Source organism: Aethina tumida, chromosome 3, assembly GCF_024364675.1.
Source record: "Aethina tumida isolate Nest 87 chromosome 3, icAetTumi1.1, whole genome shotgun sequence".
In the NCBI taxonomy this organism is placed as follows: Eukaryota; Metazoa; Arthropoda; class Insecta; order Coleoptera; family Nitidulidae; genus Aethina; species Aethina tumida.
The window spans coordinates 31,260,288-31,397,271 of NC_065437.1; the positions used below are offsets into that span (position 1 = coordinate 31,260,288).

Genomic DNA, 136,984 nt, shown 5'->3' on the forward strand with positions numbered 1-136,984 from the left:
TCAAATTTAAAAACGAAATAGAAAAAAATCTAATTACTACATTAAAAAGGGAAATGCGTAAAAAATCCACAAATTGTAAAAATGTAACTTTTAAAATAAATTTTTGAGATATTCTTAAATCTATTTTTTTATTTGTCAAGAAAGTACATGAATTTTGGAAAAGTATTGGATAAAAGACTTTTTCTTTTATGTGAACTTAACAAAAATGGCAAAACAATAGATAATTTATTTACAGAATGAATTATAAAACAGTAAGTAATTCTCCTAAAATTAAAAACATCGAGCCCTTTTTTGAAAAAGCAAATGTTAAATAAATATAGCAAAACCCTAAAACTGTAAAATAACAAAAGCAGCAGATTTGGTTCTGATTAATATTACAATTTGAGAATTTGTGTTGGCTGATAAAATGAAACAATAATCATATAAATAAAACCTAATTCGAAGTAATAAAGTAAAAACCAGTTAGAACTATAACAAAAAATGTATTGTTAAACGTTATCATGAAAATAACAAAATCGTTTGATTCAGAAAAAGTCCACTGTGGTGATAGTTTCTGATTATTAAATTTTGACTTTATTTACAAAAAGAACTGTTGTAAATAAGGCTCTTTATAAATATATTTACAAATTATATATACATACTTTTCCAATTGTAATAAAACACTATAATTAATTTACAATTCATTTAAAAAGTTTTATATCTCTAATCGATTTAATAACCCTGGAATTAAAAAAAAATAACAGGGAAGCTAACAATAACAAATATGTACAGACATGATTTAAATACACAATATACAATGAATCTTCTTGTTATCATGGATGAATAACATGTAAAAGAATTCAATAACAATTCTCCAAATGAAACTGTTTAAGGTACTGTTGATTTTTTTAAGACAACGTATGCCTTATTGATGTTAGGGCAGTGGATTCTTCACTCGAATATCGATCTGGTTTTTCGTTCCAGAAATCTTATTGATTTTTAATCACAAGTATATCTCTGATATGGCGATCCATGTGGCAACGAATAACACATGCCCCTTTTGGGGAAGATAACTCAGTACGACTCGCTTCCGTCAATCACTGTCCGACATTACTTTTTTCCGTTTTTTCGCTTGTTTCGGCTTCACGATTTCCTCTTCCTAAAACAAAAACCCAAGTGAAAGTTTCACGAAATTCAATGGCAATGCTCAGTTTAAAATACTTAGCATTCCCTACGTAATAGTATACTTCTTGGGGCAACTCAACTAATTAATGCACAACATAAGAATTCACACAAACGTGCTTTAGGTGTACCAACATTTTGCGAGTACCGTTAAAAGGCAGTAATTATTTTAGCAATCATTTTGGGCTAAAACATGATTACATGTCTTAAACAATAAACGACTTTATCATTAAGTAACAACGTCAGTGCCTATTGATTAATAAATAAATGAGTGTGACTAAGTTAAATTGAAACCTAAATTGAAAAATCGGTTCCCGCCTATTGAAAACTAATTTAGGCCTTATTATACAAGTAGAGTCACCTTATTAATACAAACATAAACCGGTCGACAAACGAGCGCAAGGCGATAATAAACATCTAAGAATGCTAATGAAATGATATTAACGAAACAAACAACAATGTATAAAAACATACTAATACTTATCAGCAGCTTGTCATAAATAGCTGCTTACAAAGTAGTTGGAAATAAATATTTAATTAGCTACATACTTCGCTGCTATCCTCAGAGGAGTCGGTGATACTTCTGACCGGAGGCCGTTTATTCGCAGCTGTTTTGGCGGCCGGTTTTCTGCCCCTGCCCTGCGATCGGCTCTTCGTCGCGCTGATCTCTTCCTCTTCCTCCATCAGGGCGAACAGTTCGCTGAACTGTTTTCGCTGGCTGTCGCTGCTGTTGTTCTGCGCTATGCTGAGCGCCCGCTGCATCGAGTCCAATGTGTATATCGCCATGCAGTCGTGTTTCTCGCAGATGATCCTCAACTGTTCCAAATGTCCCAGGACCTGGTCGGCGCTCGGAACTGTGGCCCCACTCAGGGTCTTGTTGCCAGGCCGTTTCCGCTTGTTCGGTGATGTGGATGGATACCGCGTCGACAGTAGGGAAGATATTAGTTCAGCCACTTTGTCTATGTACTCATCACACCAGTATTTAATTACGGTAAAAATAAAGAGGTCTCCATTATCACATATATCTCTAGAAAATAAAGATTTTATGTAATCGGCGTTGGGTTTTTCCTGTTTTAACATAAGCGTAATTGCCGTTAAAGCTTCTGCGTGTTGTTCATAGTCTAAATCGTTTATTAATGGTAGAAGGATGTCTATTGATATATCATGGGCGTTGACCAGTTGCCAAAAAAATAGTTGTTCTATGCTTTCCCATGATAAACTTGTTTTCATAAGAGGCATTATGTTTTCACTTTTAAACATTACTAAATGTCCCTGTAAAACCTTACCCACTAGTGTTTGTAATTGTCGACAGTCAATTGCTGAAATTATCACCCGCAATATTTGAGCGTTATTTAATGTCTGTTGCTTAAAGTCTCTGTATAAATCTGGCACAATCCACATCATCAATTTTGTATCACTGATGTGGCATGCCATTAAGTCATCAAATAAACACAAGTCCAATTTCTTTTCAATAGTTTGACAATAATCTTTGTAAACACTAATTTTAAGTGCACTTGCCTTAGTTTGGTCTTCTTTTTTATTTTCTGTCCTTATTTGCACTTTCAAAAAATACAATATTAAATAACCTAAGTTTGGTATGTGTGTATTCATTTCAGCAACCAATCTATTCAAAATTTCCTTGCTGCTTTCCTCCTTGTTAGTAAGCCTATACAAAGTCTTGAAGATAATAAATAAAGGTGATTTAATACTGTCAATGAGATTTTCCTCAGTCAAGTCTTCAGGAAAGATTTCACCCGTCACATCGTCTCGCACAAGATTGCTCAGCACTTTTGCAATATTGGCAAAATTTTCATCTTCATCATCTTGTTCCAATAGCTGTTCTATGAACTCCTCCATCACGCGACATCTCTTTGTCAGATCCTGTTCCTGTTGTAATTTAGTAAGTGTTTCTCCCAAGGGTCCTTCAACCAGGCTATCATCAGATTTGTCAACCTTTTCTTTTAATCTGACCTTTGAAAGTGGAATGTCATCATCATCGGTAAATTCTCCTGTATTGGTGAACACTGGTTCATCTTCTTCATCACTGAAAGCAGGCTCATCTCCCAGGTGATTGTTTGGAAGTCGCGGTCCCATTGGATCATCCTCGAATTTCGTCGAATGCGGCGTATTGTAATCGTCCAGTCTTGATGAAGATTCCACTGGCATGGTTGTGTTGCAGAATTCCTTAAACGTTTCTCTCACCATATTTCTAAGTTCTCGGTCCAATTTCGCGTTGTCAAATAGTGGTAAAAGGGATGGTAGTACTCGCTTATCCAGAATCTGTTTAAGAGAAGAGAATATACCATTCCTTACCTTATCAGCCAGGGGTGGATAGAAATTGTAGATAATTCTGCATAGAAAATCCAAGAGGGTGGCGGAAACGGCGGGATGTGATCTCATTGAATTATGCATTACCAAAATCGCAGGTTCGATATTCATGATATTGTCTTTTTCACTGTCAAAAAACAACCAGTCATAAAAAAGAGCTAATTTTGCGTTCGACACCGCCACACTGGAAGTACAAGTTGTCAACAGCCATCCGATAACAGCCCACCGAGGTATTATATCTGAGCACAGCAATTCATTGGTTGGATGGATCACTCCCACTATGAATCTAATTATATCACATCGAAGACTTTGTGATTCTGGTGTTGCCAAATATTGTCTCTGAAACCAATCCTGGTATCGCTTGTGATTTCCAAATCTAACCTGAGATGTAAGAAACACGAGTTTCCGTTCCATTTCGGGGGTTAGACGCGACTGTAGGAACCGTCTGGACGTTCGTACTTGTAACAGTTGTAATATTCCGGTAAAACTGGGACATAATGATTTCGGTGCTAATAATATGTCTTTCCACAATTGCTCAAACTCTGGTATCCGTGCTACATTTTGCAATAACCTCACTAAATCCCGACCGATTTTTACACACTCACCAAAATGCTCACGCATCAAAGATATCAAAAATGTGACCTCCTTTTGTCTTAAATTTGCTAAATGTGGAGCATTATGATCCTCAATTAGTCTTAAGTAGGTGTACACAACAGAAGCAATCAGCAAAGGTGAATTGTATAACCAATTCTTGTACTCTATAAAAACATCGAGTAAAGATTCTGTAAGCATAATATTTTTTTGAGATACATCACCACCTGCAGCATGTCTCATCAAATTCCATACCAAATTGTCTACATTGCTAACAGAATTCTTAATCATTTCTCGTAACATCCAAACTATCTGTTGCTTAACCACATCATTAAGCCGCAGGTATCTCTCCAGCACTAAGTTTGATAAATTCGTAAGTATCAGTCCGAAACCATCACGAGTAATAAGCGTTAAGTCCCTGTAGCTCTTAGCAGCATTATGAGGTTCAGTTAAAATAGTCACTAAAAGTCCAAATGACACATCTTCATAACCTTTCTCTTTTAAAAGTGCCTTATTGAGAGCCTCATGTGCATCCTTATCACTTAATCCCGCAGTGATACTCTGAAGGAACTGGTAACTACGTTCGTATTTCTGAAAACAGAAAATAAAATTTTTGAATTAACCGCGATTGCAGCACTGACAGCGTCAAATACAAATAAAATAAGAAGTCAGGGCGAGATTCACAATGGCGGACACAGCACCATCATTTGCTTACAAACTTATTTTAAGACATTTACCTCCTCTAAATCGTCTTTATTTTCCACAGAAGACGTTAAGAAAAGCCGTGATGTTATTGTGGCCTTTGTTTCCATATCGTAGAATAATTACTAACGGCTGCTAATATTTTCGCACTGTTGACAAATACAGGAGGGTCTGCATCGTCCCGTCCTCGGAAAATGTTTGTGAAAATCAGGCGCGCGTTGATATATACGCTGCTCGATGATTGCCGAACGTACGCATCGGCCAACATCGGGTGCCCACATTTGAATGATTTAAGTGATCTTTTTTATTTTACACGATATTAAAATTGATATTCGCTTTGTAAACTGTTAATTTTTCAATTTGACCGTTTTATGCCTAATACAAACTTTTGTTTCTCCCCGAACGGGAAGCGGTGACGAGATAACGACAACAGCACATTCACATTCATGTGGCTGTAATAGAACGAACGAACACTTGATAAATGGGTAAATAAATATTTATATTTGTCAGTTTAGTAGCGGTTTCAAGATTCAACGTCGTGCAGTGTGTGGCGTTCAATTTGGTAGGCTCCAAATTGTATATCATTATGAAAAATTGTACGATTTATGTTAGTTTTAATTACATTATGCGTTTATGTTAGGTACCAGTTCTAATACATTGTGAGGTCTGTTCCTAGTACTTTTGTTTGTTACGAAAAATTAATTTACGTCTTAAAATATTGCATCTCTATTTTTAAAGAAATCAATATATACGTAAATGTAATTTTATATTTTATTATTATTAGGTAACGAAATAGTAACTATTAATTAAAAAAGAAAACTACTTGAAGTAAAATTAAATTAAGTGATTTATTAATATACTATGTATAGTTAATAAAATGATCATTTTTGATATCTATTTTAATTTACTTTGAAAATTATTATTGTTTTAATTCCTTTATTTACAATTTAATAAATTACAAGTAATTAATTAATTAAATATAAATAAAATATTTATATTTATATGCTCTAAGATTTAATTTTAAATTTAACATTTGCCTTTGTTTTAAACAGGTGCATGTAAATCTTATATTGTTACGTACACCTGTATGAATCACCTTTTTATAAGAATTCTAGCGTTTAAATACCTAACAACACTGGGAGCATGTTTTAAAAAGTGCATGTATGTCATGTAAAACAATATTTAATTTACTATTACTTTATGAGTAGTTCTAATATGAATTGTTACGGAGAATTTCTCTTTTTGCCCGTTTGCACAATACTTACATTATAATCTATACAGATTGTTTCCAAAATCATTTATGTGAATAATTTATATTTAATCCTACAATAAAATCATATGAACCTACGTAATAAATTATAAGGTTATTGAGATACAAGATTATCGATAAGAAACGTGAGCAATCAGGAGTGGTTGCGTCATAACGCCCCCCATCCCTCCACATTAGTTGATAGACGTGATAAATACTATATATGTGCAATAATGTATAGGTAATCCAAGGCCCTATAATCTAAAATATTTTATGACCAAAACGCTGAAATTATGTAAAATGATGTCGACAATTTGATTCCGTATAATCCATATTTCCAATAAATTCGAAATATAGGATTTTTTATAGGTGAGATTACTTTTTGTAATAGAAACATATGCTTGTATTTGTTTTATGATTTTTATTAATTCAGAACTTTTTATAATCCATTAGGAGGAGCCTTTCTCTTTGGGTTATAATATATATAATATATATATATATATATATATATATATATATATATATACATTAAAATATCTGGAGAAATTTTACCTTTCGTTTTAAAATTAAACGATGTATAAATTATCCATATAAATTTTTCAGATTATTTTGTAAACACCTCGTGTATAATGAGCCAAATAAAGATATTGTCTGGTTTACATTTGACCAACCCTGTATATATAATTATTTCATATTGCATTCAATTGAAGATTAAATAATTTAATTTTTACCAACAGAAATAATTATTTTTAAGAAACTGAAATTAAATAATAAATGAGAAGACCAAATACCTATCCTGTCATACTTTTTATTTATGGCTCTATTAAAGTTGTAAACCGTTCTGTAATAAATTTGGAATTTTATTTAACTAAGGAGTTTATTCTAAATGTTATTATATGTGTGATTGGTATTTTTTAATACGTTTTAATATGAAGTCCTTCGGAGATTTATTTTATTTGGCCCGTTGGAATAAGATCCTGTTATAATACAAAATGTAAATATTTATAATTTTATTTACATTTATCCTTACCACAAATGGCCAGTAAAATAAATAAAACTCTTGCAGTATATTTTTACATCAAATAATTTTAATTTAATTATTGTATTATTAAAATATTTTTAATTATTAATTATTTTAATAATAAATTTTAATTAATTTATTTTTTATAATATATATTTTTTATACAAGATGTTCCAAAATATGTGGGTAATCGTATTCATAAATAATGCATCAAAATAACAAAGAAGTTCATATAATTTTTTTCTAAAACCCGTCAAAAATTGGTTTTGCTGAATATATTTTGAAACACTATATAATAATATAATAATTTATTTATATATAAAGGACGCTAATTACGATTGATTTATTTACTTTGTATAAGCGGATTAGCTTTTAACACTTTTATACGTTTTATTTTAAATATATTTAATATTTTATACAGTTTAATCTATAAACAAAAGAGATACATTTGTTCGATATCAATAAAATGAGCCGTTTTCTATGTACTTTTTTCTACCGGAAAGACTTGATATAATACATTATACGAAAACTGCGATGTGCAATAGAGGATAATTCTGTATATCGATTCAACATGGATATCTCCTAATAAAAACATTATTCGTGAAGCTTTAAATTTTTTTAGCCTTTTAAAACGCCGCAATATTGTTTTTTATTTAAACCTAACCTTAAATATTTAATTAAAAATACGTCTTTCGCGAAAACAGTACATTTTATCGATTTCAAACAAGAGCACAATTTTCTGTATTAAGGTTTAAGCTACTTAATATATGCATCTTTGTAATACTGAGTGTGAAGGAAATAAGTGTATATGTTCTAAAACTAACTTGTTCAGGACGAACTAAATAAGTCAAATATGTGTTTAGAGGATATTATTTTAGAGTCCATCATTTTAAAAAAATTGTATATTATTATGCCAATTATTTTAAAACTTATTATACTAAATTCGTTTTTTAGTAACAAGGCTCCATATCTCCCTAAAGAGAGATTTTTGAAAAAAAAAATCGAAACTTCTGAAGTTATTTTGATGTATTATACACGAGTCTGGATGATAGCATACATATTCAGGAACTTTTCTTTCGGCTACAATTAACTCTTGTGGCAATACACATTGTGCCTATAATTTACCGATTTTGAATGAATTAAAAAAAATTTGTCTTGAACTGAATTTTGAAAATCCAAAATTTTTTGATAAGAAATGTAAAAATTCTATATTGCAAAACAATTTTGTTTTGAATATAAATGTTAAAATCAATTTTCTATTAGAATTTATATCGTTTCATTAAAATATTTTTAAAACAAACCCATAGATGATAGAATTAATAAAAACACTTACCTTAAGGTATTAATTGTGTAATTAATTAAAATATCTTTTTTCTGTATCCGTATTTATTTTAATAATTAATTATACAATACAATTTAGAAAATTAAGTGACTAGCATATAATATATTCACATATCCAATCAGGAAACAAATTGACATAAAATATTCCACCAGTATTTGGTTTAATCATTTTCAAAATTGAGCAATTATTATGAAAAAATCGTATTTCTTTATTAATTTAACATACAGTTTTCAATCCTAAGGTAGTTTAGATTTACTCTACTTGGAATGATCTAAAATTGCTAAATAATAGGTCACAATGCATATGTGTAAATTTATATTTAAAAAATGCTTTACTTTCTTGACATATTATACTAATAATTAATCAGTAAATTAAATCGATAAAATATTGCACGCCCCAAAAATTTTAATAATTACTCAAACTACCTAAATTGTACATTTGGTATAAATGCGGATAAATATACGAATGTTTAGTCCAACGATGTTGTTATTATGTAACAAAATCATTAACAAAAAGTAAATCAAAATATTAAGTTATTCTTAAAATTTATTAATATTGGTCCATGTATTAAAATTAATTTGCAGATATTACTCATACAACACACAGTAAGGATGTAATGAGTGAGTAACACATGTGAGTGAATCACGTTTATTAGTAAATATGAAAAAAATATTGTTATTAATGTTTTTATGAAAATTTTCAAATCTTTTATGTCAATTTATTTCCTAGTTTGTAATATTTTAGGAGTTTAAATATATTTTATATAAAATGTTAACTATGTCCTAGTTATTTCTATATCATGGTCAGTAATAAAAATCACGACGATTTATATCAAATACCTAAATTTAAGGCTTAATAAGTTTTATCAGAAAATTTTATCAAACCTTTTAATTACTTTTTCAAAACAGATGATTTGAATACCAAAGTCCCATTACCTTCAATGATTTGGTTACTTATTAAAAATGTGAAAAAAGTATTTTTATGCAAATACTAGATAATATAATATCTATAATTTTCCCTTGCGATATCGTTGTCTAGCCTGAGATTTACTATATCTGGGAGAGTGTGTTCTAGTTTCATGATTTTCTTCCCCAACATCTTGATCTGGCACTAAAAATTATATTTTTCATTATCAAGTATTTCATTGTCTATCAACTTACTTAAATCAATTGGGGGATCCAATAAACTTTTTCTTTGTGATTTTATATAATATCTATAGCATTTGGCTACTGCATATCCTACCATGGCAATAATTATTGTGATAAATGCCATTAACATTGGATGCTACAAATTTGGAAGATTAAACTGTGTTAACGTAATTAAAATTCAGTAAACTCACTGTGGGTTTATAGGTAAACAAACAATCTGCTATAACAATTATGACTCCGAGGATAATTCCTATTCCAGCTCCAAGCCAGGGAATTGTTTCATCAGCTACAAGAAGATTACAGTAATTATATTACTAATTACACAAATAATAAACAAACCCTTTCTTTCTTTGGCTATATGTCTTTTGGCTCTATTTAGTGCAGCTCTTACATTCAAGTCATCTGGTTTTAATTCCAGTGCTTTGGCATAAGATTCATAAGCATCAACATATCGACCAGTTATAAATTCCACTTCACCTTTTCGAAAATAGCCCTATTAAAAACATATTTATAAAATATTGATGAATTCACATTACATTCATTACCTTTGGCCACGTAGGATTTAAACGAATTGTTTCAGTAGCATCATCAAGGGCAAAAAAATATTGTTTAACTTTCAAAAATGCTAAAGACCGGTTGCTATATAAGGCATAATTTGAAGCATCTTGTTTGATAGCATACGTATAATATAAAATTGCTTCTTCAAATTTATTTTCTTTCACAGCGTTATTGCCCAGCTCTTTTAATTCTTCCGGACTTTTATTCTGAAAACAAATAACTTGATGAGTTTATGTTGAATTCAAAAAAAACATATGAATTACCTCGTCCATTTCGTAATTTTAGGAAATAAATATTTTGGTGTATTTAACCTCAAATCTGAAAAACTGATAACTGACGTAACAGAACATGCGCAAATACGGAGACCTCTGATAATTTTCGACAGTAACTAGCTTACAGAAAAGGTAAAAATTTAATCTAATTAAATGACATGTTAAACCAAAAATACTTGTCAAAAATATTTAATTCATAATGTAAACAGGACACGTAAATATATGTCTACGTCAATGATCTTCGAGATATTTTCAACCAGTTCAATCAAGTTTGCTGTAATTATTCACCTAATTTTAAATTATTAAAATATAATTTTATGACATATGTTAATATTAAATATATGGGTATAGTAAAAGCGGATGTAAGGAGGATTGTGTTTTATTTCAGTTCATTATTATACTTATTTTAGTTTTGTTTCTAAAAATTATATGAAATAAAGTATAAATAGGTCATTTAAATCTTCACAGTTTAAATTTAATTTATAGATCCATCTACAATATTCTTATGTTTTATCAAAGATTAAAAATAGTATATAATATATTACTGTTTAGTAATCTGGTATCTTTGGTTCTATATAAAAATTTTATTAACCTTATCTTAAAAACGAAATGATAATATGAAAATTATAGCATATTTAATTTTGTGTATTTATATAAACTGCAACATTACCAACATGATATTATAAATTAATACATAAAAATTTAATCAACTTTTAGATTTTGAAACTTTATAACTTTTATTAAGCTATATTGGCTACAATTATTAATTTATATTATTGAAATATGTATTTACAGTGGTGGCCAAATAAATAGCACACATTAATATTTATTGGCAATTAGGAAATGCACACCTCTAATTAAAATATTTTATAAAAAATAATAACTCTATGGTATAATCTTTCCGCAATTATTCACTTCATCTAAATTTGAATTTTTGTGTTTTAATCAAATCTTGTTTTTCCATTGGTTTTAGGTCTGGACTTTGTGTTGGCCAGTCGAGAACTTCGACATGATTATCTATTAATCAATTTTGAACAAATTTGGACGCATACATCGGTTCATTATCGTATATGTAACTGATAAATTATCATTTGCAAATGGTACCATTACATCTCTCATGATACCTCTATACACGAAATAGTCAATTTTTCGTATAATTTTTTTTAATGGTCCCATACTATACCAAGAAAATTAACCCCAAATTATAACGTTTCATTCATCGTATTTCAAAATTTTTGTAGTGCATGTAATGTTCACTTTGATATATTTTATTTGGAAGATGATGAACGTATTGTATACCATCTGATTTATTCCCGTCTATCTATTCTATTGAACTTAAATTTTTTACACCACAAGTACGTTTCATCCAAATTCTTGTGAATAGCTTGTTCAAATATTCGTTTTTGATACAATGGTTTTTCTGAAATTTTATTTATTCAGTCGACGTCTGATTTTTCTACTAGACACACTAATAGTGTATGATTCAATTCATTTTTTCTTTGCATAGAAGATAATGAACTATTTCTTCTACTAATTCTTTCAAATTTAAATATAAAGGGAGTGTTTTTTTATTAGGAAGGTTTCTTATTGTATTTTCAATTTAGTGTGTTGTTTTATATTTGTTAATAACATTTCGGGAGTATTTTATTATTTCCCTCTTCTTTGAAAGTTAGTTGTCATTTAATCAATAAAACAATGTAAATCCAACTAAGAAAAATTATTATTAAGAGTATTGTTAAATAATGCCACAAAACGTGTTATAAAATATATTTGAATATGTTATTATTTTAACCAACGTGTCGTTTTTAAAGTACGTAAAAAAAAGAAAAAAAGTTAAAATATTGAAATATATTTTAAATACGTACTGGAAAATATTTGAATTAAATCCTTTTATTAAATATGTCATAGGTCATAATTTTCTCTGATCACCACTATTTATAAAAACATAATATTATTAATAATTAATTAAACTGTTTGAAAAATATTCACCTAGAACTTGAGTAAAAGGGGAGTTACAGGGATAGGATATATTATAAAGGGTGTGAATAAAAAGCGTTTTTTATGATGCTTTAAATATATTGCATAGTTCAAATTTACAATAAAACATAATATGTCGTTATAAAACCTAAGCCACTTGATTTGAACTTGACATGAAATTTTAGCACTAGATAAAAATTTACAACTGTAAAAATAATATTTACACAGTGGTTGCATTATATAATACATGACATAATATATAAGGCCAGTTTAATACAGCTCTTGTACAATACAAGTGGCACGCTTTACATAACAACTAAGAGAGCAATAATGCACTCAAAAACATGTTAGTCTACGTACGGTACGGTCACTGGAAATACTCATACAATCAATACCAACCAAACCAAACAACCAATGAACCAATACTTTCTTTTATCACATTAATCCATGTGTCATGTAATTATCGAATTAAACGATTTCGACGAGTGATTTTGTGGGATTTTTTTCTTTTCGAATTGACTCAGTACCTACAGAAATTACACAACCCCGGACTAACGACATTTATTATTTTATATTTTTTTTGGTTTTCATAATTGCTTTGATTTTTTTTTCAAAATATAAGCGAGAAGACAGAATAGAGTTGATTAAGCATATTCTAACATATTAATATATATGTAATAATAATATAGATACATGGTATTGTATATATATTTATATAAACATGATGAGTCAAGGTCAGGCCAGGTCGTCATCAAAGATCATATGTACAATCACAACCACATTATATATTAGCGATTGACGGATAGTCTGATTGGCAGGAAGGACACTGCTAATGGACAACATAGTATATTATCTAATTCAGCGGAATGAGCATGGCCATCACAGATTAAAATACCTATAAACTAATTTTAAATTAGATCTATGGATTCTGAACTATAACTTTCATGTTGTACCATTACATCACTGATAACGTAAAATTTTTATTTAAAACGTTTCATTAATTTTTTGATTACAATCAGATTCATAATATAAGACGTAAAATTTAATTTTCAATCATCTTTAGAACATGTAATATACAAAAATATACTATTTCTTATAATGTTTAAATAATATTGAACAATTTAAAACAAAAATGCTCTGAATTTAATATAGCTGACTTTGATTAATTTTTTGGGACGTTATATTTTGGACGTTTATAAAATATTTAAGATTGTGTTTAATTTTATAAATTAAAGATTTTACTATCTCTTTTAATATATGGTACAATACGAAAGAATAGTTCTATAGATATGGCTAGTTGATAACAATTGAGATTTAATAAATTAATCAAAACAAAAATAATAAATAGAACCTCTTAGATAAAAATTTACAATTTAATTTTTTGATTTTCCCTAAAATACAAAACTAAGTTCATTGTTTAAAATTAAATATGTTTGACATAAATCAATTTCATTAAAGAATATCAATAGTTACATGTTTGGCACAGAGTAATTGTTCATAAATAATTTCGGAAGTAGAACAGAAATATCAAAAATTGGAAGAAAAACAACAAAAATATGGTAACTGTTAAAAATGGCAAATATTGTAATTATTTAAAAGTAATAATGCGTGGTAAACGTATAAAATCTAATGCCAATGTGGAACACTGTAATTAATAGAACAATTATAACTCAACAATAAAAATGATAACAGTTTGTCAAGATGGAATAACAAAAATGGTCAATAAAATCTAACATAAAAATGAAACAAGTACCGAGCACTCTTGGTACAACGCTTTTGGTTGTTGATAGCAAATCATTTAATGTGTACTTATGGCACAAATTAAATATGTAGAAAAAATTGCAACAAAGGATTAAGCACCTTGATCAGAAAGCAGTCAGTAGGCAAGATTTTTACCATTAATGATTACTTGACATGTTGCAAATGATTTGCAAGGAAAATATGTAACAAGATATGTCCTATGTTGTTTAATATTGAATAAAATGGATATGAATCCTGGGATCAGTTTAAAAGGGCTGTTATTGAATATGGACTTCGGATATGTTCAGGACACTTTTGATAGAGCACTGTGCCAGTATGTAAGAACGGATGATACATGATGTATGTTAATTATTAATTTGATCCAACGCGCACTTCCTAAAAAGGAATCAATCGAGTCTTCTTCCGAAGTTGTGAAGCTAGAGGATATCACAAAGTTGATTTGATGAACCATTTTGGTTTTTCTTGATAATCTGTAAAAAGAAGTTCGTGTTATTAACGGTTCGAGTTATTCATATATTTAATTTAAAGTTCAAGAGTCAACTAACACAAACTGTTGATTGTATGAGGTCAAAGCTTGTTTTAATTTCTATATTATAGATTTGTGACTTCAATTATATAGTTTTTGATGAATGTAGGCCAATAAATTGTTCCGTAAGTTAACGATTTATGTCATTTTCAGGCAATAGTACGAAAATTTTCAAATTATACTGATCAGAGAACCAGTTTTCATAATATTTATCATTATAGATCCTTATAAAATTTATCGAAATAAATATAAATGTAAAATTGACAACCATAAAAAATATATTTGTAGAATTAATACTAAAATCAATTGCAATCAAGAGCAACTGGAAAATAGATACATATGTATTTTAAACAGTTAAATATATAATTTATAATTTGATATGAAATTTAAATTGTAAATACTGATATGGTACATAAGAATTTATTTGGGATGCAATAATGAGAAAAATAAATATAAGTACGTTTATATCAAATTCACCGGATTCAATTTTATGGTTTTTCATTTCTTTTAAACTCTTAAGAAAAAAATCCAACTCATCACATAAACCAGTTTTACCACACATATATTGCCGTTTTCAAAGCTTCAATTTATATTTTTGTCAATTATGTCATGTATTTGTACAATTTCTTGCAAACCAATCAACATACTCACCATAAAAATAAAAGCTAACTTGTAATTATTCTAATAATATCACATTTACAAACAATATTATTATTATATATTTGAAAGTAATTAAAAGAAAACATATTGCGTAATTATGCATTTATTTGTTGGACTCAAACATATTGTTAACAAAAAATTATATGCTTACAAGTTATAAAAATACAATAATAAAAACAATCAATGCTTCAAAAGTATCCTAAAAAATGAGTGGAATCTTGGCTGTGTGGTTTCATGAATTTCAATTAATTTTAATTAATGAAAATTTCAGGCCAAGTCAAAAATTGTTTGTCTTATTCTGATTGGGATCTGCGCAAACGAAAAAATGCACAAGCTTTTTTAAAATGAAAATTTTATCAACGAGCGGCCTTTTCATGAGATTCAAATTTAAAAAAGATATGCAAGGCAAATTCCAAACAGAGCAAGGTAATTATAAAAAATTAAATGATTTACAGAATTTTTATGTCAACAGACAATAGAAAACAAACAATTAAATATAATAAATACAATAAATATTCAAAACTTAAAATTCGCAAAGAAAACAGAAATAGTTCTCAGTATAATGGCATATGAAGGATCATATAATAAAAGGATTAATTTTCAATCAAAAGGCAGTCCTATTAATTTAAATATTCAGTCAATGAAAATGTAATAATTTTAAAATTTATTACACTATTAATATACATTAAAAAATATATAAATCAGCCAATTAATTGAAAATTAAGTCAGTTCATTCAGGTAATACAAATGAAGAAAGTAAGAAATATATAACTTACTTTGATGAGTATGATGTAATTGTTGATATCCATGTCCAAGGAATTAAAATAAAACAATCAAAAAGATCCTTAAACACTTTAGCCGCACTCAAAACGTCAGTTGGTTACTCCGCAAACCGATAAATCAATAATTAACACTTTATGGTAATATTTTTCTTTTTCTTTTTTAACTAAATACACCTATAACACTAAAATTCCTGCACTGGTATTCCAGCCTTTGTATGATTGGGGTAGAACACACCATTGCGACACTGTGTGCGACAGGAGAGAAGAATGTTCGACACCCTGGATCCATGATTTACAACGCAGGAAGTTGGATGATGAGGAGCAGGGAAAACTTTTAAATTTTTTTGCCATTTTGAAACGTGTTTTTGTGGATTTTTTTGCTTTTCTTTGCCTCAAACTAAACGTTGCGTGATGTTGTGTTGTCGTCGTCCGATTGCAGTTGTCCGCGAGCAGCTTTAGCAATTGCAGCAGTAGTAATAATAGTAGTAGCGGTGGGAAGGATGGGGGGCGGTGGGCGGCGTCGTAGTTGTAGTCGGTGGGGGGCCGGGGAGGCCGCCGCCTCCCAGCGTCAGTACTGGCTCTCCTCGCGCACCCCTTGGTCGTAACGGAACACTAGTCCCTTTATGTGCGACAGCTTGCCGTGCAGGTAGTCGAAGCGCCGCTTGGCCCGCTGGTGCTCCAGATCTTTCTTGTTCTCATGATATTCCTTGATTATTTGATTTTTAATATCCTGAAAAACAAACGAAATGTACAATTAGCTAAATTCAAATAAACTGTCGACGTTTCTTACTTTATATTCAGGACTGCCTTCGTTTTTCTGCTTGAGCCGCTCTTCCAATTGTGCGAATTTCCTAGACACTTGTTCAACGATGCCATGTAGTATTCGGTATTCGTTGTAGTCAGCATTGAAATCGGCTTTATACTTTCGCCGTTGTTCTAAACTGGTTATTTTTGTATATTGCCTAAAGATAAAATGATAAAATTAATAATCAACTTGATTTTATTAACAAATAATGGACTTACGATTTATAATCCGGAAACTCGTCTTCCACAACCTTAGCGTTGCTGCCCTTGATAGGCGGCGGCTCTAGGTCTGGTGGAAGTATTTCCGTTTGGCTGTCAGGACTGACCCGCGCTATCCGACTGTTATTTTGCGTTGATGACGTCACTTTGTTGTATTTGTTCCGTTCCTCAACTGGATGCATCTGATGATTCAGGTATTGATTGTTGTGGTGCTGCTGGTGCACTACCCGTCCGTTAGACGGGGGTGGTGCATAACCGTTGATGGTTGGGCCGCCGTTCATCATGGTCGGATGCTGTGGCTGCTGTAGGTGGTCCTTCTCCTGAGGCGGCGTCGCCATCTTGTTCGCGGGGGGCGACGACGAGCGCCCATTTACGAATGTCTTTTCGCGGTTCACTCCGAAGCTTAAATTATTATGACTATCACATGAACGTTTTTTAGTGGGTGCCGGTGCGGACACGGGCGCACCGCCGTTGCCATCCTCGTCATCGCTCAGATGGCGCTTGTCGTTGAGCATGCCGTTACCGTAGCCGTTCGCAGATCCATAGTAGCCATTCGTCATTGGCGGCGATACGGACTCCCTAAAAAATTACCATTATTAAATAATCTGATTAAATCTAAAACGGCGAATCTGCTAATAAGCGTGGAACGAAGCTTTACCTGCTGCGGGGGTTCATGTTGCTGGCGTCCCGGGAATCGGTGGGCGGCCTCCGTTGATTGCTTCCCTCGAAAGGCTGAACTTGTGCACGGTGATAGGGCTGTTGTTCGGCGGGCTGCGGTTTGCGGTAATGAGAGATGCGTTGGCGCTTGTTAGGTGGAGCGCCGCTGTCGCCTCCGCCGTCCAGATACGACGGCCGTTTCGACGACGAAATGGGAGGCGGCGAACCTGGGTGCGTACTCGTCGGTGACTGGCCGCTTCCAGAACTGCTGCCACCGTCGCTGCCGCCTGGCGGCGTCAAGTTCTGCGGTTTCCGCCTACAAAAAATTATCGTTAATATTAAAATCCTACTCCCAAATGTATCTTAATTTGATAAAATATTGATGTTTCGTCTTTACCTCTTGAGCATCTGTTTTTCGGATTCGGTGTAGAACTGCCAATCCTCATGCACCTCATTCCACATGGCTCTGTTTAAGTGGTAGCAGTTATCCTTTAGCGTAGCAATCTGCTTCAAAACTGAGGACATACCGCCATTTTTCTCCCGCAAGCCTTCTGCTCAAACAAAAAAAACGAAACGTGAGTTGTGCACTAGGGATTTTAATAATTTACAAACCTTTTTGCAACCGTTCATACAGTTCAAACTTTCTAAAAGGCTTCAACGCGAGCAGATGTATTAATCGTTCTCTGTAAATGAGGCGGGTTGTAGAGACAGTTCGAAAATACAATAAAAAATGCAACAAAATGAGATAGGTACGCCATCAACGGAAAGGGACTAATAAAGGGAACAGAGAAACAAATGGAATGAGTTTGGTAAGTCTATGTCGTTTTAACCTCATGTATTTCCTTTGAATATCCTCGAATTTTAATTCGATTAATTCAATAATTAATTTTGTGTTAATACAAAAGAAATACAGACTGAACAAAAAACATTCTTAGGGATATTTTTGGAACAATTAGGACACATTGGATTAGCTTGAGTAACCTATTTATTAATCTGGATAATCAGAAATCTGAAATAAGCCCATTTGAAACTCATTTTATTGTGACTTAAAAACTCTTGAAATCAGTATTACTCAAATGAGGTTAAGGAAATGACGTGTTTGGAAAAGGACATACTTAAGGGGTCGCCTAGCGATGTCCGGTACAGAAGGCTTGTTGAGCTGCGGCTTCGAGCTGCTGACGTGATTGCTGCCCAGCCCGTTCGAGAGCAATCCGTTGTGGTTGTTGTTGTTGTTCTGGACGGTGGGCGGCACCGCGTTCTGATGTGGCTTGAGGGACGGTTGGTGGTACGAAGTCGCCAACGAAGGTTGCTTGAGCAACGAGTCCCGCATTGAGGGCATCTCACGACGTATCGGGGCGATTGGTGCTACACGCGCCTGCGCTGCAGACTGTTTCACCTTCACCTTGCGTCCAATGTCTGTCTGGTTTGGCTTTATCTCCCTTGTGCTAGAATACAAATTTCAGTATAAACACTGGTAACAGGAAACAACATTTTACGATTAGTATAACAAGTTACATGTTATTCAATTTAATTAATAATAAGTAAAACTAAAGATGTCTGTTTGTTTAAGTCGATAACTTATAAAAACTGATTGTGCTATATTAATTTACAGAATAACTCAAACATCTGGATGTGGTTTACTATTTAATTAACGTACACTATGAGATATAAATAGACCTAACTGGGAGCGTCAATAATATTTGCACAATCACTCTTTATATGTTAAAGACGTAAATGAAATCATTTTATATTATTTAAATAATAATAAAATTCATTCATAAATTTCATTGTTCCGTCTGCTTAGAGGGGAACAATTTGTAATTCTATACGTTGATTATGTCATTGATTCCGTTGAATTATAGTGTAAAACATCTTTTGTCTTCACCTTTTCCAAGTTGGTACTCACCATTTATTCTTGTATTTGTCCTCCGCTTCAGTCATTCGCGTCCGTGTCGCCTCATAGACGTCCTCGTTGGCGTGCACGCGTATTTTGTAAGGAATGGATCCGAGACATTCTAGAGAGCCCCGGGGAGATCCTATCTGTTGGATGCACTCGAAACTCCCCCCGGGGCCCTCCATGTCGGCAGTACTGGACATGGAGAAACTGAATGACGTTGACCCGCCCTGGTGGTGAATGGAAGGAAACGATAACTCCTGGAACAGGAACAACTCGGTCAAAAAACATGTTTCGTATTAACCAAAAATTTAATTGCAATTAACACACACGAACAACAATACAATCACTTCATCAAAATTTGACTTTGAAATCAATGAAAGGAACGTTGTTGTTCTCATTGTGACCGTTGTCTTGTTAGAGAAAAGCTTTCACATTTTTTTCCCCTCTCTGTCTCTCACAAGACGTTGCATACATACGGAAACGCGTTAATAAAACGGACCAGATGATTATTGAGTCGTAATAAATAAATAATAAATTGAATTCAATCACACGAAAAAACTTTCTAGAGAAAACCTAACGCGGAGCGAATCTAATGGCGTGCGGTATTCGTTGTTGCCAAGTGAATCAGAAGAACCTTTTGACAAAAATGATGACCTTTTTGAAATAATTTAATTAGTAGCCATCAACCTACTTATTGGGGAGTAATTAATATTATTCGTTAATTCGTCAAATATTACTTGATTATAAATATTTTTGAATGGCCAGATATTGAGTTTTGAGTTCAACGTTACTGCAAATTCATTTCCTGATATGTTCTAACTTTGCCTTGAAGATTTATCAACTAAGTTAAATATAAAATAGTTTTGAGCAACTTTTTTTAGTGCATATCAATGAAAATGACTGTACGACTTATTACCAGGCGATTGGTCATCCTCATTAGTAGTCTTATCATTTTTATGGTTTCTATAGGTTTTTTTTTGGATTTTTATCTAATGGCAACGCCGCAAGTGGTGCTCGTGATCCAAGTGAAGCAACATCCCAGTGTGTTTGTTACACTGGATCAAATAATAATACATAATAACCTTTCTCTTTCAATGGAAGGATCAAGTTTCACTTTTGCATTCGGACAAGACGTTTTAAATACAAGTCAAATCGATATTTGCCGCACGGAGTTATGTAAATCGCAGCGGATTTGTTTGTTGTGTTGACGGCGAACAGTAAAATTGCTCCATCGGGGAATCGGAGCAACGGAGCAAAACGATTGGAAAATCGAGAGACGCCATAAAAATATATCTTTCACGAAACTTAAGTGTGATAATCAATCCGATCACAGACGTTGCAGGGTTCTCCAAACAATTGTTCAGTTTTGTTTCTAGACTGCGGTTAGCTGATGCAATTACACAACGTTCTTTCCGATTAGCAAATAAAGAACCGATGGAAAAAAGTACTTGCGCAAGTAGCTCACGAATTCACCGCAAAATTTCGCTACCAAACACAATAGATGATAGTGCAAAGGGAAATGAAGTTTGATCGGCCCCGATAAACGTGACGTGTTTCATAAGTCAGGTATTAAAATACCTGAGCAAGGCAAATAATCTATTTTGACGGTGAAAATCGCCGTATTTATACGGATAAATGATGGGCAATAAAATTCGTACCGAAAGAAGGCTTTCTTTTACAAAGAGGACTGCTCACTTAAAACGTCAGGCAGCGAAGCAACAGCTGGTCTATTCCATGCATTACAAAATGTTCATTATACGATTTTTGAAACGGTGAAAGTTTAAGAATTAGATAATGCATTCATTTACATTATTCCATAAAAGAACTTATCAAACTCCAATTACCCACGTTTTAGAAAATTCGTTTTCTCATAAACAGACATCGATTAATCAACGGTTCGGATTGTTTATCGCGTCATACGAATTTCAAACGGGCCAATTTCGTCGTATCCAAGTGCGAATCAATGGAGCGGGCCCCCTCAACCGTAATTAACTTATTTCACGAGCCGTTCCAAATTCCTACGGTCCCGCGATCGAACGAACGAACGTCACAACGCTACGTCATAGTATTGTGCTGACAAACACAGTTTCCGCCGCCGTCGTTCCGCAGAAGCACGCAGCAATATCTGTACAAATTTAGGCATACACACGTGACCGAAATGTTTCGCCGTGACATTCGTGAGGTGTAATAACAAAAGATAAAAAATAATCACAGGTAAACATCTCCAAATTCGGAGTGTCTAACAATTTAATAATAATCCTCAAACCGTCCCGTGTCATTATCTTTATAACTAGTAAAACTTTTTATCAGCGGGTATTACGGGAACTTGCGTGTCCGGTAATACCGTACTTTAACCAACTCTAATGGTCGGCTACTTCGATTGAATGTTGACAAATGAAAATATACTTTTATGTGGAAGTGCAATTATTTTAAATAATTTATCCAACAGGTCGCTGGCGTATCGATTGCGAATGTCTGCTGGGAAAAGCTTCGAGAAAATTCAGACTACAAAGTATTTTATAACGGATATTTCGTCATGTACATTATTCCGTTCTATGTACCGATTAATAAAATTATTGGGCAATGAAAAACTTAAGCGGTGACCTTTATCTGCACCAAACACGTGAAAGTCGAGTAAGAATGGTCGATTTTCGCATAAAATATGCCTCGCATTATCCAATCAATTTACGTAATGACGAAACGGTGAAAAAAAAAATCAACTGGGTCTTCTTAAATTCGGTGTTTTACGCCTGTTTATAAATCCACAACGTAATTTCCACACGAATAATGGTTGTTGTTGAACAATAGACATCAATAAAAATGTTTATTGGACATTTGAGTTATACAACAAATACAAATGTAGCGTTTATAGTTTATATAGTGTAAATTTAAGTTGGCTAATTGGCGAATATAGTTTTTAGAAGCGGTTTACCTTCGATATTTATCTTAATTTTAACCAGTTTAGAAGTCTTTAGATGTTTCTCATGCAAGGTTAATCAGTCGATTCGCGGCTCGACAATTGGATAAATGCCAGCAACAACAATCATTTCACGGAGAATTATTATAAACCGTTCGCAGAAGTTCATTTCGCTTTTATTGGATGGTGTACTTGGATGGTATTCCGAATTTTTACGATGGTGTCAACTAATAACACCTGTTTTATCACCGTCAAAATTTATCTCTATATCGTTTACATTATAATAATATTGTTTAATTGTATATAAAATAAAAGCGATGTTGTTAAATATTACATAACTAAATTGTAAATTTTGCGACGTACAATTTCCTTAGCTAATTGTTGTTATAAAACAAATATGCTTATAAACAACAAGACCACCTTTACAAATAAATAAATGTAGCTTTTTAAGAAATGTTTATGTGACCTTTTAAATTGAAAACAATAATTGGTTTTAACAAATTGTCACGCAATAAAACATAATATAAAACTAATTACCCTTTATAAATCATTCGTTTAAAACGTTGGCAAGTTGAATAACATTTTATTGTCCTTGTTAAAGTGAGATTAAATTAAATGCAAGTTTTTCGTGTTATATAAAAAGTATATTTGCAATTAGTCATAAATGAGGTATCTGTGACATCAAGACGAACTGAAAAGCGCCAGCGACAAAACAAATGTTTCTAGTCTGAATATTTTGTTTTACTTTCACATTCTGATTCGACGGCATTACGCATTCCTGTACACAAAATAACGGATATTTATAGGTGGGCCATATAAGTGGAACACACAATCTTAATCGCTTCGTCAATAGAGTGGATTCTATTCTTACTCGTCCTCTCGCGATTGTGTTTTCAATTAGGATAACGTGTTCACACGCAAACCTCGACGACTAATAGGTTAATAAATACACACATAATTGGAAATTTAGGTTATTGATAAAAAACTAATCGGATACGTTTCGTACGTACGGCCAGTGGGGAGCCTGATTTGGTGAAATTATCTGTTATAACAACTACCAAAGCACATAATTATATTAAATATTACTTTAAAGAAAAAACTAATAAACAAATCCCGTTGCCAGCAGTTGATTAATTAATAAAACGACTAAATAATGTGTTTTCGATGAGATTTAGAAATCGTTTGGCAGTTGTGTAAACAATGAGCCTCCTTGCGTTTTATTATATTAAACATATTCAATGTTGCATTGTAGTTTCTTCGTCTGTGACCGTTCCATTTAGCGATGTGTGTCAAGTTCGTCGGTAATCTAATTGGCGAAATTGCCATTTGAACATTTGTTTAGCGTACGTGCTGATTCACCGGCTGTACCGCACACCGTAGCCTCAAGAAAAACGTAATTAAGGAGTGCTAAAATATGCACACACACAATTCGGTAGCAATGAAACGTAAGGTCAGTTACTGGTTATTTTTGCGGATCTATGATCGCGGAACATGTAAATTATTTGCGCTCGATGCGAATACGACACATTGACGACATCGCAACGGGTAATTAACATTTTCCGGTATCGATGCATGACACACGCACGTCGCACTACCGACGGGAAATCCATGTGGCTCGAATAGAATGACCCGATAATTGAGCACAAACACTATTAATGACGATTAATAACTCGTTTCGTACGTCTAATAGAGGAAATCGCGAGCATGGGATTAATATACTGTTAATTTGGCACCTCGTAGCTTTCGTTTTGATGTTAAATTGGACGAGCCTTCTTTTTTCTAAACGGAAGTTCTCACGCTGAGAAGACAATGATAAATACGCATGCTACTATAAATTACTTGCAGAGTAACCTTGTTCATTTATTGGATGAAACTTTTTTGTTTGCATCAGTATAAGTATTTGCAGTTCGATGGGATTAACCCGGAGCATAGAATTAAAAAAAAACCTTTATAATAAATATAAATTATTAACAAAATTTAATAATTAACGTATCTGTATAATTATTTATTTTTAAATATTACAATTATAAGTGTTTATTTTAAAAATAACTTGTATAATTAAAGAATTTATAAGATTAAAATATTTTCTTCTATAATTTGTAAATAATTATTTTCATACAAAATTATTCAACTCTTAAAAATGTTAGACTTTTACACATATTTTAGAGGAATACTAACATTCTCGATATAATTACTAATTGATAATTATTCTCGGTATTTATTAAGGCATAAATATCCCGAATATTATCAAAATAAATATCAGCAATCATGTAAATATTATAAAGTAAATTGTAGCAGTTTCCGGCATTATTCTAATCAATGGATAATTGGTCTTGAATTGTTATCAAGAGGGAATGCCGTTCGGGCATAAGACACGTGTCACCGGAAAGAGGAGTTTACCTGAAGTAGGAGAAATTTGACTTATCTTATGCCAAACATTTAGTTCGAGTTATCAAAATATTCGAGGGGCTGCATTTTCATAAAATTTAATTTTTTATAGAAATATTTTAAAGGAATACAACTCGATATAATTCCCATTTGATAATTACACTTGGTATTTATTAAGGCATAAATATCCCAAAAATGATCAAAATAAACATCAGCAAACTCTTAAAAAATGTGAGTTTTTTGGATCAATTTTGGAGCTTGATATAATTATCAATTGATAAATATTAATAAATGCAGCAAAAATGCATTTCATTCTTATATTCGTTGTTATTTAGACGAATTTTGAAAGAATACACAAATATTTCAGATATTATTATTCTTGATATTTATTAAGGTACAAATATCCCAAAAATTATCAAAAAAATATCAGACCTTTAAAAAATGTGAGGCTTTTTAGACAAATTTTGGAGTACAACAAACTTGATATTTATTACCGCATATCATATGATCCAACACTGAAAAGATGGGACTATGTATTTTTATAAATATTTATGAAATTATTGTGGAGATTATGAGGCTACTGTATAATGAAACATGCGGCGATTCCGTTATCTTATCAAATGTAGCCAACATCTGTTTTATTTATCAACCGGTCAACACACTGATTAATTATGTATCGATCAAGATACCACATCTTCATACAAGTACCGAAGTATAAGAAAATCCTGTAAATATTTATAGAAGTTATAAAACCGAATTAAACAGTTTCGAGAGACAATCCACCGAGACAAACGTGGCGATGATGGCGTCTTGCATACAGAACCCCCGCGGTATCAAAGGATTCGTCTTAATTGGTCCGTCGCCGTGGCATGAACACACGCGGTGCCGCGACGTCGACGCTCCCCGCTTTGATCTTCCACTGTCGTGGCGGTGCTGATGAAATCCTTAGCACGGGGGGCACGATTAGTTTCCTCGGCAACTACCGAACGCTCTCATTAATGCCATTGATCTACTCAAAATTTTCATTACACACGTATAATATCATGGTGGTTGGTTATAACTAACCACAAATAGTACACGTTATAATTTCGTTTTCACGATGAACACCCTCTGATTAGCCGACGCCGCCCAAGCATGTGCTCGTAGAGCGTTGCCAAATCAATCGATACGCTAATTTGTCCTGCCGGGTTTGCGCCCCACCGGAGCCTGTGACCGTTCGACCGGACGTTTCGGTGCACCGGATTGATTAACATCATCGATAACCGCGACCTACGTCTCGATTAAAACGTTCATACATACATTCCGCTGTGCAAACACACACAGGTGTGCGTTTGATGAAAGCCTCTGTATGCATGCCGAAGCCTGCGGCGCAAGTTTGACGGAAAAATATCTTACCTGTTGAATTCTGAACGTCCGGTTTAATTCGATAATAAAGTAAATATTGAATTTAGGGAGGATAAAAAATTCTTGATCAATCTTTTAAGTTCCAAAACTTCGATAATTATAACAAATAATTAATTGATCATTATGTGGATCATTATAAAAACTATATCTTCTTAATTTATGTTATGTGTGTTGTTATGAATTAATTAAATTAATAAAGGCGTAATTACATTTTGTTAATTTGTTTTGAACGAGAATGCCAAAATACTTGGCCTTTAGTTATTGTTTAAACAACGAAATGAAAACTGATACCGTCAACGTTTCCATATTGGTAACTTCAAACGTGACTCGAAATGCAAATAAAAACACATAACCGGAACACAAAAAGCATTTTAAAGTCGTCAAAAATATTCGAATCCCCCTTCTAATCCAGTTTCCGGGGTGCCCGCATACGGAGCGTGTCCCAGGGGTGGCGGTCGTCCATTGTCTAGGTATCGACGGGGGCGGCGTGACGGGAGGGCGTCGTGGCGGAGCGTGTGGGAGGGAGCGTAGGACAAGGAAACAATCCCGGGGAACGGCGTTGGGTGTGCAAAAAGAACGGGCCGCGCCACGACGTCGCCACATTCAATCCGCCGCCGCCGCCGTCGCCGCCGCCGCCGCCGCCGCCGCCCGACAACTAAATGTCACAGGCGTTCCCCCGTGTTAAATTACGGCCGTATCGAACCGGGGCGAAGGCAGAAGTTCACGGGTTCACGTGTACTTCACGCGACGCCAAGATAAAAGTCGAATTATTTGCTTCGTACTGTACTTGGGCCGCAAATGTATTTTAAACTTTTTAACGCGTTGCGGTTTCGTGAGATCAACGCGTCGAATCGTCCTAAATATGTACGCGACCCCATATGGTCAATTCGGCACACTGGCGTTATCCAAAAGTAATGTAAATCACCGGACAACTTTAATCCGTACGAGGATACGATTATAAAAGGTTTCCCCCGCATCTCTAATAAAAATAGCCATGCCTCTGACGGGAATAATTCCATTATTTGTGCTGGTTACCTTTGTACACGTGTCATAAAAATTATTATACACGAATAATCGTATAATTATTTTGCTTCGCGACAGTAAACAGAATATTGCATTATTCAAAAGTTCACTTATCTACATGAATAAATATCTGGTGGTAATAATTTTGTTAATATTCGAAATATTTGTCAATGATGTTAATAAATATTTCCAGAAAATGTGATTTTCATTAAACGTGCAATTTAATTTATTGGATTACAATAATAAAAGCCAACTTTCTAATGATTAATCAATTGAAAATGATTCAAAGAGTCGATTGCCTTAATTACTGACGAATCGTTTTGATTCCAATAATATTTAAATAAATTATTATGTATTGAGTTCAGGCTTTTCTTTGGTAGTTACCTCATGAACCAAAGAATTTCTTAATTGTTTACTGTTTGCTGTATTGGGGCACCTGTGAATTGAACGATTTTATTGCTTAATCACGTCAAAAAGGTATTGTTAGTTACATTTCCTTTGGTTAAATATAAACGTAAATTTTAGGTCACCAAAACGATTATTTTGAAAAAAGGTAACATAATTATGGCCATTTATTCCAAATGTATTTTAATTATATTTAAGTTTCATCATGTGTTATTTTTAAATCGGTTTCTTCCAATTTGTCGTCAACTGCATTTATTTATAAAAATGATGATGAAATCCAAATTGTGTATAAATGGCCTCAAATCAAGTAAATAAATAACTATACGACAAATAAACACTTTATCGTTCTTTAGAAAACCATTGATGCAACATGTTGAATATTAATATTGTTGAAAAAATTATATATGTCAAAAAAAAAAACTGCATGGGCCATACTAACGATTTTTATATAAAAATAATGCAAATTCCTGAACGTTAAGATCTGTATCAGTTCAGTAAACTGGTGCATTTTATTTAGATCATTTTTAAAGGCCGACTAGAGAAAACCGTGTGTGTGAAGACGGCAAACATGGCATCCAAACGCGCACACAAACACATAAATAACACTGCCGACGATGAACAGTTAGCTTATCCCACATTCGGTTACAAATAATAATTTACCATTCGGTTTTATTAAACGGTTTCACGAATCGAATTCGATGGGTTCGTGTTCCCCGGAATCGAATCTTTGGAGGATATAATTTTCCTGGCGGCGTTCACGGATTTGATTTCGGGAAAATGAGATGGGGAATAACAGTGAAAACCTGTTCCGGGAAACTCGGCTTGTTCCGACGATAAATAATGTAATTTTCGCGGAAACGTGCGGCACAATTGTTTGTTTCCACCATTGGGAAATTAGTACCTTTCGTTGAGAGGTTGAACGAATTGATGGAATTTTTAGTATTTGCACAACTGCCTGCATTGATAGGCATAGAATGAATTGGACAGTTTTTATAAGGAAATGTGAACATATTTGGATTGTATACGTTATTTTTTCATGTGTGGCTCAAGGTCGACCACTACACTTAGTAAAATTACAACATAGGTCAAGACAAGCTTCGCCTTTGGTTATCGGCCAAACGATGTGGAATGCTGCGTCCTATTAATAAAAATTGTGAAGAAGTTCTTCTTGTGCTTTTGGTTTTAGCCGTCGTCGAGTCGGATGGAATGTTGCCACAGGTCGTGACACCATGAAAAATTCCCCTATCGCGAGAGTAATCGCACCGATTTATCGTCCAACGTAGCACGGCTAATTGCAACGAATAGGAGTATGACGCTTTAATTTTCAACAGTGGATTGCCACAGTCGACGGGTCCGTTTCATAATCGACTTCTCGAACATTGTACACCGTACATTCTGTGTGTTTGTGTGGGTAAAGTGAATCGATTGCTTTGGAGCAGTCCGCCTGGGTTTAATAGCCAGCCACGAGACTGCAAAGAGAGAACACGATTCTGAGTGTATGTGTGTGTGTGCGACTTGTTCCATGAAATGTCAAGGATGTCTGTGTTTTCTCCGCAAGCACAATACACACCAACCCGACCGACCGACTTACTGTAACAATCTGCACACCAGTGTTATTGTTACTGCTAGATGGTTACCGCAGATTTGACATCGTCGATGAATAATCGTTCTCTCTATTAGCGAACGCGAGTTGCCAATGCCTGCAAACATGGTACCTGGTACCGTTAGTTGGGTACCGACGTATGACGTCCTTAAAAATGTATAACATTGCGAAAACGACGCTGCATAATATGTAGCATACACTGAATCTCTTTCGCATGTAAATCCACGAAATGAGTCAGTATCGATGATGCGAACGAAAATCAATAATCATATCTTTAGTTGCATCCAATCCTACTGTTGCTTTCAACTATTTAAGGCGTTGACTTCCTTATTGTCTTGTGCGTGTAATACGTGAGTTTGTTGCATTTCATTACTCATAAATATCCGGTATTGTTTGTCTACGATAGGTAAACCATAACCATAAAATAAAACAAACAATAAAATATAAAATATCAAACATTCATAACAGTAAAAGTAGCAGGTGTCATTGTAAATACCACTAAACATTTTCAATATTCAATTCAGATTCGGATCCTTCAATAAATCAAAATTTATTGAAAGGGACCGCCTCGGAGAATTTGATGGCACACCATAAAATATCGGGGCTTGCTAATAATTATGATTGATAATTGTATTTTACTTAGACCGTTAAGGGGAATTTGATGGCACATCATAAACTAAATGGCTTGATTATATCCAAATGATAATTATATCAAGATTGGTCACAATTCATCTGAAACACATGTACAAACAGCAATTATCCATCACATGAACTGTTACATTTTCAATATTTATAGAGATATTATTATCGAGTTTCGCAAATATATTTGGTGTTCAGGATAAACTGTGAATTCTTCTAAAGCTACGTTGTGGAGGAAGTTGGCGGTTGGGTAGGTTCATCATGAGATGTGCTTCGGTGGCTCATTACTCATTATCACGACCATACGTAAAAGGCATGTCGGTTAATGTTGCATTAGACTAAACAACTATAGTTAACAAAGAGGGTGCACTTTAAAGCCGTATTATCTGATGCCATTCAAGTACTTAATATTTATTTTACAAAATGTACAATAAAAAATACATCTGAAACATTGAAGTGCCCATCTGTGTGTAACCATTATTTTGATTATTTTGGCCTATATCAAATATCAATATTCGTGATATATACCTTTAAAGGGATTTACTAAAATTTTAACTAATCACGCTCCAGTGTGGGTTTAATTTCACTCAATAAAAGCTTGAATTTAAATTTTGTTTTTAGGAAAATTGTAAACCACAGTAAAAAAAATGTGTTATAATAATAATATGGTTGCATTTCTTTAAATTATTATTGGTACTTTGTGTTACTTATTTAGATACATAATTTTAACACTTCTACTTATTAAAAAACTAATATTATTATAGCTATTCAGAAAGCTCGTCAAAGACGTACTGTTATTCGTTTAAAAAAAATATTATGTTTATAATTAGTATGTAATAAAGAAAATTTAAGAATTATTTCCATTATTTTTTTTTTTAAATTATACCCTCTTAAAAATATACAAAACACCATTAAAGAAAACTAAGAAATACTTTTAATAATTATCTAATCTTTATTATACAATTTTTGAATCCCATAAAAACATAGAATTATGTGATTTTTATATTATTTGGATATATGATTTTAACATTAAAAAACTAACATTTAAATATTAATAGCCATTGCCAAAGCTCGATAAAGATCTACTGTTTTTCATTAAAAAATATATTAAGTTTATAATTGGTATGTAATAAAGAAAAAATACAAAATACTAAGTAAATAGTTTTGATAAATATCCTATATTTACATAATTTTTTCGAACTCCGTAAAATATAACAATTTTTTTTTATTGGCCATTGTCCCGAACGTAAATGTCTTATTGTTTATGGTAATAACAATGGACCGCTCGAGAGCGTGTAGCACATTCAAAAATGCGCCAATTACCGCCAGCAATTTCCAGACGCAGTTTGTCGACCGCAATTTAAACGACCCTTTTCCAAACCCGTGTACATTTCGTCGACTGATGATGGTCCGCTACTTTATTCTTTTGATACCCGCACGGACACAAAGCTACACACCGTTAAATTATGAACGAAGGCGCCGGGGTCTTTGAGCCGCGTCAAAGATGAATGCGCGCCCGCAAATAGTTCGCTCGCGGGGACACGCAGCGAAAAATAATGCATTCCTGTCGCGCGCCACTCGGAAATTAATTACCGGGACATTTACTATTTGGTGTAGTTGCCCGGCTCGGCTCTCGTCTCGCTCCCCGGTGCACCGGCGGTGGCGCCAAAGGAGCGACGCTTCGACAAAAACCGCCTTCGTCGACGCCGCCGCCGCCGACCGCTAAAGGACGTTAATTAGCCGAGTCCGGTAACTGATTGCGAATTTCAATTACGTCGGTGCGCCAAGATGCGTTACGAAGAGCGCATCTGAATCGGACTCGGTTCCGTGACCAGTTCGTGGAACTTGTATCGTCTGCCTGGGCTGACGTGATGCACATCACGATAGGTCCATTTATATCAAACTTCTTGATATGTATCGGGTTACCAACTTTAAGGGGATTAACCGAGATATTAATTATAGTAAATCTCAAACAGTTTCATATTTTCAATACAAATACTATAAATGGTGCATATTCTTCACACAAAGTAACTGATCATTTCCGGTTTTAGTCAAGTCAAAACCGAAACACGGACCCGTTCCTTTGACGTGGACCTCAGAGATACGCAGAAAAAAATTACACCGGCATGAGTGAGTTTGTTCCTCGATGTTGCGAAGGCACGTTCTCACCGGGACCTTTTGGCAAGATCGATCCATGTTTGTACAAGCCCATCCGGTTTCCGACCCACACACGTCAACTAATTTATTACGTTATTAAGCCAACCGCTCGTTCCCGTACGTCACACGGTGATACACGCCAAACAGCGCGTTTGTTCAAATGAATAGACGGACGCATTTTTTCATTAAATAGTCATAGCCTTCAACGGGAACTATTTACTGCAGGATTTCCAGGTCCATGGAAATATATGTACATCGACATATTTATATCAAAATAGACTCTCGAACTTCGACAACACGAACCAGGAATCCCCACAAAAAAAATCGAGTTAAATAATAAATAAAATACATACACAGAATGTTATAAATGCGTATTTATCATGTAAATATAATAAAGTAGATATAACAAAAAATACTGCTAAAGTACACTACTTATCAGAAATAACATTTTGAAACCTATAAATATATTGTGTTATTTTTTTATTTTAATGCATAAAAGTTGTTATTTGTGTTTACCGAGAGGATTTTTATTTTCATTTTTATAAAAAGGTACGATTAATCCATAGTTGTCAACATTTTTATACTTAGGTTTTATCACACGAAGCTTAGTTATTGATATACAGAATTTTAACAACAAATCACTGATTTATTGGGACCCCCGAAGAATTTTTTGAATATGGACAAATGAAAATTTGCACCAACCACAATTTGATAACAGTATGACGTCCAGAAACGACCAAATCGTCAATCGATCCCATTAGAACATTTAATAAACGATCCAATAATAGACTGACAATTTGGTAAATCGGAAACAGAAATTGGACGGATGATTAAACCATTGATTTACCGACAACCATTCACGTCGGTGTATCGCCTAATTGAATTTAAAACTGCACCGGTTCACGATTGAAATACGGCCCCCGATTGTTTTATATCGCGGGCGTGAAAATCGATGGTGTTTCTTCCCGAACCGACCGCCCGGAATATTTCACGACCCATAAAACTTTCATTCCATCGCCCATCATCATCATCTACTCAATTTTTATTCGATACTTCGGCGTGTTTGTCTTTCAAGACGGGGCGGGTCGCAAACTTAATGATTGTCAAAGCTTATCGATCTATTGGAATTGTCACACGTTTCGCGGTTAATTTCTTTGCATCGTAATTGATTTTTACTAGATTAATTTAATGTTCAAACCAATTTCAATGATAAACAACAACAAATAATAAAATTTTTAGTGGTTGTGATAGTTAACATTCTCATAAATTCCAATAATTACAATTTAATAGTGCTTTTAAAAGCTAGTAAAATGGACTTATATTTCCATTATGTGGGATGAGCCTCGAAAGCCATATTGAATATTTCATTAGCAAATTAATGTCTCGTAATAATTATACTACTTACCCCATTTTCACTTCCTAGGAACTTTATTGTGGGAGTCTGACTAAATTTATTCTGAAACAAATACAAATCGTTAATGTACAATAAAACCATTCATTAAATAAATATAAACAATTAATCCATTTTCACAACACACAATACAAGAATTTTTAAAAAATAATCAAGGTCTTAGACACTTTTGCTAATTGCAACGTAACTCAGGGTTATTTATTCGATCTTTGCTAATTGCTACCTCCAGGGTTATTATCGGAATGTGCGAGTTCAGATTTTTTTCAACGGGGTATCAAGGTCGTCGTTTTTAATTTGTCTTTATACAACGATACACTTTATTACTGCAGTAAGTTCAAATGCGTTCGGTCGTTATCTTATCTCCCTTGGAGCTTTGATTAATCAACGAAATGGAAAATTACTTGCGCTAATGGACATTAATCATTTCCAATGCAGTTTCACACATAAATAAATGCAGTCGTGAATGCGGAGACACTAATAAAAAAAGCTACTCAAGAACTCGACATTAATTCATTTATAATAATTATTCTCTAGCGGGAATAAAGAATGTCGTTTAAGAGCTGTAAAATCTGTATCAAAGGTGGTAACGGTGTTTAAATACCTGTTATTCTAATAAGTAATATGATTTTATAATGTTTCCTCTGTTGGCCAAAAATAAACCACAATTAATATTTGTGGAACTTTTAAACACAAATCCATTAAAATGCAATTATCCCGAGGCGCAACATAATCTTTCTAACTTTCGTCATCTTTGGTTTATGTAATTGGCATAGTTCTATTTAATTTACATATTCTTAATTTTTATTACAAATCCAATGTAGCAACTATCCTAATTTGAATGGCCAAATAGTGACTATTCAATCTCTATAAGTTACGGAAGAACGATTAACGCAAAGGCAAATAAAAAATTAAAATACTCGCGTGAAAGCGGCTGACACTCAAGTTACAACCAGTAAACTTCGAATCAACAAGGAAATGAACGTAATCATGAAAGGAAGCAGAAGATCCTCTAATTATTTTTCAATAGGTTGAAGGCCGAACAATTCGTCATAATGCAATTTAATTGTAATTGATTTTTTAACTGTGTAAGATTGAAATTTTAATACAATTACTCACTTATATATAATAAGTTACGAAGACATTCAAACAGAACAATTTTTTAGAGACGCTCAGTTCAAAATTCGGGCATTTCCGTTTTGGAGAAGCGGTGCGTCCTACTTGCCGCAACTCGCCCATCGGACTTGATGCCGGTTAATTATCATAATAATAAATCCACACGTCACCCAAAAGCGCGACTGCGGCTCATCTACATAAGACGTAGTCGTTCGGTAGTCTTTTTCCGTGCCACCGGGAGATTCGTCCGACTGTTTCGTTAAACACGCTTGAGTTCCCTATTTGATTTATTAAAGGTGACCTCCATGAATATGTCGTGGCAGACCCAGATACCCTTTAGTATTTTACTCTGTTCCCCAATATATTATCACCGATAATTGCAACTAATGAATAACTTTCTATATATTCATTTTATTGGTGCTAACACATAATAATCAAGTAGACAAATAATTTCGTTATGCTTTAGTTTTAGGGTACCACCGAGAGTCGTGGGCTTCTTTTTATTGACAAGTATTTATTTACGACCAACAACAGGTAAAGATTGCCATCTTGTAGATCACAGCTGTGTAACACGGACATGATTGACGACATTCCTTTTGTACAACTTAAAACCGTGTGTGCCGTACTTCATTATCTTTTGTCAAAGTGTTTCGATTCGTGTCCCACCACCAACCTGATGAATAATTTAAACTCAAACATGAATTTAGTGCACGAAAATCGGTTCCCCGGGCCAAGGCCGCCAGCCACCAGTTCGTGCGGACCTTTTGATGGATTCGATCACGTCCCGTGAAAAGGAGAGAGGAGACCCACAGCCAGAACCAATACACACACGGCAATAAACACGGAGAAGACGTCAGTATAGAGGGGGAGAAACAGAGCAAGAGAGAAAGACGAAACCTTCATGGTGGCGGTGTCGCCGTAAAGGCACTTCCGTCACCTCGGGCCTGAATCCGAGGCGCGGGGCACCGCGTGGAGAGGACCCACTCCCTCGTCACCCGGATGGGGGACGACGACGCGGATCCGGTCCGCGGTACGGCGGAGGTGGAGGAGGCGGCGGCGGCGGCGGCGGAGGCGTGTGCACAGGCACTCACATGAACACACGACGCGGTGCATCGATTTGCTAGGGTCGGACCGTCGATCCACTGCACACGTTCGTCGGTGCACTTTCAGGCCGGGCTCCAGGTCAACGGGTGGTTTGAATACGTGCATATTGAGCGACACGTTGTCGAGCCACAATCCTTCTTTTGTACCGGTCGCCAACTGGTTAATATGTAGATGGATGGCAAAACTTTACGAAGGTTAAACATGGAATTAGAGTCACAAAAAATAATTAATATATTTTTAAATTTGGAAACGGTTCAACACACGTTCGGGGAATCCACTGCGTCCTTCAAATTTGTTGAAAACATTAGCACAGAACGCTGTGACATTACTGTTACTAGACGAAATTTTCCACCGCATTCCCTCCGTTAATCGCGTCATTTTGTTTAATAAAACTGCGTACTCTCATCCAGTAACGAAATCAGTCACGGTTACACACGCCACTGATTCCTGGAAGTAAAAATTAGCGTAGTTAAGCCACCAGGAAACGACTAATGATTCACGGCGCCAAAGAACATATTCATCATTAAATATAATTAAAAAGTCGGTACGCTTAACAACCAACCTGTACGAAACAGTCCAATCCAATCGACAGAAACATCAATAAATAAGTAAACGAGGAAGACCAGGTAGACATTTAATCCGTATGAAATCAACCCAATCACGCGAGTAAAAGTGAGGCGAAACTTCTGCCTTCAGCGAACATACAAAAAAATTTAATTATCGCTATTCAGTGGCAGCAAGTGAAAATAAACGTGCACAAAAAGCGGTGGATATCTTGGAAAATATGCAAAGTTATGCGGCCTTTTTTTATTGGGATTATCTCGATTTGTCCATACATATTTTATTTATTTTATATGGCCATCAATGTTAATTTCACTTGCATTACGAAATTCTCAATTTCCATTAAAAATTCGAATCTGTACCACAGAATAAAACACTTTTTTGGAGGTGTTAGTGATTACTTATAACGTGTAACTTATTTAAATTATCATTGTGGGAGTCTACAAAGTTATAACGGTAAAAACTAGTCGTACTTAATTAATTGATAATCAGCATATCCTTCAGGTCATTGTCGAATTCATAGCGTTAAACAAAGTGTCTTTCTCTTCATGCAAGCAACAAAGTCACGCGACCCAATCAATTTTTACGTCGACACCACAAGGCAAGATTGTATGCATAATTCCAAATCATAATCTCGCAAAAACAACTAAATCCCCGTGGCATTATCTCAGAGCAAAATCGAATTCTTCAGCGAATAGTAAGTGGGTCAATGTATTTTTGCATAGAAATTAATCGCCTAGTAATTACGTGTAGTTACGAATTGGCAAGGCCGAATCCGTATTTCGACGGTATTCAGGAAAAGAACCGATCGCACAGATGCACAAAATTCTAGCTCAATAGGACAGTCGATTATTTTTCAGGTCAAAACAACGAAGTTAGAATTTCTCAGGCCGTCGTGTGTCTTCTTTTAATTGAACAAAATCATTTCCGTTTATTCAGCACGGCACGACCTTGTCGAAATCGCACCGGTTCAGGTGAAACTCGTGGCAGGTCGCTTGTCGACGAAGAGGCAGCAGGTAGTCGAAATGTATTGTCGTGCTTCGACCGCCCGTCACTGCCGTATTGGCAACAAAGTGAACTGTCAGATTTCGGCATGAGGTGCACACACGCCGACATCTCTCCTCCGAAACGGTCGTAAATAAGTCTTCGGTTACGACCACCTGCCCCAACCGTACACATTTTCGGAATCCAGGCTTTAAAATTTGTGCACGAGCATTCGGGGGGTTCGTTTCTCCGAGACCCTTTAAATAATTAAATGCCCCGTGGGTCGCCAATGCCGTTAAACAAAAGAATGCGTTTCTTCCCCTAATTTATTACACGGGGTACTGCACACATGCAACCGACTAAAATTAAGGGGAAGCAACAGGTTTTCGTTTTCCGCCCCTCACCGTTGGTATATGCACGGTGTGCCATTTAACACCGAATTTCATTACGCGGCCGCCACACGTTAGTCTAAAAGTAGAAAAAATGTGTGTGACGGAAACAGATGACACATTTATAACGTCGATTTTTTTTGTACCCCCTTCTATTTACCTTGATATAGTTTTCAACGACCAAATGTCAAGGGAATCTCTTCCAGCAACGTTGGTTTTTATGTCGAATGCAATTTCATCAATGCAGTAAATCATTTGAGTCCAACACATCAATTATTTAATTTATACATAGGAGAATTAATGCAAACACCGTTTAGAACAAGCAGTTAATTGGTATCATTGCCAATTTGCGACTGCACATCTTCTGCAATTTAAATAATGAAATGGAGGAAATTTAATTAACATTTAAGCAATTATTTTAATTATTATTCTTCTAAACAATGATTCATATATACATGTAATAGTTTCTCAACAATTAATTTTCCCCTGTGAACGCCTTTGAAGTGCATACCAACCTAAATTTAATGAGTTATAAATAAAACACTAACGTTCATTTTTTTATACCTGACAAGTTTTAATATGCCGTTATTACTGTTAAAATTACAACTTTCTAAGTTACATTTATTGCGAAATCTATAGAGTCATTAGAGCGCCACAAAAGTGTTAAATTGAGATTTGGAGTTGTTGGATAAAAAAAAGAAAACAGTAATTTAAAATATAAAGTCTTAATAATAATAAACAGTCCTTCTAAGGTATTACAACAAACAAATTACACCGTAAAATTTACATAACAATCGCTTCAACAGCCGACGGTATTATGTTAAAATTTATTAAGATTTTCAAATAATACTGATTCCAAACCTTGAAAAATAACCCGATAATAACGTTGTAAACAAATCTTAAGACGCCGATTGTCGATTACACCTTTTTGCATTATTTATTTTGTATAATTTAGATTGTTTATTTGTGGCTTTTGAATAAATTACCCAATTATAATTAATTTGTGAAATCAGCCGAGGCATTCTTGGCTGATTTCCCGTTATTCGTGTTATTGCTTTTGCGCCATGACTCACGCACGTATTCTTTCTCGATATTGTGACAATATCCACAAAAATGCATTGATGTGACCCCGATTTTGTTTATTTTTGTGACCAGCCGCATCCACACAACCAACCAACCAACCTGTCGTCATTGATACATCAACACCGTAATTTATTAAGTCCAAATTTCTCTTATTGTGGAATACGCGTACTTAAAAACAATTCGAAATAACGTATTATTATCTTATTACCAAGGCGATTACGCTGCCATGCGAGGCTGTTTACGGGAAAAGCTTTAATCGCAGCACAAAATATTTTTTAAATCAATGTCATGACAAACTGCTGGCACACGAAAAAATGAAAGTCAATTTGTTAATTAATTGTGCAACCTCGAGTTTTAGATACAATTTGTGGTTTTCCATCCAGGACCAACGACGGAGATGCTAAAATGAATGTAAACAAATTTTACTTGGTTCAGAAAAACATTGTTCAAGAGGAGGGATCGTAAATGGAGTAAAAGTCAACATCAAAAGGCGTCTGTAATTTGTAATTATGATGCAAATTAACCAGGCACATTAGAGATAGGAAGCTGCTGCGGAAACGGTTACGAGAAATTGCCGCGTTTGTGTAGTATTTTCTCCTGTTCCGATACAAATTGCGTATATTGCCTTTTAGGTTTTCTACATTCCTTAATTTGTGTTAACAGTCATGTTTATGAAGTCGTTCACAAATGAAATCGATTAGATAGCGTATTTATGTGTTGTTTATGCAGCCAGTGGTGTTTAAAATTTATTATTTCTCAGGAAATCTCAAACTGCGTTAATATTAATATTCGATGTTCACATTTCCAAATATTAAGGTAAAGTCCTCGAGCCAGAGAGAGGTAGTTCCAACCTTGCATTATTCCGTGCACAAGGTGGTGGTTATCACACAAAAGGCACCCGAAGACAATCCGCCCCGTCGGCATGCAATTAACAAGTAGCGCGTGTCGTAGGTTCGCGAATCGTGCCTCAACACTTTCGTTTTTCAAATCGCGTCTCGCTGCTCTTATCCGCGCCGTGAACGACGTGTGGGTGGGTGGAAAACCAGTTCCACTTTACCAAACACACACACGACCGCTATCTATCCCGTCTATCTCCCTGAATCGCCTTTAATCTCGTGTTACGTCGAATTGCAATTTTTGTCGGTGCAATTTGCCATTCTCGACCGACTGCCTGGTCGTGACATAATCGAATTCTGGGACTTTACCCGCTACAAACGAGCCGGATCTCCACCGCTAATTGAATAACGACAAGACTAGAAAGAATCTCGATCTAACGTGATTGTATCTCGTGTCTACATTTCAGATATTTAAATTAATTAAAATCGAAGTTCGTTAATTGTTAAAAATGTTTATATAGTACACTTGAACCATGATTTGCCACAAAAAAATTCGACTTATCAAGACTTTGAATTATTAAATAAAATACATACATAGAAAGTTATAAATGTGTATTCATCATGCAAATATGACTTAAGCTAGATATTATAAAACTATATATCAAACATAACATTTTGAAACCTATAAAATATGTATTATATAATATAAAGTATTGTAATTTATGTATTTTTTTATTTTAATGGAAAAAAATTAATTATTTATTATTTTCAAAAAAAAGCTACGATTAAATCATTCTAGAATAGCTTTGTTAATAGCTGTCAATCATTACCATTGTAGGGGTTCTCTGTAAGACATTTAAATGGAAAAACTCTTAATTGTAAGAGTTTCCGGCATTATTCTAATTAATCGATAATTAATCTTAGAATTGTTGCCTTCAGGGAATGCCGTTCGGGCATAAGACAGGTATCATCGGAAAGGAAAAACCTCGAGGAGTTTACCTGAGACAGTAGAAATATCGACTTATCAAGATATTCGAGTAATCAAAGTTCGACTGTGTATACTTCTAAATTTGGTCTAAAACGTCTTCAGAAAGAAGAATCTTAACTCCAATTAAACACGTTTGTTATTAAAAATACGTAAATTAAATATAAAAATACTACAGAAACAAATAAAAAGTATGCATTCAAAATTAAATTTGATTAACATATTTTGACAAATTTCAAAATTTATGTGCTTGTTATTATGTAACATAAACATAATCTTAATAAGACTTTTACTTTTCTTGCTAGCATTGTTTGTCATTTTGTCTTTTATGCTAATAACTATTTTAAAAGCTCGTTAAAGTTGTATTGTTTTTCATTAAAAAAATTATTTGTTTTTTACTAATAAGACTGATTATATTTTAAATTAAAGGAATTAATAAAACTTACTTTTTATCACATACATCCTTTTATCTATGGAAATTTAATAGTTTTTTGAGTACACCCTGATAAAACTGTTAAAAATAGTTTTATTTCTAGTTTAGGTAAACCTTTATATTTAAACATAAAATTATTATTCTATGAAAGAGGATATTGTGAGTCCCCATTTGAAATACTGATCCTCACTATTTTAAGGTAGTGTACCTAGTTATAAACATGAACAACTTGAAAAACAAAATAAGGCATTGAGAAATTCTTTCATATAATAATAATAAGTATAAACCTATTAAGACAATGTTGATTCAATATTTTTAAATGAGATATCTGTATAGCAAAATCTATAATGTTAATTTATTTATATCTAAATTGAAAATAAGAATTACAAGGCCGTTACTTAAAAGAATGACGAGACAATTTCTGATTGCGAAATACATTTTTTATTTGTTAATTTCTGTCTACAATTCTATTATTTATTAAATTTTTATATTTACTAAATAGACAAATTAATATTTTATGATTATCTACAAATATTGGATTGTTAAGACCTGTAAAAATATAACAATTTTATTTCTATTGGCCACATTTTCAGAATGAAATTTATTCAACATATTTGGCGATGTTAAAAATGTATAATTATTAAATAATAAATAAAAACAGTAAAAACTCATGGTTTCTACATCTGTCTAAATTAATTTTTTATATAATTAAACATGAAATAATTATTTACCACTATTTGTTATCTGTATTATTTTCTTAAGCCTATTAAAACATTTTTTAAAATAATTGTTTTTTGTTAATAATTTATTATAAAGCAAATTTAAGAATTATTTTTATTGTGTGCGTTCTTTATGTATGGAAGATATTTAAAATATCATAAAATTTTTATAGTTGTAAACTTGATATGTATTTATCTGTTATATATTATTAATATCAAATTCTTTAGAATGCTGACGAAAATAATAATCTAAAATCAAAAAATGATGAAGGAAAGCTGGAGGGCGACATTCTTATCATTTGCTGAAACATAATCATTGGTATAATAGCTCCTCCAACGAGAACGGATAACCTGCTGTACGGTTGCGGCGTTTTTTTCTTTTCTACGACGTGAAAGTTGCAAATTAATAGCTCTAAATCGTTTATTGTTCCACCTCGGAACTACACGTCTCGGAGCCTCGCTTCCCAATATCCGTCCGCATCCGTTCGACAACGTCACAGTACGGTGGCCTGACTAGAAATCAAAACAGATGCGGCCGATGATTTAATTCCCAACGCCGTAGCCGATAAAGGCAGTTAATGACTTAAGTGTGTATCAGGGGAACACGCCCGTAATATGTGCCTGTCGTGCGTTTTTTCTTTTTTGGAGATATATCAGTCCTAACGCTTGGAACGTAATACTAACGACTTTCACGTCCAACCAGTTCCTACGCACTCCTCGTCACGTACGTTGCATCCGAGCAATTTGAGATGAACGAATTTGCCTCTTCACCGTCGCCATTTTCGAATTGCAGGCGAAACGTAATCGAGTAATCCCCGGCTTTTCAGATTAACGACTGACAATCGTTTTCACTTAACTAAGTGCCACGTCTGTTCGCAACACCCTCGATTATTGTTCCTCTCCGCAAAACACAATTTGCGACGGAACATATGCAAAATCGTTGTGCAGCGTGTTGGTTTAATGATAAAAAATCACTATTGCACGAGATAACGTGTGTAGGTCAAACAGTTTTATCAGATTTATTAAACGGTTTCTGCATCACACGGTGACGTAAAATCAATGCGCGTTGGTAACAACAACGTTCGGCAGTATTGGAGGCGCAAACGATAATTATCCCCAATTAATAGCCCGCTGCAGAACGCTGTCATGACGCCCATGGAAAAAAATATCAAAACTGTTGACCCAATTGACGTAAGACAACAACGAAACCAGTTTGCGCTCAATTTTCGCCCCTCTAGCCGGTCAATTGGTGGGCGATCTAATCGCGTCTCTTCGTGGCCTCAAGAGGTCACCGGATTTATGGACGGCAATCGTTTGAACGCGTCGAGAATTGTATTTCAGGTTGATTTAGGATTAGCCATGTGTGTGTGTCTGTGTGATACACTTAAAGAAAAACGTCCAGATAAATAACAGTTCCCCACTTCTCCAGCGAAAGGCGACGGAACAAAAAACACCCCGACGGCGAGTCATCTTTCCGTGCTGCGTGCAGTTTATGGTTTATTTAATCTGTTCCGCTTGCGCCGCCGAAAAACACGCCGACAACGGCTGGGGGCTGGGGGACGGGATGCATTTTCCACACATACACACACATCCTGACGGTACGTGCGTGAACCGGTGCCGTTTCTCCATTATGTTTATGTGTGCGTCAGTTACGTCATGCCCTTGACCCCCGCCGCTAATGATATTGTGCGAGAGCCCGTACACGGGAGCACAACAGGCTGGTAGTTTGTGAATAAAAAAAATAAGGTGGGGACCTTCGACAGCATCCGCAACGATCGACAGACAGATACGGGCCAAAAATAGATTGAAAACAACCAGAAATTTGTCCAGAACATACTGCGGCCAGTTCGGCCTGAGATCATATTTACGGCCGATGTCAGAGTTGGGGTCATTACTACGTGTTTTCAAGTAAATATTTCTTGAAAACCACACTTTCATACCTTATCAGTCGGTTCTGTGTTGTTCGTTTTGCTGATAAAAGTGTGACTATTATTGGGTGTTTCCACCGCAGGACACCGACGGATGTGAAAATTACAACCGCAAATCAAAACAGTTGTCGACATAATTTGCGAACCGATCGATGCAAACGCTTATTACTAATTATGTTTGCCAGTAAAATATCAATCAATCAATCACTCAATGGAAACCTGATGTTGTACACACTTGAAATCAAATTAGATATCATTAAAAAGGGATGTGATAAAAACATTAGGATAATTTTGTAATTTAAGTGGATATCAGGATTTATCAATTTAATTTATTTTAATCTAACAATATTGTTTTATTTATATTTTTTGCTTTAAAATTTGTTAAAATTAAATCTTTTTGATACTCAATTTATTGACTTTCATTGAACCAAAGTGAAATTATCGTTTTCTAGATTTTATTCACGTTTCATGTTTTATTTTATTTCATTTTTTATTTTAAGATGTATAATAAAAAGGTGTTAACAAAAAATATAGCAAATATTCGGAATTTAAATAACAAAATATCTTAAATACAGATTTAATTGATGAATTAGAAGAAAAATGGAATTTTCTGATAAGACATTGAAAATAAAAATTAATTACCATGTTTTTTAACTACCTTGGGCGAATTAATTATAGTCAAACTTCAATGACTCGAACCATGATTTGTTATAAAAAATTGAGTTATAAAACTTATTAAAGAAAATAATACGTAGAAAGTTATAAATGTGTATTTATCATGTATGATTTAAGCCAGAAAAGATACTGCTAAAGTACCATACTATATAAAATATATAAGATATGTAATACACAATACAAATAATATTATTATTAACATTATGTAATATATTATGTAAAGTTTGTCTTTTAATGCAAAAAAAGTTAGTAGTTAGTATTTGACAAAAGGATTTTTATATTCATTTTCAAACAAAGCTACAATTAAACAATTCCAGAATAGCTTTGTCGACATTTTCATACATTAGTTTGGCAATATTATTGTTTTATTTATATAATTTTGTTTTAAAATTTGTTAAAATTAAATTTCTCTATCTTTTAATACTCAATTTATTGACTTCCATTGTGCCAAAGTGGAACTAACATATTTATGTTTCGTTTTACTACCATTTTATTTTAAGTTATATAATAAAATGATGTTTGCAAAAAAATATAACAAATATTTTGAAGATAAATAAAAAAAATATCTTAAATATAGATTTAGTTGATGAATTAGAATAAAAACTGATTTTTTTGATAAGACAATTGTGTTAGAAAATTAAAAATATTATGTTTTTAACTATCTTTGGTGAATTAATTAGATTCGAACTTTGATGACTTGAACTATGATTTGACACAAATAAAAATTCTAGTTATAAATGTACATTTATCTATCATGTAAGTATAAATTAAGTTAGATATTACAAAATATACTGCTGAAGTACACTACTTGTTAAAAATAAAATTGAAACCAATAAAAGATGTAATACACAATACAATCAACATTATTATTATTATGAAGTCTTTATTTTAATGCAAAAAAGTCAGTTATTTCTGATTGTCAATATTTTCATACATAGGTTATCTCACACGAAGCCTAGTAGCGATAATTAAGTATTTAATTGGAGACATTTAATTGATAAAAACCTTTGTAAAATGTACTTCCATTTAGAATTTAAGATCCTGAAAGTCATTTAAACACCCCAAAAGTAAATTATGGGAGTCTCCGGCATTACTCTAATCAATTGATAATTGGTCTTAGAATTTTTGCTGACAGGGCAAAGACACGTCTCATCGGAAAGGAAAGACCTCGAGGAGTTTACCTAAGTTGTGCCAAATATGTAGTTCGAGTTATCAAGATATTCGAATAATCATCATTATCCAGCAAAAATTACTTATAATTTTCACCTTGGACACCATTGCCAACCAATTTGCTTCGAGTTATCAAAAATTCGAGTTATTGAAGTTCGAATTTAGGTAATTTTATCTTTAAAGTTAAGCGATTAAATTACAAAAAATTACGGGCGAATTTGAATTTGAAAGCTTTTTATGTCGATTTAAACCACAAGTTAGCTAGACAAACAAAAAACACACGTTTGAGATTTCGTCAAAATTAAAGCAACCGATACGGATTAAGGTCACATTTAACAGAAAACATAAACAAACGAATAACGCCGATATGATTAGAAAACACCAGACGAAACACAACAAAAAATTAAACTGAATTCGTACGTAAGAGAGTAATGGCAACTTGAATTCGATTGGACGGTTTGTCTGGAAACAAAACCGCGACATATCGTGCAGTTGAAATCCAATTTCTGCCTGTAGATGGAACAATGGAATCGACTCGAGTTAATTACAGAAACTAGACGCTGGTAATAAACTTTATCTGTGCAATCAATTAGTATTGTTAAAGATGGTGTGTTGCAACCCGAAGCTTCCCAAACATAAAACTCGTTGTTGTGAAATTGAAATGAATTGAAAAAAAATATTGGGTTTTAGAGAAGTGTGATACAAGTGGTTTAGTTTTTATCTTATCAGATACAAGCGTACAACACGTCCAGATGTAACCGACCAAAGTTAGTAACGACATTACTTGTAATTAAAATATTAACACACTAAAGATGAGTGTAAAAAAATCGTAAATATCTTATAATCATAATGAAATAACGACATTTGAGATAATTGACCCAAACACAGGACAATGACGAAACATACCTAAAAGCGTGACAATTCAAATTATAAATAAACACAAAAGGTACACGTCCTCCACATGAATTTCAGAATTCACACCAAATGAATATTCAGTGTGCAAATAGAAGCATTACAGGACCGAGAATTATTAAATGAAGTGAATGTCATAATACAGGTAATGTAACATTGAGAAGGCCTTTATGTAAACGACTTTATTACAACACCAATCAAAATGCCAAATTGTCTAATGTAATGTTATTCCGAGTCTCCATCGTCACGAGTTTATGGTATCTCAAGATTAGATATCATAGAACACAGTTTCAGTAGTTGTGCCTTGTCTATTTTATAATTAAATTTTCAATTTTTATCTGTCGTGACTAACTATAAGTGCATTTTAGGTATTTCCGTTGGATGCATCCTTGAAGGTTCACAGCCGATTACAACACGTAAAATAAATCGAAGGTGTTGCCTCAGATTTGTTGATTGTATTTAACAATTGAAAGTTATGGTATTCATGAGTTTTTATAATGTAGAACCTTTCTCTTGATATTAACATTGTCAATATTTGAGACAGATCAATTATATAACTTGTTGAAACTGTTTGAATTTCACACAATTAAAGTGATCCAAAATTAAATTACCGACGTAAAAAGTGCATAATTGAAATAAAAATAATAAGAGAAAATCGTATTGTAAGCAAACAGGATATGGAAGGATTTCGAGTTCAATTTGCCGTTTGTCTGATAATTAAACAAGTAATTCGTTCGTGATCACAATTAACGGCAAATTACAGAAAGCATTTCTGGCACCATAAAAAGTAATTTATCATAAAACAAAGCAGATTTTTTGAGCCGTTTTAAACGGCAAACAAAAATGCGTAAAAACCTTGCTGATTTTTAATCGACCAAAGTTAATTATTTTTCCTTTCAATTAACATACACACTGAAATACTACGCTGGTTATTACAAATTACTTAATCACAAACACTACAATTATCCGCATAGCAAATGTCTGTTGCGTAAAATTCGTTTCTCGAATAAACAACACGCTTGCAAACGCAAACGAATAATCGGGAGAAAAATAACGTGGAGGAAATCGGGTTCATTGAAACCTTATCGCCGTAAACATTCTTTTCGATTAATTACTCACCTATCTCGCGCACACAATATTTTGTAATAATTACCTGAAACAAAAATACAATGTATCAGAAATATTACTTAATTATTAACACTTAGTTTTAGTAATTTGAAAACGGTATAATCATTTCCAGAAACACGATAAATAAATTGGCATTAACGTCACATCCAATCGATAACTCAAATTAACAATGCATGCGACTTTAACCATGAGTAAGACATAAGGTAATTGGAATATGTAAAACAAAGAACGTGTTACGGTGATTTATATCTATTTGGAAAGTCGAGGCAATTTGGAAATCCCCATCACACACAATTCGGTCGCGCTCCGCTAATAATAACCCGATGTTCGAACGATTAAAAAAATCTCCAGTGTTAGATAAAACGGATATTATTATAGGAAAATGTTAAAAAAAATCCTGACTCCCCAATTGAAATCAACAAGATTTGCTGGCTCGTTTAGAACGGCGACCTTCATGAGAATATTAATATTCTCATCAAGGTGCGTTTAAATGAAACAAATTTTAGTTCACCAGACCAAATAGGTCAAACAAGACTAGACTGACAAGGTGTGTGTGTGTGTGTGTGTGTGTGTAAAGTCTGTGAGTGTGTCTAAAACAATAAGCGAATAAAAACCTCACTTGTTGTTTCGAAGAAGTTTGTTTTCGTCTGATTTATGGGGAATCCCGATTTGGACAGTAAATTATCCTTATCATTTATCTACATTATAAAAATAATATTTATGTTTATGGGGCGACCAAACATGACGTGATTTTAAAGTACGTTTACAGCAATATCGACCTGTAGGAATCAGTTGCCACGAATTCCGCACATTTTGATGTCATTTCTCAACCTAGAAATCTCACCGGAAGAAATTTTAAAAAACGAAAGTGGTTCGCCGCCGACCACTTTCGAAAAAGGAACAAAAACTTCACCGCCTACTCGACGATCAATTCCAGTTTAAAAGACGACGTGAAGGGAGTATTCCGTGAACGTACAATATTTCGGCCCCCCGGAGAATTTTGTATCACTGAAGCGTGTAATCGAACAAAAATGATTTTATTCATGCGTATAAAATGGTGTTGTTAATTAAATTTTCAATTGTTTAAGTGGAAAATTGCGTTCAGTTACAAATTAAATAATTGGTAAAATTAAAAAATCAATACTATATTAATATTAAGTCGGGTAAGTAACGCGACGCTTAAAAACTTCCATGTAAATTATATCAGAACATAAATAAACCTGGATTAACTGACTTGCCGCTTATAAATGAATCCCCAGAAAGTTTCAAGGTAAACCCAAAGAAATAAATCTGTTCTAAATAGATTACGTGGTTTTCTTGTACTAGTATTTACATTCGGTATCATTTTAATTAAAACGCCTTTAAGTGAATAATAAATAATTTTGTCGCTTAAATCATTTTAAACTGCTACGAAAACAAAATTTCCCCGTAACAGTGGGATACAACGAATCCAATTACTTCGTATTTGTGTGATTTTCGACGATACGACTGTTAATTAATTATGAAATCAGCAATTATTCCAAGTATAATACATGACAAAAGGTCGTAGATTATCTGCAAGTTCATTTTGTTTCGTCGACATAAAAATGCACGATAAACAAACGCCATATAATTTAACTTGTTACAAGTCTAAAAGAGCTAATCAAGAGCAATATTGTGTGGAAAATAGCGAGACTTCTGACCACCTTAAATGCTCAGTTTGTCATTAGAGATGAACTCACTAATCTATGATGTGATTAACCTTATACTGTGTGGCTTATTTAAAATTGAGAAACAATTTTTTCTTTTATATCTCATATTTAATTAACATTACAGATATAATAGAATGAATGGATCGAAAAATAAGTTGCTTCTAACAAAAAAAAAATGGTAAAAATAAATTTTATGAAATATATAAATATTCTACTAAATTTAATATCCTTTTTTCATATTAGTTTAAGATAAAATTAAGAAACATCGTTATTTTTTCTTAGATTAGTTCTTGTTAATATATTTTTAAAAGTGCATGAATTATTATTATAGTATACAGACAAAATTGCAGCTTGATAGCACTAAAAAATAACTATTAATGTAACTAAGACACTTTCCGATATTCTCAAATATTTTTAATATATCCTTTGCTTGTTGATCTGTACACCTAGAAAGATATTTTTAATAATTACATCGATTAAATATGTTATATTTTTTATAAAGGATGTAAAATTAAATGAAAAACCAATTTTTTTCATCATCTCAAATCATTTTTTCTCTTTTTTGACCGTAAAATATGTTGATTGGTGCATTCTAATTAATTATGAACTATATAGACTTTTAATGATACAAAAAATATTTTTAAATTTAAAATCTGTATATAGTCCTCATCCACCTTAAAACAAATTTTCTAAGGTCACTGATAATAGATTAAAATAGTATGTATAATCCCTCGATTTCTGAGATAAAAACACGTTAATCTCGGTTCATCGCCTGATGAACCGTACACACACTCGAACAAAACAATTTAGATGGAACTATAGAACTGAACGTTGCATGCAAAATCGTATGCAAACAACTCATTAAATCTCGCCGCTTATTTGGTGTTTATTCGCGTATGGAAATTTTTTACAAGCACAGTTTTTACGATTCAATTATGACGGATGTGATAATTTTACGTCTTGACATGTAAAAATTGCGAGAACGTTTATGGGAAATACATTTTGAAAGAATTATCTGCTAGATGTGGATAATTGTTTTTCCACATACAAGGTTAAATAACGACTGGACAATGTTACAGAATTTGCATATTATATTATTTGTTCCATCATTACTTTAATACAATTCTAACAAACGAATAATAACGAAAATATATTTTTTTATGTTTAATTCAACTTCAACCGGATGTGACGCATGTCCAAATAAAATTGTATTAAAAGAAACTACACCACAATAAAAATCCGGGCACTTTTTTTAAACAATTCACTTTTTACAAGAAAACCACAATCTTTCTTCTATGGACAAAAACTTGCGGAGGGCGGAGAATCGTTCCGACTTTATTAAATTTAATTAGAGCATTGCGAAACCCATTGAACAACCACAGGTCTACAATAATGCTTTGCATTGCTGCAATTAATTGATACTAAATTACGACCTGTCATGTTTCAAGGTCAAACGTGGAGAGCGTTTTGAAGCAATTCAGTGGTTTGGGCAGATTAATTTTGTTTTTCTCTAAATTTTACCACCAGACGATCTTCAGTTCTTTGGAGGCTTTGTTTGTTGCTCGTGAATTGGAAATGTAGAAGTACTATTAAGTGAAAGTTATTTTATTAATTACGAAATAAATTCCAGAAATTAAAACAGTGTGGTAATTACGCACCGACGGCTTTATAACAATGTAACTGTAACATAACAGATTATGTATTTTTTAAAAAAAGTTATTATAAACTGAAATGATCACGTTCGCTGAATAATATACACACGTACAATTTAAATATTAAACAGGATAAATTAAATATTAATGGTGATTTATATGAAAAAATTATTAGCATAATTTGACTATGCATGAACACTTACATACATTACCGAGTACCAGTGTTAATTATATTTTTATTAATTACTTCAAGTTGCAAAATTTTGAATAAAAACCATAATTCTAGCACATTTTTATGTCGTAGACCGCGTGTACTAATTGTTTATCCAATTATCCAATAAAGCATGTAAAATCGCGAGTACTAGTCCGAGCGGTTAAAAAATCCGAAAGTTGTACAAACTCAGTTTCGTAACCTGCCGCTGCCTTGAAACTTTCTTAATTATTCCGTCGGATTCCTAAATAAAATAACACAAATTGGTAAATAATGTTGGAACGCCGTCAACAAAACAAGAAACGATAGAACTGAAATCACGACAAGACCAGTTCCCGTCCCACAACGCACACGAATCCAAATCTAATCGTACGATGATTCGAACCAAAAAACACAGGGTGGATGCAACGTTCGGGATAGCAGAGGCACATAACCCCCCTCGAGAGAGACTCGTGTGTCCCATGTGCATTTGCGGCAGATGTTACGAAAATGTACCTGACCCGACGACAACAACAGGTTTGTGTAACGTATTTATTTCCTCTCGGGCATCACACACACACACAATGTGCAAGAAGCCGAAAACTACCAACGAATCCGCATCCCATTGACCCTGTCTCCAGGTAAACAAGTTCGGTACTGCCATTCGGGATGTTTAACCCGTGAGATAAAACGTTTATGGTTTCTGTTTTTGGCCTTCGACGCTTCCAATTTTAAAATTGTCGTTGGTCGAGGTGTGGGTTCGATTGCGGCTGATTAATTGGGGATTACGACAATAATCTTATTGTAAATTGTCAAACAACTACTTATTACCGATGTTTCGTGATATGTACAATTATACGTACTATCGCGTTCATAAGTGGTCTGCCACTTCAATGACGTCAGGCCGTAAACGGTCACATTCTGTATTACCGTGCACTGCCGAGACGGTAGTGCACGGTAATACAGAATGTGACCGTTTACGGCCTGACGTCATTGAAGTGGCAGACCACTTATGAACGCGATAGTACGCCTACGGTGGTACTTCTTAATTAATAAAATATACATTGATATTAAAAAATTAACTATATGAGTTTTATTAACAATGCGATATAATGTTGGTATCAATAAAACAGTTCTCAACACGTGTATCGATTAAAAATAACTCGTATATCACTTCAAATTTGGAATTTCGGTTCACATTGGCAGCCAGAGGTCAATTTTATATTTTATAAAAAGCGGTTGGCACGAAAATGATATCGTAACACAATTAGTGACTGATCATTTAAACGGATAATATGTGAAAATCATTTTAATAATTAATTAACAAATCAGTTTGACAATTTTATGACCATATTATTTTATCTTCGCTGCAATAAGTCGATATATTCATAATATTTTCTAAATATTTTTTTGTTTAGAATGTTTTGAATGTCTGTGATATATTGTTTTAAAATTAAGAAAAAATTTAATTTACAAAAAATGGTTCGTATCTGTATATCTATTCATTAAAACCTGAAATATTACAATAAGTAATGGTTAATAAGTGTAAATATTCGTTTTATGTTAATAACTTGTACAATTTTTATAGAATTCATTTTGAAGAACTGAAGAATAAATAAATAGACGAAATAATGAGATAACAGGAACTTTTAGTTACAAAAAAATTATTAATTTCAAATATAATTAATACTTAAAAAAGTTCCACTTCTAACACAAACCAGTTGTCCAAATATGCATATCTGGCTAAAACGTTTTCTAATTTAACTGCTCGCAACATACATATAAATAAATATAAATATAGTTCGGTTGGAATGGTAAAATCTTAGACCCCACTCCTGGGATTTAATTATATAATACTGTTTATTTTTAATATTTATTTGTAAATTTACATGAAATTTCTCATTTAGATGTACAAGTAACATATTTCGGAGTTGTTAAATCTATAATCATCGATTAAAAAAGTAGAAAAATCATACCCTTAACAAATGGTCAATGTTCGAAATATACGTTTTGTCTCTTTATAATCGAGGTTATAAATGTATCGTACTAATTGTTTATTAATGAGGTTGTCAGATAATTGTAAGGTTAAATGGAAATTATTAAAAATATTGTTTATTTTTGGTTCCCAAATTAATATCAACCAATCAATAGTACCACATCGAGAAGGTATTAAAGAAACACGAGATCTGTAGACGCAAAATGTAATTTTCTTTGGTTACTGCGGTCGTAACAGATGCCATAAATCATAAAACAGTACCGTGCATTATGTCTGTGACTGATTGAAATAAATATTATTGCACATAAACGTTTTGCAATTAACAAATAATACGTTTTACTGTCGGCTCGTTTAATGTAAACAAGGGAAGACTTGCATTTTGGCGACTTTGGGATTTCACTAATGATCCAATGGAGACTCGACATTTCTTAAATAATAAACCCAAATAGTCTTATAATCACTTGAGATGACATTGACACCTGTGGCAACCTTGGGAAGTGGTAAACATAATTCGTTTGATTCAAGTTTCTTCGAAACCGTTCGCAATTGTGGATGCAATCATTTTTTAAAACTCAAATTCCTAATAAACAATTTTACATAACTGTTCAACCAAATCGTCATAGGGGAATTGATTTGTTAAACCCGGATGCCGGTCAATTTTTGCGTAATTCCGATACACCGTCCATGACATATAATATCCGCGTCTAACCGTTTTAATATTAATGTTATTTTACCGACACTTCATTGTCTAGGTGCATTAGTATTGTTCGAAAATAATACAATTCTTTGGAACACGTTTTCACACCATGCATTCAGCCAAAATGGCGTAATTATTGATAAATTTATGTATTTAAAGTTTCAGGGGATTCACCTTGAATAAAGGTTTATGTTCATATTTACAGGACTCCCTCAAGTTTTTTTTACGGTCAACAAAAGTGTTTTCAATCATTTTAGAACTCTGTAAAGTTACGTTCTGGAAACCGCACTATAAATTATCAATAAAACGTGGGAAACTGATATATAAACATCCTGGGAATTATTTCTTTCTGAATTGCACATAAAATGCATTAGATTAAAAATGTTTGTTCAAAGCAAGTTACACGAAATATTTCTTAACTGTTAAAAGTCGAAGACATTTCTTCTTGCGGTATATTTCACACTCTAATTCGCTTGTTGCGTGCTACATAAATTAATGAAATTAGCTTTACGATTACGCACAATCTTTAAATCAAAATGTAGTATAAACTACACGAGTATTTAAGTTATTATATGGAAGATAAGCTAATACTTCTGTCAGGACATGACTGGCCATAAATTTATGCAAAATTCATCACATAATATTTACTTATCAGCTGATCATTGACAAAAGTGACGAACAGCATTATAATTTTCAAATTGCAGGGTATATTTTTATGTTATGAATTGAATATAATCTAGAAAACCTGTTAATATGTGACTATTTATGTAGAGGTAATTTTTTATCTTAATAAATTGTACCATTTTAAACAGACTTAACCAATTCAAACAATTTATTCTAAATCATATATATTTTTCAACATTTGTTCTAAAATTTTGTACTTTTGCTACAATATGCAGCAAATATACATTTGGACAAATCGAGAGAAAATATAAATATCTCAAAATTCATGAAACAATAAACATATAATAAAAGTACCATGAATTAAGAATTCTTAAAAAGGTCTCAAGATATATTAGAAAACATTTTTATGCATGTAAAAATGTTTCATGACGTTTGTCTTTCTCCTAGTCAAAAGCCCTCTGAAGATAAATAGCAATTAATCAGAAAAATAGTACACAATGGTCACAAATTTAACACATAAGCCAAAATATATGTTGAAAATGGTACAAATTATGACTGGAGATATAATTTGGTTAAATGAATATAGTTAAATAAACATGTATGTATATTAAATTGCAGCAATGTCAAAATTCACAAATAATTGACGTATCAGCTGACTATTGACAAAAGTGTCAAACAGAAATATAATTTACACTTCAATTTGCAGGTTATATTTTTATAGGTTGATTCTATTAATAAAAACTTTCTCGTAACGATTTACGTGTACATACTCGAGATTAAACAAAATAATATTCCACAAAAACAAGTCAAAAACATCTGATCCGCAATTGGGTAATGTCAACAGTGATTCGATGTGATATTTGTTGAAAAACAATACGAGTACTTACGAATCAATAACAAGCAACGACAACCGAACACGTTTAACAATTTTACACTCCGAATTAAAAATTAACCATAACGCAGTTCCACAAATTGAACGCGTATGCTAATAACTATCATTGTAAACAAATGGTACCTGACGAAACAATATACCGTGTTCTATTTATAACGAAAACCAAATAAAAATACCGAAAATAATATCGTCTACACGTTTAGTTTCACGCCAAAATAATTTGGACACGGCACGATTCCAGGATACTGTCCATTTTCAAGATCTCTCCCAACACTTACGGCGAGTGAAAGCAAACAGCTGAAGAAGATACTAACATTTTTATGGGAAAAACGTACAAATCGAAAACTATTACACGTTTACAATCGAATTTTGCATCGTAATATTAATATTTATGTGGTAAAAATCGCACGACACAAGCATGTCCTAAATAACTTTCAAAGTCGTTAAATTATTTTCATTGTAATAGCCCGACATTTATAATTATATATCCTTTTGTAGCCAAAATTGTTACGGCACGAAAAAAACCCAATTTATTAGTCCACTTCAGTCCCAGATCCGTTCAAAACAAGTCGGTTTTTGGGCTGAACTAATATCACTTTATGACGGCAACATTATAAACGGTTTTCCATGGTGAAAAGAAGGGAAAAATACAGATAATCACACTAGCAAATAAAATTATGTAACTAGGATTAAAGAAATATTAAATTGAAAAAACTTTCTTATGTCTCGACATTACTTAGTCACATCCATGTATGGCGAATTTGATTTTGTTGAATTGCATCTCTATTTGATGGAATTTTTCGTTGAAATTTTCAGGGTGGAAAGTTTGTGGTGTGTCCCGACGGATTTTTTATTTAAAAAAATTAATTTTGAGAGGATCATCAAATAAATCGGCACAATATGTTGACGTGGCGAGACAGTTGAAGTATAAAAAAATCATAACTCGAAATTAAATATTAGGTAAAATGAGGGCACGAACAGGCCTCGTCCATTAACAAATCATTCGGTCGTTGATTCAAGTTTTAAATCTAAAGTATAATAGGTTAATAAGTCATCTGAATATGGCGACTTATCTAACTAGATGGCAACAGATTGTATTACTAAAAATTCGAAAAGAAAATCGAGTAAAAACTCACCTGATTTTTTAAAAATTCTTCTATTGCACGTAAAGCGGAATCCGTTAGTTTCACAAAAATTAAGTCTTTGTTTTCACCAAAATTTTGTTGCGAAGATAAACCATACTGAACACCTGGACACAGGGCCGCCATGACTGTCCTCCATTGGACTGCGATCTCCTCGGATACCAGCTGACGTTCGTTGGCAGGTTGACAACTCACTAGAAACAAAAAACAAATTCCCTATAAAAACTGCATTGTTTTTCATAGATTTTTTTCAAAATCATGCTGTTTTAGCATCGAATTTTACAAATTTATGAATTTATTAAATGTATATTTTGAATTTAATACTAGTTTTTGCACTGAGGTAAACGCAACAATCAACTTTAAACATAAATAATATAATATCATTGTTTAGTATTTATTGTGTCGTTTTAATTTTATTGATAGTAATAACATTTGATGCTGTTTTTCGAAAAATATTAAAATATTTTAATATTTTATTATCTGAAGTACAAGTATTGCCATCTAGGGAACAGAAAGTAAAACTTTGACAGCTACGAAAAATTGTAAACAAAAATATAACCTAAAAACTGTTAATTCTAAATTCTAGTTGTTATTCTGGTGTAAGTATAAACATAATTATCAGTAATAAAATATATTAAAATCATGTAAAATCTGTTCATTTACATTTATTGATAATTATTATTTTTATCAGTGTTTAATAATTCAAGTGCGTTCAAACAATTTTATAAACAACTTTTTTATAATATTACTTTGATAATGTGAGATAAAAACATTATAATAAATTTATTAGTAAATAAAATTGAATTCTTTTCTCAGTACTATTATAATTTTGTTGGGTTGTATATGCAATATATAAGTTATAAATTACTAAATATTAAACTATATGCAATATTATAGTTATTATATATAACTATAATATTGCATATAGTTTAATATTTACTCATTTATAACATTTATATTGTAATATAGTATTAACATATACTTACTCATCAACACTAGCCAAATATATGTTATGTTGTATGACACTAACACACACTTTGCTGTCACATCAACTACTATGAAACTACTGTAAACAAAACTACAAGTTTATTTAGAATACCTAGTATTTTGAATATAGCTGTAAAAGGTAGGATGTAGAGGATACAGGTATGACTTAATCTTCATGCTTTAGCAAATTCTTTTATTAGTTCACCTAACATATATATGTATGTATGATTGATTATTAGGATTATTTAAATTGGCTCTTATGCAAAAGGTGGTTAAAGGAAGAAAAACTGCAGTGAGGCTTTCAATGCGTATATTTTTGACAAATAAAATAATGTTACAAAGAGCTGATGCCCAGTAACAAACACATAATAGCCTATAAAAATGATGTATGTAAATGCATATATACATATGTGTACATTTTCATAGGCTAAGGATATATAAGTAAATTAAGTATCTATGGTCCATGTTATTATAATAATTTGAAAATGTTTTTACAGCAATATGTATTTACAACAGTAACCTTCCAATCTAAAAATAAGTTTGAATGGTTTAACAAGAATACATTATATAATAAAAAGTCCTTAGATTAGGAGGACAGTTTTTAATTTTTTTTATTTTACAATTACGTATTAACATAATTTTTACATATACTTAAATTTGTGGTTATACATATCGTTACATGCTTGGTCATTTTCGTGAAAATAATTATATAAAATTAAAAAAGACATGTTTCTAAATACATTTACATTAAGTTATGAATAGAATATAATCTAGAAAATCTGTTAATATGTAACTATTCATGTACAGGTAATTTTTTATCTTAACAATTTGTACGATTTTAAACAACAGACTTAACCAGCAAATCTTCATAAAATAAGTTCATATACATAACATGTAATTCAAAAAGTCTTATGTATTTTTACAATTTTATGCGAATAGTTCACAAATTGTCATTGCAAAATGATAAAACGGTCAATTCTTCGTGAAATACTTTCAACAATTCATTCCAAATCTCAAATACTTTTCGACAGTTGTTCTAAAATTTGGTACTTTTGCCACAATATACAGCAAATATACATTTGTACAAATTATAATTACAAGAGAAAATATAAATATCTCAAAATTCATGAAACAATTAACGTATAATAAAAGTACCATAAATTTAGAATCTCAAAAAGGTCAAAAAAATAGAGATTTTAGAAAACATTTTTATGCATGTAGAAATGTTTCATAACGTTTACTTTTCTCCTAGTCAAAAGCCCTCTCAAGATATATAGCAATAAATAAGAAAAATAGTAGACAATGGCCACAAATTTAACACATAAGCCAAAATGTATATTCTTAGAGATAATTCCATTATTTACTGATAATTTAATTTTGGAATATATGTTGAAAATGGCGCAAATTTTGGCTTGAGTATATAATTTTGTGGTTAAACATGTATGTATATTAAATTGTAGCAATGTCAAGAATGTTATTGTTTTTCAGTCTAACATGTATATGGACTGAGAGCACCGAAATGGATATGATGATGAAATATTAACCTAATCATTTATTATGTTTTTAACCGATTAAAGGAACTTTTTGGCATTTTCTGTGCATTAAAAACATAATAACGTGAATTACTCTAAGGGAATAGATTAGATAAAACGAAGAAAGCGTTAATTATAAAAACAGATTTAGTTAGAATCCATTTATTGGGTTTGTGATATATTCATAACGTATTGAATTTAATAGTCGCTTTTTGCATAAATATGGATCGACTGTAATTAAAAAATTGTTTATAGTGTGCAATATAACACTCATGTGAGGTCAATGCAAGTACAAAACTTTTTATTCTTGTTGATATACTACGAATTGCATCATTTAGGGGATCTACTTGTTTAATTCTTTGATGGTGGTATATACGCTTTTGTTGATATTATCAACAGTTATGAATATATACTTAACATTTAAACAGTGTTTAGTTTATTGCCGTGAATTGAGAATAACACGATATTACAATATAGACTTTCTCGAAATCTAAAGGCACTGTCAAAAGTACGTCGATTTCATTATTACAAAAGTCAACATGCTTTTTATGGTATTACTAACTAAAATTAATAAAAAACGTGAATAACGAATAGATAAAAATTCAACATTTGTGCTTGAGATTGCGCCACCTTTATAAAGTTATACATTTATTATATTTAATCGTATTTATCAATAGTATAAATCCTTTCAATCAAAGATTTAAACCAGGTACTCCACTAAAAGAGCAATTTTCAATCGATTGAACGCATACCTTAGATACGTAACGTATATGGAAGATCATGATTGATAGAGATGAATAGAATTTTTTAGTGTTAATTTATTTACCTAATCAGTTCTCGACTTTCCAATCAACTACGACTTACATCTAAACAGAGAATGCACATTAAATGAAACTGTTTAGCTGTATTAAAATAATAATACAAAAATCACTTGCTATGATTTCATTACGCTATTTAATATTGTCAATTTATTCATGATGGTGATGGTGATTAGATAACTCCACTGATAAAAGGTTTATGTTTGAAAGTAAGTGTTAATAATTTAGTCAAGCTACAATTACTACAAGTCCCACTTTTATGAAACACTAATTTTATCAAGTGATAATTAAGAGGACGTTTATATTGGATGATTTATTAAATATGTATTATCAGTGGTAGTTTTATTATTATTTTAATTGCTGGCATTTTTTCGAACATTTAATCTACGTAAATTATCTTAATTCGTCACACTCATTAAAATAGTTTTGTCTGATAACTCAATTTAATACAATCAGTTTAGTCAACAATTTAGAAAAGAAGTATTATCAACCATAATATTACAAATAAAGTTCAGGAAAGTTTAGAAGGTGTTTGAAAAAATGCCTTATCAAGTATGATGATATAGAATGCTAGAAAACGACGCCGTATTATGTATATCAGATTCTTGAGACATATAGTTACAACACAGACGACACAAATACACACTGTACTTGAATATCACAGTGAAGAATGCAATGCGAAGAGTCCACACTTATATAAAGCGAAAGTTTAGTGAAATGCATGAATAAAATATATAAGGCTCAATTTTAGATATTTTAGTACACCAGCACTGTATAAAGAGTTCATATATTTTTTAAATATAACACAAATTTTATTATTGTGCATAAAGAGAAAGAGATTGGTTAAATTAACGAAAACATGTTTGACATGAATCGCAATCTAAAATCCCTCATGCATAAAAAAATATCTATGATATTTATTACTTAATTTTCTTACGCTAGTTGAATCACATTTTAAGTACAAATATATGAGAGGAATGTAAATATGACACATTATTGCGTATTTTACATTTTTTTAAAAGTTGTGTGACTAGACTGGTGTATGTAGTGAATGTCATTTTAATAAATTTGTTTTAAACGTTCGGGTGAGGAGGCACATTATATATTATTAAATGTTATGATGCATGTAATTTTTTACGTCATCAGTCAGTAAGGACGGTCCATTCAACAATTATTTTACACTGCTTGTAATGAAATATGAACACAGCTGTTTATTTTAAGTGTCACTTAATATAAGTCTGTTATTATGTGGGAGAAACATCTCATTGGTTTGGAAGGGGATTTTCTTGCCTAATGTCCGATTTTAACTTAACAAACTCTTTAGCCACTTCGTCGTTTGTGCGTTGCGATAAGATGCGAAGAATGGTCCAGCCAGTCTCGTCCATGTGGATGCGTTTACCCAATGATAACCAACATGCACAAGATCCCTGAAAAAATATTAAATTTGTATTTACATGCATATTATTTCATAAATTTTAGTCTGTATTTTATATTTAGGAAGTACTAAGCTGTACTTAAAGAAGTATATATTTGTTTATATTATATATTTGAAGTCAAATAGTAGGCAACCCACTTTAATCTTTAAATTTCTGTAATACAATTATGTAAGTATTGTGTAATTGGTTTGGTTTGTAAATTTATATTGAAACTATAAACATACTTTGTCCACGATATCCTTTAGTTGCATTACTGCTACACCGACCAGACGATCTTCTCTGGCAAAGCAGTAGTCTTTTACACAAATATGCAATTCGTAATAGTCTAATTGCTCCTCGTTTCCAATAATGCTAAAATAAATGTTCATTTTAATTTCCAAACTGAATAAAATTTATTAATGTAATTCAAAATACGTACAAATTAAAGGTATCATTGTATTTGGGGGACCAATGATTCGATTTTGATTTGGTGGCATTTTTTCGCTTCTTGTCCGACAAATGCGGTCCAATGAGGTTGACTTCGACGAACGGCCTAAACATTCCCGACACCACATTCCATTTCAAGTCATTCGCAGCCACAACTAAAAATATAAAACAATTATTATGCTGTAATATAAGAATACTCAGATGCGCTTACCTTTCACTGTTACTTTGTGTTCACCAGTTCCTGGATGTGTGAAAAGATCAACTTGAATGGATACTTCACCCACACTACCTTCTTGTCCATCTACCATATCTGTAAGTGAAACTCGTTAACATTTGTGTTATTCAAGTGGATTTAGAAAAGTTTTAGTTTCATTTTAGTGTACAAATGATAAAATACAGGTTTTATTAATTATTGAACTGTACTCCTCACATGCTGCCAGAAAACTTCGATATAACCATGCATCTTACTGTTTACTGGGGCACCCTGTATTATATATTTTAAGTAAACTAAATGGTAATTTAGTTATTATGCTCTAAAAGCTTTTAAAACCAATTCCAAAACCAATTAGAACAAGTTTGTTGCGTTTCAAATATTGCTGAACAAAAAATGTGATATATTTTTGTTTTATGAATTTTTTACATGCATTTTCATCAACCGTGATTGAAGAATGTGCTATTGTTTAACAGTTTCACAGATAGGCCATATTAGAACATTAGTTGGATCCTAGATAGTTTATCTATATTAAGTAGATTGTTTATTATATTATCTAGAAGAAAATCAATTAAACTATAAATAGTCCTAATTTAATTGCATCTTAAAAGAGTTATTTTGATCTGATTTGCATTTTAAGATCAAAGACCAAATTAACCCTATTGATTATAACTAAAAATTAGCGAATATAATTTGCCGTAGTAATGGGTATTCACTTTATTAAAACTTTTAAAACTATATTTTAAGTAACTAAGCTACCAGCATTAAAAACTATACTATAATTAATGTTTAAAATTCATAGGATTTTTGATGGTAATGGCATAAAATTTAAGTTTCCAAGTAAAACTTGTAGTTATATGCTACATTAAATGATGGATTTCTTATTTTAACCTACCCTAATTTTTATTTACTACTTTTGATAAATTATTCTTTAAAGATCTCTTTAATCTTGGATAACTCTAAAGTTTGATGCCAATATTTGTAAAAATCCTACAAATGATTATGATTGCATCTAAATATAGTTAAAAAGTACTATGAATTTGCATAAGTGCAATATGCTTGGAACTAGCAGTAATTTTTGCGTCTTGCATTTTAGCTCTCTACCTGGCCGACTTTCCCTTCGTTTTTTAGCTTTCAATGGTTCTTCCAGAGCTTCTAGTCCGGTTTCAGTCTCATCTCGATCAATTGATATTTGCCGTTGAAGCATTGTCTCTTTATTGTTTAGCGGCACTTTATAACAAGAGTCACATAAATATGAGTGTTTACAGTCGAGGACAGTAAAATTCCCAATTTGAGCGAAATTGTGAATTACATAAAAACTAAATAGTAAAAAATGTCTGTAATACTTGTTTTTGAATCATTTTTGTTATATTACAGACCTACTACTTTGTTAGTCTTCATTATAGCCCACAAACAGCTCGAACTGAGCCACACTGTTCCAATGATGATGTGTTAAACTGTAAATGATTAAAAAAACCAAAAGCATCCAATGACACTCACCTTCATTAACCTGCGTGGTGACAAAAGTCTTAATTAAAGTATCCGTGGTTTGTGTGTATAATGATAAGGCATAGCGCAGACTCTGTAATTCGGGACTTTTGTCGAGGAAGGCCTTCTTAAGACCATTGCCGCCGGCATGGAAGTATTGTTTAATGGTGTCAAGGGCGACATCCAAAACGGCGCACTGTTTAGGAGACAAATTCTTCTCCATCTCTTTGGATATGTCCATGACTCCACTGAGTGCGTTTTTTACATCCTGTTTGCCACTCATGTGATTCTTAAACAACCTGGACATGTCCTCAATTTTGGTATTGGCTGCCAGATTCTTTGCATTGTCCGTCAAACTCTTGAACATCATCTTCAAAAAAATGTATGTTTGGAAATATGATTTTAAAAACAAAAATAACTTACAGTTTTATCAGTCATTGGAGGCAAAACAACTGTTTTCTCCAAAATCCTCATAACAATCTTCCACAACTCTTTCAACAACCTTTTAAGAACGGTTTTCTCACAAGATTGAGCATAAAGGGACAAAGACCCATCCAAAAGGTCCATGAGAGGTCTAAGTACTTCATCTGCTTCTACAGCTACTGCGTTCCTTTGGGCCTGTTGATTAAGTTGGCCTGGCTGACCACCACCTTTAATAGCCAACAGTAAATCTCCCAGTTCCTTAACACTGGCTGTAATCCTCGGCTCCAAACTAAAAAAAAGTATATTAGAGTCAGGAATGAAAAAAGATTTGAACTTTCTACCTTGACGCAAATTGAGTTGCCAGTTCGTCAAGACAACCGTTCAAAGTTTGTTGAAGTTCTTTTAAGATATTAGCTGCATCCTCTTCTAATTTCTCGCCACCCATCGATTCAAACATTTTCTCCAGCTGCACTCTTAATTGCTGAATATTATTCATTAATATGCATGCCTATAAAAAGTTGTCATTTAGTCATTTAGCTTAAATATTCCTAATATGAAGTGTTTATTATATCTTACAATTCTTTCTTCTTTGAGGTGTTCAGGGAATTCCGATTTGACTATATCGGCATAAGCTATCAGTACTTTTAGAATTGTTTTGGCGAAACGTTTCATGTAGCGCTTCCAAATTTCCGGGTCTGGGCATTCCAGTTTGGACACCACGTCGAAACATTGGGTTAACTGGGTGAACACATCGACGACGGAGTTCGAGAATAGGGCATGTTCACTGCTCTTTTGGAACTACAACAGGAACATTTTTTAGTACCTACATCATTTTAATATTGAATCAGAAACTTACTCCATCTTTTTTGTCTCTCTTAAAGGCACCGTGTAGATATTCTAAGGATACATCGTCGTTCTCGTTTAGCCATTGCATAACGAACGGCTCGAACCACGCGGGATACTCGGGCACTGCGCCCTTGTACGGAGGCACGTCTTTCACATAATTCGAGTACAGCCACTTGACTTTGAAGTGGAGATTCATGTACGCCGACGATTTGCACAGTCGATGCTGCTCGTGTTCCTCCAGCGCATACTTCATGTCGACGGCGAACTGACTCCACATTGTTGCAGCAGACAACTAAAATAGTAATTTAGTAATTGATTGTTGTAAAGCTTGTAATGTTAACTATTTTTGATTAACGCTTAAGGTCTATTTTAATAAACGCATCGTACCTGGCCAATATTCAGTTCTTGTGGGAATTGATTCAGTACTGGTCCGTAACTATTTTTATCCTCCTCTATAACGGACACTATTAGAGCAATTAATTTGTGCCAGAAATCCACGCTGTCTAATCTGGGCCCGTGATCCTCTGGATCCCGCTTGGGTTCGTTGGGATCGCTCTGGAATTCCCTGTTGTATAGTTCGTAGGTATTCTCGAATAAAAATTGATATGTCGATCTGAGGCAGGCCTTCACGCAGTCTTTTACTACAGTACTCGCTCTTGGAGGACTGGACAGTTCCTGTACTTTCATCCTGAAGAAGGTGATGCTGGTAAGAAGGTCGACAGTGGATTTCAAATCCATTAGCTTGTCGGAACTGGATGCTGGGAAGTTGTTCCTGTACATAGACAGGTCTATTCTCAAGGAATTGTGCAGCTGATCCAACAACTTGACGAACTTTTCTTTCTGTAATAGATGAGTTATAATATGTCTACCTATGTTTTTGGATGGTTATTTACCCCAAAGTTAGAAGCAGCAAATCTATCGCTGGCCGAAACTGCTGATGATGCAGTTGTGTGCGCGTAATATGCGTTGATATTGGCTAAAAGCATGCTCATGACTGCAGGGACACCAGGACACAGGTACTTTGTTGAAAGGCAGTGAAAATGCCTGAAAATTGAAATATATCAATTTAAAAAAGTATTAAAGAAATTACTACTTTATAGTCAATAATTTAACAAAATTTAAAGAAATTCGTTACCTAAATCAATAACCGTTTTTACAATTGAATTATTGTTTCAACTGCAGTGCCTCTATAAATTTCAATTAAGTAAAACCAGCAGCTAGTACCACGTATGTATACAGAGCTTTACATATGCAAATTGCGGTATGATCGGTGGTGAAGATTTAATTCTCGGACGCTATTACTACGGATATAATTAATTTCAGTTACAGTTCATGTAAGCTGGATTGTGTATTTTGCCTGGTGTTACTAGTAATTACTGATTTAATTTGTGGTGGTCACTAATCATTGTAACGGTTTCTATTTAACGGATCGTAATTATATTGGGTCTGTGACCCAGATACGACTTTCATCAAATCATAATATTGGGGCAAAACCTGTCCAAGTCGTAACAACTTTAGACCCTTACCGTTGTACTTCAAACTAATTACTTAATTTAATATATGCGTAAATTAATCCTCTCACAAAATTATACATTCAAATATTCGGTCTGTAAGGGCGGCATCAATAAGGTTATTTAGATATAATTCATTAATATATTGTATAAGCGAAGTTGAAAAGGGTCAAAGGGAAACAATCCAGAAGGTCGAATTTAAATGTTTGGAGACACGCGTTCCAATGGAAGATCCGATATTCAAATCAAAGACACGTCCTCAAGTTATTGCCTGTTGATCGCAATTTTATTGGTGTCGCAATAAACAGAGAATAAGGAAGTGGATGCGCTTTAGATGTGTCATACCATAGTATTCATCCATATGACCTCATAAAGAGCAAATGTTGTTTAAAATAAACAACAAATTTGCGATTCATGAAAAGTTTGTCGAAATGATTTAATTTAAAACTACTTATCTTGAATTTTCTTTCAAAACCGATGTTTTAAATGTACCACATCATTGTTATTATCATTAGGATTAGTTACTATTTTATGAAATATTCAATTACCCTCAAGAAGAAGTATAGAAGAAGTTTTAAGTCATGTAAATTTTAAAATCATAAAACTTGCTTTAAAAGTATTAGGTAGGATAGTAGTCATTTTAATTTTTAATCTGCAAGTATTGATCTAGTTTCCGTAATAAAGCGCTATTGTTGTCAGCGTCGTATCCATAGGCTTTTAGACACATCCCTTGTGTTTTCTTAGTAGTTAACAATAAATTAGATTCAATTACATAGCTTGTATCGATTTTCCTTGTCAGTAGAATTCCAAGCATCTGGATGATGGTATACTGTCAGTTACTTAAAAGTTTGAATATTTCAGACTAATCATTACGTAGAATTTTAGATTTGTTTGAATAACTTACGTCATGGCTTGATATATGGACTCAATGCCGTATCGCATTGCGAACTCGTCTACGATCTCCTCGGGCGCCTCATCGAAGTAGACCTTCCAGGCGTCGTCACCTTTCGCCTGTGGGAGCGTCACGATGCCGTTGTTTTGCTCGCAAAGATAATGGAAGAGATTCTCATGTAGACATGTATACTGGACGTGGTATGGTGCCACCTTCTCCTCACCCTTGATCTCCACTGAGATGTGAAGTCGGATTGCGCCGGAAACCGCTGATTTGTCGGTACGTTTTTCCAAGTTGTACCAGACATCCATCTCGCCCGACAATGTGCGTACCTAAATGGTGATTAAAGAGTAAAGTATTATTTTGAATCGGTATAACACTGTGTGTGTTATAAAAATGATAAATGAAGGGTCAGACAGCATCAATAATGTATAGTGCGGAGAAACTGTAAAACATTTTAAATAACTACAATGTCAGAATTTGTAATTCAGCGGCATCGGAAATACGAGTGTAAATTACATTCGATTCAATTCACTCCGTTCGAACTATGTTCGTACAACCAGACAGAGCGGTTTCCTCAAGTTTTCAATTCCGGTTTGTTTGTTTTTCATACAACTTCATTACAATGGCTCATGAAATATTAAGATACCGCAGCCCGCGGCGCGCAGTTCTAGCAAAAAATCAGGCTAATATTCAGTCTTCCGAGATCAATAAAATCTTTTTATATCGCGAAGCAACGTCTGGACGAAAAGAAAGTGGTTTTCTTTTTACAAATGAGACACTCCTAATGTCTCTAGGGTATATAGTTCCGTTTCTGACAGGAAAGTAATAAAACGTAATGTAAATTATCTTAAAGTTGATGTTATTTTCCAAGTATTACGTAGTCTCATACTTTTGTATAAGTTTCCTATTGAATAAAATTTTCCCCTAAGGGAGTCGTTTTGAGTTTATAGAATTTATGCTACTTTGTGTTGGAAAATATACTATAAAAAAATAATAAGCCAGAGATAACAAACAATAATCTCAAGCAAAACACTTAACATACCTCAATGATTGTTTGCCCCAAGAAGTCGTCCGATTCCCTCGTTAGTTTCTGCCTTAGTTTGCTCTTCAGATCATTATCCTCGTCCCAGACCCTCACCTTTATCCTGTCCGAGGAATTGTGGCACTCGCTGGAACAGGAAAAAAAATACATTCAGCGTATCGCAATTAGTTTTTGGCCGGTGGCCAAATGCCTGTCCAATTTTCAAACGATATTTGTCCGGAAGTGGACTACAAGTGGCGTTCTAAATCCCCTTAATTGGTTGTAATACAAACACTCTATGTAGGGTAATATTTTTACAGGAATTACTTGTATGTTAACACAAAACTCTTGTATTTAGAGTAATTTATAATGGCGTTTATTTAATTTATATATCTAAAGGAAAATATATTTATTCCCACATTATGTGTGTATTAACCTAGAAGAGATTCTTTGAAGAAGTTTTACTTTTAACAATCAGCCCATTATTCTGTAAGGATAAAAAGCTTAAGTAACAGTAGCAAAATAAATGGGCCACCCTACATGTTCCATTCCAGACGAACAATTAATTTACTTTAAGGTCCCGATAAAAAAAAATCACGGGCCAGACGCAAAAACCGTTGGCGTATCAGACAGACGCTGCTTGATCTTTGCGTGTGACCGATGTTTTTTTTTGTTCCGTTACGTACAAGTAAAATTTCTCATCCCAAATTGGATTTAGCTCTTGAGGCATGGTCCTTGTGCGTTTTTTCACCTTGCCCACTTGGACGGTTGCGTAGGGATCAGATGTGCCGCTCTTGTCCTTGGCGATGAGGCCCTGTGCCGATTTCACTGTAACATTTCACAGGAATATGTAAACAATGTTCGCAGTTTCAGGAATAAAGTTTATGTTTTGTGTAGTTGTTGTTTGTGTATTGTTAGTTGGAAAAAAATAGTTCAATAGTTTTGAAGTTAAAATATTTGGATATTAAGGATATATTAATAACAGTAACACGACATGTGTATGTATTTATTATTAAATTGTAAAACAAAGTAAGATATTTGTGGCTAATAAGGATTAATATAATATATATACAACATAAAAAATATTAACAGTTAGAAGAACAAAAGGAATTAATTATATGACGAAACGTGCATCGTTAAGTCGGAGTTGTTAGAGCAAGATCCTAATGACTTCAAGAATTCTGATGTCTATTAGAAGAAGAAATTCAAGACTTTTAAATTAATTTGGTTTTATCATTAATGTAAAAAAAAGACTACTGGAAAAGTTTTTAAAAATTTATAATTTTGTGATAGGACAATATTTTATAATTACTATAATAACTTTAATATTAACTATTAAAGTTAATTGTTTAAATATTTATATTTTTCATTATAATATGGTAAATTAACGTCGACAAAATTTGTATAGTTTAAAAATGGCGAATGCGCCCACCCAACATGTGTCGATTTACTAAATAATTAATTTTAACACATAACTCATACCTCAATAATTGACCATTAAATGAAAATAATATTGCGCAGTGTAATTACTTACCTCCTCTGAAAACATATGTAATATTCTAAAAACATCATTTATAATTTAATAATCGATATGAATAAATGTGCTGTGACCTAAAAATCATTATTCATAATTTGCGTGTAGGAAAAATTTAATAAAAGAGGAGAATCTCATTTTTTGTTCTACAATTTAATAAATGCCGAACTTATGAAAGATTGAACGTTCTATTAATATATCCCAGTCTTACTTTTATTAAACAATAAATCAGTTTCTTTTGTACTTACAAGCGGGCTAATCTGAAAACTAAATTTAGTATAAAGTTCATGCTTAGATAAGTGAAAACATGCTGAAGATTAAAAGATTAGAGAGTAGAAATTTTCACAAAAGCTAATTTAAGCAACTTTTTATTTTAATCAAGAATTTTTTAAATTGTAATTTACTGTTTTTTTCAGTTAGTGTAATGTGCATATGTGTAGTGTAATCAAATATATGTTGGCTCTCAAAATATTTTGTTTGTCTTTATTTTGTAAAATGCAATAAAAATTCCACAGAATTTAATAATTTCGTAAATTTCGTGTGATGTAATATTTTGAGAACAAACATTTTTCATTATTAATAGATCGAACATCAAACTGAATATTTACATTAAAACAGCAATATTACAGATTGTGAATGTTTTATTGCTGACTTGCAATAAGTGATGAATGTGAATAAAATGTGCAAAAGGATTCCAAATTTTAATTTAATTTTTTTAAAAAATTATCTGTTATATTGCTGACTAAACAGAGGAACTATGTTATTTACAAGACAACTAATACTAATCACGTTGTGACATTTAGGGGAAAACACTAGACAGCAGCACATAAAGTTGCACAAAATATTATTTATTATTTTTCGTTATTTTCAAGTAAGTCTAAGTAAGAAATTATTCCATATATGTATTATAATTCAGAAGAGAATAATCAAAATCAATAAATCAATCAAATAAATAATTTGCTAAGAAATCAATTGATTACGGTTGCTTATTTCTTGCATGTCATCGCTGTCGATGTAAAATTTCGAAAATCAAGTAATTTTTCTTTGATTTCCTGTGCAACAATATGTACTCTTTTAGACATACAAGTTGTTTACTATTGACGAAACGGTAGGAAATCTAACGAGTAACGTTTTTTTGAGTAATAGTCGCTAGTTTAAAGGGAATGTAAATTGTGTTAGAGCTATTTTCATTAACTAACTCGTATCCATTTCGTAGAAAGTCTAAACTATCTTTAAAATTTGGAACGTTAAAAAAGTAACATTCGTCTTTTTGAATGGGTGTCAGCAAATTGATAAAAGACAGTACACGTGAATTGATGTTTTAATTTTTTTATATAAATTCGAATGAGTTTTTAAGAAGAAAGAAGAGGTTTCGGGACATTATATATTATAGGTAACTAAATTAGGTGCCTGATTAATCCGTTTTATTCTAGATTACCTTAAATACAGTTAATTGTCCATTGTAAGAAATAGCTAGAAAGAAGTTAGTTAAAATAGTCAGCATGCTTATTCTCTACATACTACTTTCACTTGTACCGCCTCATCATAATTTGCTTTGGTGTAAAATTGTGATTTATTGTTTAAGATCAACAAAGTAAGCGGTAATAGTTAGTTAGTGCTCTTTTAGTTGTTCATTTAGCTACCTAGATGGTCTCAGGCAGGTCTGTAGCTACATTCTATGGGCAAGCTGCTGAAAAGAGCTTGAGAATTGAGAAAAGTTCCAGTCATACACAAACAAGCCAAGTACACAAGCCTTAGTGAGAGTCAGAACGAGTTTTTTAACTTCTCCTCCATCTTAACTGTGCGATATCAAAGGCAATTAGTCCCAGGACACCGGACAGAAGTAGGTGGTATTTCCAGAAATTAAAAAACAAATTCATTACCGGTTGGTTACTGTCTCCCTGAATTAATTTTGTTAGTTTATTTTAAAAGTGCTGTTTTGTTGAATCATTCAAGTTAGTATTGTAACCTTGCATGCTTGATTAGAAAGTTTGAAATGCATTCAAGTGCAAGAAAATAGAAATTTTGCTGTTATAGAAGCTTTTTGCACTTAGTGTTAGAGATATAAAGAGAGTTGTTTCTTGGTTTTTACCACAACAATAAACGTTATAACTAAAACAATAATAACAATTTTAACAAATAATTCTCAAGATATTCTTTCTGTAATTTAAGTAATATTATTGTGGTAAATAAAATTGGTTATTTTGCAAACTCATACATTTTATTTCAGAAAACAGTGCGGAAAATAGAACTGATAGAAATAGAGATCAGAAGGAAAGTATTAGATAGAAGTATACTTGTATCTTAAAACTCATAAATAACGAAGGATATCCCATGTTCTTAAAACTACATCCTTTTTGAAATACGGTTCATTAATATATTTTTACTGTTATCTTTTTCCCTCCAGTTCATAAAGCCAATGCTGTTTATTACTGGGTTCTTTTTATATGTTCGTTAAGATTTTATATATTACTTCCTTACAACCGCAAACTACTAAGAGAGATCGTACTGTGCGAGAAACTGTTCATGATAAATTACAATTACTGCCGAAATACTGACGTTCAAATTTAGAAAATTACTTAAATGGATTTTTTTTTTGAATTTTTTATAAAACACAAAAGAAATTCGTTTGCATATTTGTGTTAAAATCAAGTGATGCACATGTAAATTTGAACATAAGTTAAAAAAAGACAGGGATGTATGTAAAGTAAATATAAAGCGTTCTTATTCAAAGGATGTGTACAAGATCGGTAAACACTCAGGATGGTGAGATCGGTCGGAATTGGAAGTAGTTTTAAAATATACATGGGGATATCTCTTTCGCATTGTTTCCCCTTGTTTTTTTCCGCTGTCGCTCTCGTCTGTGTTAAATTGGCACAAGAAGACTTGACGTAAGATAAAAGTATATTGGATTCGTTTCTGTCGAACAAAACGGAAAGATGAACATTCCAGTCAACAGTGCAATATTGTGAGAGAGTAACATAATAAATATTAATCTTAGTAGTAAGTAAGTAAAAAGGCATTCGGTACTTTAGCATGTGTATACACAAGTGTATCTCCCCGATAGAATGCAGCTGGCAATACCTGTGATTGCAATCTTGCATGACCACTTGGATGTGCCTTCAATAGTCATTTGCTCCGCTTGCTCGATTGAATCAATGTGTGTGTCAGGGTCCACTGAAAATGTTGTTCTGCGCGGATACCGGAAACAAGACAACGATACAACACCATCTGTATTTTGCAGTCGCGTATCTGTAGTTTAGTATTTTTCTTTGGGGGGGACCATGGATTACATGAATGGTGGTTGGCATTGTTGACAGGCACGTGATGGGATCCCCCATTCAGATCGCGTAATTACCCCACCAATGTCCGTTTGGTTCGGGAGAAATAGGTCCTTCAACGTGACCCAATTTCTTGCTATACGCGATGAATAGTCGACCCCTTCAAATGAATGTCAATGATGCCTCCTTATCGCTTTTTTTACCACTTGGATATTTGTTCACACAACAGGTCCTTTGTATTTTGTCATGGCATTCGAAAGCAATTAGCGTTAAAATTCTCTAATTGTAAGTCTTGAATCATTTTTATTTTAAAGCTGTCACAATGACCCTATTGTATCTCTTCTGTTGATAACAGGAAAATAAAAATATAAACTCTCAATTTTTTTTTATTCCACTAAGCAATCTCTTTTCATTTATGTTACAATTTGAAAGAGATAAAAATTATAATTTTTTTTGGAGAACCTGAAATTTAGATATAAATCCGGGTCTGTTCTACTCGTATTATTTTATCATTGATTAAAAATTAATGCTTTACTTTATATTTATAAAATGTAAAAAATATCAGACAAGTAATAATTTACACAGATTTCTGTTATTATGGATATATTTTGCAATATATTGAGCCCTGAAAATTTATTTCAGCCTTAAGTTATGCCTTTATCGAAATTTATATTTATGAGCATATAAATAAAGTATCTGCGTCGTCCATAAATTTTAATCTAAAGTCAGAATTTATCTATATTGCGATATTCATATCGCAGTTTGGTACTTATTGAAAATTACTCTGATATTATAATATGCATACTGAATGAGAAGCTCGTAACATATTTAACACTATCGCTGAAGTTACATCAGAACCTGAATACATTGAATCTCGTAGATATAAATAAGAAAATTGGCCAGGTGTAAGAACTTCTAGTTCCATCAATACACTTAATTCAATTGATGTATAGAATATTCCGTTTCAAATCAAATTAATGACGCTGTACTTGGTTCGTACATTTAAACTTTAATCAAAAGTAGCCACCCTAATAAACTTCGTTAGTCGAACTCTCCGCAAATTGAAGTAATTTAATTACATCTTTCACTGAACAGGGTTTGTTACACAAATAAAGGCAGTTCGCATTGTCGTATATCAAACGTCTCGCTCTTTAATTTAAAACTTGCTCATGTAAAAATAGATTACGTCTATGAGCTTTAAAATTGTAAATTTAAATCCATTTATTTTTAGAATTTCTTTAAAATCTGTTATCGGTGCATGAGTATTGTACAAAATAACATTGTTAAATACAATAGAGTCTTTGTTTCTTGAGATAATAGTGATAATTAATTATAAAATTGTCACTGTTAAACTATCTAGGAAAATAATAATTTCCAGACAATTCCAACGCATTTCGCCTCTTCCTGCATACGTCGGTCTCAAATATCGAAAATGTTATTAAACATGTAATGTGATGCGAAAGTTGATTGTTTGTATCCATTATGTGTTGCGGGAGTAAAATTACATACATTTTGTACTTGCCGTCCAACTAAATTACTATCACAGAATCTAAATGAAGCAACTTGTGTAGCTTTGGACAATAGTGCGAGTTAACGAGTAAATAATTATATTTATAACTAGTCTTTTGATAAGCAATGAATGTAATTATATGTTTTTGTCTTATAGACAATGAAGTTGTGTGTGAGAAATACCCAATTAGTATTGAAAAGGCGTAAAGCATAGAGAGGTGGTGGAATTGATCGATAGCTAAAGCAGTTACATACAGCAAATAAGAAGGAGCAGGTTTTTAGAGGCTAGCGATAATATTTATTGGGCTCTCGTAGTTGAGCATAGTTCGGAGGTCGGAGTTACGATGCGTCGGCAATGTTGCTTATTTCTTTGACACAGACTGTTCAGGCTCCGTCGCGTTTCTACATCAAATGGTTATGGGCAGTTTGCCTGAAAGCTCTTGGGTAAATTGTTAATAACATTAGTCCGACAGATGTCTGAGAACGGATCAAGACCGTATCCTTCCATTTAACTTTGAATACCAAGTTATCAATTGCGAGGAAGCTTCTTAATGCAGCAATAGTAAAGATTTAATGTGTTTGTTGAAGATTGCAAAACACCTTATGGCCTCAATGTTAGTCACAAAAAATCAAGCATCACTGTAAGTGGCATCATAACATCCAATCTCCATTTTAAACAAGCTACAAGACTGTAGTCTGTTTGCTACTAGATACTGATCATGTATTTTTATTTTTAACATTAGCAAATGATTATAATTCTTTGGTCACAAAGAAACTTTCCATTAAAAGCAACATGCCATGTTCAATAACCTTTGGAGTATAAATATATTTACATATTCCATTGAGATGGTTGTATAGACACTTGTTGCTGGTCATAACAGTGCAAAAATAAGTGATAACATAAATAAATCAATGGATTATTTTTAAAATTTCTTTGTGGTTTATTTAAATCACTTGCTAACGATTTATTACCCCAGCCCCGTGTGCCTGTCATGGGATAGGTGGTTGACAACATTAGGCGATAATATCATTTCAGTTTGTACATCGAATAAAACACAAATGATAAAAAACAATAAACAACCGACGCTGTGGTTATAACAATATGTATGTATAGACATCGAGCAGCCGCGGCGACAAACCTGTGATGGCAATCTTGGCGGACCATTTGGAGGTGCCGTCCAGCACCGACTGTTTCACCGCCTTCATGTGACCAGAATGGCTCTTATCCTCCACTCCGAACACATCCCTGCATCGGAATAATGTAGAAAAATTGGCCGAGAATTACGGACACACGCTCAAATTTCAAGAGATTCACCGAGGGATTAATATTTTAATCACTAAGATGCAGCACAGTGAAGAGAGTTTAAAATATTTATGATAGGGCTGTGAAAAGAAGCTTTCGCTGTAAAATTAACTTTGATGGAGCTACCAAATTAAAATTTCACTTTTCACATTTAAACTCAAAGCGTTAAATATTTTAAGGCATTTTTTGTAACGGATACTCCTTTGATGGCTTTATTACAACCAAGAAAATTGAAACTTAATTTAATACCTTGTTGTTCAAGATATTTTTTTGTACAATATAGATTTATTGAATCAGCGATTATTTTATAAAATTCTTTTTAAATTGTCTTTCATTAATTTAACGCATTTTGATCTCGACCCATCGAAATAAATAGACCATTGTTCGTTGACCTTTCATGTCTCATTTCTCTCAATATTTAAGCGTGGTCCACTGAACAGCACACACAAATAACGACAATAATGAAAAATACAATAAGACATCGGCGTCGTCGGACTGCGCTGAAATTGCTGAAATTAGAAATTAAGTAGGGTCGCCGATGACAAATACAAGTCTCGGGTACAATGTCCTGACCTGGAACGTTTATGACACATACATAAAACAAATTCATTATATTTTCCGAGATGAGCGCATGAATGAGGAAGTTTCATTTATTTTTTACTTTGCAAATTGTTTCGCCTTATTCAAATTGTCCTGTTAAATATAAAATGTAAATTAATCCTGGAAACCGTCAACCCGGGAAATATGTACGGTCCAGACATAAAATTTTCATATTGACACGCTTGAATTCATGTCGCACACACTGAATAATTGCCAATAATAAACGTCATATAGACATTGATTGGAACATTCAGTTGATTGATTAACTATAAAATCGAGAGATGTGCACACGAACTGTCTGCACAGACATCAGCTGTTATTTGAATACCAACATTACTGATTTGCAGTTTACTACATTTTACTACAAATAGTAATTTATTCTGCATTTCGTGTTAATGCGAAATTGATAGACAGTGATCATTTCAATAGCCGGTTAAATAAATTAGACTGTATAAATGTAGTACTTATGCCTATTAATTTAATAAAATCAGAGGTAAATTTGTTCGTTTGAAGGAAAATTTACATTTTCTGTAAACATACACTAACAAGTATTTAAGTAAAAGAGTCTGAGTGTGCAGTTGAGTGGCACTCATCTTGATAATTAATTTCAGTACATCATTCGCCGTTCCAACGATCGTCACTGAAAAACTAAACGGATTATTGCCACAAGTAGGTACATTTCCGATACCCCTGGAACCGGATTACGGCACGCAATTACTCCGCGTGGCGCTAATGAAACCTCCTCGGAAACATTCGCCCGTCTCGTTATTGCGACTGTGAGTTTTTGCAATTCTGGCGGCTACTGCTCCGAAAAGGGCACAAACGCACACGTAACCGAGTAAAATGATGGTAAGGGGGATCGCGCGTCGTCTCGTAATGAGTTTATCGGGGACGGGGATGCATAGTCTACGATACCTGATCAGTTCGAAGATCTCTGGCTTCTCACGTTCGCGCTGCTTCATGCGGTCCTTCATCGCGGTGATGATGTTGTTTGCTTTGTCCTCCGCTCCGTGCTTAGAACTTTTCTCGGCCGCCCCTAAAATAATACAATAGTTTTAATCATGAAACCTTTGAAAGGTCTATTGGACGTTTATGTTGTATGGTTGAAATTGATACTAAGTATATACAGTATTGGGAGAAGCTAGAGCAACTTAAAAAATATATAAATTGTTAACGCCCTGTATATACTAATGTAATTCATACCAATTATGAACACACTGAATACAAATATTTCGGTGAATATTTCTCGTATTAAAATTTTGATGGGAATAAATCGAAAAACTAAATATTCGACTGGCAAAAAGTAGAGCAACTTTTTACTAAATGTTAACTCCTACAAAACCAACAATAATTTTTAGTTTTACCGTATACATCAAGTAAACTGAGTTAATATAATGCCTCGTGGAAAAAAAATATTTTTCGAATTAAAATCACGGATTTTATCGTTCTTTCAATCCGGTGAAAGAAAAATCAATATCGTTCGACGATTGATTCTGAATAAATAAATTGTAATGCACAAGATTTGGTAATGTGGAAGGAAAAAATAAGAAGATAAAGAAAATCTAATAGGTTTCAGGATAAACAAACTTTATCCTACTCCAAAACATATCCTTTCCTGACAAAATAAAAGGTCTACTTGAGACATAACGTGGAATTAATGATTCTTCAAGTACTGTACAGGGGAGTCTTCATGCGAGAAGGCCAACCAAAGAACCACTACTATCAGATAAGAACAGAGCTAGACTTGAATTTGCCAGCCAGCTAAATGATTGGAAACGAGTGATCTGGAGTGATGAATCTAAGTTTAATCTGGTTCGTGGTGATGGGATTTTATATATAAGGCGACCTATTCATGAAAGGTTTAATTCAAATGTTCACAGTTAAACACGGAGGCGGGTCAATAATAATATGGGGTTTGGAATGGGTCCTCTCCATCGAATAAAGGGGGTTATGGATCGTTTTATGTAAAAAGAAATATTGAGGAATAACATGGTACCGTATTCAAATGAAAATATGCCACTAGACATTATTTTCAACAGGATAAAGACCCGAAGCACACTTCAAAATATTTGAAGCAGTGGTTTTAAGGAAAACAATTAATGTTATGAACTGACCATCTCAATCTCCCGACATAAAATCCGTTGAAAACGTTTAGGAGACGGTGAAGAGGCAAGATTTATTCACGGTTCTGCAGGAGGCTTGGCATGGATCCAAATATTATTGACCATCTAACGCTTTTCATGAAAAAAAGGTGTTTGGAAGTTATTCATAATAATAATAATTACAAATTATTTGTACTAATAAAACTTTAAAGAGCACAAGTTGATCTATCGAGCCCAAAACAAATAATCATTAGTAAAGTTAAACACTTTATTTTGTTATTAACTATGTAATTGTTAAATTTATAAACGGAAGTTAATCTTTAATAATATATTATTTAACATAATGCCCAGGATAAAAGTTATTTGAAAAAAGTTGCTGTTCTTTATGCCAATACTGTAATTATTCGAGATTAATTAATTATGTTTATAATTAGAATCCCGAGTACACAAACAGTGTGTTCAATGTGAAATTGAATGTTCTTCCAATATTGACATTTAATAAAAATGTGGTCTTTTCCATCATGCCAATCCTAACACGTACTTTAGATTAAAATAAAATGATAAACAATATTGATTTTCTAATTATAATAAAACACGTATAGTGTGCTTAAAAATTCTAGTACATACTTTTAAAACTGTTTAACTATCTCGTTTAGATAAAGATAATAATATATGAATATTTTTAATTTAGTTTTATGAGTCGTTAAAATTCAATAACCTCATATTCCGGGTTAAAAGCAACAAGTCGAGTTAATAAATTTTAAATGAAGTATTGATTCTGTATGCCGGATTTGACTATCATTCTATAAACTAAACTGCTGTTAATTATAAAATCGATAAAATTGCACTACATTTTTGAAATTACAAAGCATATTGCTGTATTGAATGGTTTTCAGTAAATTGTATTGTTGTGAACGAAAATACTCATTTGATATATCGATTTCAGTAAACAATTTAATGTTTCATTTTATCGCAGCTATAAACATTTAACGGCTTTCTTAATTTAATTTAAATGCATACTTAATTAAAGATTATCTTGATTATAGGACGTTTTTGGGATCGTTAATTTTATTAGTTAGTGTTATTTGGTGTGGGGCAAAATTGATGAAATTAATAATAAATGTTTAATAAATATTAAAATATTTCAGTTTCAATCGGCTGCGGAGCCAGAATGTACATTTCTAAATCCACCAGATGAAAAGATTTTATTTAAATTTCGCATTCATTCAAAGCCATCATTAAGTGGCAGAAGAAGAAAAGAAGCAAATTTGAAATTTAAATTTCTATTCTCCCGGACCGTTGTTAGAAATTGCTCGCATTTGTTATTTTTTTAATAATTGAAAATTGTTTTTGGACGAATTCATCAGTTGTATTATGATTGCGCGGCTCGAGACGGGAATAAATGAAATTATTTACCTTTCGTGTTTTAATTGAAACAGCCGGTAATTAGAAAATTCAATTAGCCACGTTGAAATTATTTGTTTTGAATAAATATTTTCGTGTAATTTTTAAATGGGCAAATTAAAACAAAAATCAATGAATGCAGACAATGTTTCATCTTTCACGACATGATTGGATGAAAGTAAATTTGTCAGACAAATTAAGGTAATAAATCGAATGCAGTTGAAGTGTAAATTTAACTTTTTCATCATGCAATTAAGTAAAGTTGATTCTTAATTGAAAAATAGATTTCATAAGAAGTTTTAAAAATGGCGAATGCGAAATAATTTATTAGAATATTTTACGAATTTAATATAACTCTATAATCTTTATTGGTATTGATGCTAAAATATTTTTAATCACATACCTGCATTATTGTGGACTACTTGATAATAAAATCGATACCTTCATTAAAACTTGAATGCGGAGCAATAAAATGCACTTTATAATGTACTATAGTCTGTGAGAAAATTTAATGCAATAATTAAGTTGTTTTATACGCGGAAATTTCATGCAGTGTTTGAATAGTTCTTAACAACTTATATGGAAATATTTCCCAGTTTAATTACACAATTGTTATTGATTTTGTAAAAATTTTAATGCACGTATTTCCATGTTACCCATTTAGGTAAATTTATAAAATTAGTTTAACTAAAAATTTACATACCTAAATTAAAACTTGTCCTAATTCTCATGGATAAAGATTTAATTACTCGTAACCACTATAAACCTAATTACACAGTTTAAACTACACGTAATGCATTTTACAAATTGGTTCTTATCTAAATGCTGATCTTGGTGTTCTCTAGAGCGTCATAAAATACAAATATTTGAGTACTAAAATAAAATAATGGATTCAATTTTCGTGCAGCGACTGCGAGTAGGCACTGCATAAAAATTCTGACATAGAGATCTATTGTGGGATTTGCTAGTATTGCACTTTTATCGAATCGGATGATCTGAGTTGTCGTGTATTTATTGTCTCTTGTACCTTACGTTTGTATTTATTGATTGCGTGTGCTTAGCTATAAAACACTGCTCATTTAGGGATTTTTCAAAAATATATGAGGATGTTAAAATATACAATAATTTAAATAAATCATATAATTTTTAATAATATCGTGTTATAAACTGAACCAACTGCGCTTACTTAATTCCCAGACTTCCAACAACTTGACTTGTAGGACTTTTTAACAAGCACAGTTTTCTACGTATATCTGTACAAAATAAGTGCATACTTGATTTATTTCACTAAGGTAAATATTTAATGAAAACTTTTCGTCGCCGTCAATCGTAACTCGAATGCGGGTAATACCAGAAAACCATCAAACAAATACTAAAATATATATTTATTTGTACTGCAGTCAAATGTTATTTAAGTTCAATTTGCTTGAATTTTTGAGCGGTATTTACTTTATATTTAACATGACATCTGATGCACCTTTCTCTACAATTTTCCACAATTCTGCACTACAGATTAAATTAATTGCAACGAAATTTTAATTAATTCAATTATCTGTAAATGGTGCCCACTTATCAATGGTAGCTAGATGGTTTTCGTTTGTGACAGCGCTTGTAAATTATCTTTAATCTTCATGCTTGTCTGAAATTTTAATAAAATCGTTTCGGTTATCATTCACATCTCATTTCCGTTATTTCCGCCAAAAAGGCCGAGGTGTTAAAGGTAATGATTAAAGTAAGGCCCGTTCCGAATTGCATTTTCAGCATTGAATAAAGAGAATTTCAAATTAAGGATCGGCAATGGGTTTTTATACCAATAAGTTTTTTGAAACGGATACTTAATAAATATGAACGGAAAATGCTGACTGGTAATCAATATAAATACATGTTCAAAGTTAGGCATATTAAAACTTTTATGAATTAAAATGAAATGATGGCAGTGGTTGTTTTATTAATTTCTATGAAATCCGACACAAAAAGATAAACAAAAGATTTTTAATGTGATTTAATTTACAGTACAAATATTGGTATCAGAGGTTAATCATATTCAAATCGCAGGCAAGCCCAATGTTACTCAAATTAAGACTCATATTTGTGATGGTTAGTAAGGACTCTACAACGTCCTCTCTAGGTGGTCAATTAGAAAATACTTCAGAAGATCATATCTTTTCAGTTATGTTACCAGGATGCTTGGCAAATTGATCCACGACCAGAAGTAACAACGATTGAAGTGGGTAAGGTCTGTTCCTGAGGTCTCCTGACTTAAAAAATATCGATCACGTTTGTGATAATATACCCTAAGAATTGAATAATTTTTCGACGCCCACAGAGGACATACAATGTACTAAATTTTATGTGGCATAAATGTAATCAAAAATAAAAATTCCTGATTTATGTTAAATTTGTAAGTCGTATGTAAATTTAATAAGTAAATATCATTATTATTATTATTTTATTTTATTTTTTCACATTAATTAAAACATTCTAAAATTTAAAATAATAAAAAGTCGAGGACAACGCAATTTTTACATTATTTTTCAAAATCTCCAACTGAAGAACTTTAGTTTATTTTATTAACCAGGTCAATAAATTACTGAATTGAATATCAGAGTTTTCTGAGAAGTAAGTTTATATAAGGTAAATAGAAAAATTGAGTTATTAGTTTTTAATGAAATGAAGTAACTTGTTATTGAAAAACACATTTGGTATTATTTTTCTATACATTATTAGATTCTAAATTATAATTAAATTACTGATCTTGCCTACCCTACATTTTCCTAGTTACAATGTAAAAATATTCACACGTCGATATGTACATTAAAAATAATTATAACATCACGACAAAAAAATTTCATTTACATAAGTATAGAAGTTTGATATGCAAAAAATGGCGTGTAACGCCAAATCATCTTACAATTTCTTTTCAGACTACAAATGACCTTATCAACTTTGCGATACAAACAAATTTAAAATAAATTTTCCATATACGTACAGTACAAAAGATTCTGACCAATGACCTTCAACACCCATAACTTTTGGGGTTTTTCAACTTCGTCTGGGAAAAGTACACCTAAAAATATGAAATAAAATTTTCATTGCTGTATCAATAGCCTTGAAGGGAACACAAAGCTTTTCTGAAACTTTCACAGTCGAGAAATGAAACATAGTTTACAACAATAAATGCAGGAAACAGTATGACAACATGGCGAACACAAATATTATTACTTGTAAATGTACTTAAACACGATATTTAAAAGTCTGAACGTCAAATTTTTATAACTAATAAATATAATTTTTATTAATAGCTAATATTAAGTTAAGGGTTAATAAAAGTAAAATCCAATTGTAATTGGAAAAAATTCTACTCTACTTTGTATGCATAAATTGTAGCCTAATAATATCAAGACTCTCTGTTGTCGTGTGTAATTTCAAGTTCCCGCTGTAATTTGCAGCTGCTGCAGTATTAAAATACTTAAGTTTGAGCAAAAACTACTTTCATTATTTATTAAATGTTGAATAATTAAGATGCAGACCAAAATGTCCTTATTAATTTCAAACATATTTCAGAAAATGAAACTTTTATTTTTATTAATTCCAATAAATAAAATCGTGCTGTTATAGTAAGAATACAGTTTTATTAATGTTTACATATATTGTGTTCGTAAAGTCTGTAATTTTGTGAACTAAATTATCTGTTTTATTACAGTCTATCCACCGTCTATTTTAAAATACATTATTTTATTAGAATTGGACCACCATTCCAAGCTTTCTTATCTCTTTATGCAAATCATTATTATGCGCAACACGATTTCGTTAAACTTATCTTCGTCCAATTTTGATATTAAAATTGATACATTGTGTAAAATTTTATATTCTAGTTACAAAATGTATACTATACGTAGTAAGCAACGTTGATAAAAGAGAATTGAAATGTGCCAGACATAAATTCGTTTATAATATTTCTCTATTTTGCCATTTTGCTTAAGATCTTTTGTGGAATGCATTAGTAAAACTAGACGGTGGGGTGAACTTTTGTAAAACATATTACAATTATGTGCTTTCGGCTAATGTAAACCCCGGTGAGTACTTCGCATCTAAAATTTGCAACGAACCTTCTTAAAATATGAAGTATAGCTATATTTAATGCATTATTATGTTTTAACGTATTGTGATATCTTTTTAAAACGGTGAAGTTTTTTTAGAAAATGGGTCCCTAGCTCGCAGTTCGCACTAGTAATGTATACACCGTACATTTATAAAGCCTGTCAATAGCTAAACACAACGGAAACACTCAATAACAAGTCTGACTCGGCCAACACAACATCCATCTAGAAAACTCTCATCGAAGAGTATAGGCGGCAACGATCGACGGACGGCGAGTGTCAATACAAACTCTGCGGGGTGATCGGGTATGTTGGGGTGCTTTTAAGGGTGACAGGAGGCTACTACTCACTTTGCAGGCAGTCCGCGTTGAGGAGGTCCTTGCACTTCTCGTGGCACTTGACGCCGCACTCGGTGCACCGCACCCCTTGCCTGGCGATGCCCCAGAGGAGCCCCTCGCACTCGTAGCAGTACGTCGGCGAGGTGGCCGTCCAAGGGATGAAGTTGTGCGGCGTCGTGCTGCTGATCGGGTAGATCAGAGCCTGCAGCGTCTTCTTGTACACGTGCATTTTCTGAGAAACATCACAGAACAGTTAGGTGTTGGGTGTCGAATCAAGTTGAATTTAATTCGATTATTGGCTGGACAGAAAATTATTTTCCGTTTCCTTCTAATTTACCCATTGTGCCCATTAAAGATGGAAAACACCACAACTCTATTTCGTTACAAAATGTAAAGACAGTCATGCCTTGTTTTGCTACCATTCATTAAAATTAAATTATAATTAAAAATATTCAGGGGTATTTCCATCTTGAATAGGCATCACTGTAGAAATGTGTTAATGAAATTAATTACTGGTATTAGACAAGTTCCTTAAATACAACAGTTCAACTATTTTATTAGTGAATATTCGCTCACATATTCGTAAAATAGTTATGTTACTGTTTCCACAATTTCTCTTGCAATTTGCACTGCTGAAATATTTCAGATAAACTTATTTGGAATGTTTTTTTCATATATCATACATTTCTGTGTAATGTGTATTAAAGTTTAATAAAATGTTTGCTTTTGTGCATGTCATTATCCGTCCTTTCTGCTTTATTATTAATAACAGGAATACGAGCGTATTAATATTTACTCTAGTAATTGGAAAATATATTAACAGAAGCAGTTATTATATTCAAAAATATTCATTATTTAAAAGAGATATCATAAAATACAATATATTGAATCATTTGTATAAATAATTACAAACATTATTTTATATAAATAATAATTATAATTGAATTTAAAGTAAAATTTATATATTAAAGGGACCGGAATGAAATAATCTTCGTTATCAACAAGCTTTTGAAAATAAGAGGGTACAGTATCCGGTGAGCACGGTGGATGAGGCTGTACCTCCCACCAAAATTCATAAATTCTTTTCCTTTAACAATCGCCGGATACTTTTTGACTAAAGATTGATTTACTCGATCCAATTCTTCACAATAAAGATCTGCATTAGCAGTTTGTCCAGGTTGTTGTACTTTAAAGTGTATAATTCCACGAATACTCCACTAAACACACAGTGATTCATTTGGAGAGAAACACTTCCATTTGCCTTTTGAATTATCATATAGGTCCTACTTTCGTCTCCAATGAGGAAACTATTAAAACAGTTCAGTATGGGGCTGTTGAAGCATGTGATGAATCGGTTGGAGATCGGAGCTCCAAACAACTGCTTTGCTTATTTTTCCAATCTGCTGCAAATGTTTCTGGATGGTCGACTAAGGTTGGTTAAGATGTTTGACAGTTCTTTGATTATTTGACATGGATTTGCTTCCATTTCTGCTCTTAGCACGTTGTTGAGATACACAATGAGCTGACAAATGACAATTCACTCTTATAATTGAGAAATATAATGACAAAAAAAAATTATATTCAGTACTCTCTCTCTCTCTCGTTGTTTAAACCAGTTCACAAATTACAAAATCTTTCCTGAAAACTTAATTTACTAGGAACAGTTCCTGAAGGATGGAAGAGAAAAGAAAGATTTGACCTGATTATTATTCTTAATAAGAAAATGAATTATGTAATGAAATCCTTATTCTTTTTAATAAAATTGCTAGACTAGAGACAATTTAGACAAACATACAGACGAGAATGTTGGTCAAATATTTATTCCGAAAACATTTTACTTAAATTGAAACTTACAATTTTTATTTGTTTGGTGGAACAGATTTAAAACAAAGTCTTATAGTCACAGAAGCAATAAGTAATAAAGTAGTTATGGTTTACTTGAGAAAAAGTTATTATCATCAATAACCAGACAACTGTTAATCAGTTACTTGAAGAATATTAGTATGATTAATTGTATGTACTAATTAAATTTGAAAAACATATTTTGAAAAATAAATAAAAACATAAGTATTAATATAGAAATCGCACAAGCAGTCAGTGGTGAAGAAGTTGTTTTTACCGAGAAAAACTTAATTGGAAGCATTCGTGGGTTTTATTGCGGGACAAAACAAAGAAAATACTATAAAGCTTAATTTTCTTTGAGGTTCAGTTTACTTAAAAGGCAAAAAACTTTTATTCGACTTGACACGCTTTGTAACGCCATAAATGATGTTCCAGAGAATGGCCTTATGACTATTATGATGCTGCATGTCGAAAATAATTACTTCTGGAAAAGTAAAATAAATCTCATTATATAAATAGGTCACCTCTTTACCATTGAAATAGATATAATAAATTGCGGAGCACATCAAAGTAATTATTGTAATGTTATTTACTGAATAACGAGAGCTTCGCATTATTAACAAAAGCCTACACAGCAGTATTGGTAGTTGGATTTTTGTGGCGAAACAAAGTGAAATCTGAAATTGACAGTGATTGCAAAATTTAATTTCAGCCCGCTGAAACTTTCACGTTGTGGAACAAACAAATCTTCTTCGGCCACATTCTAACTTTACGTGGCGTAATTTACCTACACAAATATAATGTGAGTCCTGAGGTGACGAACTAATATTACCCCTTCCATTAAGCTGGCATTAAGGTGGATTTATTAACACACACATGCAGGCTTTATCTTTATAGTGGAATAAAACCACGTTCAACTGCCACAAGGGAAGCTATTTAGTCATGGTATCCAGGATATGTGGATACGGAGTTTTATTGGTAATTACAATGTAACGTTTATTTAATCAAGTACATCTGCACACCGATCATGCGATGTTTAATAAATGCAAATGACACATGATAAAATACCTTGTTTTATGACTCATGAACGAAATTTAGACGAGTCTTGCATTTTCGGGAGGATTTATTAATTAATTTCACCCTAATAAATCTTGCAAGTGAACGAAATGAAACATTTTCTGTCTCAGCAATAAAAGTTAACATGTCTAACAAAATACGTACCAGTTCTTCGTCGTTGAGGGTTGCTCTGGGAACCGCAGATGTCAATCCGGCGTTTCTTTTGGTGGCAGCCATAGTCTGGGCAAAACAAGAGGTTGCATTAATATCAATTAATGGTCTTATTAAATTTCATTATTAGCTCGTTGAAAGTGATCCGAAAAAAATGCAATCAGAAAATTAATTGTGCTAGATATAAATGGTATTTAATGCGCACCTACTTAATTCTAAATAACTTTGTGCTAGAAATTACCACTTACCTCGTTAACATACCTTTTTATTCCTAAAAACTTAATTTGTGTAAAGCCACAAACAAAACACATTTTCGAAATACGAATTTTAAAATTTAATAAATTGTCCTGGTGTTCATATAATTGTGTATTCAAATTTGACAAACGTTAAAATCGTGATTTTATTGTACGTCGTAACAAAAGCTTTTTGTCTGAACACTTATGCTGCGGCATTTTCAGACGTGAACAACATTTGCAATGTGTCTCACATCTAGGCTTCTACGGGTAAGGACTAACCCGGAGGAAATATAAAAACATCCACGGTAATTAAATTTACCCTGCATTTGACATAATAATTCTCCTTTATAGCGCCACACCATTAAATAAAATCTATTCGCCTAAGGGTACAAATTAACTAGGTTGGCACGAATAGAAGCTGATTATAGTCGAAACAATTCGCAACTATGAATTCGTTTAAATCCGTTGCCGAAATGGTTTATGCTGTGACATTTTGAATAATTATGTGGGATTACAGAGACTTTCAATTAATAGGAAAATGACGGTAATGAAGGTTATTTATGATCACTGGTCAGTAAATACGTCAATTATCATTTGATGAATAAATTAATAATTCATACATTGGTCATATCACAAATTTAGTAGCTATCAGTCTGTAATAAATACCACTTATATCGCGTTCTCGTTTATCTACCTTATAAAATATTGTGGCTTAACAAGGTTTAACAAAGTCTTAAAAACTAAAAATAATCTGATATTTTTGAATACTTTTTTTAAACGCTTTGAAATAATTTTATAATTGTAAATAATTCACGTTTTAAATACCAGTTTAAAAGTAATATAACCGCATTAAATTCATTCATTGTTCAGTTTGTAATAATCGGTGAGCACTTGTTAAGCTACAATTTTATCAACTAGAACGAAATTATCAGTCCGGAGTGGAGTATTTATTGGATGAAATTTATTTGCATTGCAATCAGATATTGTAAACTGTATCATAAACATTTTTCATCGCTACAACGGATTATGCTTCAATGAGTTTGAATTGTAAATTTTGATAGAAAAGGTTTAAAAAGATTGATGATGAGAGTTTCAACTCAAACAAAATTAATAATGGACTAGATAATAAATAAAACTGGCATAATTTATTATTTGTTGAATCCAATAAATCTCCAAACAGACGCTAGCAAAAACCTTAAAAGCAATTTAGTGGGAACTGGTAAATATAATGAATGTACAAATGAATGAATATTATTGGGTCATGCTTTCACACGAATGTAACATGCAAGTTGTCATGCACTAAAATTATTAAAGCTGCGGGAGTCTAATAAACCTACATTATACGGAACAACAAGTAGCCGTTTTATTTACAAGTTCTTCGATATTTGCTGTGGTTCCGTACATGTCCGGAGAATGCGATAAATTCATGAATGCATGAAAAATTCACCTGGAATTTTCATTACGAAATACTTTATCACTGAGTTATTTACGGCGTTTAACATAAATTCTATATTTTCAACGTGCTTTAGATACCACATCAAGTTTTTTTGTTCACTCTCCGACTGGAACTCATATATCTTCAGCTGATATTTTTTACAATATACACTGCTACCATGAAATTAACGCCCCTCTCCAATAATAATTGATTATTATTAATATTTTTTGAAAACGGGAAAAATTATAATTGTTTAAATAAAGTTTTTATTTATAATTGTAACAAAAAATTTTTAATTTAGTTAGTTTTAATTTTCTAATTTACTGATAAAATGAATCGCAGTACGAACTAAAATTCCTTGTGCTAAAAGATAACAGTATCTTAATTTTTATCCGTAACCTGATGAGGAGTTCTCTTTTCCGTCATGCACCCAAACTTTGCGCAACTTATTAATTCTCCGAACATGTGCTTTTTTAATATTCAGAACACCCGTAAAAATTCGATTAGCATATAGTGAAGCCGCTTTTACTTGTTGTTATAAAAAGTTGATCAAAGTCGAAAGTTTCGTAATATCTTCTTTTTGTATGCGGAAACTTTCAACGTGGAGGGTCGAGGTAGTTGAGAGGCATAAATTCATTAATGAAGCGAAAATCGTGCATGTTTCTTTTTAAATTTGGCATGCAAAGATTTAACGACCTGAGAGCCCGTCAAAATATATGGATTTTTTATAGTACACCTCTTATTTAATGACTGAAACTCATTATTGTTAATATAAAAAATTGTTTTGATAATTAGGTAATATTTGTGTCCCATTTCTATTCTATAAATGACATTAAGTAACTTGATAATGCTGACTAATTTTGCGGATCACATGTTGATTTTCATTCGATGACCCGACATAATATCAAATTACCAATGTACATTCTCTTACTATACGAATCATTTGATTGATTTGACGGTCGCTCAGGTTAGTTCAAATTGCGCAAAACGAGCCCCAAGTATTGAGTTAGTAGTAATTATGTCAGGAAAATAGAGATATCGATACCTTGAGCACCTGGAGAAGTGAAGCGGCGTAGGAACAACCATTAAACAGAGAACAGACACAACACATACTTTAGTCGTGGTGGTGGGTCACATTGATCGGCAATCAGGTTTTAAAGAGACAGGAGGGCCACAACAGAGGACATCGAATCATTGAGTCCGTGTTGGAGGTCGGTACTTATCGGGGAAACAACGGAATGGGGTTGCTTTTAATTAAATTATAACATAACACAGCAATGCATTTTTGTAATCTAGTGTATACTGTTTTTTCCATTTGCAACGGGAAGAATAGCTTTCTGGAAAATTATATTATTATCACGCGAACTGTCATGGAGAATTAGAAGAACAGCGGTCTGGTCCCGGAAGCTGAAGTTAAATTAAAATGGCGTGAAAGCGAAAATTACACTGTGGAAAATTCGTGCAAGAATTTTACCTTTTGTGGAAATTAAATTTAAAATTTTTGATTCTTTTGTGGTGAAATTTAATTGAAATAGGTTGTAAATAAACCTAATGGACGCTCGCGAAGCATTTCAGAATAAATCAAGTTATAAATTGTATTTATATTTTTTACTTATGATAACTGAAAATTACCAGGTTTGATAAAATCCATTTGTCCACATTTGTGTCATCAGAAAAAGACTGATATAAAAAAAATTATATAGAAAGAAAAATAATTACATATGTATTGGTATGTTAGAATTCAGTAAAAATACTAAAATATAATTACATAATAGCCATGCCGAAAACCGATGGCAGATAAGATAAATTTTTAATGAACCAAACTGTCTGAAATGAAATAAATGACTAATACAAACAACTATAACCAAGGGTTGCTAAATGTATAGCTTAATTAACCTGGTTTTCTTAGCTTTGTAACTGCATCAGTTTGATATAAACCGTAATAACCCCTTCCAGTTGGGTACCCTACAACGATAACTTAATTACAGACGGTTCTAACCGATCCCGAAACCTGAATTTCCTCCAACACGACACAATAGAGAAAGGTACATACACATTGACACAGGATAGATAAATACTTTTCAGGACTTGATTGGGACACTAGCAACAGGTTTGTAAACAGGAGAGGTTTTATGACCTGAGGGATTATGAACATTAATGGCTTACATAAAATACATACGAACGTTTGCTTAATCATTGCGAGAACTGGTTTCCCCGGAAAATTGATTATATTGTCGAAAATTGATTTACCGAGGGTCCAATTCTAACTGACTCTCGCACTGAGAGAATTTATCTGGCGACAATATATTACATTTTCCATGAGTGATGTGCTGTGTGGATTTAGTATAAACTAGTTTTTGAAGCAATTTGAAAAAACTCCTTCGTCAATAGAAAATTCGAAATTACATTTTCCTTTAAGCAAAGGTTCGTTAGTTTATCACGTAAGTTGCAGCTTTAAACTTTGTGTTATGCTTGACATTCGTGTTCAACTTTTCGTCTTTTTCATCTCGGTTTTCCGCCGCCTTACGCACACGTATATAGTGAAGGTAGAACAGGAAGAGCACAAATTGACTTACCAAGTCGGATACAAGTGGTATTGACTTCCGTCTAGGACGAATGTCTGGCATACTGTCGATATTACTGTAGAAGGGATTATCTCCAGGATGTCTGCAACAAAAAATTTTATTTAATATTTTTTGTTTCATATCTAGTCTATTATAAAATCTCAGCATCAAAAATATATTGTTAACACTTTTAAAATATCAAAATTTACCGCATTTGAAGATAATCCATTAAAACATTAAAAACAGTCCAAAGTTAAGGTAAATAATTGAATCAAAACCTGACAATAAGAAAGATTTATAAAATAATCATAATTTTGAACGGAATATTGTGAAATTAACCAAATGATGTATTTTTACATTAATGCCGAAAGCTAACATTTAATATCATCATAACGTCTCTTAAATTATCTTTTTTAATGTTAATTTGAAAGAAATTCAATTTTCTCTTTATGAATGCGAAAAATTTTACCTGAATATCTTTTGTTAACAGTAAATAAAATTTTCCAAGCAATCACTCAAGCACTTTAGAAATTAAACAATAGTATTATCTTATTATTGTATTAATTAATTTTTTGTTCTATAAAGTCGGATTTAAAATTCTTGACAAGTCATGTCGGTGAAATTGAAAGAGGCTAAATTAATTGATTTTCAATTTACTAACTGAATTTGCATTTGTTTTGGTAGTGTAAAGATTTAAAGCTCTCGTTAACAAGTTCCATATTAATTACTTCATTGTTTAAAAAACAAGTATTGATCAAATTGTGGTTGTCCAAATTTCGCTATGTGTAAATTGCAAAAACAAATTGTTTTTGCGGCTTGTAAACAATTTATATATGTATACGTAATTGTTATAGTTTCGCGCACATAGAAATAAAATAAATAGCAACAAATATTTACTATTTAATACGTACAATTAATACATTGTTGTTGTATGTAAGTAAGTACGTGATTCATCATTTAAGTTGTTTTTCGTTTTCACATGTGTGTAAATATTCAGTTTTGATATCTCGATCAAATATTGACGCGCATAATTGGAAAACCTTTTGCTGAATGTTTACAAAGTCTCTTTCTAGAACTAAATCGGTTCTTCGCTGTTTTCCCTAGTTTAAATATTTTAAAAAGTTTCTGCGAAGTTTGATTGGACATGTCAAAATAACTTCCCGTGAGTATCTATTATCAAGGCTAAATTGAAAAGTTTCAAATTTTATTACGCAAAATTTAACGATCAATAAATCTGTGAAGTCAAATGAGACCAGAATTAAAAATGATTTTGACGATGGAAACTCTTCATTCCCTAAATATTGAAACTTGAATATAAAGTCTAATACTATGAATATACTTATTAAAAGTAGATTCTTAGATAAATTACTAGATTAAAAAATAAATATATATTTTTTTAATTCAAATCATTTTGTTCGGCGTAGTCTAGAATTAGAAATTTTATGCGGGACTTCAAAGTTTTAATGACCAAAAATTCATATCGAACTTTGGTGTAATTAACGTCTATTGATTTTTATTTACACTGAAAACTTTCAATGACTATTTGTTTTTAACAAATTTTGAATATATTAATGAGAGTAAAATGCAGAATTTATTCCAATCCCAGATTTATTACTCTGGATAATGTATGGAATTGATTTCAAATGTTGATGATCTTGTTATCAAAAATGATGATTCTGAAATAGCAATATTTATTCGTCTACGAGTTGCTTTTAAAAACGTATATCCCATAAGTATATTGTTGTTAGAAATAATGTTTGATAGAAAAAACACAATTAAAGGACATACAGGGTGGTCGATTTGGAAACGGGACACCCTCATAAAATTTGTATTTTCTGTCCGATTATAACAAACGTTTTTTTTCAATTTTAAAGTATGAAAATATGTACTTATAGAAAAAATCTTAGGTTTTTAACAAAACAAAACCTACGGGATAATTCTTTAGGCATGAAAATTAGCAAATCTAACTACACCACTTTATTAAGCACATCCTGAAGTGAATATATATCAAATTTCAGAAAATATTATGCATATTCTTATGGAATTCATTTTTTTGTTTAAAAAGAATAAACTGTCAAAATACTACAAATTATCTTATTTTTCAATAATATTGGAATAGTATACTAATAATACTATACTTTAGTAATATTCTTAAAAAAGTTCGTGACAGAATTAATGAATCATGTGCGAAAATTACCCCCGAATAATTGAGAAGAGTAGTCATAAATTAACGAATTTAAAGAAAATAATTAAATGGTAGATTGATGGACGTAAATAAAATTTGGGTATTAAGAATATTAGTATAAATATTATTAGTATAATGTTCCAATATTCTTGAAAAATAAAAAAACTTGTACTATTTTTGACTGATTATTGAAACAACTTAAAAAAATATTAAGTTTAATTTTTCCATAAAATAAAGAATATGCATAATTTTTTTATTGAAATTTGGTATATACCTCCCCTGGGAGTATTTAATCTAGTACGATTTTTTCAATTTTCATACCTAAAAAATTACACTGCAGTTTTTGGTCAAAAAATATGACAATTTGTTGTATAAATAAGTATTATCATACTTTATTATTGAAAAAAGAGCATGTCACTTTCAAATAGACCACACTGTATAATAAAATAAAAAAAATAAATGTGACTTATTAATTACGCAAAAACACTTTATGCCTCTTTTCAAAATAATCACCGTTTTTATGTAGACAGAGAATAATACGAGGAAGAAAATCAAACAGTACCCTTTGTATCATTTCCACATAAAATCTCTATAATTCCTCTTAGATATTTAAGGATTTGGTGTAAAGTATTAATTTTAGAATACCTCAGAAAAATAAAGAAAATAAATTAACAACTTTGTGGCTTGTATTTCAGAAATTCTTAATTTTTGTATTAAGACAAGATAAAACGACATTCTGTGTAGAATAAGTAATAATACTAATTTTATTTCTATTCATATTATAAATGTAATTAATTAATTAATATACATTAATCAAATAATAATCTCCAAATAATATAATGGTTTTATCCACGAAAACAATACTTATTATGCATGAAATTTAGCGTGAAACGGGACAAATTTCAGTTCCTGTGCAAAATAGGAACAAACATCGAACAATGCGTTGCAATTTGCATGCCTGAGTGATTGATAACGGAGTGCAAATATTAACGATTAATTCATTACGTGTTTGTAAGTCGAATGCGCTTTCAAGCTTTCCAGCTGTGTGGAACTTACGCTTGCGTCCCAACGTTTTACTCAAGCATTGGAATTACTTGATAACGTACATATTATACTGATTTGGTGTTTATTTATGCAAAATGTAATTTGTGCGTGAATCAAAGTTGGTAATCAAAATTGCGAAAATCGGTTTACGTAAAACGAACGTTGGATGCAAATCGAAACGTATATATTCATAAAAGATTTACAGATTAACTGTAGACATATTTTATAAATAGACGGTTATTTGTTAAATTTATTTGTTCAATGTCAAAAGTAACTGCAATGCAGTTTTTCCTAAATTTATGTTGGTATAAAATTTATAATCATAAAATTAATATAACGTTTATGACATAACCAAAATATGAAACACGATATATAAAATTGAACAATAAAATTCCCATTTAATGATGCTTTAAGAGCTTTCATATGTAAACATTTTAATCAATTCTTTTTCATTTCGCATTATATCTATTTAAACTGTGTACGAAGGATTAGTGAAACGGAGGGTGAATTTGTTTGTGTTCTATCATTAACCGTTGAATTCAATCAATCTGATAATGGATTCTCCACATTCCCCGAGTTGGTATTTTCCACGCGTGCAGACATCCGAAACGGTCTTTAAAAGTGGCCATAAATAAAACACCAAACCGCACGGATAATATATGAGGAAACAAATTTCATTTCCAAGTTGCAAACCGCCGCGACGCGTCGGCCAAATAAATTATCGATTAATAGGATGTATAACGTCCAATGAGGGAGTCGACCGTGAAAAGAGCGGAGCAATAATGTTTCACCGTCGTCCCCGATCCGTCGCACTTGTATGATAAGACGTTCCACAAAAAGGGTCGTCATAAATTACACGGAATAATCGACCGGCAATACACTCTGATGATTAATTACCGAATGAAATGAAAACCGTTTTTTGACAGGACTAATGCGACTACTAGTTGCTTCCGGAATTGGCATTGTGTTCAACCAGTTCCTCAATCCACGGCCATAATTAAGTAGAACACGTAAACTATAATCTAATTGGGTTGAAGGTCAATTGCCTTACCAAATATGTATATTACGTATGATCGGACATTCCACAAAGAGCCATCGTAAATTTTATGGAATAACACTGTTCAACTTCAAATTGCTACCACGAAATTTATGGATACGAATCTATATTGTCTAAATTTAACCTACTTTAATCCACGCAACAATTTCCGGAGAAACCTTTACGTACTTGTATTTATTTCGGAGGTTCTGAACTAAAACAATATAGAGTAATTTAGTTCGATAGAATCATTCATGCGACGGAGAACCACTAGCCAAGTTATATTAACAAAGTGTTTGATTAATAATTTTACAGCAGATGCACATAAAGTTACTAAGACCGGGTGAAATGTAATTAAGACAGCTTGTCGTTGGTAACTGGAAGTAATGAATTTAATCCTAGCGTAGGATTATTTTAACGGCCCAGGAACAATGTCCTGAATAATACATGTCGAGAGGGAATGTGAATACTTTTATAAATCGTCGTGTTTACTGTCATTAATTAAAAAGTGGTTTATAGAGGTGAAGTGGGAAACAAAGGGTGGAACATTTAAAAACTTTCAGCCTTTAAAAGTTTCTAAATACTTCATCTTGTTTTTTTGAGAGTGAAACTTGATATATTACTGATGTATTTACAGAACTACTTACAATGACTTCAACTGTTTTTTATTTTATTGCATATCGATTATTGAATGATTTAGTTATTTAACTCGTATTTGGAGAACAAAGGACATTAAATGTCCTGAAGAAAATGATAACTTACCCATTGGCTCTTCCAACGGAGTCCGCGCCGATTCCAGATCCATTCTAAAAAAACAAAAATAACATAAATAGTCAATAAACAAAACGTGCCTCAAAAGAGGCCAAGACATAAAAAATAAAATAACAGTTTTATATTTATTAAAACAACGTATAACAATATACAAATAACATAACATTTTTGGTTCATTAACAAACATTTTTCGTCTTAGCACAATGTTATATAAAGCGGGTTCCTAAACATAAGCGTCATTTTATAATACTGCTAACATCGATTAGGTATATGACAATATCTAAGTACACTTGCTAAAATCTAATCTAAAATTACGCGTTTAAGTAATACTTTATAAAGAGCGTAAGGAAGATAGGGTTGACCGTCTTAAACACTAGTTAACAATTAGGAAATGAGAAGGACGGATTTAAATCGACAAAAATTGTGGTAAAAACACAAAATATGTGTCATTAGTAGTAACACGTCTTCTATAAACTACCATTACATAGTTGGGTATAAGTTATAATTTAAAATATATAACGGGATGTTACTGCAATAAAAGTAAGCCTGGAAGAATTTAAATCTATTTAATCTTTGCCGTCACTTGCAATTGATTAAAAATTGACAGAAAAGATTTACTTAAAAAACTGTATTAACACTGTAGGATCCTATATAAATTTGATGAATCAATTAGTTATATGTTAGAGTATTTAGTAAGATTTATATTACAAAAACATATTTTCAGCACGGTAAAGTAATAAAAAATCCTTTTGTGCTTTGGTAAATGTCTGCAAAAATATATATGACAATCTCAAAATAGAATGTTTTAAATAAAATTTACTATTCGTTGGATATTTTACTGTTTTGTGCTTTGGTAATATCTAATTTGAATTTTTTATGCACAATCAAAAGTTTATCTGTTAATCTGTAATACAAAGCTATAACATAAGTAATTCTGTATACTAGTAAAGTCACACTTCATAAAATACTTACAAACAGGTACAGTTTTAGAATCTTTTCATTAAGTATGTCTAAAAAATTCTAAGAAATAATTTATTTTGACAATTTTATATTCTGGATAAAACAATTTTCACTATTAATCAGTAATATCAATATTTATCTAACTAATGTTACTGGTATATGACGTATTTGTTAAAAGTAAGGACATTAAACACCACAAATTGAATAAAAGATTTGACTAAATCCAGAATATAAAACTGAATGTGTACACCAGAATTAAAGTAGTTTATTTATTACAATAACAAATATATAATCTGACAGTACAAGAACTAATGTCAATTTAATAAGTACAGAATATTTATTCAATTTTTGTAAGCATAATTAATGCTTATAAAGTATTACTTACAGGTTATTAAATAGTATTGAGATTGTCATTATGATAAAAAGCAGTCTACGTATCAGTCGGAGTAGGTTAAATTTTGATTTACTCTTTTAAAATGCCGAAACAGTAACTATATGTATATAATTAGTAGTATAAATTGGAACTTGCGAATTTGCTATGTAACTTGTTCTAATGTGTATATTTTATTCAACAAATGAGTCTTGTATACATGAATGTATATGCAGATTAAAATTTTAATTTTATCAAAATAGCAATATATTGTATATTAAAGTATTTCTTCGAATATTTAATATATTATATTCAAATCTATCAAATTCGTGTTTATCAATAAATATTATAAAGTTGCACAACTTTTAGTATATTGTTGATCTATGAATTTTTCTTATAATTTTAGATGTAAAGTGTCATAATGTCAATCTCTTATGATTATTTAAAAATTTTATGGTGAGTTCTTCACATTTTTTGTATATTTGAATTGCAAATTGTATACTGAAAATGCATTGAAGTATGTTCTTCAAATTTAAATTAAACGCAATCTATAAAAATATAAAATTGTTATTACCTACTTGTTTATACTAACACCACACATAATCTGCACAAATGAGACAATTTTATGCATTATACATTTTAAATAATGTTCAGAACTAACCACAACATCTTTAATGTTTATGAGTGAAGGTACCAATTGTATTTGTTCACATAGAGTGCATAAAAATCGGGGTACAATGTTAATGATATGATATGAAAGATATCGAGATGAAGGTACATAAATAACTTGTGACTCTACATCTATAAATGCGTTAGGCATTTCAAATTGACTTATTTTATTGTATATATTTATTTATAAAGCATTTTTGGATTAAAGGTATACAACTACACATGATAAAGGCAAAGCTTACAATATTATTTTGTAACAATTGGTGCAACACTACAATTTTCCTTTGATTGTTATTTTAGGTTTTAACGTGAATCTCGTAAAATTTCTGCATCATTCCCATCATACTTACTTTCTCTTTTTCCGTCGTTGGTTCTGTTGTTTTTCCTTGAATGCTTTTCTCTTCAGCCTTTCGTTCTTTAAGGGTTTTTAAAAGTTTCCATTTGCTGCCCAAAGGACCTCCTTGTTCCTTTGGTGGTTCCTCCTTTGGTGTTCCGGTACTTTCAACTTGAATTTTTGGAATTGCAGACATTGTTGCTTCTTCTTTGGGTGTTTCAGGTTTTTCTTTATTTTCGTCCATTTCTTGCATTTCTTTCGTAATGTGGCATCTAGCAAATTCATCATTTATCGCCATTTCAGCTTCGTCGTATTCATCGCCGCTAACTTGAGGACTGTCTGGTCCGGAAGTGTCGCCTGATGAATGGGAGCGACGATCTTCCTCCACCTCCTCTGCAGTTTCTGGTTCCAATTCAGGTTCAGGTTCAGGTTCTTCTATTTTAAGCATAGGTTGTGGTTTATGCTCTATTGGCATAGAAGAACCATTAATAGGCCCGTGATAGTTTTTAATTTTTTCGAATAGAGATGCTGCACTATCTAATTGGAAAGAATTTCTAGCACTTTCACGTCTTTTTGCCGACTGTATTGTATGTAAATTATTTTCTTGTTGGTCTAAAACACCATCGACTACTTTGGCTTTCATTCTTAATTCTCGCAGAACAAAGCCCATTTTTTCCTTAACTTCTTCATTTGGTTCATATGGTTCTTCTTCGTCTTCTTCAGGTTCGGGTAGTTCTTGTAGTGTTTCGCCCATTTCTTGTTCCAATTGCGTCTGTCGTTCCATTTCTTCCAATTTCCGAAGCTCATAGCAATACCATTCATCTTCACTGTCAATGCTGTCTTCAGTACTTTGTCTTCTAGAAGATACCCTTGAAGTACTTCTCCAAGAATGAGTACTTCTGGAGTCGTCATCAATTTCTTTATGGCCAGGTATTTCCAAGCTTTGTTGATGTCTTGGTAAAAATCGGTTCATATGAAGTTTCATGCTGGAAGCAGGACTTCCCTCGGAAACTGGTTGTTCCTCGTTAAATAAGTTTTTACTTTTATCACTGTTTTGACTTTCTGTTGATGCTTGTTCTATTAGCTTAATATTCTTTTCAGCTGTTTCTAATTTGTCTTCATTGTCGTCGATTTCTTCAATCACAACACCCTGTTCTCCATTACATATTTGATCATCAGATACAGAATTAGTTTGCCTTTGTCTGTATTTTCCCAAAGCTCTGGATACTGCGAATTCCATTGATGAACCTCCAACAACAACAATCATTTTACTTTCTGATACTACAGTTTCATCACTTTTTTCAGAAGATCCAGAGCTTCTTTTGTTTTCTCCTACTGTAGGGAACATATTGCTCGTTCCGCTACCCGTACTTTTACCAGAATAGTCTTCTTCACCTGGACAACTCTCTGGATCAGTGTTTTTAGAAGTTCTATCACTTAATTGCGGTGAAACTTTCATCTGATCAAACTGAGCTTGAAGTTGATCGTCATCTACTGGTATAGTCGAAGCTTCAGAGAAACTTTGTTTTTTAATTTTTGGTTTGTTACTAACTTTTACAAATAGATCCGATTCGTATTGACTTTCAGATAAAACACTACAGCTGTCTTCACTTCTGTCATCTTCCGAAACTACAGAGTTGGTCCTTTGCAAGTTCCATTCGTTGTCCGATTGTTCCGGGTCAGATAGAGAATGACTGTAGGATTGGGAGCTTGTTTTTCGTTTTGCTTTTTGCAGAATACCTGTCATGGTTGAAACAATGGCGTTTTTCTTTTTCTTTTTAGAAGCTACGTTACTCTTTACATGAGCATTTCTGGATTTCTCCATGTCTTCACGCCTTATACCCCCTGGTAGTGAATATGATCTATTTCTTTTTAAATGCAAGTCTGGCAACCAATGACTTACTGAACTCATCGCAGATTTCAGAGTATTACCCTTCTTCAGTGGCTTTTTGGTTTTCTCCTCACGAGGTGCCTCCTGTCTTGTATCAGATGAAATAGTAATATACCCTGATTGCGTCATAATAATTCCACTTTGGTCATAGTGTTGTTGTTGTTGCTGTACAACATAATCCGGCACGTTCCTGTTCCGTATATCTAATTCTAAAAACGGAATTTCCTGTCTCTGGTTCCAAGCTCTTTGCTGATCTATTTGTTGTTGATTTTCATAAATAGGTTGCTGAGCTAGTCTCGAATCGTTTTGCTGTTGCATACGTCTGTCCATATACGGGCTTTGCGTGTAAGACATATCTGACGTGTCCATTGACTTCATAGAACTAGATGTGCTTGCGCTTTCCTGATACTGGGCTTCTGGACAGTTAAGCCAAGCTGACGGATCGTTATAGTCTGCCTGAGGTAGATTTGCAACGGCGGAGTCGTATCGAGATGAGGTTGGATAGTACGACAGTGCGTCTGTTATGTTTCCTGATGGAAACATTGTGCGGTACATTGCGGTTTTGTAGCCCTCATGGTTTGCTATACTATCTGGACCTTTGCTCGTAGAATACGATCTGGTGAGTGATTTCCTACGAACATGCGTAGGATCCATCGTTGTCATTGGATTGTAGGACATTTGTCTTTGACTTGCATGATATTCGTTGTTTTCATAAGGCTCAACTAAGTCAGGATAGTTAATTGTTTGGTTTATGTAATCAGCACTGTTGCTTGTGTAGACCGACGTGTACGAATCTCTGTTGCTTCCGGCAACTGAATAAATTGCTGGCTGATCGTTTCTGTACATAAATTCGGATGCTTTTGGTTTAGGTTCGGTTTTGGGTTTTCTTCGGGGACTAACATTAATGTCGGACGCCGGAGCTGGGGCAGGGACAAAAGTGCCATATCCTTCAGAATTTTCTAGGCTGCACGGAGATTTCACTGTGGTAAATGCAGACAAGTGGTGCCCTCCAGGTAATATAGCTGAAGTACCAGCTGGGTGAGACTCTGGTAACTTCGAATCAACACTTGATTCCGTGAAAGGCCTTGAATTATTTTGAGTTTCGGGTTGAACAGGTATTGGAGCTATTGTTGGTTGATTGCTGAATGGCGTATGTCCATAATAATTTAAGGCAGGTTTGGGTCCATTTTTGGGAGAACCGGGGGATTTTTCTAGGCTAGACCATCCACTCATTGATGATAGACCTGAATCTGATTTGGCGGCTACTATGTTTGAAGAGTGGGATTTGCTTCGTTTGGGAGATGATTTGGGTGATTTTGGGGACCTTGGTGTTTTTGGACTTAATTTTCTATGATCTTGACTTGTAGTAGCCTCATTTGCTCCAGCAGCGTTAGGTAGGAGAAAAGATTCACAGATGTCTCTGGGCGCTGGAGGTGGAGGACTTGGAGATTGGTTCAGCAAATGAGGTTCCTGGGGAACATCGGAAGAGCTTATATAACCATCTTGTCTAGTACGGATGCTACAAATTGACAACGTTGGAGATTGAGCTTTCTCGGATTTTACATTAAAGATATTGGGAGTAGAACAAGGTACCGTTTCGTAAGAAGCAGCAATTAGGGAATTTAGATCTGAAGCGCTGCAATAAAATGGGTTCTTACTTGCTGCGGCGGCAGCTGCCTCTGCACTTTCTACGTGTTGAACAGCAGCACTGTAAGCTAATCGTCCTGTAACTGTTGTAAATGGTGCAGTGCAAGTAGATATTTCAATTTGCCTCCGACGCGGAGAGGTTGGAGTTCTTATGCCGCCAGCAAGGGTTTCTGCCACTTCCTTGTCCGCTTCGTTTACAACAGATAATCGTGAACTAGGTCTGCCAGCATAAGATAAGTTTGAGAGAGAACTGGGAAGTTCTGACTTGGCTAACATCATCAATTCATCTTGGTCCCGAACTCCACTTGAGAAACTCCAATTTTCTGGTTCCTCGTAAATTTGTTGTAACTGATTTTCTACTTGTTTATTGTCTGCTTCTTTGTTTTCTACTACTTCTTCTACTATGCCGTTTAGAGGAGACTCTAATAGTTTTCTTTGAAGCTGCTTTATGTTTACCGAATCTTGATGCAACTTGTTACTCAACCGATCTAATTCGTTTAATTTTTCAATTGCTACTTGATCGATTGAATCAATTCTCGATAACTGGGCGATGTCTTGTTCACTAATACAAGGAGAGTTGCCCCTATAATCTTTATAATCTAAAGCGCTATATATTTCATCATTCTCTTCTATTCGCATGCCATCATTTAAGCATTTTTTCTCATTTCCATCATCATTATCTTCCCGTTCTTCCCATATCATACCTAATTGACTACCTTGGTTGGATTGGTCACAACCAACGAGATCTTCTCTATAAGCTTGATTAAGGCTTCGATAAAATGCTTCATCGGGAACATGCATTTCATCCATTGAAGCCTCCATTTCAAGTTCCTGTATAACGGCGGACTGAGAACTTCTCGATACATCCAGTCCTTCCTCGAGTCCATCTTCTACGGTACCGTTTCCGAGTATTTCCCGAATTACTTCCAATTCACCTAATCTACCTTCTAACATAGGTCCCATTTCAGGCACCATTCCTGAAGCTCCACCCGAGGTATAAAAGTCAAGCAACTGGGAAATGACGCCCTGCTGCTCATAAAGGAGACCCTCGAGCTTCTCAAGTCGTTCCCACATTTTAATGTACTCCTGGGAGAGCAAATCTAGTGCCCTCCAGGCATATTTGAGTTCGGTTTCAAGGATATTTAGCCTGGTACCCAACCGTTCCATGTATTCGTTGATGATGTAGTCGACGTTGGCGTCGTAGTTGGTCTGGGATTTGACCGGTGCCATCGTATTTGATCCCCCGTCCATTATGTGTCGCACGTTATCACCCATTTTTACCTAACAATCGTCACTACATGTTTATTAATTAATAACAACTCGTAAATCGCTCTGTCGTGATATGTCGATCAATAACAAGATTTTCTACGGGATATGTTTGGATAGGATGATTCGTTGCTCGGTGGCATTTTTTCAACTATGCGAACGCTCACTCGTGCCAATGGTGAGCCCTTAGCTCGAGTTCGAATCCCGGTTTAGAATCATTACGTGGTGTCGCGGCATTGGGGACCTCCGTACGACACTGTTGGGAAAAACGCTCTTTCGCGACCATCACCCGTCACTGTGAAGTGCCACCGCATTTTTGACGCGTAAAAAGTTCTGTCTATGTCCACATTAATTTTCCTCCCACACTTATTTAACACACACTATATGTGATTGCGATTCTCTGGTCAAATCCATCTGAAAATAAAATCGATTTGCTATATTTTCTGGACAAATATGAAATAGTCTACTCTCGAGTACGATAATTGATAATTGATTAATTTAAATATTGAAATATATAAAAAAATAATAAATAATTGGTAAAGTGATCTCGTTTCTGTGCGGCTCTAAATAATGCAATTGTTCATTCAGGATTAAAGCATTCAAGACTATTGATTCAGTCTGGTTCTCGGTGCTGTGACCTCTTTTCAACCCTCACAGGTGTTTTGCGTCATAAAATTTATCACTGCTGGAAAGGGATACTTTTGCACTTACCCGGCAAATAAGTTCGATGATTCGAAAATTTAAATGTGAAAAGTTTATTTATGCAAAATTGAGAGACACCTCAATTTCCGCTTGAACGGGCGGAGTTCAGAAATAAAGGGGTAGGTTTGGTTTTGTGTCAGAGAAACGGCTTGTCCAAGCCAATTTGTTGATTTATCTACCCCGTAGTCCCGCGATCAATTTAAATTTATCGGTCGGTTGACCCATTGAAACATTTATTGCCTCCATTACCGTGGGTTTATGCTATTTTGGTACGAGTTTATTCGTTTTACTGTTAACAATACGAACGCGCTAAAATCACGTATCAGTATAAAACCAAAAATTCACTCGGCGTAACAAAATATTTATCGTACTTGAAACTGTGCCTTGAGGATTAAATGAGATTGTCTTTGATAAAATAAAACAATAAAGGATTTTAAAGCTTATACTATGATGAAACTAATTAGCATATTTCCAAAGTCTTTGGTTAAACGAATCCACTGTCATTGGGATTACCGCCACAAAGTAAGTAGGTTATTTCACCTATTTGCTCTGCGCTTTCAAGTGGAAGCACATGATAAAGACCAAACGTTTTAATTGAATCAAAATTTGACTGAAGCCGAATTCACATTTGGGAAAACACTTATTAAAGTCATCTAAGTTCTTTTGACACTAACATTTCCTAAATCTACTTTCCTGTTGAACGTCAAAATACCTTAGTAATAAAGAAATAGTAACTTCATGAAATAAAAAGTGGAAAGTCTTATACTTTGATGTGGATTAAATTACAAGTTGAAATATTTTTAAAATAAAACTAATTCGTTGTTTTTCCTCTGATGTCTCAACTAGCAAATAAGTTTTGTGTTGACAAAGTGATGTACTTTTCATGAAGGCTAGACACTTTTTACAATTCCACATTGAAGACCGACTCCAGGGATCGTTTAAATTGACGACATAAATGTCGCATTAGTTCGGTTAAGCTTCAGAAAAATTTCATTTGCTCCAATGGCAAAACGACGTTCATACTAATAGAGGATAATAAAACCAAAAAACTTGAATTATTACAAATATCAAAAGTATTAAAAAATAATTCAGTAGTGATATGATTACACATTTCGAACGAAAGAATTATTTCTAAAATTAAAAAATTACCCACACCATGACCCATTAGTAAATGCTATAATAGGATAATTTTATATTGCAGATATTTGTATACAATGGTTTTAAAATTGTAGTCAGTAATGAATTTCAGTAGTAAACTCCTAACAATATAAACATTATTTGATATTTATAATAATAATTTATTTATTTATGTTCATGTATATATATATATATATATATATATATATATATATATATATATATATATATATAATTTTATTAGAAGAACATAAAATTAAGCAATTACACGTGACGTGTATAATTTTGAATAACTGTTGGCAGCTTGTATACAACACCATTTTGATCACAAGTACCAGGAGGCTTTACTTAGGATAATTACTGAGTTAACCGTAATACATGTATACATGTATGTGAAATACATGACCCACAACTCCTCATAAACACACAGTACAGGTCATAGAATATGATTGGGACTAAACCAGGTTGGGCTTATCTCCGGATTACGCTTGACGAAGAGGAAATTAACTTTAAAATTACATTGCCTCATCACGATCTTTACAGGCGTTTTACACTGAAGTGGACCCTAACTATCCACATACCATTCATTATTTTACTTTTTTCTTCCGCAAAGATTTCAATGTACTCAACAGCATGGTTAAATTTCTTACATTATGTATATTTCCTTGTTTGAATACAAACAAAGAAACGGTATTTAGTTAGTGGTGACATATTCTCCGGTAAACTACTTGTTTGAAACAATCCACCTTCCAAGTGGTGGATTGCATTGTCCCCCAGTACAAAAGCTCCGTTTTCGAACGAAATAATTGCGAATTCTAAGCTGTTCGGTTAACATTAAAAGAGACTTGCTAACTACATGCAAGTTGCTTTGAATAAAACTGGAAGCAAACTCTCTGCGAGGAATTAAATGAAACTGTTATGACCATGGTCGGCAAATTAAAGTTGACGTTGTAAGGTTATAGGATTTTTAGTGGCAATTAGGATAAGCTTATTGTAGTTTTCAACGTACTACTTCGGATTCGACTGTAAAATGCATAACGCAGTATGTAAATGAGATCATATTGTAGGTAATAAAAAAGCTAAATCGTAAGGATAATTAGAATGACACAGACTGCTTTCCATATGTATCGCATGAGCCACGTTATACAAATTCGACTGGTAATAGTATTTACTAAAGTAAAACCATGGTAGTTGTCGTTTACGATAAACCGTACTTGAATGTTTAAACTGATATATTTTTGTAAGTATGCAGCTTACTGGCGAATTCATTTTGCTACAAAAGGATTTAAGTAACAGCGCGAGTCAAAAAGAAAGAAGTATTTAAATAGTAATAAATATAATGTGTATTTGCATAAGTTTCCTCCATTTGTAAAGTAATAAGGATAGACGAAAATATAAAACAAAAGAATTTTTATAGTTGCCGATTTACCTACCAAACTTTTATAACAATACCACCGCCCAAAATCGATTATAACAACTTTTCGCCGCTGTCGTATTCTGAAAAGAAATCTTGTTAACATTGGCTTACAAATGGGCCGCTTGAAAAAACCGAGAACAAAACAAAACGGAAACAGAAAAGGTCATCGCCGCTAAAGAGTTTAGCGACGACGACCAATCAGCTTTACGGTTCCGGAGATCTCACATGGACGTCCAGGGGACACACAGGATGTACCCTGGCCAGAGGTGAGAGGATGCTATCCACCGTTACGCTGAAAGGACAATAAGCTCCGTTTCGACTGTTCAGAATATGACGTTCGAAGATTTCTTTTCACCAATACGATGTTTTTCGGATTTTGATTAGTCGTTGTGAACATGTGAAAAACATTTGTTGCCTTCACTGTTTTGTTTCAAATAAAAAACCACCACAACGTCCACAAAACATGTGAAACAAAGAGATTGCTTAAAAGAGATTGATTGTAAAATCATGATAAACCGGTAAACATTATCCAGTGAGCTTGAGTTGGCATGTAGAAAGTTTAAGAGCAACAAACATATTTCATAGTAGCTGGACTGTAATTATTAGTTAGTTACACAGAAAGCACTTGGGGGGTTGCATGCTACTTTATCGGTAAATTCATCACCCTCAATAATTAACGCGAACGTACAAATCAAATTTGTACGTTCCTTTTCTTACATAAATTAATGAAACACTGCAATTACGTTCCTTGATAAGTTATTTATGCGTTCCATGTCCTTTTGTCACATGTCTGTACTTGAATGCATAATTTATTACTAGTCACTAATTTGTTTCAACAAATTTGCATTTCAAATAACCTCTTTTCCAATATTTTATTTTCGACAGTATAAATTAAAAAATATAAAATTTATTCAAATATGTTTTATATATTAATATTAATATTTTTATACATATACTTAGGTATACAAGGAATTGAAGCTATTCACTAAAAACAGGAGAAGCGTGAAAACCAATTCTTTAAAAATTGTTGTAATTAAAATGTAAAGCTACAGTAAAATTACTGTCTGGAGGTCACGATAAATTTGTAAATGAATTTTAATGTTAACATCGTTAAGAAATAATAGTGTTAATAAAGAAAACAAGGAGATGAAATTAAAGTCGTCTTCTTTAATCATTTGAGTATTTTACTTGCAATGTTCCAACCGGTGCTTTCATTATGTGAAATAAAAATGTGAATTATTAGTATTTGCATAGTCATAATGAATAGCTTGATATTCTTCTCAATCAAGTCGTAATGATAATAAAGAATATGACAAAAATTCAGCAGCCCAATTGTGTGCTTACTGAAAAAATTAAACATTTTTATGTGAATTGAAATTGTTTTATATATAAATTTTAACTGTTATTGTTTCATGCATATTCTGACTGTGATAAAAAAATACAAGCCCAATTTAGTTCTTACTAAAAAATAAACTTTTTTAATGTCTTGTGAAAAAGTTTTTTTTATATAAATATTCAACTTTTATTGCTTCACGAATATTGTGAAATGTAACTCCCTGTATGCTCACCTATTTTATGTGAAACGTAATAGCATCAGGCAAAGCTCAATCGTCGATAAAACCTTCCACGAGTCCCATATTCAAAATAACCTCAAGAGGATACGCATACAATAAGCTTTTATGATGGAAACCATATTTTCACTCTTTCTGTGCCTTTAAGTAACTACATCCGGTGCAAAAAGTATTTCTTTAAATTCCATTGCAGAAGCTTCGAATTTCGAAAGCTCCACTGCACTATATTCATGTTTGAGGTTAACAGCCTGACTTTATTACGAAATAAACACTACGATAATCAAATGTAATCAATCCATATAATAATAATAATTTTAATACAAAACCGTTTTAATTAATTGACATTACAATTTATACAATGATATTGGAACTACACAGTTTATGGTTAAAATTTAAATTGAACAAATTAATTTTAATGTAATATTGTGCAATTTCATTTAAAATAATCAAAGTAAAATTATTAATATAAAACAGGCTTGACGTTACATTTTATGTCAGTCCAAGCAATAAATTAGTAACCGTACATACTCGATCTACTATAAAGATTAAAACTTTGCGGACTAATTACAGTGGCTTTGTACAAGACACATAATTACACAAACAACGGCCCGAACAACAACGTGTGGACATTATAGCAAATTAAATAGTGTCCAAATAACGTGTAATTAATGTGTCATATGCTAGCCTGCAGATAATTTCCAGTTGTTCGTGAGGATGTTTGCGTTCAGAGATGTATGACGACTGCAGTCATTGATATTCAAATGTGGAAGTTTATAATTAACGAATGGCATGAAATGCGATGTTTGTTGTCCGTTTCACCCTTTGTGTCTTATATCTATTATTCAGTTTACGTTTATTTCCAAAACAAATTTGTCTATTAGGGGATGATGCAAAAAATTGCTCTCTGATGTGGGATTTTATCTTTTTTTATCGCGTCTTTCTTTCCACCATACTTTGGCCCTAGCATACATCCCCATTGTTTACATGGTTGGGGGTTGCAGTAATTTTGAGTTAAATGCGGGTCGAACATGGCACAGAGAGGCGTTAGGCGACCTACATTTTAAAATAATATTTAGTGATGCGTAATGGATAAATTTAATACTAAACATGCCATAAATTAATTAATCAGAATATGTGAATAATTAATTAGTGAGTATTGAAATACGATTTGTTTATCCAACGAACTTGTTTATTAAATTCTATGCCATGTTACTAAAAATTAATATTAAAATTCTAAAATCGTTGCAAACTACTAACATTCCTGAAGTTTTAATTAATTCGATTACAAGTTTTCAACGAAAATAAAGGTCTAATTAATCCACTAAATTACTATAACTTTTATAATATCGTAATTAAAATTCTTAATTTTAAGTGCAATTTAACTTTTAAATTAGGATTGGCGGTTAGCGAACTCAATATTTCTGACACATAGCAAAATTAACGAAGGAGAAATAGTTGTTGTAATTTTTTTTTGGAAAACTAATCAAAAGTTTGGTCATAATTTTAAAACTTTTTTGATGCATTTTAAAATATATCAAAGTTTTATACGTATGATATAATAAAATTTTATGGCATAAAACACTATATACTGCAATTTTATTATCGTTATATTTAATTATTTGATAAATATTGTTTTTATTGAAAAAAACTAGTTTATTTAATTTAATGTATAAAACATGTGACAGGAATATAAAATATTGTTGTTTATGATTTATATTTTTACCTTTAAATAATAAATAAATAATTTCAGGGATCTGAATCTTTGTTAACTCGAATATCTACATACCTCGAACTAAATATTTGGTACAACATTCGATAAGTCGAATTTTTCCTACCTCAGAAACTCTTCAAGGTTTTTCCTTTCAGATGATTGATTAGAATAATACTGGAAATTGCTACGATTTACTTTACGGTGTTTAGATGATCACAATATCTTGAATTTCAAATACATTTTACTAAGGGTTTTTCCAATTAAATATCTTATCCTTACAATGGCAATGCTGATATTTCTTTTCTAAGCTTCGTGTGACATAAATAACTGGCTTTTTTGCATTAAAATAAAAATTTTTGCATAATATAATAAATAATATAAATATTGATTGAACTGTGTATTAGATATTTAATGTGTTTCAAAAGGTTATTTTTGATAAGTAATGTGCTTTATGTGTTATAATTTATTTATAACACACATTTATAATTTTCTATGTATGTACTTTATTTAATAACTCAAAATCTTGCTTTGTGGCAGTTATCGAAGTAGTAGTTAATTTTAATTAAATCAGATTGAATGTAAATAAGATTTTATCACAATAGATTCGTGTTAAAATAAGATATTATACTTTCTGCAAGGATCATTATGAAGTAATATGCCAGGGATTTAATAAAGTATTATAAAGTTTCATAGATTTGCGGCGCATTGAGATATAAATAGAGTGAATAGGGTTGGTCTACGTGACACTTCGTCGTACTTTTCAATGCGAGATTTGCAGCATAAATTTAATCGATAGCCCAACGGCGGTTTTACACTGAATTATCGTAAAATAACTGAACGGTATCAGCGTATGTATGGTAAATGAATCCTAATAGAAAGCCGGTTAATTTTACTTAAATGCCATCGATGGTATTACCGGAATTAATTTTGAATGAGAGTCATTTTCATTGGGTAATGCAGCGTGATTATGGAAAGCTCCCACAATAATTTGTATTAATAATTTCGTTGATGGTGATTGATTGAATTATTAACACCTTTTAGTAGGTTCATTATAAAATTTAATAGTTATTAAAACCGAAATATTAAATTCCATTCAATGGCTCAATTTAACAAAGGTGCAACCACCGTTTAAATCATTTACCAAAAATGGTACCAAATCGTTTGATCGCATGATGCATAAATTTCGAATTTTTACAGCCGAAAACAAACATCTCGGGCTTTATCTACACGCAAGATTCACTTTCGACCACCGATCTTATCGGTTCGATTTTTGAAAGAAAGGACACGACCAATTTGGGTATGTAAATTACGTGTCGAAGTTCACGTGTTCGTTTATATCTTGTCAATCGCACAACTTTGTGAAGCCATGAATCGGCTGTGCCTAAATATCTATTAAGGTCCGCATGCAAACCCGACCTGTCACACCGATCATTAAGTGTAACAGTATCGTGCGCGAGTGCGGAATGCGTGTGCAATTAGAACATGCACACGTTGTGCACCACGGGAAAAACATATTGGCGTTCCTTTTCAGTCGCACGTTGACACAATTGTTGCCGGTTGTTTGCATAATTTATACGACTGTGGCATTGAATGCTGCATCACGATCGGCGATAAATTTTATTAAGGAATTATTATGATTTTAGGTCAGGCACGGATTAAAAAAACGTTTTGTCAAGGCGAGGCGTAAAAGTGGCGATAACGTTATGTACAAAAAGGTGGCAAAAAATTTAGAGTTTTCGCCTACTCTTTTGCCTTATCGCTTTTCGCTATGGCAGCACTAATATAATAATCCGCCGATAATGCAGCATATATGAAACGTTCCCGAAAAGGTGTGGGGACGTGATTTTGCATTAAATTTAAACCGTTTACGTAATAACGTTAATAATGTCCCTGCTGAGATATACACAGGAGCTTTATCATTCGTTAAAATTATGTATCTACATGGTTGCATTATAAATTACTCCGCTTTATCAATTCGGTAATTCGTTGATGAAATCAGGTCACACAATAATCTGCTCTGACGTTAATAAAATTCTATCGCATTGTAAAATCCAAACTGTGTGTCTCTCAACAATGATGGCAAATGCAAATTTGTGGTTGAATTAAAATGGTAAAATGCATATTTTGAAAAAGTGAATACACAGTTGTTTCATGAATGTAATTGAATTGTAGGCATATTTAAATAAAAAAAGATACAGTCAAACTGATAACTCCATCCATGATTTGCCACAAAAAAATCGAGTTATCCAGACTTCGAGTTATTAAATACAATACACACATAGAAAGATATAAATGTGTATTTATCATACAAACATGATATAAGGAAGATATTACAAAAGAGGCTACTTATAAAAATAACATTTTGAAACCTATAAATATATAATACATAATATAATCACTATTATCATTATTATTATTATATATTATGCTATGTAAAGTTTTTATTTTAATGCAAAAAGTCTATTATTTTTGTTTATAGAAAGGAGTTTTATAAAAGCTACGATTAAACTGTTCCAGGATAACTTTGTCAACATTTTCATATATAGGTTTTCTCACAGGAAGCCTAGTTGCGAAATATAAGCATTACTATTATAGAGTAAGACATTTAAATGGAAAAACCCTTTAAAATGTACTTCCGTTTAGAATTTAAGATATTGTAATCGTGTAAAAACTATAAGGTAAATTGAAGGAGTTTCCGGTATTATTCTAATCAATCGATAATTGGTCTTAGAATTTTTGCCGACAGGGAATTTAGTTCGGGTATAAGATAGGTATCATCGAAAAGAAAAAACCTCGAAGAGTTTACCTGAAGCAAGACAAATTCGACTTATTGAAGATTGTGCCAAATATTTAGTTCGAGTTATCAAAATATTCGAGTAATCGAAGTTCGAGTTATCAAGTAAAAATTACACATAATTTTCACCCTGGACTAATTTGCTTCGAGTTAACAAAAATTCAAGTTATCGAAGTTCGAGTGTATATGTGCGAATATAAGGTCTATTGAAAGTAATAAGCGGCTTAAACATCAAAGGATTGAATTAAAAACATAAAAATTGATTTAAAATAATCTTGTTAAAGCTGTAAAAGCTTTAAGGATATATTTATTATAATCCAATTTATTGTAAGCTTCAAAGACGAATCTAATGCCTAACAAAGAACGTAACAAAGTAAACACATTAAAATGCACACTGCAATATATTCAGTATTAATTGGTCTCATTCTTTAGGTATAATTAGTTAAGCAAGTTTCAAAAAGTCGCGTCCCCCAGCTCAAATAGATTTTAAACACGTTCGTGACTCGTAAGTCGTGAGTGACGGTCTAGCTCCTTCAAACCGCCTCTTTGACAAAATGCTACTTCCCGATAAATATTTCACAAGGAATGTGTCCTGCAGCGAACGCTCTTTTCTAATACTTCCATTGCACGATATTGGAATTCAATGCACTTGATGCCACATCAAGAGAAATTCAATATACCACGACGCTTTGAAAGAACGCCAAAGTATATTGGAATGTCTCGAAATGTTTCGGGAAGACCAAGTTACTGCCTTAAGATGATCATTACATTAGACGGTGCCTGGAACGCACTAATTTTTGTTTTATTCCTAAAAAGAAAACACCAAAGGAGTTTGGTGTAATTTCCGTTTGATTCCGGCTTATCTGGGCGATCCAATATTTGTTTTTCTTTCGGTTACTAAAAGCTTCGAGATTCGGTGGCGGCAATAAAACAAAAGGTCAGACGCATAACAAAAGTCAACAAAAATCGTAAGATTGAGGTATACTGTTATCGCGGTCACGATCTAATATTCACAATCCATTTCTTGGGCCGGATTCCCATAACGTGAGTATAAATAAATGGGCGATACGGCTCACGTGCACGTTATCTTTATTAATTTGTCGTGTTGTGGCGGCTGGAAATCGGGAGGGGTATCAATGTTTACTTGCGTTCACGTCGCGGTCACCATTTATTTGCTCTTTTACAGGTAAGGCGGTCACCATTTTCAGTTAGATCGCGTTTGTTTACGCTCTATTTACATAAAACACGACGAATACTTTTTCGAAAGTCTGTCGTTTTATTTGGATCACGAATCCACACAAAGAAGGCATAAATCTTCAGAGAGGGAAGTTTTAAGTGTATACTTTTCGACGTCTTTGACTCGGTTTAAGGTGTCAAGAAAGATGGCTGCAAAACTTTACTATAAAATATATGAATATGATTTCAAAAAGTCTCCTTCCTACATTCCGAATACATTATGTAACAATAATTGTGCAACAATTCGAAAAATGGCGAATGCGCAACCGTATTGTAACATTTTTGATTATATTATAACTTTGTCGTGACATTTTGTCTCAATTTAATCCCATATTATGCACCTGCGGCATAATAAAACAAAACAAATTCATTTCCGAGATCGTGATAGTGCTTAATGTATTCGTGTGGCAGTTCATTTTCTGGAAAATCCAGACTAACCATTTGCTTAATAAATTTTCACTTTAAATGAGCACACATTACCCAACTTTCCGTCGGCACAAAGTGAATAGTCCAATGCTCGACAAAAGTTAATATAAACCAAGGATGCAATTTATTTTTAGTTGCAGTTTCTGACGAATAGGCGACCGACCACAGTCGTAAACTGCAGATAAATCCTTTACTCTCGACAGTATAAAATATCTATATCCACCTTCCGGCAGATTGGGTTTATCTGGTTATAAAATGTCTTGCAAACGCATACTAAAATAACTTTTAACAAAACCAGTTTACACTACAAATGTTATATTTTAATACATATACATACTAAATACAGTCGAACTTCAATAACTCGAACCATGAAAGCCACAAAAAAATTGAGTTATCAAGACTTTGAGTTATTAAGTAAAATACATACATGGAAAGTTATAAATGTGTATTTATCATGTAATAAGGTAGATATTACAAAAGATACTGCTAAAGTACACTACTTTAAAAACAACATTTTGAAACCTCTAAAATAAGTAATACATAATACAATCAATATTATTATTATTATACATTTATTACGTAAAGTTTTTATTACAATGCAAAAAGTTAGTTTTTGTTTTATCAAAAGGCTTTTTATTTTCATTTTTAAAAAAAAGCTATGATTAAAATATACGAGAATAGCTTCGTCATACAGGTTTTCTTACACGAAGCTTAGTAGCGAAATATAAGCATTACCATTGTTTGGGGTGTCTTTAAGACATTTAATTGGTAAAATGTAGTTTCATTTAGAATTTAGGATGTTGTAATCATGTAATCACCATAAAGTAAATTGTCGGAGTTTCCGGTGTTTTTCTAATCAATAGATAATTGGTTTTAGACAGGTAATGCCGTTCGGGCATAAGCGAGCTGTCATTGGAAAGTGTACCTGAGGCCATCAAATATTCGAGAGTAACAAACTTCAAGTTTTCAAGTAAAAATTACACATAATTTTTACCCTGGACGCTATTGCCAACCAATTTGTTTCGAATTATTATTAAAAAATCACTGTACATAAAAAGGAAAAAAGAAGCTAACAAGTTATAAATGTAGCTAATGTCTTCTCAAATTCTCAATATTTCTGAATGAACATATTTTTCATATATAAAATATACATTTTAATATACGTTACATTGCATTCAGTTTTATCCTTGCGGCTACAACTGTTCGATATATTGGATTTCGTTTCATAATGTACGATGTATTTGTTTCCTTTTATGTTTATAAATGGACTTGTAAACATCAATTCCAATACGCAAACATTAGTAATATTTCACAATTACACTACTTAAATAATGTATTAAATCGCTGTGGTGGTAGTTCCCAATATCGATTAATTAATACCATCAGTGTTTATCCCGTGCATTATACTTATTAAGGTACAGTTTAATAGTTAAATGGGCTAAACATTGACTAATAACACAAAATTGTGCGATTTGCAATAACACTTCAACTATCAATTAACAAAACTCGATTAATTAATTTTGCTGTTTGTAAATTGCAAATGAACATTTTAAAAGTTATCCTTTTAACTTTTTACTTTGGAGGAGTGGAATTACGCATAATTGACCAAGATTGATGTAGATTTCCAGTACCGCTTTTAAAATTTTAAACGGCTTAAAATCCAAACTTTTCGAAACTCAGCACTTTCCAAGGAATTAGTCAGAAAGTAAGAAATGGTTTCACCATTTATTCCCTTTTAAGAACTCAATGTAACTCACAATTTATGCAAACCGAACTGAGGATGCATCTGTTCCAAATCCATAATTAAGAATATTCCAACGGTCGAATATTTCTTCCACGAGATCACTTCCCGGTAATGGGGTGAATCCGCAAGTTTAAGTACCAAATGGTAGCGAAATGAAGGGATGCCATGCCATCTTTGTACACGCAACTTTGCTTTTATTCTGTTATCAACATCAAGCGTCGTAAGTAACAAATGGCTGACTCTTACATTCTTTACACTTAAGAATATGAAACGAATTGAGAGTAAAGTGTTCTTATTATAAAACACAAAGGTTAAAAGGTAAAGAAAGGAGATGAACGAAGTGCATTGGATTAAAGTGTTACATAGATACGGCCATGCAGAATTATTCGTTTCGACTTTTGTGCTATTATCTTCTCTTCCAATACCCATTTCCAACTACGGGTGTTCCCCTTGTTCGTTTTAATTGTTTTACATTCGCATTCAGATACCTATCTGAAAGCACATCATTCTTCTAAATCCACCGGGTCTATTATTTTTCCTTACATTTGTATCCTATTGGAAAACTTTTTATTACTACGACCTAAAGTTTTGGATGGGTGCCAGTGGGGCAACGTTTTGCTAAAGAAGTGTTCAAAATTGCCGGAAAAAGAGTAATCCAATCTAGGTAAAACACTAGGAAATATCCATAAATTAAAACAAAAAAAAAGTCAAAATAATTCAAGTCAGGGAGTGAGTTACTTTATGGAATGAAACGTCACGAGCATAATGTGACCTGTAATTAAAAATGCCACACTTGTTACAAATGTATGCTAATATATGCGTAAGTTGGACTTTAATGTAATGTAACAAAAAAATATATATAACATATAAGTTTTTGCTGACCATGTCTTGTTACCTTGTAGTCAAACATTGAAACCTAATTCCATACATCACAGCATTTTTTCACCATAACGACCCAAATCAGCTTTATAAAAAGGCCGAACTAATGACCTCTTCGCACGCATATTCATATGTCGCACAAAAAATCTGAGACCGTTAAGAAATGTGCTTATCAAATTTGACCTACTTCCGAACGGGATAAACAAAAGAAAATTTACAGAAAATGCATACGAGAAAAAAGTGTTAAACATTTAAAAAGGCTTTTTATAATGTCAACTGTAAATTAGTCAGAAAAATTCAGTTTAAAGCAATTTATTCTATATAATTACTATAAACATGTAGAGCAAAGTTAATAGTTTTCGATAAAACATTAAAATGTACTACAAAAATATGCTTAACTATCTAATGTGACTATAAAATCGAAAAACCGAATGCGTTTTAGAAAAAAGAATATATTGAGAATAAATTTAAATTCGCTTTTATAATAATATGAATTTAGATTATTTAATAAACATCTTATTAACTACTTTTATACGTGGTAAATTTTAGTTTTTGTTATCATTTTATTAGAATAGAATAAAACAATAAACTGGAAAATGTTAAATATTTTATCTTTAGGATTTAGTTTTATACCTTCATAAGTCATGGTCAACCAAAAGTGGTATTATAGTGGTACAAATGAAATAAAATCATAATGTTATGAGAACTTATTTAGTAGTCTTTGATTAATTTCTAGTAATAAATATAAAACAAATGTTTTTACTTAGTCATAATTCTTAAAGCTTTAACAAAAGAATATTTTATTTACAAACACGTATAACACTGATTAAAATTTGCTTAAATAATAACTATAAATTTGCATTATCCTATTTACCTGCCGAGTTTCATGTGAGTACCAAAGCAGAAAGTAATTCATTTTCCTCGAGTCTAAAATAAAAGCGAGGAACTTTTCCAACCAGAATTAAATTATGAATTGTCTCCCTATGATTATACCAAAACGTCCCTTAAAGCTTAGATTCTCTATTTTACTAAATTGGATGCGGAATTAAAAATTGCACGCCACAACAATTTTCAAGCTTCGGTCTGGAATTTATTTCGTCATGAGGAAAATACACCAACATTGACTTAAAAAGTGTTATTATACCTGTGATTACAATGACAGTGAACTACTTTTATATTCAGTATTTTAATAAAAAAGAAAATTATGAAAGCAAATAATTTATTCAAAATTCTTTTTTTTATCAATTGTGTTAACAAAAAACGCAAAGTTATTTAAAAAAGTGTTAACTTTACGATTAATGACCGTTCGACAAAAATGTACAATGCTCCGAAAGAAAAATAGCCCTTCCAAAAGATTTACGATCGGAATCTCAACTTTAAGGAGGTGTTCTTACAAATATATCATCCCTTTCACAATTTAAATTTATATTTTATAGAAAAAACATAAATCGCCTGTCTCATTTTCGGCCCGAGATCGGCGATAATATTAATGTTTATTAAGGTTCAGCAGGTGTTGGAAATCGGACTAGTTGTTTGTGGCACAACTTTCGCAAATTGAGTCGTATAAACACACCATTATGCAAATAACTTTATAAATTACACCACCGTTAGACCGAATTTGTTATGTAATGAATGAATAATTAAATTGCTTCCTTCCGAAATAGATAAATCTTACCAGTTGCAAATTGATTGGTGGTAAACCACTAGAAAATGGTCTAGAAGACGTTTATATATTATTTGGTATTAGTTTTTTAAAGATTTATTACGAAAACGCAAGACGATCATCTACAGACACGTTGTAAATTTCGAAATTACATTAGTGGGTAAAGTTAGTGAAGTCAATGATATGGAATCGTATTAGCCGCTCTGATGAACTGATTTAGATGTACGAATCTGACACTATTGATCTGCTCCCAACAAAACTTATAATTTAAGTTTGCTTCAACTTCACTAGATCTGTTGTTGTAATTTCGAAAGTTTGTGCGAAGTTTCCTTAAGTCCCAACTTCATATGTTGGACTTTTGCCTGCTCCGCCATCCGCTAATAGACGTAGGAAAAATATAAATGAAATTACTGTGAGAACACTACAGTTACCACCTACTTAAGTTCGTTAAAATCTTTGTACAGTTCACTTTACTAAAACGTGGACGTGGAGCAGTTCTTATTTTTTGTTCGACGTCTTTAGAGCGTAAAATTTGATAAACTTTTAATAGAACTAATTCAATTTTAGTATTAATTAAAAAAGTTTATAAACAGGCATTGTTAATTAGTGCTTCATAATGGATGCCTCCGGAAATTATTTGTTTATAAATAACTTTTGAAGTTTTTAATATGATGGTAACCAGGTAAGTCTCTTTAAAATAGGCCGTTTAAATTACATTATGCTTATTTAGTTTGCCACTGATAGAGTAACACATTAATACTACTTTTTGTTACATCTTGTATGAAAAACAATAATATTTTTGCAAAGGATAACCTTTAAACTAAAAAAGGTACTCTAGATGATAGTTTACGAAAAAAGTTTTTGTGCAATATGGTTTTTATTGAATTTTATATGTCGTTTCAACATTATTTCCTCCTAAACTTATGCACTTCCTAGCTCTAAGAATTAAAAATTGTTGGACTCTCCAGAATGCCCCAACGTTACTCTTTATTTCGTCACACTGAAAATTAATATTTTCCAAAAAGTTTTCTTGATTGTCATTTGGATTAGCATAGGTCTAGGTGATCGAAGAGGCCAAGTTACTCCTCATCCTCTTCCTATCCATAGATTTTGAAGTTTCTGAATCGCTATCAGAAGAACCATGAGGATAATTGTTTTCCAGATTTTACTTCGTGATCTTCTGGGATAGTGTTAGTATACCGTGTGGTATATTTGTTGTGGCGACTGTTTCTGTATTTTTTGTTTATATATTAATTTAGTTTGTAATTGAAGAAAACAAGAACCACGTGATGATGGATAAAAATGTGTCTAAAAGTACTATTGTCTTCGAATCCACCCTGATTTTAAAATTTTCTGGCGCCCTAAATAAGAATTCTGAGAGATTTAACACCTTATTTATAAAGTAATTTGTAAAAATTATTGATTTTAATGCACATGATATAAATACATCACAAATAACACATTTCTGATTCGTATGATTACGGAATATACAGGTGATATTACAGAAAAGCATGTAGCGAGTAATAATTGCTTAATTGCACTTGCATAGCGTGTATGCAAGACATAAACTGAACATTGTCTGAGTTAAAGTGCCTCTAATTTAAAATGTTGGGTAGAACATTAATAAGAAAACTTGGTTAAAGATAATGGTAGGAGAACAAAAAATGTTGTCATCCTTGAAAAATCTTAGAGCAAAAATCTAAAAATAGACGTAATATATTTTATCTAATACTGACATTAATTAAAGACAGGAATGCGCTGTTGAAGACTTTCAATTTTCCTCCATTGATTATCGCATACTTTAATTTGTTTAATCCCATCGCATTTAGGCTTTGATATTTAATTAAATTAGACAGCCTGAAATATGTAAAACACCCGTCAATTGATCGAAACGAAATTTCACGGTCGATCGGTTACGATATTGATGATGCCGCCAGTTGACACTGTGTTTCCGCAATATATTATGAAATATAGTAACGAATTTGCATGCAAGTCAATTTCGATTATGCCTCGGAGTTAATAAATATTGAAGTACGCGAATATTGGCGTAAAACATTAATTGATCCAATGTCTGGCGAGTCCTGCAGCCAATTTGGTCGCATCGTTTCGCAAATCACCGCCGAAAGTGGTTCGATATTTGATTCCTTTCATTCAACCAGCCGTTGTTTCCATGGACGGTGGATATTGGTTGTCGCACACGTCTACTGGTTCGGTTTCATTGTGCGTGTTCATACAAGTATTGACCGTAATCGAGTGAATATCGACACCAGTAATAATTAAATTATTAACAGAGTCATTACGCCGGAACATAATTGATTTAAATTCAGCCTATTGTTATTAGAACTGTCTTTAAAAATTCATTGTCTATATAGTCCCACTGAGTATTGAACGAAAAACCAATGAATGTAGTCTACTATTAATAGATTTATCATATTATAAATAAAAGCAAAAGCGTTAATACTACACAATTATGAATAAATTTCTTATTGTGTCAGTTTCTATATTTAAAAATTCATTATGTTAGTTCTTATTTTGACTAATTTTATTTTTATATATTTTTTAATCTCATTTTATAATATTGTACAATACAAGTAATAAAAATGCCTATACTCTATATTCATTCATTCGTTAAAAATTATTCTTTAGTGAAGTACAAACCCGTAAAGTTTTGTGAAATTGTATCATCGGAAAATATCGAATGCCCGTTCGTTTCAACCTCAGCGGATTTAAATTTCAATATTGCAGCAACGTCAGTACAATTATAATGATTTATGAAACTGGATGCAATGAATAGGCGAATTGTGACAAGGTAATAAATCAATATTATGATTCCTAAATATGAATTTTAATTTAATATTTTAGAAGCGAGTTGCATTTATGAAACATGTCACATGTACTTAGGTCCTGTGCACATTTATCTTACTGTAAGTTTGTTTTATGTTCGCATAAATTAAATGTGTGTATGAGTTTTAATCATCCGTGTACATCATATAATTACAGTTGCCTAAGGCCCTATGCAAAATAGTTTCTGTGCCCTACCTACGTAATTATTTTAGCAAGCATGAATGGCAGGCAACCTTTGGCGAAGCTAGGGTATGTTCATTTGCTCTTTAAAACTGTGTGTGGTAAAGCTGACGTTGGAGGGCCATTTTATAAACCTGAATATATGATATGTTCACCCCGGATGTAGCTTTCGAATGTTTTGGAGTATGGTTGTATTATTTAAGGGAAGACTCTGGTTGACCGCTTGTCGGTAGTTGGTATTGTGTTTAATCTAATGTAGTACAAACATAATCAATTATCAGCTGACATCGGTCATACATCAAAGGATTACTACAAATACCTCTCAGTATCACATTGATTTAGACAAACTTGAGTGACTTGTAATATAATTATCGAATAAGAGGAGAATAAATGTATTTAATCGACCAGAAGAAAGAGTAAAAAACTCTTTTCAACAATAGAAATATGAAATAATTATTTTAACGCGATAATGATTATTGTAAATATTATTATAACTATATTTTTATATAAATTCTCGTATTTTTTTTTAATTATGAGAATATATGAAACTTTAGTTCAATCACACAAGTGAAAGAAAAGAAATTAAGGCACCACATAATAATAATTGATTACTATTAATATTTTTTCAAAATGTATACACTTTTTGTATATTTATTCAAAAATAAGTTTTTATTTATAATTGTTACAAAAAATCTTAAATAGATATTGATTTTTTGAAATAAATAAAAGTTAACAAAACTTGATGTTTATGAAAAATAAAAATTTGAACTTATGCAAAATGCAGAAATGTCATAGCTTTAATCCCAACGTCAGCAAGATAATTTCAGACAACGTCGGCTGTATGAGGTCGTACATTATCCTTCCTTAGTAAAAAATTTGGACCATTTAAAGGAGCATATGGCACGACAGGTTCTTCTAGAATGTCCAACATGTAATGTATTAAGGTTCCCATTATTTATCACCAGTTGTGTTGTTAAAGAAATGCCTCCCCACACCATAATTGAGCCCCACTAATTAAGGTGGTATTTACGAAGTTACATTGAGAATATCCTTCATTTGGCCGTCAAAATACACGAACGCGTCTGTCGCATGTATTCAGGCCACTTTATTCATCTGCAAACAGAACTAACTCATTCTTAATCCACTTTTACCCAATTGACGTACTTTCTAGCAAAATGTAGTTGGGTTCTGCGATGATCCACAGTTCTCGAGCTGGAACACGGAGTTGTAAATTATCTTCTCTAAGTCGTTGTCGAATAGTTTGAATACTTATTCGAATCCCTTCTATGTTTTCTAACTGAGACTGTAAATCGTTTTCTCAAAGTTAAATGTCTCAAAAAACAATCTCGAGCAGGAGTTGCATATTGGCAATTACCGATAATTATAAAGAAAATGGGGATGATAAATGAGTTCTAATGAAACGGCAGCGATAGTTTAATCTGTTGTACTAATTTTTCAGAAAGGGTATATTTCAAATAATAAACAAATTAAACATCTTGTAAAAACGTTTACACACATTTTAAAAATTATAAACAAGAATATTTCAAAGCTAATATAAATAATGTACTATTTACATGAATAGAAAAATTTATTTACAAAATTACAGGTATAAGGTGTTTCCCAAAAGTAAAATCCAAATGATTCAGTTTATGTTGTTTATTTCTTTTCGTCGGTGACAAATTTTTCATGCCGTATAGTTTCGGTTCAGACCAAAGTGCTGTTCAAAGATTTGCTAGATAAAAAGTTACATTAGCATGAAACCGACAGAATACATTAATTTAAATACATAAAGGTTTCATGCTACGTTAAAACTACACAGAAAAAAGTAAGTAGATTTTGCAAAAAAGTACGATGCAAATAAAATTATTTGCAATGTAAATACGTAATCTGTCAACTAGAACAACAGATGCTTAGCGCCGCCAGATATATCGTGAAATACAAAAATAAAATCGTGTTTGGGAATGTCGACGCGCTGAAACATTTAACAAACAATTATTCGTGTATACATTTTCAGTGTTTAACTTTCGCAACACAATGGGGAACTTTGAAGCTCGGAGGTATGAATAGTGTAAACACAAGGAGTCGAGCGAAACTTTTTTCATTTAACCCGATGTAATTACCCAACAGAACACTATTGTGTTTTACGGTTTTAATGTAAATGTGCAATCAATTAAGTGAAATCTGAAACGAAAATTATGATATGCATATATCTATGTAATATCTAATATTTCGAGTACAAAATGAGCAATAATTTCCCAAATGTAACAAAGTTTAGACAGTTTTACGGCTTTCATTTTGTAGCTACCAGTGAAATAAGATACAGATATAAATTCACATTAAAGTTTCTTTATGTCGGCATCAAGAGTAGACAGAGCCATAAAAACTGAAATAATTTCTATTGGTGTAAACTCAATTGCGACATGCAAGCACGACGTAATTTTGAACTACTCGGAAGTATATTTTAAAGCGAACAAACAGTCTTTACACTGTTTCCTAAAATTTACATAATTCTTGAGAGGTTCAGTTTCTTTATCTAATTGTGTGGCATACTTAAAATTGCATTAAAATTTCAGTCGAGTTTGCCTTTAATCCAACATCGTACTCCAGCATGTATTGAACATCATACTTGTCGCATGCGCGAACTGTCTTGAGCACACCACATAAAAAATTCATGAGAAATCTGATATTACTGGTTTCGACGATATAATTACATTATTAAACTTGCATTATTATATTTACATTATAATGATGGCACATAATTGTGATGTAAATTTTCTTTGAAAACTTTAATTATGTTTGAAATGTAAAACCGTATTTTGCACGCAACAACTTAAAATTAATTCGATAAACGTTAAAATTTACTCTAATAAAATAGTTTTATTTATTAAAGCATTAGTAAGTGATTTTTTGTTTTGCCGTCAGCAATTTTTTAATGTTTGTGGCAAACTCAAATAAATAAAACCAAACCGTGTTTTCACACCAATTAAAAACTCGTAAAAATCGCGTAGAGTGTCACGCCAACAGGATACACTTCAGTTTAAGACCGGATATTGCCGCAACAATTTCCCTCCGTAGTTTTAAAACACGATGACATTGATTTTCGTCCTGCGGCAGTATTAATATGCAAATTAGAAATTTAATTTAATTGCATGCATTGTCGCAGCAAATCTGAAAGCACTCGACTTGTTGGAAACAGGGGCAAGGATTAACTTGTTAACTTCGACTGTAATAGGTAAGGGACTGCAGTATCTTTTATTAGTTTTACGTGTTTGGAGTCTGAAAGTTTCTTTCTCATTATACGCAACCTGGGATGCCTATAAGAACTTAAATGTCCATTCGAAAGTTTTTTTCTGAATAATTAACATAAGTTAGTTTTATATTCATTTTAATTATTACACTTTGATTAGTTTTAAAAAAGTATTATGAACTTGCTTCTTCCATTTTAATATATTCCTTGAATAACTTTATATGTTAGAACATTGTATAGCCACATCAGTTAATTAAAATATAAAAAAGCGTTTAAAAAATTAGACTTACAAAATTAAAATTGAAACAAATTTGAAAGTTATTGATTCGAATACAAATCCCAGGCGGATTCTCGTAACAGTACATTTGGCGTGTCCTGCAAAGCCATTTCAACAGGACGGATGACTTCCCATTTTGATTGTTCGACACATTATTACCCAATAGTAATGAAAATTGAAACGGTTCTGACGATAAATCAATTAAAACAGTATTACTATAATTGAATTTATTACTACCATGTTTTTCTGCAGCAGCCCAATAAGAGTGTATTTCGAATTAATTAATGTTGATATACTTTTATTTGTGTTAAACGTGTAAATAATTCGTTACGGTATCATACATTTTGCTTAGACATATTTCATTCAGATTCACTGTGGTGGAAACAAAAAATTCACTAATCGACGAGGACATCTCACAATTTAACTACCAACACTAAGGGTATCTCAGTACTGAACACACACATTTCATTTTCCTTTTTGTTTTGCCCACTGGAGCACTTAAAGAGCCGAAAGTTCCCAACTTTCTTGCAATCCGCATTCGTAACTTTTTCTTTTGCGAGAAAGATCTGATATGACACGGACTATTACATTACACTATTTGTCACTTTAGTTTTCCGATAGTTTTGAGTTCAAAACTATAAACTATTGTTTGTACTAGATATTATTAATTGAGTGAGTATTACAAGTAATACCTTTTAAGTTTCAAAACTTCTAATGGGTATTACATTATACAATTTGTCTTTTGAGTTTTCTACTAGTTTCAAACTCAAAACTATAATGACTTTCCTATTATTAATATATATTATTAATTTAGTAATTATTATAAATAATACCTTTTAGTTTAAAGGTATCTCTTTTACTGGTTAAACACTTTTGCGAAGAGTTAATGATAACCCTAATTAGAAGGCACATACAACCCCCAAGTTGTGACAACTTCCAAGTCAATTCAAATCCCTGACGCTTAATCGATGAAATTTGCATCCAGTTTAATCAAGGAGCAAATGAAATTAAATTTTTTATTGCATGCGACCACAAAAGGTTTTATTTATTCAAGACTCGAATCAGACTTACTCACACACCGTTTACTACTCAGCTAGTAAGATAATTAATGTGAAAAGATGGAGGCGATAAAACACCAATTTATTTGCAAATGGACAGTCTCTACCAGAAAATGGTTTCTCTAAACTCTGAGTTAATTAGTTATGTAATTCGTTATAGTGCCAAAGTTTAAAAGCTTTTTCACTTTGTGATTGTGAATGTATAATGTAATTTGAATGTTAATATATAATTTTATTCTTTGTCGTAATGTATTATTTAATATAATGTCTAACATTAACTCGATTCGTCTATGAAAAGTAATAATGTTCAATATGGCTTCAGGAGATCTATTCACATTATGCCAACCTTTATTTCTCACATATTATTTTACATCGCTTTTAACAACGTTTATCAGGACATGTTAGTTATACTAATTAGTGTTTGTACTCGTTAATGAATATTATTATGCATGTTTTGCATCGTTACAAAAGCACTTTGAATTCGGGATAGGAAGGAATTTCAGATATTCAATATGTGATAATATTTTAATGCGCAGAAAGGATTAATTGGTTCGTTAATTAATTATCCGGTGAAAAGGGTCTTTAGGTCTGATGAAATATTGGTTCAGTTTTTACTTTATGGGTAAATGGTGAAAACATAATGAAGGATTTTACCTGATTCAAACCAGATAATATAGAATTTGCATTAGGCAAATGCCCACGCCCAAAACTGAAACCTAAAGGAATTGTTCATATTTAATCCTTTAGGATTATATTAGTTTTCATAACATTTCAAATACTAAAAAAAGAATATTTTCAGATATAGTGACATTCTGATAAAATTAAATTTTAATATACAAGATGTTTTTAGAAAATGAGGTCAAAATTTGAAGGTAGGTACAAGAAGTAAGTTCATTAATGAAGAAAATCTAAATGAATGGAAAAAATACTTCCCCCAAAATTAACCTTTGGAATAATCGTGTTCAAATTTGATATGCATTCTAAAATACATACTTACGATAATTAGAATTGCGTAAATTAAATTCAAGGTATTCTCCTCATTTCTTGGTCTTGGCCTTCCTCTATCTGTAATTTGTGTGTCTGTGCCACGTAAACTTCGTTCAGTAGAAAGAAAGTTTTTATAATTAAGTAAATTTCTTTTAGAATATTTTTTGCATATCATCTTTCAGCAGTATTTCATTCGCCCAGAGATTACATTATTTTAGTGGTATCAATTGTTACAGATTCAAATACAAATATATATACAATCAAAGGTTATTTCATTATATCATACTTATTTCATTTTGTATGGAAATCACTTTGTCTTGCTTTAAACATTAAAACTGAAATATCTTAAAAGAGTAAGTTTTTTCTTCTAAATTGTATAAAATATATGGAAAACTAAATAGTTTTAAATGGCGTAAAAACTAGGTCGAGAAAAAGAGCACACCACACCACATTAAACACTATTGGACTAAAGGAAAAGTTGGGGAAAAACAATTTTTTGAAGTTGAAATTTGAGTATTTACTTCAGGAAAAGCTCTAACCAAATTTTGACCACTTACTTTAGAACAACCTTGTGTTCTAGATGTAATAATATTTTTCTTAAACCACACAAATTCTTATTCATTTAAAAATAGGCAATTTTAAAATCATGGTCGACCCTAGCGAGAAATTACAGTGACTAAACGACCCTAGTTTAAAACCCATAAAGATAGGCATGTAAATTAGCCTAAATAATAAAATAATCAGCATAAAATATGCAGAAAGGCAAAGTACGGTATGATGTGCCGTCGGCAATCGGTAAACAACCAATTCGTTCTGGTCCGGAAGGCTGAAAATATTCTCGGCCCGGTCGTCGTCTTTGCCTTATCGACCCAGAAAGTCGAACTTAAAGGAGCCGCCGAAATTTCAGCTGAAACTTAGTTTTAGTGACGGCGCACAGTCGTCAAGGGTAGAACGGCGATTGCTTTGGTTGAGAAATAACGATGCGGGTAAGGGCACAACCCGAATCAACTTTTACACCTATCTGATTACGATAAAGATGACAAATATGCAGACGCTTCGAAATTGTATCAAACTGATCATCACGCTAACCTAACGACGCCCCTTAATTGTACCAACGTTATTTTGGTTCGTTAGTGTACAGTATGCATCAAAATAAACAATTTTTTTTAGTTTATCAGAGCCACAAATAAAACAACAATAAATCGGGCAGTGGTTTGAAGTATTTGTCATCCAACATATTGTTTGGATTACGTCAAAACATTACACGTCGATTATCACAACCATTAATATTAACCTCCTGCTCAAGCACGGATAAAAAATGTTAAACAAGACTATAAATTAATACGAAATTCAACGGGATAAATTTTATTGTTGTTTTTTTTTAATGCCAGACTTTGCGAGCTCATGAATTACGGTCCTCTATTGTCCTGGAACTTTACAGAAGCTCTTTTTTTCGCATGGCGAGGATCATTTGTATGCGATGACATCATATATCAAACGAAGCTCATTGGGCTTCAAACTGTACTCCGTCGTTTATTTACAAGCCGCGGCGATGCATTTTATTTCCCTTGTTCTAATGGAAAAAAATTGAAAGGAAGCGAAACATTGGTGACAATATTAATTGCTGTAACAACTTGTGATTAAAACAAACATTTTTTCTTTGTACATAGTATCTTTAAAAGGGGCGTTTTGCTTTTCATTTTTTAATTTGAATCAATTTGGCTTCAAAAAAATAAACACCGATTGAAAGAAGGTAAAGCAATATGTATTGTTATAAAATTGTAGCTAAAATAAATATTTTATTTTTCATAAGAGCTGTTGAATTGAATTTGTCTTCTTAAACCAATTTATCTCAGAATCGATTCCTTTAGGCTTCTAATTTGATTTGATTTAGCTTGAAATGGGGTCGCGCGCGAATAGTTTCAAAAGAAGAAGTTGTAATTTAATAATGACACGTTCCGCCTGCGTATTTTTCTCAGACAGAATGATATGAATGATATCAACTCACCCCGAAAAACTGTACGTCAATTGAAAGAGGCCGACGAAGAGCAAATGCAAAAGCCTGTCATATAATATTAAGCTTTACTGCGTTGGTTCGATTTAAGGGGAATTTCGCATTATTTGGGTTTTCACTTCAGTGAAGGATTTATTGAAATAAAGTCCACATTTGGCCTTTATTTGTTTTTAGATTTTCCTCCGTCACATCAATATTTTATGATCTTTTTAAAAATATGTGACCTAAATGTTGTTTTAATTTGATTTTATTTTAAAGTCATAAATGTCTGAAACGCAAAAAGCATATGTATAATTCAAACGTATACACACATTAATTTATTAAAAAAAGAAATTAATTTGGCTTTAAACAACGTTTTTTTCATTTTTCCGCATGTTATACAAAAGCGAGTTCGTGCTGTCGCAGAATGCTAATAAACTGATGAATTTTTGTGACAGCTAAAACGTGATAATCATTTCGAACTTTACTGGGTCACAATGTCGTTTGATTAAACGGCCATCAATTAAAATTATCAAAAGACCATTTAACGATCTATGGTTAATTCGAATCAAGTAAAAACTCCTCTATTCTCTCATATCTTAACCACGAACATTCATAATAAAACAACACCCGAAGGATTCATCCAGTTCGAATCGATTATGGATTTAATTTGGATCTGCTTTTTGGAAAGTACACAACTCAATTCTCTCTGACATTCAAAGCTCCGCTGCTTTATTAAATAATGAATTAAACCATCCGATATGATTGACTGAAAATGATATTACTTCTGGAATAATAGATTAATGTATCTTCCTCATAGTTTAATGATTGATTCAATTTAAATTGGAAAATGTGAAGATTACTTATGAACGGTTTTCTCAAAAATATATTGAAATTTTTTGCATTATTTATACAAAATGAGTCATAGCGTTTCATAGATTAACGACAATATTACTCCGACGAAATTTAAACAATTTAATTTAGTCCGCACAGTTTTTTATAACAAATTAATTATAAATTCAATTACTTTCCTCGTATATTAATAATAAGTCATAATGAAAACATACATTTTTAAATCGACATAATTATATTATTTATTTAAATGTTTTGTTTTTAATTAATATGTATCAATTGTATATTTTTCAATTAAAATCTATTTATATAATAATTAATTAACATCAATATAATTAACAAAACTAATCAAATTATTTCTGAATTTCAAGAGTTTGCAAATACAGTACACAATTGATTGGTGAGTTCGATCGTCAAAAAATTGACTTGATCATCATATTTTTTTTATTTATTTTATCCTTTTATATGTTTAACAAGCTGCGAAGAATTAAGAGGAGTCGTGTTATCGATGTTCTACTCTGGGTAAAGTTGGTGCAGAAACATCAAAATAAATATTTAGTATATATAATGTACTTTTAGAGGCATAATAAATAATCCTCTTACATTTTGCAAGGCAAGTTACAATTTACGTAAGTTGCAAAGATCAAAGGTTTAACCTTAAGTATAATTTGTTGTTTGAATCTTTATTATGGCAATAAAAACAGTAATAAAATATTTACATATGAATACAAGTTTAACTTAAATATTCATGCGCAGATGAATGAAAATCAAAATGTGTCAGATAAAAAATAGGAAATAATTAAGTAATAAAGTTTATACATTGCTTAAATTGCGTGTTAACTTGAAATCATAACTCATAATTAAATCATGTAAATGCATTATACGTTTTCAGGTATGACAGGCACTTTACCTTTAGCATAGCTAAAATAATTTATTATTCTTTGAATAACACTTCTTGAACACTCCTTTTTCATGTTTCAACGAATATCTACATTATTTTTTATGTGTATACATGTTTGAATGAACATTTTACCCACAATAGGAATGATAAATGTAAAAATAGATATTTTTATTGTATTCGTAACAATAACATCAATTTATGTTAACATTGTGCTTGCGTATTTGAAGCCTCACGCCGAATAATAATGATTAATTTGAAATGTTAATAAATTTTATTAATCGATACATTAATTAAATGTCAATGCCAGGCCTTGCTTAATGAAGCTTTTTCATATATTAGCCAAGTTTTATTAATCAACTAGTAGATGGATTGGAACATGACTCGCTCGATGGTTTCTGATAAATAATTTTGTAATTAAAAACATTTTTTTAGCCCCTAACATGTCAGACAGACACCACAAAGGAAGAGATGTCTAGATACAGTGAAGCTGCACGTAGAGTTGTGTGGAAATAGTCTGGCACTTTACGATTACGTATTTAAATTCAGAGCTACCGTAAGGTTTCATAAAATCCAGATGGATCTTGTACAAACTCACACATAATAACTCATAAAACCATGACTGTGAAATTCCGTGAGTTTACTTATAAACGATTTATATTATAATGCGTAATCTGCGTAAACAAGTTTTACGACTAAAACTGAAGTAAATTTATCATTTAAGAAAAGTTTATAAAGCGCTTGAAGATATATCACGTCTCGTATGACTGACACTTGATATGTAGGGTGAAAATGCGACCCTTTTACACACGTTATCTTTGTGTTTGCCTCTAGTAAAGTTGAGTGTTGCATATTTATAATTTGGTTTTAAGTAACAACGACACGTACAGCGTTCTGATTTAAATAACAATATTAATGCAAATTTGTTTTCATCACATGTTTTTAATAAATTATTCACTCGACCGCATTTCCGATACGTTGGTTATGTGAAGGAGTTTCATTGACGTTTGTTGAGGGAATCAACTACATGAAATATGTGAAAGCGAAATTTTTAGTAGCTTCCAAAGTTGTTTTTTCAACTTTTTACCGAAATAAAAAATTAATGTGGGAAAGGGCAAACTGTTGGGCGATGTGTTAATATTCAAAAGGTAATATGTGTATGAAACCACATGGTGCAACTGCCAAGTCTAATTATTCCAGTTAATCTTAATATTTTCACATTTTGATTATGAAAATACTGTTTCTATATGGATAATTACCTATCCAATTTAGTTTTCTCTTAAATTTTAGTTTTTAATATGTTTATAATAGGATTTGTTCATTTCCAAGTTTTAAAAATTCAATTAAAGGAACTATGAATATTGTTAAATCAATTCTATATTTTAATATAAATTTTATAACAAACTGTGGCATTTATTTATTAAAATAGTGGCAACAATTTTTTTAATGAAATTATCACTTGTTTTGATGGTTAAAAATGTAATATTGGCAACTAATTTAATATTATTTGTTTTACATCTTCCTCGTCTATCAATATTATATTAAAATTTAAACTAAACGAGTAAAAATGTTTTTTTAATTAATGGATTTTAGTTTTATAGACCTTTAACCTGATAAATTAAATGATAAATGTTATAAACTGAATTAACTGAATAGCCAGTAAAATTTAAAGTTTAAATTAGAAGTAAATTACGTTCATTATTAATAGTTGGCTGGTACTAAATGTCGTTCAATGAATTAGCATGAAAATGTACAATTTTAATTGCAAATGTGTTAACACAAAAATATATGAGAAACCTGGATAAATTAAGTAATTAAACTAATTCCAACTCTGCACAATCAGCACTGCGACAACCAAACTATAGGCTACACAGTTTTAAATCCTGTCTAATGCAGAACTGTCGTTTGTCTGAGTGCGATCGTTATGCAGATGAAAAGTTCTCCAGATTAAATGTGCTGATCTTGAACTTTCTTTTAATTTATTTATGCATACATCTAGACTTGGGTTAAGCGCTATGCTAAAGAACGACTTCAGTTTGTCATGCCCGGCTTTATTATAATTGAACGCCGTCTGAACTCCGTTGCATACAAAATATGTTAAAATTGGTCGCCTTAACACATCGGCTAATTCCGCAAGCACGTATTCAATAATCTTGGCACGGACCTTAATAGATTTTTAACGGTCCAAAACTTCAAGTTAACCCGCATACTCTATTCATCACATCGACTTGTTGAGTCCGGAGGGAAAAAATCACAAGGAACTGGCAGAGTGACAAGAGATTTTGGATATGAGAGCCAAGAATGCAGTTTAATGAACTAGTCACGCTTGCAATAAGGAAGCAGTGCAGTCAGATTGTTCAGATTTATACGTCGCAAAGGAAATATGTTGTTCGTTCAGTTTTTCAAGCGTTTTCTAAGGGCCCGTTATTAAATATGAATAAAAGATTTGTTTTTCAAGCAGCGGAAATGTTCAGTTTCCGTTAAATTAAACTAGAGGACAAACGAGGAGTAAACACTCGTCCGTATCTAAAACCATTGTTGAATAAATCTTGGAGATTAAATATATTGTTAAGTTTAAGCTATTATTCTTGTTTTTTAGGTGTTGGCTATTTTAAACACATTTGGATATAATCAGTAGTACTTATGATTAAATATTTTATATTTTCATAACTCATATTTCATTTTGACACTTAAACATGCAACAGGTAATATATTTTGAAGATTAATATTTAGAAAAACCACTAAATATAAATTTATTGTCAGCGACTTATGAATATTCAAATGAAAAATTAATTATTGACCTCAGGACAGTTCGCTTACCAATTTCACCAATTTTCGTCGCAATTAAAATTTTAAAAGGATTCAAATTAGGATGACACCATAGACAAACATGCGCAGATTACACAAAGGATTGGATCGATTACACGCGGCCAACACGACAACAAAATATTCCTCGGATGCCGAAAATGCAGAAAGATACAGTGGATATTTGTTCTCGTCTACCATTTTCATTTCTGTCTTGGATGATTGAATTTATTTACATGGTTTTGTTCGAGACTTGTACATTTTATGATTTATATTGTGTGTTACCAAGTTTTGCAAATTGTATCGGTACTAAAGGCCAGTTTTACGATTGCACGTATTTTTGTCCAGTAAACTATGTAATATAGTGGGTAATATCGGACAAACTCATCAAAAAGGGTGTTCGATTTTATATCGTCCACAAATGATAAAAATACACTCATTCCTATCAGTGAAATTAATCTCATAATAACTATAATGACCAACACTCTTCTGGTGCCATTAAATATATCTATAATAAACAACGAATTCAATAATTCCATTTTTATTTGTAAAGAAGACTTGATTCGACGCAGTGGATTAATCGGTGGTATCAATTCGTAATTTAACCACTATAATTTTATACGTATATGTGGCATATAGAAGCAATTTTGGGCTATAAATATTGACCGATACTCCATATATCGCCTCCAAACTCGCTCGTAAAGTCTAACGTAACACGGTATTCACAAGTGATACTAGGATATAGGAGCATAAAATGGCGCATACAGAATCTGCCTATTCTGGTAAAAATTCCTTAAAATTTGCAAGAAAAAATGTTTTTTTTTTTCATAAATAGGAAAATTTTTAAATTATTATTGTAAAATTGTTAATTTAATTATGACCAAATTTATTTTTTTAACAAGTGAATTTATATTAAACTATGTTTAAAAGCATAAATAAAGTGAGATGTCTTAATAAAAGGTTTTTCAAAACCAGGTTTATTGTATTAAAACTAAATGTACTTCACATATAAAATTATGGAGTCGTCCATGGATTACTTCAAATAAAGTTGTTAGTACTAACTTATTCTAAATTAAGCTTCATTTCTAAATGTTTAAAGTTTTATTTAATATGACATTTTATGAATCGTTTATACTAAAATTATATACTTACAAGCGACAATAATAAAAAATAAATACATTTTAACAAAATCTTTCTACGGCAATATTTTATAATATACACTACAATAGTCTTATCTCACACTCAACAAGATTAGTACTAAATATATTCCATACATAAGATTATCTTACATTCTCTAGATTGTTTCAAATAAAGTAGATTTAATAATATGTTCATTGTATTCACATATATTAAAATTAGGGAATAGATTACGTCAAATAAAGTTTTTAGTACTTATACTATACGAAAATATGTTTTATTTCAAAAGACTTAAAATTCTATTTAATTGGTAAATTACATGAATCGTTTATACTAAAATTATATATTATATTTAGAAGCAAAAATAATAAAAATAAATATACTTTGGCAAAAGTTTTCATAAAAGCAAGTCTACTGTTTATATTTCACAATACATATCAGTCTTATCTCACACTCAACAAGATTAATACCAAATGTATCTCATACACAAAATTATCCTGCACTCTCTAGATTGTTCTAAATGAAGTAGATTTAATCATGTTTTCGATTGCCAAGATTTTAAAATATTAGGGATTAGATTGTGACAAATAAAGTTTGGAATACTTAGGTATATAATTCTAAAGTATGCTTTATTTCGAAGGTTTTAATATTCAGCTTAATTGTGACATTACAAGAATCGTTTATACTAAAATTATATATTTAAAAGCAAAAATAACAAGAATAAATACATTTTAGTAAAAGCTTAAGAGTATAAAAGCAAGTCTACGGTTTATATTTTGTAATACACACTACAACAGTATTATCTCACACTCAACGAGATTAATACCGAATAAACTCTATACGTAAAATTATCCAGCACTCTCTAGATTGTTCCAAAAAGCACATTTAATCACATTCTCGTTGTATTCGCATCGTTGTTAAGATATTAAAATTAAAGAATTTTTCGTACGTTTTTGTAAATTTGCATATTATTAAAAATTCCTTTTTCACGCGCCAGATGTTACTTTTATTTGCGCATTCATTTCAAATATTATATAGGCGGAAAATGTCGAGTATGTGTCAGTGAAACGGAAACATGACGAATGGTGGGATATTTTGGAATACTCTAGCGGTACAAATCTCAAACGCATGTTACGCCGAACGCTCCGAAGTGGATTTTTATGTTTTCTCATGACCCACTTAAAAATATGAAATATTTCATAAATATCTACAAGAGAATGCATCAGTTGTTTTCCGGAGCTAGCGCAATATGGTAAAGGATGGGCGAGAACGGTTTAATTTTCCACCCACTGTTCTGCGTAAGGATTGTTGATATATGTGGTAATTATTTATGTAACAATTAGACAAATGGAGGGTATTTCGATTTGAGCCCACGTTGTTATTTAGACGATTTATGTTTGGACCTCAGCAGATTATTGGAAAGATGTTTTGTAAGGGGAGGAAAAAGGAAAATTTACGAGTATTTATGTGGAAAAGAATTTGGGTTATTTGATAAATGAAAATATGTTTTCAAATGTTAATTAAATATCGTAAAACTTGAGGCTTTCGCAGTCATATTTGTTTATAAATGTTTTCAGGATTTTTGACCATCGTTTCTTGGAATTTATCTTTGACGTTTGGTTGACATTATCAAAGATTGACCACTGGATATCTTTTATCACTATAAATAACTAAAAGA

The 136,984-nt window shown here is 32.2% G+C and overlaps 4 protein-coding genes across 5 annotated transcripts; all 4 read right to left on the reverse strand.

The window, feature by feature from the left end:
* Nucleotides 1–592: 592 nt before the first annotated feature.
* LOC109604183 (integrator complex subunit 3 homolog) lies at nucleotides 593–4,970 on the reverse strand. Its single transcript, XM_020020712.2, has 3 exons — nucleotides 4,818–4,970; nucleotides 1,711–4,671; nucleotides 593–1,138 (listed from the first exon to the last, which is right to left on the reverse strand). Exons 1-3 carry the CDS (start codon nucleotides 4,890–4,892, stop codon nucleotides 1,073–1,075), a joined length of 3,102 nt encoding a protein of 1,033 aa, XP_019876271.1. The 5' UTR covers nucleotides 4,893–4,970; the 3' UTR covers nucleotides 593–1,072.
* Nucleotides 4,971–8,420: 3,450 nt separating this feature from the next.
* Nucleotides 8,421–10,518, reverse strand: LOC109604184 (STI1-like protein). The gene is made up of 6 exons (XM_020020713.2): nucleotides 10,364–10,518; nucleotides 10,088–10,306; nucleotides 9,882–10,035; nucleotides 9,734–9,828; nucleotides 9,555–9,678; nucleotides 8,421–9,504 (listed from the first exon to the last, which is right to left on the reverse strand). Exons 1-6 carry the CDS (start codon nucleotides 10,370–10,372, stop codon nucleotides 9,401–9,403), a joined length of 705 nt encoding a protein of 234 aa, XP_019876272.2. The 5' UTR covers nucleotides 10,373–10,518; the 3' UTR covers nucleotides 8,421–9,400.
* A 2,257-nt stretch (nucleotides 10,519–12,775) lies between these two features.
* LOC109604181 (RNA polymerase II elongation factor Ell) lies at nucleotides 12,776–57,511 on the reverse strand. Of its 2 annotated transcripts, XR_007547564.1 has the most exons (12): nucleotides 57,493–57,511; nucleotides 56,501–56,700; nucleotides 33,597–33,647; nucleotides 19,665–19,912; nucleotides 18,874–19,203; nucleotides 18,371–18,441; nucleotides 18,156–18,309; nucleotides 17,760–18,074; nucleotides 17,102–17,680; nucleotides 16,869–17,040; nucleotides 16,073–16,808; nucleotides 12,776–14,580 (listed from the first exon to the last, which is right to left on the reverse strand). XR_007547564.1 is itself a non-coding variant. In XM_020020708.2 (11 exons), the coding sequence occupies exons 1-11, from the start codon at nucleotides 57,494–57,496 to the stop codon at nucleotides 16,647–16,649; spliced, it is 2,286 nt and encodes a 761-aa protein (XP_019876267.2). In that variant the 5' UTR covers nucleotides 57,497–57,511; the 3' UTR covers nucleotides 15,384–16,646. The 2 variants fall into 2 exon arrangements, 1 of the variants encoding a protein (XP_019876267.2); XM_020020708.2 differs by lacking the exon at nucleotides 12,776–14,580 and having other exon boundaries at nucleotides 15,384–16,808.
* A 275-nt stretch (nucleotides 57,512–57,786) lies between these two features.
* LOC109604180 (protein unc-13 homolog C-like) lies at nucleotides 57,787–107,234 on the reverse strand. The gene is made up of 23 exons (XM_049965092.1): nucleotides 107,021–107,234; nucleotides 98,961–104,162; nucleotides 96,603–96,646; nucleotides 91,588–91,678; nucleotides 87,335–87,409; nucleotides 84,284–84,503; nucleotides 77,243–77,363; nucleotides 75,564–75,670; nucleotides 68,787–68,928; nucleotides 68,122–68,248; nucleotides 67,089–67,408; nucleotides 65,567–65,717; nucleotides 65,061–65,513; nucleotides 64,684–64,965; nucleotides 64,404–64,625; nucleotides 64,169–64,335; nucleotides 63,828–64,116; nucleotides 63,417–63,774; nucleotides 63,021–63,146; nucleotides 61,917–62,015; nucleotides 61,698–61,860; nucleotides 61,504–61,630; nucleotides 57,787–61,270 (listed from the first exon to the last, which is right to left on the reverse strand). Exons 2-23 carry the CDS (start codon nucleotides 103,755–103,757, stop codon nucleotides 61,106–61,108), a joined length of 8,646 nt encoding a protein of 2,881 aa, XP_049821049.1. The 5' UTR covers nucleotides 103,758–104,162; nucleotides 107,021–107,234; the 3' UTR covers nucleotides 57,787–61,105.
* Nucleotides 107,235–136,984: the final 29,750 nt, after the last annotated feature.

What these genes read in the sequence shown, in the direction of transcription:
- LOC109604183 (XM_020020712.2), bottom strand. Translation starts at nt 4,892, where the DNA reads ATGGAAACAAAGGCCACAATAACATCACGGCTTTTCTTAACGTCTTCT. An exon ending in ATAAAGACGATTTAGAGGAG is followed by an intron (nt 4,672 to 4,817) that starts GTAAATGTCTTA and finishes TTCTGTTTTCAG; the next exon opens with AAATACGAACGTAGTTACCA. An exon ending in CCTCTGAGGATAGCAGCGAA is followed by an intron (nt 1,139 to 1,710) that starts GTATGTAGCTAA and finishes TTTTTGTTTTAG; the next exon opens with GAAGAGGAAATCGTGAAGCC.
- LOC109604184 (XM_020020713.2), bottom strand. An exon ending in TAAATCCTACGTGGCCAAAG is followed by an intron (nt 10,036 to 10,087) that starts GTAATGAATGTA and finishes TGTTTTTAATAG; the next exon opens with GGCTATTTTCGAAAAGGTGA. An exon ending in TGTTTACCTATAAACCCACA is followed by an intron (nt 9,679 to 9,733) that starts GTGAGTTTACTG and finishes CCAAATTTGTAG; the next exon opens with CATCCAATGTTAATGGCATT.
- LOC109604181 (XM_020020708.2), bottom strand. An exon ending in AAGAATTTTTAAAAAATCAG is followed by an intron (nt 33,648 to 56,500) that starts GTGAGTTTTTAC and finishes TATTTGTTTCAG; the next exon opens with AATAAATTTAGTCAGACTCC. An exon ending in TCCTAGGAAGTGAAAATGGG is followed by an intron (nt 19,913 to 33,596) that starts GTAAGTAGTATA and finishes TTCCTGTTCCAG; the next exon opens with GAGTTATCGTTTCCTTCCAT.
- LOC109604180 (XM_049965092.1), bottom strand. Translation starts at nt 103,757, where the DNA reads ATGGGTGATAACGTGCGACACATAATGGACGGGGGATCAAATACGATG. An exon ending in TTGCTGCTTCTAACTTTGGG is followed by an intron (nt 65,514 to 65,566) that starts GTAAATAACCAT and finishes CATCTATTACAG; the next exon opens with AAAGAAAAGTTCGTCAAGTT. An exon ending in ACACAAAGTAACAGTGAAAG is followed by an intron (nt 61,861 to 61,916) that starts GTAAGCGCATCT and finishes TTATATTTTTAG; the next exon opens with TTGTGGCTGCGAATGACTTG.